Genomic DNA, 144,179 nt, shown 5'->3' with positions numbered 1-144,179 from the left:
GTGATTCCATGGGAGGGAGAGCAAGGTTGGCAGACTGGAACAAGCTGCCAAATTCTTTTCACACCTCCTAAGGCAAAACTTGGTCTGAGGACTGGCCTGTGTTCCAGCAGGGTATGAGCATGGAGCAGTGCATGGTGCTCTTCACCACTGCAAACTGGGATCTGTCCTGCTCAGAAAGGGCTGTGCCAGCACATCCCAGCCTAGCCCCTGAGATTCTGGTCCACTGTACTTAATTGAAAGGCAAAATAGCATAATAGGCTTTTAAAATTTTGTTCCATGTCTGAGAACGATATGGGGAGAGCAGGAGGGATGATCCACACACTGACAGTAAAAGAGTGGAGAAATGTTCTTAAGAACTATTCACATAATATTGTGGCATTAAACCTCCACCAGGGAGTGAGCAGAGAATCTAAAGACAGGACTCCGTTTTCCATCATCTGGCACTGACTCCTTGCAGAGCCACAGGCCACTCACATAAAGCTTCTGTGCTATAGAGATCATCCCCACCCTGGATAGCAGGTAAAACAGCTATAAACAGTTTTACAGCTGTAAAACTAAATGCAGCCATTTCATTGTGATGCTGGTTGTAAAGTCATCCAGGACATAGAAATGTGAAAGGTGCTGTGGCAGCTGTGATGTATTTTTACACATATCTTGCCTTGCAAGCAGTAAGTTAGTCCTAAATTAATGGGAGAAACATGAGCAGAATTAGAAATTATAGAGGTGGCACCAAACTTGGGCTAAAACTATGGGAGGTCTCAAGCTAGAACCACCCTGGAGGAGAAGGGATATGTCACACTGCCACTAAAGGAATGTCACTTAAAGACGTGTATGTGATGAACCTAGGGATAACTGCACTCCCATGCTGGAGAGTTAAATATCTGAAGTGTTTTCTAGCTAAGTACTTCCTTTAGGATCACAGTTAATTGACATGCCTGTCTTTAGATCTATGGCAACATCTTTTAAATCTTCTATGACTCCTTTTAAAAAAATATGAATCCCTTAATAGAGCCTTTCATGCAAACAGTCTGGCCAGAATGTGTTTATGCAATATGCTCTGCAATACAGAACAGAGATTTCTATTTTCCTATTTTTGTTTTGGGTTTTTTCCTCTATCTGTATCCCTGCTGTTTAGCAAGGAATGGTAGAGTTGGTCGCATAAAATTAAACCTACTTTTACTTAGCAGTCACTGAATCACTGGGGAATTCTTAGCTAGGATATTCCTAGCTGTGTTTAGAAATGCTCCTAAGATATTAGGTAAACACTACAAATTGGATGTAAATGGAATCAGAGAAACAGCTGCCACCTCTTTTGCTAGCTGATTAATTTTTTTCTGAGTCACAACAATTATATTTCGGCATGGCACACCCATTAGGCTCTAAACACTGACTGCAGTGGTTGCTGCTGCTGCTTGTTGATGGGCTGGGGGGGCAGCTCCCCAGCAGTGAATTTCGATTAATCTCAGCCCGTTTTACATGCCCTGCAACAGTTGTCCCTGTCCCCCCGGGAATCTCTGGCTGGATGTACCTGCTGCACTCGGGATCACTGCGAGATGAGACAGGCGTGGGCAGCTATTTACAGACCGAATTTCCTGCAGCAAATCTCTCCAAATCTTCAGTTTATTTCTCAGCACCAGGGGTTCTGCCACATTTTTTTGAGCTTCCACTGTCCTCTAGTGGTGCTTTTTTTCCAAACCGAAGATGGAGCCCCTGTACGGACAGGATGAGCTGGGGATGCTCTCCTCGAGAAGAGAAGGCTCTGGAGAAATTTTAGAACCCCTTGCAGTGCCTAAAAGTGCTCCAAGAGAGCTGGAAACGGACTTTGGACAAGAGAGGGAGTGACAGGATGGGGGAATGGTTTTAAATTGTCAGAGGGCAGGGTTAGATGGGATGCTGGGTAGAAATTCTTCCTGTGAGGATGGTGAAGCCCTGACACAGGTTTCCCAGAAAAGCTGTGGCTCTCCCATCCCTGGAAGTGTCCCAGGCCAGGCTCGAGCAGTCTGGGATAGTGGAAGGTGTCCTAGTCTAGCCAATGTAAAGTTTGAATATGTTTCTCTGCCTCTTCTTCAAACCTCTTCTCCTGCACTGGTCCCAAGCCATCACTTTGAATATCCATATGTGCACTCCAGTGCAGACACCAGCTCATCCACTCCTCTGCTTTCCCTTCTTTTCAGCAGGAGCAGTTATTTGGTTTTTTGACCAGGCTTTAAATTTTGAATTAGCCTGGGTGTCAGCAGTAGTATTTAGATGAAATTAATGGGTTTATTTCTTGCCTCACAAAGGGGCTGCCAATGTGTGGGAGGCAGCTGGGTACTCAGCTGAGAACCTTGCCACTGGGCTGTATAGGAGGAGGGATTGCACTTAAGATGTTGTCTGCATGTAGCTTGCAAAATGCCTTAGGGCATTAGTGGGAAAAGATGTTTGCAAATATAAAATATTAACCAGCCTTTGTTTTTAATAACTTGGTTACTCCAAGGGAACAAATAACATTTGTTATAATGTGACTGTTTGTCCTATTTCCTGAGTTCATTTTATGAGTATCTGTCTTATCCCTCACCTGTCATAGGTGACCAGCTGAATATTTTATAAAATCAGTATTTCAGTAATATTCATATTATTGTATCAGTATTCCTACAGATTATGCAATATATATAAAATAATATTTCTCAAAAAGCTGTTTATTCAAGAAATCTAAGCTCAAAGTCTGCAGAGACTCAGGTGTACACTTGCCCTTTCTCAGGGGAGTACTCCTGTTGGATATCAATATTTGCATGAGTGAATGTTAACAAGTTTAAGGCTTTTTTCTTCTCTGATATATATTTACATAATATAACAACTTTGAATTAATTAGATGACTGATTCTTTGAAAATTGTCTTTATTTCCTCCTTTGAGGTGCCTGTGAGTGGCTGAGCTGTGATTTGGGTTGGTTGGCTGTGATAGCTTAGCTGTGATCTTGCTGATTTGTACTGGGATAAACACACAAACACTTCTAACGAAAATTCTTGCATGAGAGAGGCTTTTTGTATGGTTTTGGTTGGCTGGGTTTTGTTGTAAAAGCTGACACGGAGAGGAAGGTAAGCCAGTTATTTGTCTTGTGATGAGCAAAGGATAAGGTGTTCTCCTATCCTTTATCTGGCTTTCCCAGTGCACAGGGTCTGCAATAGAGACATTCTCTCCCCACCTAGGCTTTGGATCCTACCTTAAGCCTTTGTTATAGAATTTATCCTCTAGCAGTAATGAATTTTTTATATTGGCTGTCTTTCTCTGAAGTTCCTTTTTTTTGAGTAGTGGCATAGAGGGAGATTCAGCAGAATGACTGGTGGAGACTGGTTTAATGATACAAAGTGATCCAAAGTGATCACGGCAGTAAAAAAAGGAGGATATTGATATCATCTGACTTCCAGTACCTAAAGCTGCAGGTTTTTTAACTACTTTAGGGTGCTCTAAACACAGGCTGCTACTGAGCCATCACCTGCCCTGTACCAGTGATGGCACCCAGGTGCTTGTATGGGCAGTTCAGTCCAGCCCAGTCCAGCCAGGTGAACAGTAATTAAAAATTAAAAATAAAATTTAACCCTCCCCAAAAGTGTAAGCACTGATGTTGGCTTGCAATGGGCAAGGAAAACCACCCAATTCAATCCTAAATCACTTTCTGAAATGAAATGTGAAGGTCACAGTCAGTGTAGGACGGAGACTCAGAACTTTGCATACTCTGAGTTGTATCCAGGTCTGAATTTGGTGAGTGAACTGAGCAAAGTGAAGGCTGTGAGGCCCCTGTTCACTGCATGTGATGTATCTGGGCACTATTACAGCTAATGATCAAGATCCTGCACCTCAGGGCAAGAACCTAATTTAGCTCCTCAGTCTTATCATGGGAGGGCCAGTCCTTCTTAATTAACTGTGAAGAGGAGCCTGGAGAGTTTAACTTTAGCAGGCTGCAGTAGTCCTTGTGAACTCCCACTGTCTCTGCATTAGCTCAACGGATGATTAGTTAACTTTTTTGGGGGTGTCTTGCTACAGTGCACTCCATATTTGTAATGGAAATTATGTCATTGGGAACTGCAACAAGTGGGAACTGCAAACAAGTTCTTTCAAGACTGAATACCAGGGATGTAATGGAGATACCCAGCCACAGCATATCAACAGGTACAAGGAAGGAAAAAAGCAAGCTGTGCTGCTCTGACCGCACTGTTTACTCTCCTTCACTGCTGTTTGCATGTGAATATGGGAGATATTTGTTATGCCCTTCAGCAAATATAGTTCTCATCAGTATTAGCTGTGCCTTAGTAGCCCTCATCCTCTCTGGAATGATGTTTTCAGTTCTCATTGGAGAGCCTTCAAAAAGAAGATCTTTCACCTTTGACCTTTGCAGGCAGCTTCTCGAAGAGAAAAAAGAGCACATGACTTTTGATTTCAGAAAAATTAATCTTTGGGTGTGAATCCATACTTCTGGAAAGGAATCTTGTAGTAGAAGGCCCCAGTTGTTCTGTAGAAGCAATGTCTCCTCTATGAAAATATAGATCTTTAAAATGTGTCATGGAATCTGACCCATCCCATGGGATGATGGCCCCCGGTGGGGCTTCCCCCTGCACCAAGGATTGGTGTCTGTCTAAAGTGTCCAGCCTCCAAAATTTTGGTGAATATGAGAAGAAAAACACCCATGTTTTCAGTTTTCTTTCTGATTTGCACTTTTCATGCTGCATTTCAAGGAGAAATATAAAACATATCTTGTTATTTAGCCAGCACTTTTATGTGCCACTCTTAGCACCAAAATACTGCTGAGTGCTCACCTGTGTGTGTGAACTTTTGTCCAACCTCTATAGATGTTGAGGTAGTTTAGGAAGAATAGCAGTAATTTCCCTCACAGTTTCATTCCAGTGGTTTATTTCTCCAGCTTATGCCATAAGTTTCTTCAGGGGACTCTGAAGAGCCAGATTTATAAAGAGAATGGATAATTTCATTGCAAAAAGACAGAACTAGCATTATGCATGTTAAGTTAAGGGTAAACAAATCTCATGCTTCAGGGCACAAAATGATTTCCTATTGGGCTCGGGAAAGATGTTTTTCTTCATGTAAAGCATTGTATGGTTGACTAGACATATTGCTAAGGGGTTTATTTATTCTGCTGCCCTCTAAAGCATCAGTTTAGGAGACTTTGTTTTAGGTTGTGCTAGAGGCAGAATGCCAGATGTTGTTATAATTTCACTTAGCATGGAGCGCCTGTTCTATAAACTTCCTCCTCCAGCAGACCTGTGATGCCTTGCAGTAATGTCCCCCAAAAGCAGTCCAGGCTCTCCAACCACCTTACCCAGTATCAGTGGGACCAAATCAGGGCAGAGTTTCTAATTCCTTGTACTCAGAAAAAAAAACCAACATAGGATTTATCTAATTTCCATCCTATAATACTTACCTGCTGCTTCCATGGTGCAAGCAGTTACAGTAGAGACATGATTCTCAGAATATGCTGTCAGGGCAGTGGAAGTCAGCCACTCTCTGAAGTCTTCCAGGAAAACTGAAATACCCCACAAAAAAGGCCCACATCCCAGAGAAGGAGCGAGGTTGTGAGACAATCTTTCAGCTGAGGGCAAGGAGATGCCTGCCTGCATCCTGCCTGCTCTGTGCAGGGAAAGTGCCTGTGGCTTCTGCCTGAGAACACCTCCACACTGCACAGATCCAGGCTCTGCCCATCCTCCCGTGCCAGCAGTAATTCAGCCTGTGAATTCAGCACAAAGAGCAGCAGACATGAAAGCAACTTTCAAAGTCCCCAGAAGAACTGCCTTTGTTTTTGATGCCTGGAGTCAGGTTCCCTTAAGGAAATGGAAAGAGAGAGAAATAACTTCTAAGAGCCTTGGTGGATTTTCTTGTAAGTGGGAAGCCTATGTAATTTGGTAGAAACAGAAGGAATTCAAATCTGTTAATCCAGTGAAAGCCACAAGAATTTGGATGTATGCATTTGGGGAATTCACTGACAGTAAAGAGAAGGCTTTCAGTTAAAACTTTCCCATATACCATCTGAACTCAAATTCAGTTCATGTGTTTTTTGTGTTTGTTTAGTAAAGTCACCTCTTATCTCTGTGACTGTATTTTGCATTGGTAAAATGAGGGTGACAACACCACCTTTGCCCAATTTAGGATGCAAGCTGCTATGGTATGGAGCAGGTGCTTTATGCAGAGTTTAACACAACATTTAATATAAATAGTCACAGTGCTTTCCAGACAGAAATTATTCTATTGTGAATAAGGCTGAAACACTTTTTCTCATTTGAAATGTCCGGGGTCTTGTTGTTGTCTGTCATTTCCTCTTCTCTCTAGCCTGACATGTTTTTGAAAGCTCTGACAGTCCCATGAGTTAATTGCAGCCATCAGACTGGGTGCAGCTATTTTATAATGAATTAATCTGCTGGGTGAGGGAAGCTCTGCCTGTAGGTCACTGGCATTTTGTTTGGGTGACAGATGATGAGTCTGACAGGTTTGTGTGTCCCAAGGTCTGCCATGGTGAGGATCAGTCATTGCAGCCTTTGAGATCAAGGCACCCTTCACAAGGAGTCCAGGGAGGTCTCTGCTCACTGGGATCTCTGGTTGTGGTCCTGCAGCTCAGCTGAGGCTCAAGGTACAGCTGGGCCAGGGGACACAGCTCTGAGCTTCTTCAGGTGAAAAACTTAAGCTTCACTGCTGGTTTTCTGTGTAGAAGCTGAGGTGGTGATGGGACATCACCCCTTGTACCCTGATAGAAAACAGTTCATTTTCCATATCTTCACCACCTCTATAGAAGTCTGCATGCAGAAATCTGTTTATTTCTGGGCAACGGGGGGGTGGGGAAGAGAGGAAGTCCTTTGGCATGATGATGCTGCAGAATGGTGTTTCCTTTTGCAGATGATGTCTGCGAGATTTAAGACTCTTTCTAAATGTCTGCCTCATAATTATCCCCACACTCCATTTTGCTACACAGCAGAATCAGGATGACCTGGAACTGGAAAGGATTTGGTTTGAGAACGGGGAGTACAACTGCACAGGATTTATATGCTATGAGGGGAGGTGGGAGGCTGCTGGTGGCTTGCTTGAAGAAGAGGTGCCTTGCTTGAAAGGTTATATGGGTTACCTTTTTTATTTGAAATATAAGTATATCCTCTGTTAGGCACATCTGGAACCATAAAAATACTTTTTTTTTTAAGGTAAAAAGCTATACTTTCCTAAAATTTAAAACTTCTGAAGAGCATCAGATTGCAATTTCAGGGGCACCTTGTCTTTAACAAAGACAAATATTGCATCTCCATTGAGAATTGCACTTCAAATTAGAAATTCAAGCCTTAATCTCTCAATCAAACACCACTAAATAAAAACAGCATTTAACTTTTTCTATCGCTGTTCCTTGAAATAGAAGATGAAAAGAAGAAACTGTGTCATTGGAGTCTACTCCAGAAATTCCACATTACTTTGTCAAAGCCTTTTAATGTTGTAAGAGAAGCTTCTGAATTGCAAATAGCTGGGTTGGAAGTAATAAAAGAATTCCTATAACACTTCATCTGAGTGCACAAATGTTACTTTTAAACATACTGCTGAGATAAGGAGCAAATTGGGGTGTTGAAGACAAGGTCATCGTTGGAGGAGCTGTATTGTCCCTTGAGGCCACAGACCACACCAAAGCTGGGACATCCTTGAGCACAGTATAATCACAAATAAGAAGTAGTTCCTGTCTGTCACCGACATGTTTTATGAAAAATCCTTCCCTTAGGATTTTTCCCCTCCTGAGAAACTGAGAGGCCTCATGAGCAATCTGTAAACAATTCTTATCTGCTGCTGTGGAATGCAACAGGGGAATCTGTGATTGGCCTCGTCAGGCTGTTTCCAATTAAGAGCCTATCACAGATCACCTGTCCGGCCGGTCTCGGTCTGAGAGAAGACCTTTGTTATTCATTCCTTTGCTATTCTTAGCTTAGCCTTGTAGTGAAATCCTTTCCTCTATTCTTTTAGTATAGTTTTAATATATTATCTATCATATAATAATAAATCAAGCCTTCTGAAACATGGAGTCAACTTTCTCGTCTCTTCCCTCATCCTGTGACCCTTGTGGACAAGACCACACCTGTCCAGTGTGGACATTGCCATCCTCACTGACAATGGTACGTGGGAGAATTCCAGTTGTCCTGTTATAGGTGGTAAAACGAGGCACGTGGCAAACTCCTGACAAGAGTCTGTAGCAAGAGTTGTTCTTTCCTCATGAAATTACCAGCAGGTTCATCACAAGATCTGTTTTGTTCCTTCTGCCTGAGGCACAACTCTTCTGTAAAAAAATGGCTAATATGTAGCTTCCAGAAAATTTTTTTCCAGTCTACAGGATCGAAGGTCCATCAGTAGATGTCCCTGTGTAACTGAGCTGTCTAGGAAAACCTTATAATCACTTGTGGAAACCCATAAGTTTATCTCATTTTCATCTCACCTAACTCTTTGCTCTTAAGCTGGACTAGGTAGCAAAACCTGCCAGTGAAAATTCCCTCAGCAGCCACTGTGAGCTCACTGGGGTCAGGTTTTCCAAGCATGACCCTCTTATTCCAAGGCCACACATTCTGCCTTTCCTCATAGTGAGAGTTTAGTAGTTCCTGCTCAGGGAAACACAGTCATGTCTTCTCCACGGTGGTAGAATGAGGCCATAACTGCAGCAGATGTGCCCCGCAGGAAACAACTTCAATGCATGAAAATAACAGAAATATAGAAGAGTAACAGGAGCCCTGGTTACAGTTCTGCAGCTCCAGCTGCTGCCAGAGCTCCTGCAGTTTTGCCAGAGCAGAGTGAGTTAAATCAGCTCTGTCTTGGAGCTTCTTTTTGCCATAAATGAGGGAGGTACTTGGAGAGGTGCAGGGGAAAGAGCTGCTGTAAACTTGTCTGCCTTCAGCACAGCTTGGATAGAGGAGAAAACTGACATTTTCTCCTTTAATATGCAGTGCTGTGGTGGATGTTTTTTGCACAGAATTAGTTCAGTATGCAGGAAAAATCAGCCCTGAGATGCAAATGTCTCCCAGTGTAAGAATTTACCTGAAGGGGGAGGGAAACCGTTAGATCAGGAACAAGCCCTGTCTTTTTATTCTGCCAAGTTTTGATGACAAAGGTTTCTTGCAGGAGATGTCAAACTAATTTGACTACATTTTGCAAATATACAGAGACTGTTCAGTCTGTGATAGGAGTTGTCTGGAAAATGCTATTCCAGGAGGATTAGAAAGCATCCAACAGCTGTGCCAGGTGGCACATTGAGGGGACATTTGCTGCCTGCTAATGTGGAGGGCTTGAAGAGTCCATCCCAGGCAGGCAGATGTCTGCAGCTCAGCACTGAGCTCTGTGACAGTGTGGAAAGCTTGGTTTCCACTTGTGTGTTTAGGGATTTTTTCCATGTTTCCATTCAGTTAAAAAAACAATGAACAAAACAAATGGGTTTGAAATCCTTATAATGGGATCAGCATAATAAGGAGCAGTACAGGCAGTTTTAGTAATAAAGGAAAGGCTGTCCCACGAAGAGTGTGATTGATGTCAGGTAAAGATCCACTATCCAGACTTCCAGTCAGGGACATTGCAAGTTCCCCAAACCCATACATCCAGTCACAATAAGGAACATTCAAATTTATTTACTTTTTTAAGATGATTTCATGGGTGAAGTCAAACCTCACTGCATTCCTGAGGTCAGAGTCCTTACCTTGAGTCCATCTTTAAGCTCCCCGTGCCAGGACTGGCCTCAGCAGGACCACAGCTTCAGAATTCCTCCTCCAACAAGTGTATTTATTGATTTCTCCTTTTCCTTAACATGGCCTTAAAAGACCCTTCAGGGAAGAAGCTGTTAAATTCTTCCCACTGAAGGAGCCCTTTCTTCTAGTTTGTAACTACCCACAGTAAGAGCTGTTTCTTGTAAGCACAGAGAGCTTAAATTAGTGTGGTGTGAATCCTTCTGGGGCTTGCACATCAAAAGCATTTCTTCTTTGCTCCAATTCTTCCTTTTTCCATCTCAGCAGCCAGAAGAGATGGCATGGCTGCAGGCCATGTGATGGGCTCTGTGGTCAGGCACAGAGCATCTTTTGTTTTGTTCCTGGCAGGGAGAATCAAGTTGAGATTTGATTTCCGAAATGGAAAAGGTGATGGCTTGTCTGATGATTTATGAAACAAAATACTCAAAAGAAAAATTGGATGGCTCCTTTGGTCATTTCTTCCTGAGTGTTCATCCAGTTCCCTCTTGCTGTGGTAATCACCCTTGGAAGGGCTCTGTTATCTTCACAGTGTCTTCAGAAAGTCCTGGTGCTGCTCACGAGAGCCTTGAGTGTTTTTGAGGAATGGGAGAGTCATTCTTGCTTCCCCCCTGTGCCAGCAGCTGCCAAACAAACTTACCACAAAGAGCTTTTACAAGATCAGGAGGAATTCTTTGTCAGTGGAAATGAATTGAAGAAAAACAGTCCCAAAAAGAACCTTTCATCAGAACTCCCTCTTACTCTGCTGGTTTGGGGCAGAGAAATCAGAGCTTGGATGTTCTGGCTGGAGGCATGGAAATTTATTACATCTGCCTTCTACTGTGAGTGCAATTTACTGGGAATCTGCTGTGTGCTGCAAACAGCTCCATCTTGGTTTTGCTCCAAATGTATTAAAAGAAACCCACTGTGCTTTGTCATTGTATTTACTCCTGCATCTCACCATCTAATAATAATTTAAACTGAAAGGATATGAATTTTGTTTGTGCATGAAAAAAAACCCATAATGGTTTCAACTACTGTGATTTTGGGGAAACAAAGATAACAATAACTTAGAAAGTCAGTCTGTCTGTGTTATCTATGGATTCAAGAAATGTTTAAAGCAGCAAAATTTAGAGCCATTTTTTCCATCACTTACACCTAAGCAAGTGAATTCAAAAGCAAGTATAAATCAGTGCACAATTGTACCAAAGCAAGCAGCTTGAGAAAACAGGAGAAACTGGCAATTATCTCAAAGAGAAAATGGCTTTAGATTTAAATTCAGTAACAGAAATTGGTGGCAGTCATGGTGGAAAGCCTGCCGTTTTGTTTTAAGCCTCTATTCTTTTTCTTCACCACTGTAGCAACTGTTTAGGAAACAATATACTGTAGATGAAGCTTGCTGAACTGGAGAATGAAGTATTTCCCTGGTGTCTCTGAGAGACTGTAGAACAAATTGGACTGAGTATGACAAGCTGCACAGTGTTATTTTACTGGCTGCAGATAACTGGATTTCTCCTTCTAGGCATTAACTGTCACTAGTTCCTGTATTAAGAGTCAGATCCTGCTACTGACCACAGAAGTGAAGGATCTCCAGTGGAGACTCAGCGGTGACTGGGGAAACTTGGAATTTATTGCTGTGCCACCCTGAGCAGGGACTGCTCCTCAGGGCTCTGTCACCAGCAAAGGTGGCTGTGTGCAGTCAAGTAAAAACTGCATTAATTAAACAAAATTCTCCACTGTTTAATACAAGTGTAACTTATTTGTGCAGGTCCATCATGGTGATAGAGGCAAAGGGCCAGATTTTCCATAGTCCTGGACCAGGACAATTTGTTGGTGAAGTGATCCTCTGGTGATTTAGTTTTGCCTGTGCTGCTTTTTCTCTGCCTGTGTTACAAGTTGTCCAGCTTCTCCAACACTTTATGTGTGCTGGGAAAAGGGGGTGGTTGTGCTTGGGAAGGAGGACATCTGGTGACTGGGATGAATTAAAGACAGCTGGGCTCTGGTATGACTTTAATTCGGCACATTGTTCTGAGCAAGCCTATGGGGAGGATGCAAGTCAGCTCCAAAACCAAGGGCAAAATAGCTGTGCCAGGGAAAGTACCCCTAATTTCCCTGGTTCTTTGGACCTGAGCTGTGTTTTGACATAGCACCATGTATTGGGCCAAACTGCTTGTGGCTGCTTATTAGACACAAGCACAGATACCCTAAAACTGGTTCTGCCATACTCTACTGCAAAGTGCATGCATGTCCTTAATTTCTGTATGGCTCAATCCCATGTTATTCTGATCATCTTCTGGTTCATTGTGAGGGGAAGTAAAATGGTGTCTGTGTGGGGGGGAGTTAGCAGAAATACACAGCAAAAAAGAGGACAACTCCCTGCCTCACTGCTTAAGCTGGGCTGTATATATGTGTCAAGGGACCATATAGGAAAAAAACACAGGACATAATGAGCAATACTTTGAAAATGGATTAAAAAAAGCCAAGAAAACCCCATTGGCTATATTTATAATCATGCCATTGGTCTGTTACAGCAGTGACAGTGTTTACTTGTGCTTAATAGTTGCCTCCAGCAATTTACATCTGCTAATGCAAAAATAGATGAAGTTGTCTCACAAACCCTGGTGACAAAACCCAGCATCCACTTCTTCTTTAGTACCTAAACACATGCAAGATTTTATGAATTGAGAACAGCGTATGCCATTTCCAAACACAGACTGCACTGAGTGGAGCCAAATTTTTTCTTTATTGCACCTTGAAGTACTATTTCAATAGTGGAGGAGAGAACAAATTTGCTTTTTATCTCTTCCTTTACATTAAATTAAACCAGGTACATTTAAATTATGGGCCTGAAGTTACCAACACTTTGGACTTGTGCAGTTTCCCATTAAATGTGCTAATACTGAATTATGTAACGTGTATTTTTTTCAGATGGGTTAATACATCAAATCTGTCTGCACCCATTTAGTGTCTCTTAAAAGTGCAAATGTATTTGATCTGGGAGAAGTCTTATGTATTTTATATGTAATGGTGAGATGGCAAAATTGCTCCAGTCTTTCACATGCATTTATATCTCTCAGAATGATTAAGGTCAAGTTGAAGGTACAGCCACATCTCTCACCAAATAACAACTGAGTGCAAAATTAAATATTTGCAATCAGAATCTACCAAAAACTTGGCTCTGTGTGTAGTGTTCAGACAGAACTGTTTGCTCTGCTTTTGAATTTGCTTTTAGGGCAGACTGATGTTTGAATTTTTTAGCCACTGGAATTTCAGTTGATAGTTAACAGTGCTTGTTCTCTAATTAACTATCATTTTTGTGATCATATGCATTCAGAAAAAAAAGGCTTCCAATTTAAAATTCAAAGAGGCCTTAATAATATAAAATGCAGTCCTGGCTTACTTTCCTCTGTAAATAATACAGAGAGCTCACATGTAAGCAGGAGCTTGTCTTCTGGGTGTGCAACAACTCAGGCACAAGCAGGTGGGCCAGTTCCCTTTTTGGGTGATTGTGGCCACAGCTCTCTTCAGAGAGAGCAGCAGGCACAACTTTCTCAAGGATTTCTCCTAGGGAAAGGCAGTGAGAAAGCTCAGAGAAGAAGAGAAAACAATTCTTATCGCTACTTGCTGTGCCTGTTGTTTGGCACATGTGGAATGTGTTATGGAGATTGTTTACCAAAAGTGATTTGTTAATTGGACACCAATGATGGTTATTTAGATTGATTAGCCACTTAGCTCAAAGCTGTATCAAAAAATAGTATTTCTTTAGTATACTTATAATATAGTATTAGTGTAATATAGTATAGCTTAATAAAGCAATTTTTCAGTCTTCTGAAATCATTGAAGTCACTGCATGTTATTCCCTGGATGGCAGTCACTCTTCTGCTATAGGGGAGCATCTGGTTTTTCTGAGCCACCTCCCAATGTGTCTGTTTTGTACAACACCATGAAGGTACCACAGCCCTGGGACCTCTGTGTCCCATTTGTAAATGCACACCCAGAGAGGGAGGGGGGATGTTAATGCCAGCAGCCAGGGGAGCAGCAAAACAGGAATGACTTTTCCATAGGTTTATACTTTGCTTCTCTCTATTAACTGCTGTTGTTGAAACTTTTAACAGTCGCTCTGGAAATTGGACAGACAACAGGGAAAGGGAGCCAGGATCATAATCTTCTGAAGGATGCCATAAAGATGGAACTAAAACTCCTCCTGAATTACCTTCCTCACACAGGCACACATTATAATAGAATTAGTAATTCTCATGATTCACTGAAATGACAGTTTCTTGCCCAGCATGATTTAATGGGGTGGCTGTTCCCTGCCAAGGGCTACCACCTAAAATATTGGATTTATGAGCTGGCTCAGAAGCTGAAACTCTGTAAGGTCTCATTTTTAAAATCTAAGATGCTTGAATAATCTAGGCTGGCTCTCTCATATTTGGCAGGAGTGGTGGAGAGGTAAAATGAGTTGCATAGAGTAGACCTGCAGAAATGTTTCTGACAGGAATATCCTTCCCATAACCAGTAGAGCCATTACTGATATCAAGGTATCAGGAAACTGTATTATTTTTCATTTCTGTTCATAAGAATTTAATCAACAAGCCACTGGAACTTACTTCTTTCCTCTGAAGGACTTCCACCAGGTGCTGTTATCCCAGCTTTATCTCCTGAAGGTCTGTTACAGTGTTATAAAAGACTGATGAGAAGAGGGAATTTTCCTACTGAAATGAGAGTAAACCATTATTTTTCATTCTGTAAGACCTGCTCATACAAATGGGACACTGCTACCACACAAAGACAGATTTCTCTGTGTTACTATTTTAGTCACAGAGTCCAAATTACCTCTGGAAGGACAAGTCCCATCCTCCAGGTCCTACTTCAACCAAGCTCACAAGCTCAGCAAGACAGATGGAGATGAGTAATTTGCTTTTTGCTGTGGCAGAACACTAATGGCTGTTAATGGAATGAGCAGCAGATCTTGTCTCTTGCTCTCCTTGGCTTGAAGGAACAAATCTGAGCAAAAGCAGCCTCAGACCAGTCCCAGGTGATGAGTCTGGGTAAGGGCAGCCTCAGATTAGTCCCAGGTGACACAAAGGCTCCTACTCTCCTTAGAAATTATGGGTTCTGGAAAGCAATGGCTTTGACACAGAAAGGAGTTTAAGAGTGCAGTGGCTCTGCCATCACTCACTGTGTAGCCCTGCACAGACATTGCCATGCACACTCCTCTTCCTTCATTATTTTTCCCTGTAACGTCCTGTTCTTCCTCACAATTAGGTGTTGCAAATGGTCATTAATATTTATAAACTGCTTTTTTTGTCTTCTGGGGGGGAGACTGGCTTTCTGCTCAGCAGTCACCCATGACTGTCTCCCAGCCATGCTGTCCTTAATTAGTGTTACCCAGCTATTCCCTGGACCTCCCCATTGCCATGGCAACATTATTTAATTGCAGAGTCAACTGGACCCTCTCACAGAGTATGGCTTGGCTCCTCTGTGTGTTCTGCTCTAGATGCTGTCAGGGGTAACTTCATGTTTTATTCTAAACTGTTAATAATTATAATTTCAAAATATGAAGGAAAAAAGCACTGAGAGAAGGAAAAATAAGAATAATCAGCTTCCTATCAATGTCAGGGATAAAAAATGGGCTTTCAAATAGTAAATAGCATAAGTGGGTTGTAATACCTGGTGCCTTAAGAGATGTCACAAGGGGGTAGAATTCTAAAGAAATACAAACAAGAGCATTTCAGACTAAATTTAATGGAAAAGCCCCATTCGTTTCAATGGGAGAAAGAAAATAATTGTGTGTCAGAATATTACTAAATTAAAATTAATTTGGGAAAAAGCATTACCTGTGTCTATTGCTGACTTTATCTGAGGAGAAGCACTTTTGCATTACCATCAGAAAATTTTTTTAGAAGCATCCACCTTGCACATAGCAAACTTTCCTCTTCTTCTGGCAGGAAAAATGTCACAAGAATTATTTTAATGTCATTTTTCCTTTCAGGGGATATGAAGTTTTTGAAACAATATTGTATAAATTGTTTTTTCTTATTTTGGATCTGAATGAGGCATCCCAGTTAGGCATAAATGCACATGCAACGCAACACTGCAGGCAGACTCAGCCTGGGACAGAGTCAAAAAGGGAATTTCAGCTGAAAGGGTTTAAATCTGGCAAAGTTAGTAGCAACAGAAAATGGCCTTTAAATGGAAAGAGCCTAACCTGCCTAAGGTGGCTATTTTATGTATCCAAACCACAAGATAAGCATTGTTGTTATTGCCATTAAGTGGACGTGTTGTTGCAGGTTTGCAGTGTGAGTTGACAGAAGGATTTTTTTCCCACTCTGTACCAAATCTGAAATCTCCTTGCCTCAGGAAAGGAGAGGAAAAGGAAAAAACTTCCCCAGTATTTGTGGTATATTTAAAGGGTTATTTTCCTTTCTTTGTGCCTATTTCAGGACTGTCTTTTCTTCAGACAATGCAAGTTCTTCTGCCTCTCCCAATTTTCTGTCCAGAACACAGTGTTATTTCAGACAGACTGGGAGTTCTCCTAATTAATGTAGCTATTTGATTTGAAGTCACATTCAGCTGAGTCTCAAACAATTTGGCTAGTTGATTTGGAACTTGGGAAAACACTGAGTTTGTCCCTACTCCTAATTTCTTATTTTGCCTCCCCTCCCTTCAATACTATTTTAATCTGACCCCAGTATGACTCAGTATAACTCAGCAGGAACATGTGCAGCACCTTGTTCTGCAGTTACCCAAATGGCAGTGAGGGAAGGAAAGCTGGTGCCAATTGCAGATTCAATTGTAGCCAAAACAATGTTGCTCCATTACTGCATTTGGAGCCATAATTTAATTTGCTAACCCCATGAAGAGGTGCCACACCTGCCATTTCTGTGGAACATGGGACATCTGCTTATGGCTAATGCTAATATGGGATTTGAGAAGCAACATGAAAACTTCCACTCATTTCTGCTGTTTTATTTCTTCATTTTAAAAAAATATTCTAATTCACATATCCTTGGTTTGAGTTTGGCATTTCTTGAGACATTTCTAGTGCAGGCACCCACTGCACCAGCTGCTGTTCAACCAAATGCCCTGCAATGAGAGCTGCCCCTTGGTATTTCAGTATCCAGGTTCATTATGTAAGAGATGAAGCTCTGTTTTTTGACACACTGTTCTAACACAATGTAAAACAGATTTAATACATGCTCTGCCTTCACATTTTCTTCTTCACATGCCTTCTACTTCCCTTGCAGTGGTTCAGAGGTGAGATGACTCACTCTTAAAATGATAACACAATTTGCTAAATGGAATGTCAAAATACACAGGGAGTTGGATGCACTCTCATGCTATAATTTTGCCCCAATGAGTTAATGTTTTTATGAGTTAATGTTCTTATTGGTAATATACAGTGTGGTTATAAAAAGTGAAAATAGAGCAAGTCTGTGTAGGAGGGAGAAAAAAGCGTCAAGGTTCAGGTAAAATGTCTCTGGAGATTGAGTTTGAGACAGGATGATGGATTCAGCTGTTCATTCCCAAAGTATAAAATGGCTGTAAGAACAGGCATTGAAAATATTAAAAATTAAAACATGGATTTCCTTTATTACCTTCAAATGGCAGTTGAGAAATTGGTGAGGTTTAAGGTTGCCGAGTGCACATGTTACAATCTGGCCTGTGTGAACACCATTGGCTGCCATCAAAAGGGAATGTAATTACACTTCTAATCAGAAATTCATGTTTCATTATCACATCACACTTCCAAATGCATTTTTCCTTTTAGAGTTTCAGAGAGAAGAGAGACAGCCCAAGAGAATGCACAGCAGATATGTTTATAATTATTTCGACGCATGCATTTGGTTGGCAGACTCTGAAGGAAAAAAAACTGCACCTGGTGGTGTGGAGCACCTGCCTGTAAACCAGGATTGTCTGGTTCTCTTCTCACCTGTCCCTCAATGAATGAGTACACAGACAAGCCAGGTAACACCTTGGCTCTTTTTACTGGTCAGCCAGAAATTCTAGTTACTCACCAGAGTCAAAGTGGTTGAATGATAAGTCTCTAAAATTACAGCAAACGCTTCACAATTCTCTACAGTATTAGAAATACTTAGAGACTGCAATGAACAAACACAGAGCACATCACAGGTGAATTACTGAATGCTATTCTGAATGAAGTCTGGGAGGGGTTCATTGAGTTTAGAGTGGGGCTTTTGCCCTGTTTCAAGAGGTGAATTACCAACACTCACCTGTGTCTGACAATGGTCATCCAAATCAAATCAAAGTGTTCTCTCTGCTTTGCAAAAAACTGTGCAAAGTTTCAGAGAACTCCACATAGCTCAAATGAATAATATTTTTTTTTGATTGCACTTGTCCTTGCACAGATTTCTCTGAAAGGTGGCTATAGGATATAAATCTCTATATTTACATACCTTCTTCAAAAGAGTCTTTGGAGCTGGGTGCATAAATTGGTTTTATTGTTGGTGAGAGAGTGGATCCAGATGAGTGCTTCCTTTTGCTCATTTCAAAAATTCTGTTAGTTTTTTTTGTATTTTTCACTTGATCAAGAAATAGAAGATCACAGCTCAGGAAAGAGACTCGTACAAATAGAATTGAATATGTACAAGGACATCTTCTGGACCAGAGAAGTGCAGCTGATACTCTTAGAGCTTAAGAGGCCACTTTCAGGTAAGCAGTGTTTCTCTGCCAGGCCATCTGCTCTTTCTTGAAGGACTCTTAACAAAAATTCTTGATGTTGAGATGATGCTTAGTTTAAAGTAGTTTAACTCATTCTCATCACCACCATCTCAAAATCAGTCATGTATCAGTTCTAGACTCTTGAAAGTTGTGGGTTTTCCTTCATTGGAGATTACATGGACATGGTAAGGTATCACTCACGGAGACATGAAGCAACATTTTCAAGTTCACAGTGTGCACACAGCAACAGGGTTTTACTCAGGAGCACTGAGGTCACTGAAGCTTGGATGAAAAAGGCTGCAAGGGATTATCATTTTTTCAATGACCCTGCAGAGAAGACTGTCGCCCTGATTTTCTAATATTTTCTAAGCCTTCTGATGTTTACCTCCTTGTGGAGAACTTTCTCACACACTTTCTGTAGATAACACGTTGTTTTGCATTCCTTTATGGAAGAGGAGAAACTTGATGGACTGTTAGTTTGTCCAGTGGCATTGGAGAGGTGGCATTGTCACCCTCCAATCCACTGTCACTTTTGGAAAACTATAAATATTGGGGTCAGAGAATAAACTTCCTCTTTTGCTCTTCACCTCGGAGCAAGGTGTACATCTGTTTCTTTCGTGTCCGGTAGCGACAGAAGACAACACATACAGATATTGATGCCTTAAGTTCAGGGTTTTCTACTAACCAGACATTTCTGGTTGGAATATGTGATTTTGTGGAACCTCACAAAATCTGTGTCAGTGCTAGGACCTGGTACATTGTCAATATTTCTGGGCTGTGTTTTATAACATAGATTTGCAGCATAGATTAACTTTTGAGGCTTTTCTTTACCTCTGGCAGATTTTATTTTATTGTGGCATAGTCACAGTTTGATAAATCTGGTGCTATAGAGCTGAATGGAGTTAAGCTGCTGAGGATATTTCCAGCTCATGTGTTTGATGCAGTTTCCTGCAGTTCCAGGGAAGTGGCTCAGTGACCTGAAGGATCCTTCCCTGTCAGCAAGACAAATGCTTCTGGATTGAACCTGTAATGTTCTGATTTCATGTAATGAATCACTGCTACCAGCCTGCCATGAAATAATATAAAAAATGCAAGACAATAAAAGTGTTAAATGATATACCAAACAGCAATTTTCATACCCAATTTCTTTTATTTCTGGGACATTTGGGTGGTTTTCTTGTGTTTTTGTTTCAACATAGATTAATAGGTGTTTAGAAGTGTTTTGCAATGTAGAAGTTCTGGGATTTGATGAGCTTTTTGAAGTAAATAAAGGAGGTTTGAAATTCAAATAGTGAGACACAGCCCAAGCCAGATTCAGTGTGATTCCTGCTAGAGAGGTGGTATTTCAAATAGGATATTTTACCCCTCTGATCATTTGTTTGCAAGTATTCTTTCCTCTGGTTTCAACAAAGAAAAAGCAGCAAAGGATTATGCACCTTCTGACTTAATTTAGTGCTAAATTATGAAAGAGTGTTTTGGAATAAAGATTCCTCTTATAATCAGCTCCAGGCTGTCATTCTGCAGCACTAACCTACAAAATTAATCTAAATCTTGCTTCCCAGAGGGGTTTGGGCAAGTGTACCAGGGCAGTGAGTGGGGCTGGGTTTGCTAGAGTCTGATAGGAACAGAGACCCATTGAGCATTGAGAGGATTTGAGTTCCTAAATCACTCTTACACATCTGAAAATCCTGCCCAGACCTCTGTGGGTCTGTTCACACTGCACATCTGGTTGTCAGCAAGGGAAATTTAAGTGCTAAAAATTCCATCTTCTTCATCTTTTTTTTTTTTTCCTTCCCCAAAAATACTGGCCTTAGAGCAGATCCAAGCCAGCAGATTAAAAGGGATTGTTCACAACAAGAAATGTAACAGAAGGAACTTCCCTGGAATAAGCTGGTCTGGGAGGAAGCCAAGTTAACAGTTCTTTTTAGCAGTACTATAGCAAGGCAGCCAGGTGACTGTAATGGCTGGTGCTAATGAGCAACTCGACACTATGTCAGGAAGGAGAACTGAGTCTTGTGGTTATTAAGGATGTAGTTTTTAAGTCATTTTGGGGTTTCAGTACTTCAGCCTTTCAACAGGACTTGCTTCCCACCAATGCTGCCACGGGAGCACCATCCTCATTAACCCCTGGAAGATCAAAACAAGAGCCAAACTTCAAGGCACACATTCCTAGAAATCAAACTTCAGTGTTTCAGCTGTTCACAAAGCTATGGATTTTTCAATCAAAAATACAAAGTTGCTGAATGATGGAACAAGAACATGATTTCACCAGCTCTAGAGCTGGGCTAAGCAGACAGAGACCATTCACGTGTGTCAGCTCAATATGACCTGGAATTGCAGCCAAAATATTTTTAAGTAACCACACAAGCCTTAAAGAGCAAACACCAGTAATGATTTCCAGAATGCCAAAGACCTTGCTCTTAGGGAGAATGGTTAATTTGCTGGTGTGTTTCTTCACTGTGTTTTTTTGGAGAGTAGTGGCCTGCATGTTCTTCAGGTGGACAGTTTTCTCTGGCACATCAGTTCTTGCAGGTGAATTTATGGTCACGTTTCACCCATGGCTTGGTCAGGGGATTTGTTTGTTTTCTCTTAGAAGGCTGGGAACAGAAGTACCTGAATTTAATAGGGAAATGAGGAACAGAGAAGAAATTTTTGTGAGCTTACATGTTCTGGACCCTAATAGGTATTGGATAGTATTATTGTTTCTTCTGTGAGACTTTGTGAAACGGATTATCCAAATTATTGTTTTTTGGCTAGTTGAAAAAAAGTTCTGAGAGTAAAGAATATCTCATTATACCAAGACAGATAATATTATAATAAAATTGATGTGATGAAGAATAGCAAGAATCAATTTTTATGCCTGGAACTAATTTTCTGAATAGGGAGCCACTGAGCATTGCCATAATTAGTAGATTCCTTAGAAACTATTAGCACATTGCTTTCAGGGTTGAACTTCCCATGGAGCTGCATTTCCACTTTTAAGTGCTCACCATCATCAGCTGCAGCCAGAATTCTGAGGACACAATTTCAATGTTGACACCAAGGAACTGGCCAATGCATTTCTAGATCTAAGAATGAGTTCACTATGTTTGTTTTATTTAATTTCAGCTGATCCTCACCTAATTAAACAAAAATAAAGTAACTTGTGGGGTATTTTCTGGGCTTACAGGACACTAAATCAGGCCTAAGGCTCCCATGCTCAGTCCTGGCTGTTGGAATAGGAAGACAGCAGAGGTTTTCTCACACAGGTTTTCAGTGGGCTTGTGAAGTTGGGCATTGATTGCAAATTCTGCCCCCATGCCATCTTTGTCTGCAGCAGAGTTAGCATTCATGGTGTCACTCAAAGTGAACTTTTACTGCCCACAACAACCTATTTCTGTAGCAAAGGTCACATTTGTTATCTATCAGGATGTAGCAGCACAGTGGAATAATGAGTTGCCACAATGAACTGGCCTTTTTACATTCTGAATGGGCTTCTAAATCAAGAAGAGGGAGCATTGACTGAAAATCATTGGGTCTGTCTACTTGAAAGGTCACAGTCTGAAATACTGCAAGATCATTTCACCCTGGTTTATACAGTGAAGCAGCTTCTGGTACAGAGCCCACCACCTACACCAATTGTGCAGGTGTTTGGCCTTCTTGGGATTTGAGATGGTAATGGGAAAAAAGAAAGACTGCTTGGATCTGACATAGCTCTTAGTCAAGGAAAGAAAAAAATCAATAATGGTTTGCTGCTTTTTATATATTTTTTCTATTTTTTTCCTTTGTGGCAAAATCTACCAGAGCTTACAGTGGCTTTCCTTAGAGAGAGCACACACTTCCTAAAGTCCAAGCAGACCTGCCTTTCCCAGCCAACAGAGAGAGATCTCACACAGCCACATGTGGGCCGTACATCTTTCCAGGCATTTATTTTATCCTGCTCAATGCCCAATTAATTCTATCCATTTCCTTCCATCCTTGCTTCCCAATTCTAAGGCTTTTCTCTTTTCACTCCTCAGTCAAGAAAGGATATTTCCTAAACACAGGGCTGCCATTTCCAGTGTAGCTAAAGGAATTCACATATTCTTGTGGCCTGTGACAGCAATTTCTTGTTTGCAGATAGTCTGACATTCATCAGGTTTGTCACATGGAGATGCTACATAAAAGCAATACTCTACATTATACAAGTAAAATATAAACTTCAGTGTCTGGCAAATTAGGCTCTTAATAAATACAACTGCTGTTTAATTTGGTTTTGAAAGGTGTTTGGCCTTTGGAGTGAGTATCCTAATGTTAGGCAAAATCTCTCTTTCCTCACTCCCATTTCTTTTACAGATGAGCCAAAGTTCATTTTCAGTAGTGTTTGAAATAAACAAAATGCTGCTATTTAAGTGAAAAGTATTGGTGTAGACAGGGTCTGATTCTCTATCTGAAATTTGCTGTGCACTGCTGTGTTATTTACCTTTACAATGTCATGTCAATAGACTCAGGTTTTCCCAGGAGCCATGAATTTAGTTTTACTGCTGCAAGACATTGCTACGCCTAACAAAATATCCTGAGCTTCTGGGCCTGAGAATTTGATCTGAGTGGATTTGTCCTCCTGACACAAATCTCTCTGTAGTGCAAGGCAATGTCCATCTTTGGTACAGGAAGCAGAGCTTTTTTGGCTGCTGCAAAGCAATGTACTAGGAGTAAGTGATTGCATCACACCTTTCCATCTTCCCTGTCAAAACCCACCAAACATCTCTGAATATCTTTTCCTCACTGAGTATAGAGCAGTAGATAAAAAAACCTAGAAGCACATACACCCCATGAAAATATAGCAGAAAATATAGAAAATATACTCCATGTTCCACATGGTGCTCTCCAGAGGCAGGATGAAAGCAAAATGAATAAACCGTGTCTGACACATTTTAATGAAGCACTGGAGAGTGGCCAGTCTGTTGTTGCTGGGACATCATGAGCTGTACAGAAAAAGGACAGGCCATGAAGAACATCTCTGCTTTTCTCAGAAGTGTCCTTCTTTAAAGATTTTTGGGAGAGTGTTTTGTGGCGTGCTCCTGGATGCAGCAGGAGAATCCCTAGCTCCTGAGAGGCAGGAGAGGTCCTGTGCTGACTGGACATTTCTTAGGTCTGCCTGTTAAATCCTCCTGCAGCTGCTTAGGGAACACTTTCAAAAGGTCAGGACGCACCACAAATTCCAAATGATAGCTCTTGAATTTGGCTCAGAATAACCTGGCTAGATATGTCTCTGTTCTCCTGCTGGAAATCCTGCTCAAGCAGTTTAGAGGGATGCTGCAGAACAGCTCTTCCCAAAAAACCCAAAAAGCCTCCAGCTTTTCTCACCAAAGGATTCAGCTGCTGCTGCTTGCAGCAATAGGAGACTGTGCCTGGCAGCTCTGAAGCAGACTTTGTGTTGTGTGCAGCTTTTGTTTAATCTGCCATCATCCAGGGAGATTGGGATATATTAATGTAATACATTTGAAACAGGAATAAAATATTACACTGAATGCAATAAAGAGATAAAGAAACGTGCACAAAGTAAAATGCCAGCTTTATATACTAAAAAAAAGCCTAAACCAAATGAGTTGAGGGAACTTGTGGACCAGCAGTCTTAACATGTATTCCACATTATTAAATTAACTTCAGAATTTAAATTTGGATTTTGTTCCAAGCAGACTTCTTAAGGAGTTTTGGCTAATTTTCAGCCTATTTAAGAAGGAACACTGAGCCCTCCCCAAAGAGTAATTTCATTACTTGCTTGGTACTACTGCTGCTTGCATTTATAATCCTTTTGTTTAAATAACAAAATACTCAAGCCACGACACCTTCTTTACATGCAGCATCACAAAAGATTCACCTCCATGATTCTGCTGTGGCTGTTGACACAGTGCTCCGCTGCAAATTTCAGAGTATTTTTGGAAAAGGATCTGTTTATAATAATATTTGTGTGCAAATGATCCCTACAAGTCTTCTCTTTAATCTTGGTTAAATAGTGAAGTAATTAAATAGTAATTCCTGGTGCTGGAAAAACATCATCCTCCCATGAGACAAAGCAGGAACAGGGAATGTTTACAGCACTGGCATTCTAAAGCTAATTTAAAGAGGATTTATCACAATTAGAAAAAGAGTTAATGAGGGATGTATGCACATTGTCTGGCTAATAGTGATTCACATTCCACCACCCTCATCAAGCTGAAGCAGAGGTTGGAAGGGCCAGCTCTGCCTGCAAACACCCATGTGGCTGCCAGGGCTCCAGCAAAGTATCTCCAGCATCACTTCCCTAAGAACTAGCTCTAAAGAGTATTTAATAGCCCAAGACAACTGTAATGTTATTGAAAAGAGAAATCCTGTGGCTTAAGGCAATATAATTAACCCTGCTTTCCACTCTGGTTTATCTAGAGAAGAAATGCCTGTGACAAATTTCATCAACTGCGCTGATGATCTGTGGGAAGAAAGGTTTGTAGAAATGTGATTAAATCTTCTCTCCTGCAGCACAAAACACACAGCTTACAGAAAAGAATCTAGTAAAAGAATCTGATGTTCCAATTTTATTTTACTTTTGGCTACTTGTAGTTGAAGGTAACACCTTGCAGAAGACTCCTGGTCTGGGGATCCAGGTGAAATGGGTTTAAGGTCTAATGAAAAGCCGAAGTAAATTGTCCCAAAAAGATTGGTAATTTTGGTATCAGTGTTAGCATTGGATTTTTTTCAGCCTGAGCATCTGTAGCCCCATCAATAATGAGGCTTCTGTTCTAATATGAAAGTAATTCAGCACATCCTGTTTAAAGTGGATAATTTAACACAGCTGTTTTGACTTTTCTAAGACTGAAGGCTGAATTCTCAATGAGTCATTTAAAACTTTTTCAGAAAATTGAGATGTAGTAAGTTTTCAGCTTTCCCGACACACAGCCAGGTTTTGTGCCAAAACCTTGGAATAGAATCACTTAATTCCTGCACTATTTAGAACATGAAAACTTATTTCTAATTCAGTCTCTCTCTCAACAATGTCATCTCTATTCCATAACCTTCCCAAGTCAACACACCTTATCTCAGTGTTTACATATACATACATAAGACTATGTAAACTTTCTATCAAGTTTTAAAAATTCTTTAGAAATCCATTTCTCACATAATATTTTCTGTATTTAGGAGGCTTCAGTTCAACATTCAAGTATGGTATTAAATTTCTGAGATTATTCTAGTTAGCTCTTTAGCATGCTATAGAAAAAGAGAGAGAGAGGTGGTTGTCCATATTTTTTATATTTTACAGCAGTAATGAGCCTTCATTTTTCCTGTCCTCACCTAAAGTCTGCCCCAGCTTCTCTGGCAGCCCTGGGGGTATACCTGGACAACCACAACTCTTCCAGTTCCACACAGAGCAGCTTCAAAAGCTGATTATTTTCCTCAGTGTGAGATATCGCAGTTATTTGGGTACTCGAATTTCATGGCCAGTGGGAACCCTTATGAATAAGATTTCCTGGCAGTGGCCTGGCTTGGGAATGCTCCATCCTGGCTCCCTTCCAGCCCCATAGCAGGTGAGGGATGTGTGAGTGAAGCTGCTGTTCCCTCCCAGCTGAAGGGTATCAGCTCTGACAGCCTTTGCTGATGGCCACTGAACTATAAACCATATTTTAAAAGTACTTACACTTTACTTACTGCCAATTCATGAGCAGTTTGTGAGGAAAAATAATATGAAAAGGGAGCAGGGCTAAGGAGGATGTGAAATTTTGGAGGGGGGAAGAAAGTACTAGGCAATGCTAACTTATCAAAATAGGCCTTGAAATAGGTAATAAAGGAGATGAAACAGTAAGAGAGGCATCATAGTGAAAATGACTACAGCACCATCCATGCCTGTCTGGTGCACACTTTTTACTCCCTGATTTCAAAGCAATTTTTGACATTTGGGCTCCATCCAAACACTTCTTGCCAACAGATCATTGTATAGTTTCACGAGTATTATTGAGGATTCACACAGTGCCTGTGAAGTAGATCAGTGAGCTTATCTCATTTTTTCAGATGAGTAAATTGCATCATAGAAATGAGAGATTATTTTTTTCTATTTTCCCTGAGACCACAGCAAGCCAGCTTTAAAGGAAGATCCCAAGAGTCCTGGCTCCTGCATCCTGCTTTCATAACCTGCACTGCACTATCTCTGATTTAACCGAGTCCTGGTAAGTAATTTTGGGGCATCAAATACCACTTCTGATTAGAAGTTGGATGTGTCTATATTTGGAGGTAGTCCCAGTGCATTAAAAGAGGAAGAAAAGGTGCTGCACAACAGGATTGTATTTGCTAATGTTTTGCCAATCAGCCAAAAATATTCCTCAGCAGTCAGGGGCTGCTTTTCTTACCTTGGTGTCAGGAATGTAGAGAAGTATTTGGAAAATCATTGGTAATGCTGAAAGGTTAAAGAATTTTCTGTATTACCAAGATCATGGATATCCCACAATTTGGAATGTGATGAGACATGTGATGATGTCCCATCCTGAGGAAAACTGTGATTCCTGAGGATAGTCCAAAGACTCCTCAATCCTCTAAGTGGGAATTTGTGAATATCTGAAGTGTAACTCCTAAGAGGTTGCAGCACGCTCTCCCTGTATTGACTAGAAAAAATACATTTTACATTAGAGAAAGTACACATTAAGCAAAACATTTTTATTTGGGAATGTAGAGGATGTACTGAATGAGTGACTATTTATGGAGGCTTTTTGGACGATGTTCCTAATTAAAATTAAACCCCTAATAAGTTTCTTCTTAAAAATGAAAAGGGCTAAGCACGAAGATTTTCTGGTTAAAAATATAAAATCATTCTGTGGAATGTATGTTTACAACCAGTCATTAGAATGATAGAACTGAAAAAAAATTACAGGGGAATAAACATTGACTCAACTGATAGCTAAATATTAACCATCTTCATGAGGAGAAGGGAAATTACAGAGGCCTTGGCAAACTGAGTTGTCCAAACTGACTTACTAAATCAAGAAGTTAAACATCCTTGGGCAAAGCAAACTATGCACCAGCAAAGGTCATTACTGTTTCCTCAAAGGGTTTGTCTCTTTCACTTTGCAATTGAGCTAGGGTTTTAAATACAGTTTTAGTGTGCAGACATAAAGTTCTTGATCTCTGTTGGACAGAAAGGCTTTGAAAGGAATTTCCTCACACAGGTGTGTGGGTGTTGGGGTGTTCCTTGCAGCAGCTTCACATTGGTGCATGTGAGGGCTCCACCAGCCATACAGTGGCTAAAGATCAGAGGTGTAATTAGCTATGCTCTACTGGGCTTACTTTTAGGCCTCAGAAATAAAAGGATTAGAAGAAGAGCAGTGGAAAGATTCCTTTTTTTAGTCTTCCATGGAGCAGTCTCAGCACCACCAGCATGCTGTCTGCTGCATCTCTGCCATGGCACCTCTGCACTGCTATTTCAGGTTGTTGCAGTAGAATTAATTTCCTTTATTATATCTGTATTCCATTGCCTTTATTATATCTGTATTCAATTCCATTCCATTCCATTTAAAAAACCAGAACTGATGTAAAACACCAAAAAACCAGCGATCACCTTGCTGGTCTGCAGGTAAACACATCTCTATTCAAAAGTCTGCTGCACATTTTCTGCAATTGATTTGAGCAACTGGAACAATGAGGGCCTAACTGTGACCCAAGTGACCCATTCATGAGAGGATGGTGCATTGTGAACCAAATCAAAGCTCAGACAAAGCAGCACTTGAAGCTCAATACCACTGAAGCGAGGCCAGTTAAAAGCAAGCACCAATTTCCAGGGACCTTGAGCTGTGGGTGTTGCATTATCAGCTGCAGCTAAAAGGGATTTGGTTCAGCTGAGGGGTATGCACGGACTCACAGTTAAGAAATTATAAGTAACAAGGCACTGCATGAGATGTTCTGTCTGCTTTGCTCTCAGACCCTGTTCCCCACAAAGTCAGAAAATTGATGGTAAATGCACAACATGTTATCGTTCATGGGTGGTTAGAGAATTCCAGTTTGAGAGGGCTGAGGTTATTCTTGCCTAGCAGACTAAATGCTAACTATATTCCAGTCCATTTGTGTATAGCAATGGAAAACATGATTTATCTGGGATGTCAGGAATGACATTGCCTTTCGTTAGCCATAAATAATGTTATGAGGCTCAGCTGTACTGCTAGGTAGGTTCATGTACTATCAATTTCTGTGCATTTGTACACATGCAGAATTAGTAAGGTGGAAGTTCCTCAAAACCTTGGTAGAAGAAACCTGTTAAGAGCTTATAGGAGGTATTTCTTTTATGTTTTAAAAATTCAATAGACTCCAGTTAATCTGCCCTCTGGTAATCCACAGAATAGTGATTGAGCCAGACACTTAGCTGGTGTAATGTACTGAAGCTCTTCTGAAAGCAGCAGTCAGGCTGCTCCTCTAAGATATAAGAGGCTTAGGCTCAATTCTCTAATTTACAACAGGTTTCCTGTGTAACTTTGGCCAAATTCCTCCTATCTAGATAAAAATAGGGGTTTACAGGTAGCGAACAAAGTTCAAATCCCAATGATGCTCAGACTTCCTACACAATGCTTAAGAGGGAAAGGCTCCGTGGATGGAGTGCAGAATTAAAAACACTGTGGCTGCATACTAAGGAGGCACCCTCAGCACCCTCACGTAATTTCTGTGTGCTTTAGGAAGCCAATTCTATGAAAGAAGGCATAAATCTCCATGTTTCCAGTGAGAATCCTCTGTTGCTGTTTACAGTAACAGCAGAGCACCAGTTTCTTACCGCTCCTGAAGGCAGGTGGAAATTAGGGGCCAAGCAATTCAGTTCAGTCACAACAAAAGGCTTTGTGGGCAGGCATGGAAGCAAAATTTTCCAGTCTCTGGTCAAGGCACAGCTGTGAGCACATTTCAAGCATCAGTTCTCTGGAACTAGGCATCAGAAGAAGGATTTTGGAGAAATTAACTACTCCAACATTTTATTTTCCTATTGTTGCTTCAGAACTTCAATGTGGGATTGAAAGGTAAGTGGATTAAGGAGTGTAAAGCATTCATTATTGTGAATGGGGAACATCTAAGCAGCTAAAATTGATGGGTGCTGTCATTTATAATTGCTGAGAACTCGAGCACCAGAGTGCATCACAAGTGAGTGCAATGGGAAGGTTTGAGCTCTTCAGGGGTAATGGTCTGATCTCTGATCCGTACAGGTGCAGCTGTCTGGGGGAAAATTGTGTGCAGATACAACAGTCTGGAAAGGTCTGCCCTGCAGACAGGACTGCAGAACAAGCACTTCCACAGCAGTGATGCAAAGCCTGGGTGTAAGTGCTCTGTAAGCAAGTGGTCAAAAACGCAATGGTGCCAGTGCCTTTTGGGAGCTTTGGTGTTTCAGTTCATTACAGAAGAAATCTTTATTGTGGACATAGTTCAAGGAATAAGTGAATGGAAAATACTTTTGGGGACTATTCTGCCAGAAGAAAGGTTGGAGAAGTGGGCCTGGCAAAGATTCTGGAAGCCAAAAGTAACTGAGAGACAAGGCGAGGAAATATGAAATCAAATAAGAAATGTATGGTGGGCCTTCTGTGAAATGAGAGAAATGTTTAGTGGCAAATTCTGCAGAATATGAGAGGACACCTTCCTCAGGAAGGTGAGCGTGTGAGCATGCATGCAGTGCATCAGGAAACAAGTTTCATGCTTCTCTCCTGCAGGATGCTGCCTTGTCAAATGACATCTCACCATATGCTAAAAAGTTATTTGCTTCCTGTTACATTTGATAGCATTTTCTTCATTCTCATCTTCTCCCCTTCTTCCCATTTGACCCATGACAGGTATTAATATCCACTTTGACTATTCAGGAGCATTTTCTGACACTAAATCTCAATCTGAGAGAAGTGTGGCAATTTATAGTTGAGTTACTTATTGCTGGATCTCAAAAGCTCCTTAAAGCAGCGCTGCCAGAAGACAGTGATTTGTCAAGTGTGTCAGTGGGAGCCCAGGGCTGTCCTTTAGTGATGAGAACAGCCTGCACCCAACCATGGACAGCTCCTGGCTTTGGGCTTTGTATGGAACCAAACATGCAGGGAGAGCACCAGCCGTCTTTCCTTATCTACTGGATGTGTAAATCCCTACCAAAATTTGGCAGTGGTGCTTAAAAGCATAGGTGTAAAGCCAAGGCATGTGACTCTCTTAAGCAAAGGGGCCAAAAGTACAGTTCAACCCTGCATTTCTTTTTGAGCAGAGCTATGTGTACCATTTAGGTGTCTTTTTACCCACAAGATCAGAAGTAGGGAATGTATATAAAGGAGTGTCATTGCAAGGAAAAATGAGTGTACTGAATTAGGGGAAAAGATGGAAGAACTGCCTGTTTTCAGGACCACAGTAGCAAGAAGCAGCAGACTTGGTGTGATGGTCTAGTATTGGAAGACCTCTGACATATTGATCATGGTGGAAACAGCAAATCATCAAATAATTTTGATACTCTTCTGTATTAAATATTTCAGTAGAAAAACCCTCCACTGCTGACAATACTGCTTCATTACCCAGAGATTGCTGTGGTGAAAGATGAAGTACAGACAAGCAGATTTTTCCAGTTTGTCTACAGGACTTGTGCTGTCTCTTAGAGTGAGTATGCACAGTGCATCCCAACCCATCCTCTGCTTTTGGAAATAGCAGTGGGATTCCTGCAGCGCATGAACTGTGCCTTTAGACGTAGTGATAAGTGTTTCACACAACTTCAAATTGCTTGTAGCTGCATGGTCTTGCAAATGCCACAGCTCCAGCTCCCTGGGTAAAATGTACTGCACTGTTTGCCAAAAACATCAGTGTGGAGGTGCAGCCAAAGCATGGAGTGTGTTCTGAGGTTTACAGCTGTTCTGAATAGGGATTCAGAGATTTTGACCTTAAGTTTCAGAGCAGCAACCAGCACTAATTCCACCCTGATACAGAGGATGTACTTTCTGCAATTTCTCTCCTGACTGAATCTAATTTCAGTGAGCTCAGGCTCTATGACAGGTCACCATCCAACAGTTTCTAGAAACTTGCAGTGCAGAGGAACTCCCTGAGAAAAGTGTGTGTTCCTCTGCTGCAAAGACTGCAGGGTCAGGATGGCACAGAGGTGACAGTGCCACAAATCTCCATTTAGGCCACATGTGTTAATCTGTGAGCCCCAGACTAACAGCTGGGGCAGTGTAGCAGCCTCACAGGTCAGAGCCACCTGCACTGACCACACCCAGGTGTGGTGTAAATTAAAGAAATCTGAATCCTTGGTACTCAAAAAGTTCAGTGCAACCACAAGCAACCTTTGTTTCTATGTCCAGATTAAGAGCCCAGGTGAACATCTGCCTCCCTTAGAAACAGGGAGAGATGTTCTTCAGTTTTCACTCAGTTACAACATTAGAATACACATTTTTTTGTTCATTCTATGAACTGGCAGATATATGGCTGATTCTTTCCATTAAACAAGTTGCAAAATTTTCTCTATATCCTGCACTCCAATAGTAGAAAATCACAGCTTTTCAAGTGGGGTCTTTTGGCAGGTTTCCATAACTGCCACCACTAGTGGAAAGAGGTTTTGGGTTGGGTTTTTCACTTCCTAGCCATGAGGAAATTAATGCGTAATAAAACCTGCAGCTGATGGGAAATTTTTCCAACAAAACACCCCTGATGAGCAAATACTGACTTGTCAAAGTCAAAACTGTGCCAAATTCTAGTTCTGAAATTATCAGCATATCTGGTTCCATATGCTCAAAATGGAACCTAACAATTTTTTTGTCTTTGAATAGTTTTTGGATGAGAAGCATAGTTTAAACTGTTGTTTTGTTAAAGAAAAAAAAACAAAAACAGTGGGGAAATCCCAACACTTCTCATTTATATATGGAACTTACACATGACAAAAACCCAGAATGGATTTCTGAAGAGGATGGAGCCATAAATTGCTTATGTATGTTAGTTTAAAAAACCTAACAAAACAAAAAATAAAACACAAAGCATACAAACCCTGTAACTTTTTCTTCTCAAGCAGAAAACCACCCTAGCAGATAGAACATGCATCCAAATGACCTCACTGTCTGCTGAAAGCCTCTTTCCTCAGTTCAGCTGACTCTCTCCATATCACCCTGATGGATGAGGCTCACTGAGGCCATAGATAAAGACTTCCATGGAATAGAATAATTGATGGAGAGCTCAGAATCATGGCACTGGTGTCTTCTTGTTTTTCTTTAAATCCTGACCTTGGCATCTTTTCAGGCCCTGCCTAAGTTTGCTGTAATGCATTTGCTTAATTCAAACTTGTTTTGAAACTGCTTTGTCAGGCAATTGAAGTTATTAAAGTTATGACATTTGTTATCCCTTATAAGAGATAAAAATTAGTGGTTTTCTTTATGAGAGATGCTTAGTGTAACAATAATTGTTGAGTAATCGACTAGTTCTATTGTTTACCTTCGCATCACACATTTTTTTCTTAAATTAGCAACCTAAAAAAATAGTGGTTTTTATTTTTAGAGGGAAGAAGAGCAAAATGGTCCCAGCAAAAGCTAAAAACCAAACTGAGAACACATGTTTATTAGCTTTTTAAAAAACCAGATCCAAACCTGTACAATTGTTATTTTTATGCTGAGAAGTCCCCTTGCACTGCAGAAAAGTAACTGGTACGATGAACACTGCTCACTGAAAAGCAGTTTAACTTCCACCCCTCACTTGTTTAATCATTCCTGAGTTTTTCTACCAAGCACCTGCCTTTTAATTTGCTACAACCAATTTTTTTTTCCCCCCATGAACTAATAATGCTGTAATTAAAATCCAGCAGAGAACTCAGCTGAGACTCCTGGTTAATTAGGACAGGAGGGGGCTGTGTGGGCAGCATGGCACTGCATGGCTTGGATTGGAACCAGGGTGATGAGTTTCTGCCAGTCCATGAAGCTTTTGGATGTTTGTTCCAGCAGCCTGCACAATTATTTGAGGACAGTCAAGTTTTGCTGAAATTATTTAATTTGGATGCAATGCCCAAAAATTATTTTCTGTGTGGGTATTTTTTAAGGATTTGTGTTTAGTTATTGTTTCTCTCTAAGCACTAAGAAAATGAGAAGCAGCAGTGCTGAACTAAGCTCTTCCTGAGAGATGTTTTGCACTTCAGGTGGCAGTGGGAGCTTCAGAAAGAGAAAAATGAACTCCTTGGTAAAGGCCATGCCTGCTAATAATGGGCAGAGATTGAGAATGTGAGTTTCTTCCAGGATTGGTTTCCATGCTGATAATTGCAGTGGTGCCCAACTAATCAAGATTGTTCTTGGTACTGAAAATACCAGCTTGCTTCAGGTTTGATGCTTGATTCCTGTAGCTCAAGCTCTTATACCACACATTCGAGATGTAAGGATTTGGAGATGGTTTTGTTTTGTTTTGGAACAACAGACAAACTTATTTTTGGTTTTTTTTGTATTTCAGCACACTTAGAGATGAAAACATCAATCTGAAGACCTCATTTATCAAGTAATTTTTAATTTTAAAAAGTGCACAAATTAAGCTTTTTCAAGCTTGCTCATTGAAGGCAGAGAAATTTATATTGCACCTCAGAGTAAGATATAAGAAGTTTTTATAATGAACTTAAATAATTTGAAAACAAAACTAAACTAAACTTGTAGCACATAGCAGTGTGTCCTATCTGTAACCTCAGTGTCCTGCTATGCATCAGTACCATGTAACTCAAAAAGCGTTCCTGATTTAATTGGGCAAGTGTGTTTTATAACTGTCATCCTCTTGGCAGCAGGCAAGGGTGGTACTGAAAAAAAGAATTCTCCACAATAGAGGGTTAATGACGATACTCAATGATACTCAACAGGTGATTACAACATTTAACTACCACAAGAACTCCTGGTCAGTGATCAGCTCCCAGCTTTACTTTAAACTCTGCAACCCCTTCTCTTAAAAAAAACGGGTAACGTTTTTTTACTCATAACAGCCTGATGTAAAACAAGGTAGACATGATTTTAGTTTCTAATTAGCTGAGATTCCTGTATTGTATTATTAAAGAAAAAAAAAAATTGGAAATTCTCAGTGTTTTAGGAGTGGGAGAAATACAGATTTGTCTAACTTCACCTGAAGTTCCAGGGCAGTGAGAGCTGCTTAGGGCATGTGATCCAGGAAATGCAGCAGAGTCACGTGTGAGAAAATCTGACTCTCATCCTCAAAAATGCCACCTCCCTGACCCTCTCTCCTACCTTTTGACTGCTTGACATTGCATTTACTGAGATTTTTTATTAATTATTTCAAGTTGCAAGAGAGCATTGCTAACGAGCTGTATCTGAAGCTCAGTAAAAGAGAAAAACCAATATGGCTGAGAGGGAATTTTCCTAAGCCACCCTTCAGGTAGCTGCTGCAAGAAAAATGAGGAAATTCCTTGACCAAGCTTGCCCTCTGCAGGCCTCCACCTCTTTCTGGCACTGCCAGATTTGTTCCTTTATTTCTAAAGAGGCAAATTAAATGTACTGCTGACATAACATCACTTGGACATTCCTTTTTTTTTTTTTTTTTTTAATAAAATAGTAATTACTTAAATAGATATTTGGGGACAGCTCTGTATTCTTAGTGCAACTGGGTCCCAAACATTAATTTATTTTGCCCAAATAGCTCCTGATTAGGTTAGCTGTTATGTGAAGCAGTGAGCTAATGGAGATGATGCAGAAGGGATTTGCTTTAACCCTGGAGCTCTTTGTTCAAGTAAAGCTCCCAGCACAGGCCATAACCAGCATCTGGTCTAATGAGCCGCAGTGAGAATCCCTGCATTTCTTATGCTGGATAACAAGGAAGAGTCATCCTAGAACGGGCATCTGGTGAAGGCAGTGAGAGTAAATACAGCCCTTGGGAGCTGCTTTGCAGCCCCTCACTTAATGTCTAATGAATAAGGACCTTTTAAGAATATCTCATTTTTAAACAAAACCAAAAAATCATTGCAATGGCTTTTAATTTTCATAAAACACATAAAAGCAGGTACAGGTCAATACCAAAAATCAGTTTTGAATGACAGCTGTTTAAGTATTTCACTCGATGTCCTCTGTGCATGTATGTGATTCTTTGAAAATAGGACTGAAACCTAAATAAAGGTGTGATTTAAAAAATAATTTATGAGATATAACTCTGAAAGGTAAAGCCAGCAAAACTAAATTTAAAAGGAATCTCTGCATAGCTATAGCAATTTGGGATTTTTTTTATTTGTAATTGATATAACATCATCAAAATCTCTGGTAAAAATGAATTCACATTGACAATCCTGCTTATGTTGGTATAATACATGTTAGCTGAGCTGAGGCAGACAGAAGCAATGCCGCTCACTTTTGTTTCAAAACATTTTGCAAAGAGAAGTTATTTAATCTCTTCTTTCTTTTTATAACACTCTCTATGTGCTTGCAAGAGGCAGAAAGTATCCTTTAATAGTAATAATTAAATGTAATAGTAAATCTTCAATAATAGTAAAACTGCAAGAAGCACAAGGCGCTCCTGGGACTCTTTGACCACCAACTCATGAATTCTGAGGATTCCAGCCCTGAGAAGGCTGAAGAGCCAGAGAGGTTTTGTTTCAAGCAGAACCTGAAGCCCACTAGTTCACAAATCTAAAAGCTGATTTCAATGAGTAACTTTAATCAGTAAATTCCAATACAAAAATGCTTTACTGGAATTTTTTTCCCTGATTAGCTCAATAAAATATGCTCCTTGAAACAAGATCTAACTTGTGCTGCAGGTTTAACAAGGCCTAAGTTAAATAGGCCCTCATTACAGTTCCAGGGTTAAAGAGCAAATGAATGAAACACCTAAGTTTAGAGGATATCTTTCAAAATTCTGTGAACTAAAATAAATAAACAAACTGACTTCTGTTTTGACAGCTGGTGTCTGGCTTTTAGCCAAATAACAGGATAACAGAAGTGTGGAAAATTGAGATGTGTTCATTAGAACAGTCTCACATGGAGCCTCATCAGGCTGCATGATGGATTCGACCCATTTACTACAGACTGAGTAAGAAAAAGACTCCTACATTCATGGTACATTATCAATTTGCCTGAGAGGTCTTTAACTTGTTTTTCATAGAGATACTTGCAGGTACACCAAAAAATGTGGTTTTCTCCAGCATTCGTGTTAAAACCATCCAGTAGATGGGGCCACAGAGTTGTACAAAACACAAAAGAAAATAAGATTAGTTCCTCCTTTAAAAAACGCTCGTAGTGCAAATCTATTTGTTAATCTATTAAATTCTAATGTCAGGCAAATAATTTATTTGCTTATATCGTGTCTTGACTGTATGACTCATTAAGCTCTACTCAAAGGCTAGTTAATATGATTCCGTGTGTGTTTGATACTGAAATAATTACAACTCTCAGCCAACAAAAATTATAGCTGAGATCTTAATTTTCATTCATCGTTCGTTCCCAAGTATTGTACAGGTGTGAGACAGGCTTGTGATGAAGCACCACAATGAAAGTCATTGACAGTAATTGTAGCAAGGAAGTCCCACATGTGGAAAGGTGCGTGTGGCAGGAGGAACATGTTAGTGGTTCCTGCAGAACACGAAGAGGATGAATTTATGAATGTAACTTGGATGCACCACTGGGAATTTCCCCCTTTGAGATTTTTGCTTGTATTCTTTTTAAATGTGCGGATCAGAAGAGGAGGTTTCAGGAGCAAGGGCAGCCCCGGGGGCTGTGTACCGGTGGTGCAGAGGTTAAACTGTTCGCACATGGGGTTCAGCGTGGTACCAGCAGCAGAAGGGGCTCTGAAGTTTCGCCTCACGAAACGCCAAGTTCCTCGTGGATTCAGTTGTGAAATCCCATCTGGGAGCCGGCTGAGCCACCGCTGCCTGTGAGCGGGGGGCTCGCAGGTCCATGGGGCAGGAAAATGAGCCCGTGGCTGTGTGAGGTCAGGGGATGCTTTAGGTCCGGGCCGGGGTGAGGGGCGCGGATGTGGCACCGGCGTCGCCCCAGGGCAGGGCGACATCGAGCAGCCGGCGTAAGGTGCTGATGTGAAGCGACCCAAAAGACAGCTTCGGTTCCCCAGGAAAAGCTTTGCCTGGCGGGTACCGAGGAGAGCCCTATCCCAGGGGAGGCCCGGGTGGGACCCGGCGGGGCGGGGCGGTGCCGGGATCAGGTTGGAGGGGCCGCGGCAACACCTGGAGGCGGCCCCGCCTGAGCGCAGGAAGGGAGCGCCCGGCGGGGCGGGAGGGAGCAGCCAGATCCGGCGGCGGGGCCGGGGCTGCCGGCCCGCAGAGCCCGCGCAGCGCTGCCGGTAGTGGCCATGGCTTTCGGGAAGGCTCCGAAGGACCCGTTCGGCACCGCCGTGGGTAGCCTGGTCGGTGAGTAGCCTCGAGCGGTGCCCCCGCGCCGCCCCCTCTGTCCCCGCCGGGCGCTGACCCTCGGCTCCCCTTGGCCTTTCAGAGCGGGCGACGCTCGGGTCGCTGCAGACGGAGGAGTGGGGACAGTTCATGCACATCTGCGACGTGATCAACGCCACGGAGGAGGGGTGAGCGAGCGGGCCGGGGGGCTGCGGGGCGAGGAGGTGGCACCGGCGTCGCTCGAGGGCAGAGCGCCATCGAGCAGCCGGCGTAGGACGCTGATGCGAAGTGACCCGAAACGAAATAGCGAAGGGAGCACGTAGCTTTCATTCCCAAGGAAAAGCTTTGCCTGTCGCGGGACCATCGGAGCTTTTACGGATTAGGCTCGAAGGTTCTTCCCCATAGACACATGGCAGAGAAAGGTGGTGACACGGGTTTCTTATCTGCTCGTCAGGCTGAAGGGCTACTACCCCTGTGCTCTGCAAACCCACCTGGAAAAAGGCTTCGAGATCATGGGTGCCTACAACGCTATTTGAAACTCTTGGCTATTGCCTTCGAGCTCCCCACCGTGCAGAGTCTCTGCCAGGCTGTGCCTCAGCCGGGGTGAAGCGTGGGCTCGGATCCTCTGTAGTGGGATCTGTCCCACCCAGGTGTGCTCCCACGACTGAGATGGTCTCTTGCACCACATCCAGGTTTGCTCAGCCATTTACTGCTCTGAACTTCCTTGTTTTCCACCTGTAAAAGGGGAAAAAAGGAGACTTGTTCTCATGTCAGATCTGCTTCAGCATTGCATTGCATTCTAGCAGTGGCATATTTTAACACTAGCTAAAGAGTTTTCTCCAGAACAATGAGGTATGGCTTACTTTCTGCACAGGTGTCTTTTTTACTTTATCAGCCTATCTCTCCTCTCCTTGTTTTGGATTCCATGCTCTCAGCCGTGGTTCTTAGTACTTGGAATGTCAGTAATAATGACTTCCTTCTGGTTATTGCCATTAGCAACAGCACGCTTTGACCCTCAGTGTTAGTTTTTATGTAAAGTTTCCATGCAACAGGGCCTTTTTTTAATTAACTGTTTCCTTTTGTGCACAGCTTAGGAGCTCCTTGTAACTTCCTCCTAGGCAGCTACTACTAGTCACAGTCTGTAACAGGATAGTAGGAGCAACAGAACTGCTGCATCTAATTAGGCAAATGGTTATTTTAATGCAATATCCAGCTCCTGACCAGAGCATTTCCAGATGTTTCAGTGGGGGAAGCAAGCAGGAGTGGGATTGTAGTACAGCTACACTAAACTTCTGCACTCCTGTGCCCCCATCTGTCACTTGATGCTCTTCTGATGTGCCTGGGTATGACATATAATTAAGAAAAATAGAGAAATGTCTCCTATTTTTTTTTCTGTTTTTTCTCATGAGGTATAGCACTTCAAACAAAGAGATGCAGTAATGGTAAACATTCACTTAATTTCATTGACTTTGAAATGTTTTCAACAAATATTTCTCTTTTTTTTTTTTTTTTTTTTTTTTTTTTAGTGAAACATTGTATTTGGGCCTATTGCTTTATCTTAGATTCTAGAGAGATCCTAAAGAGATGTTAGGACATCTTGTTTATGTTGATCATGAGTGTTGGGCTGGCCCTAATAATTGTACACTATAGGTAGTCCATATTAATGAGGCAAAACTGCTTCCCACATGTGATAACCTCGATACCATCTTCCACCCTTTTCCTCCTACACAGATAGTTAAAAGATATGGGGTGTATATATAGAAATGAAAATGGCTGGGTTAGAAATACCCCTGTCTCCTGGCTGGAGTGGGTTGTCCATGCATCCATGGTAGTTACTCAGATGAGTTAAGTGCATCCTGCAATTATAAGATTGGAAGTTATCCATGACACCCCTACTCCTGACAGCACTCCCAGGAGAATATTTTCTAATTGTATCATACATGAAAACTGCCAGTCAACTCTTGACACATCTGGCAGTTGATATTTCCTTTCATGGCAATAAAAGCTAGATATGTAATTCTATTCTACAACAGTGGAAAAATATCATTTTGGAGCAGACTTTACAGAGGAGAAGAACTTTATCTCTCTGCACAAGTCTCTGGAGTAATGCACAGTCTGCAGTAACAAACCTGATTCACTGCTTTGTTGCTCTACTTCAGTGCTGAAGAGATTTTGCTGAAATCAATGGGACAATTGCTCTGGTTTTATGTGGGTGTAAGCACAGGGGTGGATTTGGTCCTGTATCTCAGGCTGGTATTTTTGTTTCTTGGATGAAGTTATGAACTAGAAAACTTCACTGGTAACTTTTCCTCTTTCATTTCTTGTCACAGGCCCAAAGATGCAGTTAAAGCACTGAAGAAGAAGCTTTCAAAAAACTGTAACCACAAGGAGATCAGGCTTACCTTGTCTGTAAGTACAGCTATATTTATATTAATTAGACACTAAGAAGGCAAACAGTCTAAACGATAAGGTGGCATGCAAATTATCCCTGACACAACTCTCCAGGATGTTTTCAGTCTTTGTTGTTTGTGTGTACAGCACTGACACAGTGCAGATCAGATGGTTTGTTGGCATTCCATGGACTCCTGGATGATGCAAATTCTGGTGGGGGTGCTGGGTAGGGAGCTAACTTGTTCTGTGTAAAAAGTAGGATAGTTCTTATTTGCTCCAATGACTGTCCTGTGAGAGCCCCACCTGTTTGTGAAAGACAGAGAGGTTAGGATATTACATAAAAGCTACATTTGACCATTCTATTACTCACCTTGTGGTGCTGATCTTAGTCAAACTAAGCACAGTGTGCAGCACTGGTGGAATGTGTGATACGTGCTTGCTAACAGGAAATGTTATCACATTTAAATGATAAACTTGAAGGAAAAAGTAACCATGGTGAGTTAAGTAAGGGAGCAAGAGGCAGAGTGAGCTGTATGAAATTCAGATGTTATGGCTAAAGGTAGGAGTGTCTGGGAATATCCTTGTTTAGCATGTGGCCCCTAGAATCTGGCAATGTTCCTGAACTGCTCCAGGGTTTGGGGAGCTGTTGTGATTTCAGTCAGTTTAAGATTTACTGAAGTATGTTAGTGCAGGAAGTTCTAATACTGTCTTAAGTCCTGAGTTTCTGACTTGAATTACTCTTGACTACCAGCAGTGCTACTGTGACCAGAGTAATATCTTTTGTATTTTAGGTTCTTGAGGATTTTAGGTTTTGTTAATTGGCTAAAGGTATTTTCTTCACCATTTCCTTTTTTGAGGTTTTAGAGGCCTATCTGCATCACTTTGAGTACTATTACTCATGGGTTTGGTATTTGTTGTGCAAAATCATAATCTGTATCAAGATGTGCTGAGAAGTGATTAATGAAGATGGGTGATGGATAGTGCCAAATAGTAGGTCACTTAGCAATTGCCCAAGTGTCTCCTGACAAGTTAGAGATGCAGATAATTGTTAAACATGTCAATATAGACCTCTAGCTCACTCTGTTTCTGCACTTCTTCTCTGGCTTCCTCCTCCACTGTCTCATGAGTCACATTTTTGTGTGTTCTGTATGTTTGCATAATGGGAGCACTGGCTTTCCACTGTACCTGCCATCCCTGTATCAGGTCTGTCTCCTGCAGCCCTTGTGCAGCGAGGTCCTGTTGTGATTATCTGGCACAGTCTCTGCTGATAACCCAGGGTTTAGGTTTGGGAGCTGTTCCTTGAGTATTTCCAGTGCAGATATACCCAAGGTGACACTATAGCTTAGCTTTTAAATATGTAAAAGTGGGAGAAGGATCTTGATCCAGGTCTGTCCAAGGAAGAACTTTATCACACTGACCTGGGAGCTCATTGTATTGCAGACAGAGCATGTGGCAGGTTCAGCTGGGAGTGCAGTTCCTGTTCTGTTCCAGCCCCTTTCTCTGTCCTCACCCTCTCCCATGCACACCTGTAACTTGCCTGCCAGGCAGTCACATCCTCTTGGCCCAGCTGCTGTTTTCTGTTTGCAGAGTTCTTATCCCTGTATTCCTTAATCTTTTTTTCCTTTTTTTTTTTTTTCAATTTAAATAAGTTCCAGCCTTTCTTCTAACTCTCTCTCTTTCTAGTTTTAGTTCTTGCATAAGATCTTTTATACTTTGCCTCTCCCTGTGCCTCTGGCTTTTTTCCTTTTTCTTTTTATTTTACAAGTACTGCTGGTTTTTTACCAGTACTGCCATAATTTTAGCATGTGTAAAATCTTTCCTTTGATGACCTCATTGCTAACCATGTGTGGCTTTTACCTTTCCCACATCACTCTTCCTATGTGCTGTAACTTCTGGTTTCATCTTTTTAATTGCCTTAATGAAATTGTTCCTGTTTTCCATTTTGAAATGCTTAGATGACAACAGCAATTAATTGCAAATGGAAAAAAAGAAATAATTTTCAATCCCTGAAATACAAACTGTTCCTTCCCTGTGCAATTCTCATCTCTTAAAAATTGTTTTCCTCCCAGAGTTTTGCAAAAATAAGGGGTTTTTTTGGATGAACTGTTAGTGCCTGTATTTCTTACAGTAAGTGTGGTCCTCTAGCTTTTGAGATTCCACATCAGATTGTCTCTCCTACCTGCATTAGATAAAACTAAGAAGTATAAACAAATCACATTTCTTATAAGTGCACTTTGATCCACTTCTCTCTATTCAACCTTGACATCCTTGAATTTAATATTTCTAATGAAGCTGCTTAAGGAGCTCATTCCCAGAGGATGCACACAGAGTGGAGTGTGGAAATCTTCATGGAAGCAGCTCGACTGCACATGTTAGCCCTGTTTCTGTTACTGGGATGTGTTAAATCTCAGCAGTGTGTTCCTCCTCCTCGCTCTTGGATGATGCTTTATTTACTTGGAGGAAGAAGGCTGAGTGCCAGCTGCATAATGTGCTGGCTGTGGCTTGGCTTCAGGTGCTCTGAGCTGCTGAAGTTCCTGTGAAGTCACGTGGATGGAGGTGTTTGTGTCAGGCCATGGAGTTGCCTCATGCCCAGTCTTTGATAACACCGAGAGATCAGGGCTGGCACTGGAGGTTGCGCAATCAGAGTGAAAAGGATTAGATCTTTCAGGCAGGAATCCAACAGACTGTGTGTGCATTACTTGACTTTTTATTACTGCTAGACTTTAGATACATAAATTCTGTTTATGTAATGAGTACTGAGACAGCTGTTCAGTCACCTGCACTGAGCTCACTTGGTTTTGTAAAGCATTTGCTGCAGCACCCCAGTCCAGATCCCTGTGAGGTCTCAGGAGCTGAACAGCACATGGGGAATTGTTTATTGAATGTGTCCCTCTCACTCCTGCATTCAAAGCAGTGGACAGAAATTTAACATTAAATTGCTATTTCATCTCTGTACTATATTGTTGGAAAATATTTTAAAGGAAGTCATTTTCCCCCAGAAATTGTTGATGCTCCATCCCTGGAAATGTTCAAGTCCAGGTTGGATGGGGCTCTTAGCAACCTGATCTAGTGAATGGCAGGGGAATTGGAACTAGTTGGCCTTGAAGGTCCCTTCCAACATAAGCCATTCTATAATTGCCTAGAATTAAATTTTGACAGGTATTTTTTCCTAAGAATATTTCCACTTTTCCTCTTAATCTTGTGTAATTTTTTTTTATGCAGAAAAAAATGTAGCATGGTACATGTGGCCTTCAGATTTTAGTTTGTTAAATTAACATTCTACAAAACAGAGGATCTGAAAAACAAAAGCATGAGAAAGTCCTCAATTGCACTCAATTAAAAGAGTACTACTCTATTTTATTATACTTTATGGTATGTGCTGACAAAGAAGAAGAGGACATCAAGTGGGAGCAAAGGAAATCCAGATTTCAGTGTTTGACATGTGAAATCTGGAAAAATTCAAGACTTCTGAAAATTCAGTGTTTTTGAAATGCTGGACCTTGACCAAGTGTACCCAGCCCCTGCCCTGTAATTGGTGAGTGGCAGCTGAAAGAGCTGCTCATACCGGTTTGGTTTAAATGCTGGCCTTGGAAAGAGCATATTGCAGTTCCAAACCTCAGCTGGGCAGGCATCAGGATGTGTTCAGTGGAGTGTAATCCTGGAGACAGATTAATGGCTTGTTCCCCTTGAGTCAGAAATGTGAAGATGCAGGCTGTTCATCTGGGTTTTCTCGCAGCCACCTTGGGTCTGAGAAGTGTCCCTCCCAAGCTGCACCCATTGCTCAGCTTTATGGACCAAACCTGGCTGCTTCAGATGTGCAGTGAGCCCTGAAATCCGAGTCAGGTCTCTCTTGATAAGGAACATAGCTGACTTTCTGCTGTGCTCACCAACTTCTCTCATTTTTTGTTTCTGCTTCACAGTTTAGCTTCACTTCTTTGTAGATGCCTTTTATCATTTTACTTCTGTGATTCAGTCCTGCAAACCAGAAGCCTTGGGTTACACAGTTTGCGTCTTTTGCTGAGTGCAGATCTCTGGGATCAGTTATCCTGGGACACAGCAGCTCTGTCAATTCCAGCACTTCTCACATCCTGTTTGCCATTGACAAGAAGTTTAATGGTTTGATTGAAGTTAATTTGCCAGTTTCATTATTTAAACATGTTTCTGTTGAGTTTCCATTGAGCTGTGTGGAGCAGAGGTTGGCTTGGCCACCTTGGATCTGTTCCTTCTGGTGGAAGTGGTTGGGACTGTGAAATCCTATTTGCACTGGAGTCCTATTTGCATGATAAATACCCATATTGAAATTCTAATGAAAGCTGTTATTAGCATGAAAGTGGCTTGTCCAGTTAAAAATAATTGAGTCAAATTCTTCTTTTTCTTATACAAGCTTAGTTTTCCTCTAAGTGAGTGGGCTGGGCTGGCATAATTGAGTGGAGGATCCCTACGATTAGTTCAGTACTTTCAATCAGTGGGTAAATACTCAGTCCCCTAAGTAGGGAATTAATAATAGGGAGTAGTATAACAAGTTTCCCATGCACTGGGTTGAAAATATTTTACACAAAGCATCTTTGAAGTACTGTACAGGCAAATGACTTGGCTTATTAGCATATGTTTCATGTACACTCATGAAAAGTAATGTTTTGAGCCAAGATTTTTTTGTAATTATCTTTAGCTAGCTTTTTGCACATCTGTCTGTCAGTGTCTCTCTGTTCTACCCTGTTTTCATTTTGGCAATGTATTTTCTTCTCTTCAACCTGTTGTCCTGTAAGTTCCTAATCACACTGGGAGAAAAATCCCAGAGTCTTGGGGCTAAAAAATGAGTTAATAAAATGATTTCACTTAGTCAAATGTAGTCTGCTCTGAATAGGAAAGGATACTTAACCTACTTTTATCAAGATCACAATATCATCCCTTGAAATACATGTATCCTTTTGAGAATATGTTCTGTCTGTGACATGATTCGGGGGAAATTCTGTCTCAAAACCCATGAAATTTTGCAGCTTTTTGTTAATGTCAGCCCTTTGCTTTCACCTTTCTATCATCTCTCTTACATTGGGAGGGAAAACGAAGCTACAATTGAAGAGAAAGCACAAGAGAGACAATCTTTCCCTGTGAGGGTCATCATCCATCTTCAGATCTGGGCCAGGCAAGACGAGTTTTGTTCCTGATTCTGCACCTGATCTGATTGATCCCAGTTTCCTGTCAAGTCCCAGCTGACTGGGATGTAATGGCAGTTTTTGACATCTCTCCTGCAAAATGAGAATTGTAATCAGCCACCTCCAGATGTACAAGGGAGAAGTGTTATGTCATTACCACATCCTGCTGTGTTTGATAGGGCAGGCACAGTGCTTGCAGGGATCCTGCTCTGAGCATTTGAAGCATGGTTTTGGAAGCAGACTTTCCTCATGAAGATGAATCTGAGAATTGGAACATTTCAGCTCATTTTTTTTCAAATCAATGTGACATTTGAAATGTGTGGAGAAATTGTGCTCCAAGTTGGTGAATTTGTTCTTTCCTATTTTATTATTAGTCTCTGACTTACAGGGCAGATTAGACGACAGGCATTTAGTAATCTGATTTTCTTCTCCTGCAGAGCTCTTCAGAATCTGCAGTCAGACCAGGGTACCTGTATGCTAGGCAGTGAATTAATTCTATTGCTGAACCTGTACAAGTAATTTTTTTAAGATATGGGCAGATTTCCTGCTGTTAAGGAGGATGTGTTGAGTACGTGCTGTGACATAGAAACAAGTGTGACCATGCTTCTCTGTTAAAAATAGTCACCGTGGCTGGCACAGCTCCTTTGGGCTGTGCAGGTATAACAGAGCACACAGGGAGCTGCTGTTTCCTTGAAGAGACCTCATTAGGCATTCTAGTGAGCAGTTATCTGTTCACATCCATTCCTACTCTTCCCTATAACTCCATGAAACAAACAAAAAGGAAAAAAAGCAGTCAATTTGTGGGGCTTTACCCCCCTGTTCTTTGTGTAATTGAAGGTTTTTTGTGTGTGCAGCTGCTTGAAATGTGTATGGAGAACTGTGGCCCAAGATTCCAGTCTTTAGTTGTGAAGAAGGATTTCTGCAAAGACAAGCTGGTGAAACTGCTGAACCCAAGATGCAGCCTGCCCATTGATATGCAGGAGAAAATCCTGACCTTTATCATGGTGAGTCTGGAGTAAACTGTGAGCGTTCACAGCGTCTCTGCTGTGTGGTAAATGTTTAATTGTGCAACCTGTTTAAATCCTGGGAACCTCTTCTGAAAGCAGACCTTAACTCTGGAGCTGTTGTGGTTCCTGTTGCACTGAACGGAGTTATCCAAAGTGGAGGAAGGGAATGACCTGTCTTTAGGACCATACTTTTTAAAAGCATTTGCCTGACCCACTGACTGGCCATTTCTGTGACTCTTACTGTCCCTGATATTTCAAAACCAGGTTTGGGCACGAGGTTTCCAAGGGATGGTGGATGTGAGCGAAGTAAAAGAAGTTTACCTAGAATTGCTGAAGAAAGGAGTGGAGTTTCCATCCTCTGTCACTAGCAGTGCTGGATCTAAGGTGAGGATACACAAAGACACTTCAGAAATGGGATGTGTTAATTTTATGGGACACAGAAGGAGTGTTTGATCTGGGTTTTTTAATTTAAAAGCTTCAGGGCAGAATATGACCAAATTACTTAAGCACGTGAGCAGGAATCAGTTTCAGTTATGGCAGCTAAGATAACAACAAAGAAACCTGTTCTATATAGTAGTTTATTTCATTTTCAAGTACAGATTCATGGATATGTTCTCAGAAATGAAGCATCTCTGTCTTGATACTTTAAAAGATCTGTGCATGCTGTTTACTTCAAAATAAAGGAGTGCTTAGTGCTCCAAACTTGTCAGCTTCTGAAAGCCTCAACAAAAATGAGTAAGGTTTTCACAAAAACACATACTGTTGAGAATATGAGCATCATCTATCTTTAAGATTAAATGGAGAGATGTAGAAATCTGTAAGAAAATATTATTGTCTGCATATCTCTCCAGCTTTGCAGAGTAAGTGTTATTTAAGCCTCTGTCATAGGTAGTATTGTGTGGTATTTAGGACATTAAATATAAGTATGGTTTGAACATTGTGCAGCAGCTGTAAATACAGTGGATGGTTTAATGCCATTCTTTCTAGTTTTCTTTTTTTTTTTTTTTTAGACGAATTTTCACAAGAGCTTTGGGCAGTGTGAAAGTCATCTGCCACTGTGTGGAATCTTGCAGTTACAGAATTTAATGTCTATAATCACTGCAGACAGGAATAATTCAGATTTATCCTGAGTTTGATCTTCTGGTTGAGTAGTGGAGTGTGCAAAAGTTTATGTATTTAAAGGTTGTTTGAACGAGCTGTGTGATGAATGCTCTCAATAGATACTAATTTTTGCCCTCACTTAGTGCATTAGAGATTATTTTGTTTACCTCATGTACTTGCCAGTAGAAATCAGTAGCAAACCTGAACACAGTTTTTACCTTAGTCTCCAGGAAGTGAAGGGTTTGTAGTGCAGGCTGAGATTTGCATTTGAATTTTTTGGCAATCAGTTCAGATGCAATGAAGGTGAAGCTCTCTCAGACTGTTTCTGCTTTTCAGTCCAGGAGATTTTTGTATTTTACCTTTTGAAGAGACCCAGACTCAGCCCTCCAGCCTTTTTTACTGCTTCCAAGTGTGATCACATTCCAAATTGTCCTTCATTGCAAAATTGCAGTGGCACTCTGGGAAGGACTCTTTGCTCTTAGATGGCTTAATTATTCCTTGCTAGCCTGTTCTTAAGCCATTCCCACTTCATCCTGTGATGGAACTTATTTGAAAACCCTTTCTGAAAATATTTGTTTTCCAAGCCTCATTTCATTACAAAATAGCCATTAGATTTATTTTTTTTTAAATAGGACTTGCTCAACAAATTCCCTGGGACCACTGATGATGAGGAAGCTCCTGCCCAGCTGTGTAGTCTGAGAGATGTTCCTCTCTCAGCTGGATGCCTGCTGCAGTTTTGTTCAACCCAAGCTCTGTTTTCTGTGTCTTCACAGATTTCCCCCCGGCCTTGTGCAAAGTCATCCCCATCCTCTGCCAGTCCTGCTAAATGTTCCTTTCTGCCTCTTCCCACGGGCCCAACGTTGTTGTTGACTCCAGAGCAGGTACAACACTACAGGTTTAGGGGAGGGTGGGTCCACCTGGAATGTGCTGTGAATGTGTGGCTGGAGTAGCCTGGGTGCCCCTGGAGGGACCCTCAGTGCACAGAGTGTAGCTCTGGGTTCCTGCTCGGTTTGTGGAGTTACTGCTCGAGTCTGTGGATGGCTAATCACATCTTACAGTGCTCTTATGCAAATTGATAAAAACTTGTTCAGAGATAAGTTTGGATTTCTTGCTTGTTTCACATAGGCTTGTGGGAAGAGGTTATTATAAAAAGCAGGAAGGAAAGGATAGTTCTCTTGCATTCCTGCTTGCCCTGTGTGTAACTAAAAGGAGGAACAGTGACATCAGTGCCAGGGATTAACTGTAAGGAAAACAAGTAGTGCTATCAAGCTTGGATCTTAGTTTGAGTGCACATTTAAAAGCTGAACTAATTCTATTCATTTCCATATCATGTTACCAGAGTAAAATAATGCTAATTGATGATGATGATGATAATAATGCATATCATACCTAATGGGAAAGAAAGTGTGTATTAGAGGTAAAAATTATTCTGCTTGCTCTGTTCACCTGCACAATATTCTCCTGTTGAATTCCAACAGATTGGGAAACTGTACAGTGAACTGGATATGGCAAAAATGAATGTGAGAGTCATGTCATCAATATTAAAAGAAAATGTTCCTGGCTCTGAAAATCCAGATGATATGAATCTTTTACAGGTACATGATAATTCATTGATGGGGCTATTGGTTTGGTTATAGTTGCTTTTTAAATTGTTACATCTTGTCTTTTAACATCTGGATTCAGAATGACAAATGGAACCCAACAACAGGTTTCTATCTCTTGTTTTGCTTAGCTTTCTTTCATCTCTTTCACCTTCCCTTTGACATTTTGATAGTCAGGAAAGGACAATACAGCTTGCAATGCAAATTTAAGGTCTAGGGAATTCCAGTGGCAAAGGAATTTCATAATGGAGTGTTCTCTGTTGAGCATGTTCTGTCAAACAGCCCCGAGAACATTCCAGCTGGGGAATGGATGATGACACAGTGTCACTCTCATATCCATCTTGGAGTTTGCAGAGCTCTCTTTATTATCACCAGTCCCTTAGGGGCAGACTTGAGGGCCCATGAAGAATATGAGGCATTGGCTTTATGTGTGTGACCTCAAAGATTGGGAGCTTGCTGTGCTGCAGAGGAATTCATGTACTCTTTAAGTGTAGCCTGAAGGAAGTGTATTGCAATAGTCCAGTGATGTGACAGTGAACCTGTACATGTTCCTTCTGTGATATTATGTGCTTGTGCTGTATTTTCCAGTTGAGAAATTAAAAGTACAGTATTATTTCAGCATTGCAATACTGACCTATGTTAATGGAAGCTTTTCAGTTTCACGTTGTCTCTGAGAACTTAAAAATCTTTTAGTACATCCTTCTGTTTCCAGCCTTACCTCCAAACTGCTATAATGAGGAAGCATTTTTGACAGTTTTGCAGCATTAAGTGTTTTGAAGAACTGATTTAATTTTTGCAAGCCTTCAGTGTGCTTCTCCTCCCCAGTGCAGAAATTTTACAAACCCTTACTGGGTGCTGTTGAGGATACACTGGTTGATTATTCTTGACCACCTCTGTTCGGTCCCTGACAAGGTTGGGAAACGAAATGTCTTTCATTTCCTGTCTCCTGCCATGACACTTCTGTATGTGGGTGAACAGATTGAGCTGCCCACAGTAAACCAGTGGATTCTGACTGACACTCCCAGTAATAAAATTGTTGGCAAAAGGTTGAGGACAGGGTGTGGAGTTTCCATATGTAGGAGAGTGAATGAAAACTCATTCCTTTCACTGTTGTTCTTTCTGTTCTTTTTCCCCTGTGTACAGAGTGGTGTAAAACATCAGGCACAGCCAGCCTATTCCTTGAACAATGCTTAATGTTCTCTTTTTGTTTGTGGCACTACCTGGAGTGCTTGGATTGGACTTCTGTTGTCACAGAACAAAATCCTTTATTAAAAGAGCTGCTTGTTTAGACTTTGACTGAGTTGGAGACATTGATTTTAGTACTTCAGATTATCTGGAGTCCCTCAATAAAAACTGTAACAAGGTGAACTTGATCAGTGTTTACAGTTCTTTATATTCATTAGTGGCCAGGCTCCTCTCTTTCCCCACCCTGTTTTGGACAAGGCTTAAGATATCATATTTCCCTGGAAATCATGTGCTGGCCAATAACTGTAGTTAAAGAATAGTCCAGGATCAGCCAAGAGGAGTAACAAACTTTTGTACTGGATGGTGAATAGACATAATGAACAAATAGTGGATGGATGTGCAGGAATTTGGGTCCAGATCAGCAGCTGGTAAGAATTAGCACAAATGTATTGGAATCACTGATGACTGTTATTCCAGCTGCTACTCCATTATTGTAAAACTCCAGTTTTCAGACAAATCCATGCCTGAAATTAGTATCTCAGTTTCCTTCTCTGTTGAGCATTAATACTTGCCAGTCTGCTTGTGTAATGGAGTCTTCAGAAATACACATTTTTTTAAATGTGGATCACATAGTAAAGTGTGCAGTTGGGGAGATTTTAAATGTGATTACAGACATTAGGGTGAACACAGTTTTGTGTGTTTTATCCTGGGCTGTGAAGCTAAAGTACTGAAAAGTACAGCCCTCTGCAATCTTGACAGAGATTTAGCAAAGGGGTGCAAATTTCTTTTTAAATAAATAATTGATTTACATAAAGTATTGTATTTTTTTGAGGAAAAATCAGATCACTTAGAATATCAAAGCAATTTCTGAATAGTAGCGTGCAAAGAGAGTAATTTCCCCCCTTTTTTTTTTTTTTTTTTTTTTTTTTTTTTTTTTTTTTTTGTGTGTTTCTTTAAGCAGAGCCAGCCTGCATTTGCAAATGTTGTGTGAAGGAGAAAAAAGTTGGCTGAGCTAAAGTTCCTGTTGCTAAAGAATTTGTTTCTTTGAACATGCAAAATTTGCAGAGGGGAGTAATATAAACAGACTGTCTTCCACTTCACCAGGCAATAATGCAAAATTCTGCTTGATAAACTCTCATAATTCTCCTATCTGTTGATTCTCTAAGGTTTGTGTTGCTTTCTCAAAAATCTACAGATTAAGTTTATCCAGGCTTCCCACTTAAACGAATAGTTGGAGCTTGAGATTGTCACAGAGCACTTCTGACCTTTAGACTAATATTGTCTTTTCTTCAAGCAGACATTGAACAGGATTATGTCCAAGTATCCTGCTGAGTTTAATCAGCTTCAAGCAGGATCAAATCACATTGGCTCTACATCACCCAGAGGGGTCTCTTTCATTTTGCAATTTGGAATTTACGCTTTAGAGACACATATATCTTTAGAAATGAAGGTGAGTTGAGAGGTAGGGATTGTGTAGGAGTCATACAGTGCTGGGAGTTGTGACCCTGCATTGCAGAGATCAAGGACTTGGACATTGTTCCATTTGCAGTGCTTGGTACCTGTGTGGTTTGTGGAAGTTAAGGAATGTTACCTCTGATTCTACAGTGCTTGAGTGTCTTATCATTCATCTCCAGAACAGACACACTGAGAGACCACAGTCAGGATTTTTAATTTTTTTCCTTCCCTTGCCTTGGGCAGAAATTGTACAAGACCTGTCGGATGATGCAGGAAAGGATCATGGAATTGTTGGTGACAGTGGAAAATGAAGATGTAATTGTTGAGCTAATACAAGTAAATGAAGATCTGAATAATGTCCTCCTGGGACATGAAAGGTAAGTGCAGGGCCTCTCTCCTCACATTTGGAATCCTGCCTGAATAAATACACTTATTGGAGAGATGCTTCCTATGCCTATTGTTGATCCTCCCCATGAAGACAAATTTTATCCTAAAATTCAGAAAAGAAATATTACTGCAGAAAGAGTAAATCATGTATTTGCTGCCTCCTAAACACCTCAGAAATGGTTCTGGAAAGTAGTTAGGAAACATTAGAATGGTGTAAAGCAAATTAACAGCATAGGCAGGAAATCAGATGGAGGCACACAAAAATAATTTGGAATTTGACATCCCTTTTTGGCACAGTCCAGTGAATTTGTCAGCAGCTGCTCCAAATCCTTTGGTGATGGTGCTTATCTCTGTTAAGTGTCTGTGCTTCCAGAAAAGAATACTTGTCCTCCTTCCTAAACAATTTTGACAGCTTTACTGCAGGAATTGGCCATAGAGCAGCCTTCTGCCTCAGTGCATACTTAGGAGAGTTGCTTGCTCTTCTCAGCTGGATTGAAACATAGTGTTCTGCTTGTCTTACAGCAGAAAATGTTTCTTTCTTTCACACATGAAAGCACAGCAGTACTCCTGTTGACATCCTGGGTGTTTTTCTGTTATGGCACTGGTAGCATGACTGGATGCTGGCAAAAATGAAATTAGTTTTCAACTTAAAATTCCAGTGTTGGTCCCCAAAATATCATACGAGCATACTTATGGAGGGTGTTCTTATTTAATAGGAGGTACCCTTCCATATTAAGAAGCTCATCTCTTCCATGGCTAAAAAGTGTTCTAGTAATCATTATGCATCAAGTGCAATTGTTTTGTATTAAATTTAGCAAATTTGTATAATTTAGTCATCTTTTCTTTTTAATCCTCTTCTGAGTGCTGCACTAAAAATATCAGTAATGCTTCTAAGTGTCAGGCATAAACTTTGGGCTGAATCATGACAAAGTTTTCATTTACTTTTTAATCTTGTCTACTGTAGTGTTGGTGGATTTTACAGCAGCTATCTTGAAAGAACTGTGTGCTCACTTCTTCCTTTAGGTTTTTCCTTTTAATAAGCAGAAAAGGAATTTTATTCAACCTTTGTGTAAATCCAGTGAAATCAGATGTGGGCTTACATTTTTTTTACAAGTGATGAATACTGTTGAGGCTGGGAACCTCAAACTGTGAGTAGAATTTTGTGGATATAATTCAACAGATTCCTCACATGGTGATGGAAAGAATGATTAATTTGGACAGAAAACTACTGTATTCTAGTAATGTCATGCTATGGTTTGTATGGTGCAGGTCTTCCTGAGTGCAGATCCATTGCACTTCAGAGTGGATAAGTATAAAAATGTATCTGGTTAATTTTGTATTGCATAAGATTTGTTCTTTGGATTTCCCTCTGAACAATGAGGTGTGTAAAGGGCCAGCTGATTTTAATGACCTGAATCTGTTTCACACTGTGTGTGTTGTTGGAGGATGAGTCGTGCTGCATTTTCTGTTTCTGATTATTAATGTAGAATCCAAATTAATTCCAGAGCAATCTCAACTGTGCAACCAACAGTTCATGTGTGTAACAGTGCCTCCCTCTAGTGTCTCTGCAGCTTCTTGGTTCTTCCTGGATTTCAGATAAATACTTTCTGTTCTACAGTTGGAAAGGTTTTTTTACTGTTGTTTCTTCATGCATCTGTGCTCTTTTTTTGAGCCTCCCTAATACAGTAACCCTGAATAGCAAATGCAGTTGGATAAACTGCCCATACATCTGTCCATGCAACTCAGGGCTCCTGGTGCTGAATCACAGTGACCTTCCAGATGCTCAGTGTCACTTCTGTGGATCTTCTCTGGACCCACAATAGCACTGTTATCACTCCTAGAACATACATATTTATGCAGATAGATTTTTTTGTTTGTTTCCATTTTTTAAACAATCACTGCAAAGGGCTGTGTGTGAGAACAGGTGTGTGGGTTGTCCTGGGAAGGCATGAAGGAATGCCCAGACCTCTGAGGACAGAAGGCTTCCTGGGACTCAGCTAGAAGTGTTCTGGTCAGAAGGAATTGGATTTGGCACAGTGGATGTTCACAGTTACCTGCCTAGTGTGAACAGAGGCAAACCAGTGTCAGAGGAGCCTTGGTTTTGTTTAGGAACAAGCAGATGTCTGTCTCCAAATGTGGGGCCAGGAACAAACCAGCTGGTGTTGGTTGTAGGAGATACCAGGACCACAGTCCTGGAATGGGAATCAGATTGCCCATAAAGCCAAGTGCCCCAGAGACCACACCTGGAGTGCTTGTTTGGTGCTTCTGGAGCCTTTTGAGAATCAAAAGTTGTTTATAACTGGTTTCATGTTCTTCTGAAGCACAGCACAGGAATGTAAGAATGAGCATTTAACTCTGCACCTTCAACAGGTTCTCACGGAACAGAGTTCGTTTCCTGGAGCACCAGAGGATACAGCGGGAGCGGGAGGAGGTAATTAAGGATGAGCTCCTGAAATGCAGGACTGCAAACATTCCTTTTGCTCTTCCTTGTGAAAAATACACTTCTGATACATGCAGAACTATTCTCTAGTTGAGAGGTACAGGAGATGGCAGAGTGACACTGCTCTTAATGATTTTTCTAAAGTCTCACTTGCAGAATTTCATGGAAATTCATGTAACTAAAGTAGCAAATAATGTCAGATGTAAGAGGGAAGCTTGGGCATGAAAAATGAGAGAGATTTATTCAAATGCTGATTTATTGCCTCTGCAGCTAAGCACAATTATCTGCCATGCAAAAAATGAGAAGCCATAGGTTCTTTTCATTTGTTTCCTGTTAATGAACTAGAGACTGAAATACTGCTGCACATTGAGAATTCACTTCTTCTATTGATTTTTTTTTCCTGAGTCAAAGCTTTTTCTGAATTCTGAATAATGGCTTGTAGCAAATCTTTAATGACCATCCTTTATTGATTGATAATTATGGGTGTTAATTATATAGCCCAAAGTAGTTTTGCACATGTTTCACCTTCTTCTAAGCCGTAATTGTGCAGTCATCTGGGACTCAACATGAAAATGCATTGTGAATGCTGAAATACTGCTGACAATTATTAAAAAAAGGTAGAAGATGGTCTTGTTTTCCTTGAAAAGCCACTATTACTAAATTCTGGTTATGTAGGTGGATCGTTTTGCTTGATGGACCCACTGTTGGGTTGGTTAATAATCCAAATGATGCAGCATTTTTATATTATTAAGCAGACTCTGAGTTTAAAAGGTATCATCTTTTATTTATTTCTTTTTCATCTGGTGTTACCAAACCTGTATGATTCAAGCATGTGGTTTTATTAAACCTTTGGCTGGCTATGTTTGTAATTCCAACACATTACAGGAGAAAGGAGGGGAGCTCTTTTCTGTGTCTTAGGAAACATTATTGTGGTTTTGATTTTTTTTCTATCCAAAAAGGTACTGGAAAAAAAATCAATCTCCTAAGTACATATCAAATCTCATTAACACAAGTAAGTAGCATGAAAAGAATTGTACAGAATTGATCAGAAAATCAATATCAAACCTGTATCTAAATGTTCAGAATGTCTTTATAGAATTGAGTCCTTTCTGTTTTCTACTTCAGAACTGGTTTTCTTTTTTTTTTGAAATTGGTCTTTTCTGAAATTCATCTTTTATTTCATTAGCTATATTTCACACAGAGTCCTGATCTTCTCTTATACTTAGCAGTTTTTAATATTAAGATTTTTAAATTTTATGTTTTGTGAAAACAGCAATTTGCTTAAAACTATGCAAGTTAAAACAATGCAAGTTCCTTTAAAAAACAAAACAAAACACCAGAAAAACCCCACATAACTTATTCTTTTTCAAATGTTAAGCTGTACAGGAAACAGCCATCTGCTCCCTCAGGTGATCTACTTGGCCTCTCCATAGATTCTCCATCTTCTGTGTCTGCAGTGGTGCAAAGGGACCCTGCAGTGTCTCCTTCAGGAAGTAAGTGGTGAAGGACATCCCCTTCCACTCTGATTCCCTAAAACCCTCAAGAGCTTAGTGGAGAAATCAAGAAGTTTCTTGTAAGGGAAAAAAAAAAAAAAAAAAAAAAAAGATACTCCTTAAAGTTAAGGATGTTCCTTAAATTTTCTTAAAAGGAGAAATGAAATTTGAAATGTGTCCATAGGAACAAAATGGTAAGGTATTGTAAGGTTGCCTATAATTTTTTTACAACAATTTTTCTCCCCTTTTACATAGATTTGAGCAATAGAATATATTCTGTTTTCTACTGCAGTGAGGCCTGTAAAACACTCTGGCTTGTTCTGTAGACTTGGCAGGAAGAAACAGGAATTTTTTCAGGAGTGTTAGAAAGATTTGGCTTCAAGTACCCTGAATTACTATTTGCAGAAGCCCCTCCTTTACCTGCTTTAGGGAAGTCCATATACTAAAGCTGAAGGTGTGAACTTTTTCCCCCCTGGGAATAAATCCCTAGATTTCCATTTTAATCCCTTTCAAATAGCAACAAGAATTACAAGTGGTATCTATCATGTAGAGCTCTGCTGATGCTCTAAATATAGAGATAAATACCTTGGATATAAGACTTCTAAGAGTCATTAAAACTTTGCCTTTCATGTGATAAACAGCAATCAATCCATTTCAGAGCTGAACAGGCCTTCCAAACAAAAACTTTACTCTTTTAGTGTTCAAAGTACGAGTAGCTACTTTTGCATAATAATGTTTAAATTACCATTAATTATCACTTTGAATTTCAGATGGCCTATCTGCACACCCTGAAGATAAAACCAGCTCTCATCCATCAATTTACCCACAGCTGGATTCAGCAACTCCTACAAAAGCTCATCAGTCCCCGTGAGTAGTCTCTTATCAAGGAATGGGAATGGATAACTGATCCTTAGGGGTATTAGTGCTCTATAATTCATTTAATGAATATAGAATCTCTGAGGACACAGATTTACTACTTTTACGTATTAGTTCAGTAAAACAAGTGAAAATTTCCTCTGTGTGAGACATTGTTTGAGAGGGTTCCAAATACACTTACACATGCATCAGTGTTTTGTCATAGATAGACATAAATGTACCTGACTTTTGGCAGGGAAAGGGAGAAACATGAAACACCTCTGGAAAAGGGTTCAAGACAGGGGAGGTGTCTTTATAATTCATGTGCATGAGACACTGGTCCATCTGCCCATGCTGCTCTCAGTTATAACACACAGGAAAGACAGACCAGTCAAAAAAAAACAATGGAACAATCAGAATAAACAGTTTTGATCATTTCTTACTTATATTCAATGTATTGCTCTCTCCTAGATTTGCAGCTGAAGCACAAAACAATAGTTTAAGCAGCACAGCTGGACACACATATAGCAATGTGAACATATATAGCAATGTGAGTAATGCTTATGTTCGGGATGATCATTCTTGTCTGGCAGCTGTCAAATGAGAACTTCTGGATTTACTCCAACTGCAAAGATGCAAATATCTCTTCTGTGGCCCTTCTCCATACCTCAGGGAATTTTCTACTTGGTAACCAGGTCAACTTTTCTCTTGTGCTGCCACAGATACTAATGTGGAAGCCTGTTTCTTTGGGTGCAGCACAGTCCCAAGGGAATTTGCAGAAAGCTCTTGCTCTATTGTTTACTTTGTTGCTATGCAAAGCAAGCTGAGCTCTCCTCCTGTTGCCATGATGTTACTCTGGTGTACTTTTTATCACAAATAAGATATTAAAAACAAACATACAAAAAGCCCCCACAAAATCACAGCTCACAAAAAAGTCACTTAAACCCCTAGTACGGAGCAGGACAAATGTCATGCTGCAGGAAAACACCCGTAACAGAAGGAATGGAGGGAGCCTGAAGGGATTTTGAGATAATGTTATGAAATAGAAAAGATGAGAAGCAGCTCCCAAACAAACATGCCCAGTCCTTATTTTAAACTGCAAATAAAAGCAGGTGTTTGAGTCTGTGTGGTGGAACAAGTCACACAGAAGTAAATTATACACATGTGCTATAGAACACTAAATGTTGCTTTGAAGGTTGTGTGGAGAATGAAGATTAATTGGGTTGCTAACTGTTGGCCTTGGAATTTTTACCTGCAGTAGTCAGAGAGTTTAAAGATAAGCCAGCAATTATGTGAGTTAGGTCAAACCAGTTCTCAGGGAACAATCTGTTAATGCATTGTTTTGCTCGATGTCCTTAGTTGATGACTCTTTTAAGCCCAGTGCCTCTGAACCCAATAAATCTGCAGGCTGGACAGACTGTGCCATCAAATGGACCATCACCAGCAGGTAATAAATACTGCAAATCACCTCTTTCATGCTTCCTTTTCTTGTTAGAACTTAAGGCCTTTACACAATGGCTGTCAGTGACAAGGAACAGCAACAAGCATTGACAAAGTCATATTGCTCATGGATTCCATGACACACCTGTCCATTTGAGCATGTAAACAGCTGAATCCGTGGCAGATAATGTGCTGCTTTTGGGAAGACACAAAAAAACATGCAGTAATCATGCTTTTCATTCTCATTTAAATCTGGATGTGTCTCTCTTTTTTCTTCAGCTACATCAAAGAGCAAGTCACAATCACCTCATTACTATGAGATAATGGAATTCGATCCCTTGGCTCCCACTGAGTAAGTAACTTATAAAATAGAATTTTAAAATTGTGTTACCAAAGATAAAATTGCTTTTTCTTCTGAGAGGAAAACCAAACTACTCAGGCTGAGTTAACTGACCAGCTGCATCATTGATGTAAATGATGGTTGGCTGCATTTTGTACATTTTCTTCAAATATTTCTGGCATAACCAATTAAGGAATAAACTATATTGGGCTCATTAACTGGCATCTGTAAAAATGGAAGAGTAATGCTCTATCAAAATTACTAAAATCTTATCCAGTGATATAGAAAGGTGAAGGGAATATAGTCAGGGTTCTGCTGACCCTGGAGGGAGCTGATTGAACTTCAGCACAGGTAGTTCTGGAACAAGGTAACCAAAGGAGTTCCTGTTCATAGCAATTGTGTTCTTTAAAGAGTGTTTTTTTGCTGCATATGAAAAAAATCCTTAATTTAAATATTAACTACAACAGGGAATGGATGCTGTGTCTCTCCAGAAGACCAAAATAGTGAAACAGCAAACTAATACAAAACCAAACAGATGGCACAACTCCCCTTTCTAACAGTAAATTGCAAAAAAAAAAAAAAACCCAAACCCTGAGCTATCTGTACAAAATTTATTTCTAAGGAGCTGCTGTATTTTGAGGTAGGAAAATCTCAACAAAGCTTTGTGGTGGTTTTTCCTTTGGGGTCACTATTTGTGGCAATGTTCACAGGGGTCTTAGGATGAGGGAAGAGATGAGAAAGTTGACTCCATGTTCAGAAGATTTATTATTTTATGAGATATATTAAAACTATACTAAAAGAATAAAAAAAATTCATCAGAAAGTTAGCAAAAAATTAGAAAAAGAATGAATAACAAAAGCTTGTCTCTTACTGAGACAGTCTAGACAGGTGAACTGTGATTGGCCATTAACTAAAAATAAACACATGGGACCAGTCACAGATCCACCTGTTGCATTCTACATCAACAAATAATCATTGTTTACATTTTGTTCTTGTGGCTTCTCAGGAAGAAAAAATCTTAAAAGAAAATATTTTTCAAAAAACATGTCAGTGACAAAGCTTCCATTGTTTTTTGGTTTTTTTTAATTGGTGCAGTAATTGCACAGTGGTGCACTTGCCATTTGTGTTCTGCAAACTTGTTTGAACAAAAGTGACGGTGTCCAGAGGTTCCTCTTTAAATGTACAGCCAGATAATCAGAGCAGGGTTGGCTCTTTGTTTCCGTGGAGACCTGGGCATCCTGCAGGGGAAGCTACACTGTAAACTTTGGGCAGGATTTCCCTGGTGCCATTTGTCAAAATGAAATGTGATATAGGAGTCACCTTACTCCTCCTCTTTCAGAGCTATTTATGAAGAAATTGATGTTGTGCTGAAGACAGAAGTTAAAAAGAACACAGACTGAACGTGGAGGTGGAATCCTTTCCTGAACACTCTCTAGTGCTGGTCCTGTGCAGTGCTTCCAGTAACTACAAGTGAATAACAGATGAGGTTTTGCATTTTGACACAGTAATTAATGTTGGAGTACTAAGCTGTGTGCAAGTTGAAGAGTTCCTTGGATCCACACCTTGACAATTTGTCCTGAATGTTCAGCAGTGTGTTCTTCAAGGCCACTTGCATGGTTATTTTAAAGTATTTTGGGCGCCTGTAAAATGTGACTTCCAAATTCACCTGTGTATGAAGTAAGACTTGACTGACACCTGGCACAAGTAAAAAAAGACACATTTACATTCACAGAAACTGCAGAATGCAATTTCTCTTTTGGCCTCACTGCTATGTTCATCTCCCTAGAAATCTATAAAGGCGTTTTGAGATACAAATTTTTTTTCCCTAAAATTGGTCTCTTAATAGATGTCTGAAGATGTGCACTGTTACTTGCCTGCATCCTTAATACCGATTTTCCTTTATTATTTTCTTCCTAAAAACCCACAGTTTAATTGGATTTTTGTTTTGGGAAGAACCTAAGCTGGGACACAAAGTGCTGTCATCAATAGTTAACAGAACAGGAAAAAAACCTGCTTGTTCCTATGTTGTTGTTGCTTTTTTTTTCTCAGTAAATATCGGAGGGGGATCAGTTGTTTCTTTCAATATTCCTGCCCTGCAGAGATTCTTCTGGTGAAGGAAAAATTAATCATCTACAATGCAGATGAGCAATGGTTACCCATTTACTTTAATTGTTTAATCCTGTTAATAACTGTTTTATCTTTTAGTAAGTGCCTTATCTATTTTAATGCTGACTGTAAACTGTGCACTTTAACAGGTATAGTTCTCTGAATTTATAGCTGATACAAAATTTGAGAACTTATTCATGTTCATACCAGATAAGCTAATTTTTTGTGAAATAACTGCAATTTAAACATTCCTTATGTTAACTGTTTAAGGATAAGAAGTTCTCAGCTGCTTTTGCAATTTTTATAGCATAAAATTCCAAATAAAAGCAAATGCTTACTGACAAGTAAACTCTTATTGCTTCCAAGTTTTTCTCTATTTGTGTATTCCCTGAAATATAAATGTAGGTAGCATCGGAAGTATTTTAGTGTGAAACTGTAGAGTTTGCTGCAGGATGATTAGAACAACTTCCTTCTATCGAAAGGACAACCTTGAAGGAGTCTGGGAGTCTTTTAAGTTGAGGTGAAAAGGTGAGTTGCTTTACTCTCATTTTTCTTGCAAATATGTGGTGGTCTGGACAGCAGCCTGAGAAAACAGCTGAAAATAGGATTGGAGGAGGATTGATTTTTTTTTTTTCCCCTACAGCTGAGTTGAACTGGCAGAACCCCCACAGTGAAGGGTAACAAATCAAACTGGGCTGTTGCAGTGTAATCCATAATGGGCAATTGCTGACAGAACCTCTCAGTGCTTGATGCAGCACAGTGGTTATGGGATTAGCAGGGTGACCCCAACATCTGGGAAGAATGATGCATCTCACTCCATGATATCAGAAGGCTAATTAATTACTTTATTATACTATATTATTCTATACTATATTACACTATTTTACACTACATCTAAACTGAAACTGAACAAGACCTCAACTGCAGAAAATCTCGTGACTGTCTCCTGACCGACTGCAGGACACAGCTTGCAGAGATTGGTCAGGAAAACAAAACACTCACACCAGAATCCAACTACCAAATTCCTTCAGGTAAATAGTCTTCCAGCACATTCCACATGTTCACAAAACTGGAGCAGCAAATTAGGTAAGAATTGCTTTTGTCATTCTCTTCTCTGCTTCTCTCAGGTTCAGAGAATGTAATTCCCACAAATGGTCACAGAGAGATGGAAGGGAATTGGCTAATGACCAAGGTTAGAGCTGGTTTTAGAGGGAATGTGTTCAGTATCTGTGCAAATTTGGGCTTTCAAACTCAGACAGAGAACCCACATTTTTATGGAACTGCCACTTGCCAGGGGGATACTCCTTTTCTTCTAAAGAATGTAGCCAGAATAAAGCAGTGGGTGGAGAACTGCCATAATCAGTTCAGCTTTCAGACGGACAATGGACTAAAGACAACGGAGGGAAGAAGTTGGGGTTTTTTACCCCCTAGCCTGGGGGAAAAATCAGAGATGTGTCTTGATGGTTTTTTTCCCTGAAGCAGCAAGCTTTATAATTCCAGTATGCTATCTTCATATAGATATATTTCACTTGTGTGGGCTCCATATGTTATGCTGAATAAAATGCATTAGAGAGATGAAAGAATGAAAAGTTTTCAATCATTAATAAGAGTGAAGACCCGTATGTCATCCAAAATTTGTTTAACCAACACAAGTAATTGGTACAATAATGGATTTTAAAGATAGCATCCATTTATTTTCAAAAAAGCAGTTTTTGAGTTACTGTATGCAAATGTAATTGAGACTTAAGTAACTGGAAGTAACATTGCCTTTTCAGAGTCCAGGCTAACCAACATCACCCTTACTTCAGAAGATCTTCTCTGCTGGAAGGTGTAGAAAGATGTGGCCCAGCAGAAGAGATACTAGCTGATATTAATTTCTGTCTGAAAATGAGCAGGTTACTTGAACTTGCTCTGTAGCTTGCTTCCAGTTTGCAAGGCAGTGATGAAGTGTCATTAGACCTACTGCACAGATAATGCCCAGAAGTTACATAAACATCACTTATTGTTTTCTGCTGGTAAAGAGCATCCCCCTGGAGAGCTGCTGCACTGCTGGGCAGGCTCAGGCCGACTCAGCCTCTGAACGGGCTGGTCTTGGTTTTTGAGGAGACACCTATGCTGTTCATTCAGCTGCAATTCAGAGCAGTTGTTAAACCCTGCCCTACCCTCAAAGCATGTCAGACACAAGCCAAGCTTGTCTCTTGGGGAGGTGCCCAGTGTAAAGCCCTCTGCAGAGGCAAAGTGCACTACTCAACAGCAGCACACATACATCAAACGAGTGGGACACAACACAGAAATAAGATGGTGCTTCCCAATGGAAACCATCCCACAGATCTGGTGTGCTAACACTTAAATTACTGTTCTCATGATAACAGCTTTAGAGCAGTCTGTTCTTACCAATGAACTACTGATTCAGTAATAAGATAAGAGGGTGCATCACCTGAGTCATCTTCTCCTGTGCCAGGGAGGCTTACACAGAAATAACAGTCTAACTTTGTTTAGGTATGAGATTACCTTAATTTATTGTATGGGTTTACCTTCTTCTAAAGTAATTTAACATGCAAGTTATTTTCCGCAGCCAGCAATGGAATTTTAGATGCTTTATCAACTGATTTTTTTTCTTAATTTACATGTTGGTTTAAAATCTTGTCTTGTGGTATTCAGATGAAATCTTACAAAAAGATGGCCTGAGAAAACCCTCTCTACTTCAGGAACAGTGTGTTCCCTTCCACTGTCTGATGAAGAAATACTGTCCCTAGAAAATAGGGATACATTAAGTTGGTTTCCAAAAAAAATATATATACATATACTTTCATACGAGCATGTGCCCATGGAGGTTTAATAGTATAATTTCATACTGCACTGTACTCCTGCAGTTTTTTCTTCCAAGGAAAAAGGGCATAAAAACTGGCACTCAGATGTAGCAGAAGTCAGATTTTGTAGAGAAGGCCCGTTACTGATACCCAGGAAGCGGCAACTTCTGTCCTTCCTTTGCTTCAAAGAAGGTGTAAGAGAGAGTGATCAAATCAACTTTAGCCATTTTAGGGTCCTCTGCAAACTCTGGGTCAATGTAGAAAAAGACAGGCATGTCCACTTCCTCCTGAGGATTTAGCCTCTGTTCTTCAAAACAAAAACACTGCCGGTGGGAGGAAAAAAAAATCCACAATTAGACAACAATAGTAACGATAGATTTTATCTCTGCCAACGTGAAAGAAATCTTTATGGTTTAAAATAAACTCTCATTCCCTTTACACCCCTAAAGTCCTGGGAAGGATCAATAAGATGAGCAACTAGACAGCAATTTTGTTACTGTGGTGATATAGGAAAAAAATATATTAGCTTTTAATGAAACGTGTAAAAGTGTCAAGGGGCCAGGCCAGCTCACATCATTCTGCCTGCCCTCAGAGTAGTACTAAATAACAGCTTTTGGAGCCACTCTGATGGGATGAAGCAGCTTGATGTAAGGGCAGTAAAGCTAAGAATGAATTGATGCACTTTATTATTTGAAAAAAACTATGTATTTTCTTAAAATGTTGGCATACAACAAATGTTGTCCAGGATTAAAATGCAATTTATGGGTAACTGTTTTCTTTTGTATAAAGGAAAATGCAATCTTTGCTTTGTTCAGACTTACCTGTATTTTATTGAAATACTGTCCTGCTTCAAAGGGGACAACGTTGTAGGTGGAGATTCCAATTACTGGTTTGTCAGTAGGATTTTTTGCTTTATAAAATGCCAGTGCAGTCTCTCCTGGTACCACCTGTGTAACATAATTGTACAGTGATTTTTTTTTTTTTTTTTTTTAATTCACTGCAGCCCTCCACCCCTCAATCTAAGTTCTTTAGACTTTATCTAGAATTAATTTTCTCTATTGCTATTTCAAACTGGTTATTTCACAAATATTTTTGATTACATGCAATTTATCTACATTCAAAATTAAAAGCTTCAATACTGTCCTATGTATTTTTAATCTTAACCATTTTGCCTGAGTCTTCAATTATCCTCAGGAGTTCAACAGCACACAGAGCATTTTTAATATGCAGATTTAGATATGGTGTGCATTTGATTTCTGAGGTTATTCTTTCAGTACTGGACTCAGAAACTATTAAGAAGCATAACTCCTTATTTTGAGAAATTTGAAACAGAAAAGTTAATTTGTGATTTTTTTAAGTGTTAAAAAAAAAAGTTCCTATAAGGACAGGGCAATAGGAGAAACAGTACAGATTTAGATATACTGTTATACTATATATTTTTACATATATATATATATATATATATATATAAAGAGAGAGAGAGACTTCTATGGTGTATGTACAATGTGCATGTGATATATACACCATGAAGTGTATATGTAAATATAGTTTCAATAACTTTTGATAGTTTAATGGGGTGGCAGAGGGACAGCTACACCCAATGTCCTGTATAAAGGACATTGCCATGCTGGAGCATGTCCAGCAAAGGGCAACAAAGCTGCTGAAAGTTCTAGAGAACATGTCTGGGGTTGTTCGGTCTCAAGAAGAGGAGGCTCAAGTGGAACATCAGTGGTCTCTGGAACTACTGCCAGGAGCGTGTAGTGAGGCGGGGATCGGGCCCTTCTGCCGTGCCTGCACTGAGAGCACCAGGGGAAATGGCTCTGGGATGAGACAGGGGAGATTACCATTAGATATTAGAAACATTGTCCACTGTTGGTGGAGTCAGGCTTTGGGAAGGGCTGCCCAGGGAGGTGGTCCCCATCCCTGGAGCTGCTCAAGAGAGGCTGGACCTGGTTTGGGTGCTGTGGTTGAGTGGTTACAGGGACAGTGCCGGCTGCACGGTCGGACCGGGTGATCGTCAAGGCCTCTTCTGACCGTGCCCCCGGCTCTGCGCGGGGGGGAAGGCGGTGACTCACGTAGATCTCGCTCTGCTGCGGTTTGAAGTTCCACTGGATGCTGGCATGCGTGTCGGCATTGAAAGTGACCCTGATGAGCCGGTCCCGCACGGGCTCCATGCGCTCGATCCGCTCCGCGTCGCTCCCCGTCCCCGCCGTCCCGCCGAGCCCCGTGGCCTGTCAGGGAAGGGCAGTGAGGGCCTCGCGCCCGCGGAATCGGCGCCGGCCGCGGGCCCCCCGTACCTGGCAGTAGAGGCGGTAGAGCGGCACGGCCGCGTACGACAGCCCCACCATGCCCACGGCCGCCGCCGCGATGTAGCCCACGGCCGAGCGGTTCCGGCGCCGCCACTCCTCCTCCTGCTGCCGGGTGAAGGGGTTGGAGCCCCGTATGCCGCGGGTGCCGCAGAGCCCGGGCCGGGGCAAGACCCCGAGCCGCAGCCCGCGGGCACAGCGCGCCCAGCCCCGCCCGCACAGCGCCATGATTGCAGCGCGGGGCCTCTCGGGACAGGGGGCCGGGGAACGGGGCGAGACGGAGGCGGGAACACGACGAGAGAGGAGGAGTGAAAGCAGAGGGCGGGGGCGGGCCGCGCCGCCATCGCATCCCTGCCTTCTGCGCCCCCGCGGAGCGCTCTGAGCGAGGGTGTCCTGGCGGAGCCTCCCGTGCCTGCCCCCTCCTCGCTCGGCAGCGGGACGGCTCGGGTGCAGGTTGTGTACGAGGTAACTAGAGCAGCCCACAGGCCGGCGGCGTTCCTCGGCTCCGGTCCCGCACCGAGTGGGCTGTGCTGCACGGGAGTGGCACCGAAAGGCCAGCCAGGAGCGGGGTCACCGGGAGGGCGGTGGTCTCGCAGGCACACGGCACCGGCGGTACCTGGTAGCAGAGGGATGACCCGGGTCCCGCAGGTACCTGCTTGGCTCTCAGGTTATTCCGCGCTCTCGGCCCCAGGACGGGCTCTGGGCGCGGGGCTGCTCCGGGTGGTCCCTCCGGGCCCTGCCGTCTGTCCCCTTTTGTAGACACTTGACACTGGTTTTTTTTGTTTGTTCTTTTTTCCTCCGGTGCTTTGCTTCTCGTTATTTTCATTTCTAGGGATTTGGTTTTGTTCAGGCAGAGGTACTGACGCGCTGCAGAGGTAGCGAGCGCTGTTAGTAAACGGAGGTAACCTGAGCACGGGCAAAGTCGGGCAAGTTCACAAACAATGGTTTTTCACACGGCTGGTGCCATGCACTGAAATAAAATTTGCTGTAGCAATAATTGAATTTACTGCTTTAGAGCTGCGTCTCTCTTCTTTGATGGTTCCAGTAAGGTGAATCACACAAGGACTGGCAGCTCCTGGTACTTCTTCATTTTCCACGTTGAATAAGAGAATGGTAAAGGCTCGGTGTAGCTATACTTTGTTATTTCCCCTGTCTTCCGGTTCTGGGTTGTGGCATGTAAGGGTTCAGCCATGCACCTCACAAGGTCAGGAAGATTTTCTCCTGCTGATACAAACTGATACTTTTGGCATTAGTGCTTTTTTAGCAGTTTCTGAAATGATTATAGCTCAGTACATCCAGGGTTGTATTTCTGTCAACCTGTTGTATGTACTAATAAAAATACAATGTGAATTTCTGGGGGCTTTTGCTGCATTAGTGGTATGTAAGCCCATTTTGTGTGGTTTGGTCTGTTCTACGTACTTCATGTGAAAAGTTCAGAGACACTAAATACCAGAGAGTAAGTTAAAAAAAAGTGAGAAAAAAAGACACACAAAACACCGTTCCCTTTCCAAGTAACTTTAAATGAAAAAAAAGGGATTGTCTTTGCCTTCAGCAGTTACATTTCATCATCCTAGAGTTGTAATCTGTTTTTTTCCTGTTTTAGATTTTGATCCTGGGTAGGAGCCTGTTCTTCATTTGTCAGAACTCTTAATTTTGAACTTTTCTTTTAATAGTGCTTCTAAGAAGATGTCCAGTACAGATCCCCTCACAAATACAGAGAAGGAGTAAGTACTTTTTTTCCCTAGATGCAGAAATACAATTAATGGATTATAATAATAATTTTTTTTAATAATAATAAATTTTGGAGTTTCATTGGTAGGATCTTGTTTTGATGAAGACTTAATAAAAAATAACTTTGATATTGAAGCAGTCTGCAGTAACATTGCAGGAAAGCTGACACCAACACCAGTGAATTTACACTTTAAGGGAGGAATTGTCCCTTAAGCTTTTCATTAATTAAATCTGCACTTAGTTAGAACTAGTTTTGTAGAGATAAAACCCTGCATAGAGATTTCTTAATTTAATTCTTCTGAACTATGAAAACATATATATATACTTGTGTACAGTAGATCACTTCTTTGTACATCTGAGATACCAGCAGTAGCATAAGACTGGAGGTTTTGTATTACAGTGCATTACTTTTTCAGAATATTCTGTGTCTATACCTTTAATTTTATGTGTAGTACTTTGGAACCATCATATTTTTACCAATGTCACAGGATATAAAAAAATTATATTCATTCTATAAAGCATAATCTTATCCACTTAGGAGTTGGATCAGATTCTAAATGTCAAGCATGGATTCAGTCCTGATTGAAAAGTAACTCCAGACCCTTTCCAAACTTCCTAATAACCACGCCAGTGCTATCATCAAAACCAGAATTAAAACCAGGCACAGGTAGTTCTTGCTGGACTTAGCATGTTTGTTGTACTTGTGCAATAGAATTCAGCAAAGAATATTTGGACGAATAATAGAAAATTTAGCGTAGATTTAGAATTATGGCACCTCATAAGTAACTTGATTGTTCAGAAAAGAAAAACCACAAAATATAAAAAATGCTAACTTGCTTTTTACTGGGGCCTGAAGAAGCCAAGACTCTGCTTGCCTGATGGAAATTCAGGGTATGTGATCACAAAGATATATCTTTCAGACAGCTGTGGCTTGCTAGAGTCATGTGAAAGATGAGTAGTTTACCAGAGTAGTTCCTAGCTCACTGTATTCCAAAGGTGGTTTTTCACATTAGAGATGAACAGGAAAGGCACCTAAAACTGCACTTCAGCTGCATGCTGATGGCAGGCTGTCATTTTCTGTGCTTTTATTTTTTGTAGGAGATGATGCTTTCAAGATGGACTTGGTTATATGTTAACTGAGCTTTACCTGAGCTTTATATCATACCTTTCTTCTCTGTGCAGGGCATTAGCCTCAAACCATTCATACTTCTCCACAATTACAATGTAGCCCTAGCATTTTTTAGACTTAACAGTTGCTGTATAATGACCTATGTTTTCTTTCAACCTTTGCAGCCTAATCAGCAGAATGTATTTTGAATAATGAGTGGGTTTGGCTGGATCACACTGAGTGCTCATCCATGCTGTATGATCCAGCATTCCTTTGCCCATGGTCCTTGAAATCTGAACTTGGGGTTAGTGAGGCTGAAAAGCTACAGTTGCATAATGGATTTCTATAGGATTTTTGTAAAAGGCCTTTGGTTTATTTTTAACAAAAAAGATCTTGTGAATGGAACTTCCAAAGATTCTGCAGATCTTTTTGTCGTCTGCTAAATTGTCATGTAATCCATCTCAGTTGCTAAAGCATTGCAAAACTTCCATTGGGAAAGGCAAGTTGTAATTATAAATGTGGCCAGACTGGAATAGTTTTCCAGCTGTTTGGAAATGAGTCTTACTTAACAACAAATGACAACTCTTGAAAATTTAGTCTTTCTTATTTATTATAAATTTAATGGAGTTTTGAGTTACAATTTTGCTAGATCTTTCTGGAAGTAAAAAGTAATTTGTGTTCTTCTGAGTGTGTTCTTGAAAGGCAGAGCACTTGCAATAGAGGCAATAATGCTGTCATCCACTAAAAGCAGCACAGCATCAGAATTTGAAGGTAAAGAGGGATAAAGCCTTGGGGATGAGTTCAGGAAGCTGAACAAAGCACAGTTTACTTTGAAGAAGAGTGGAGGAGCAATCTTCTGAACAAGTAATGTATTACTGGTAATAACTCTAATAAAATGAGTGCAGTAAGGCTAATACTACTTTATATTGTTTGAATTGTGCAGAAGTTTGTCATGTTTGGTTTAATAAAAATAACTTTTTGCTTTTTAACAAGGAAATTGGAGAGCCTTGAGCCATATGTTAATTGGGGGACTTCTATAGCAGAAAATATGACACTGGTTGGTCTGAGTGATGTATTTTGACAAATGCTCCTGATATTGATACCACAAATTGAACTCCACTGGTGTTAAGTACAGAGGTCGTTTTGTTGAAGAAAATCTATTGGTACTTTTTCTTCTGTAACCTTGCCTAGAGCAAATCTAATTGATGTGAGGCTTAAAATATCAGTGGTTTTTCTGTAATGCTAGTACCAGCAGCAGAGTGAGCTGACTGAGGAAAGGCTGCAAAGGGGCAAATTTTCATCTCTGAAAGGATGTGGTCATTGTGCCAGTGGAGCTTTTCACTATTTGGGAACTGGGAAGGCTGCTTTATGTTCCCATTTCCTTCTCTGATCTGCCCCTTAATCTGTGGTGGGTCACTCTGCCCCTCCTGTGTGTGCATTGCAGGCTTTCAGGACTGACCACTCTCTATGAACACTGTTCAGCATGATGTCTCTCAGCAAAGGGAATCTTTCCCCAAAAGGATTATCTGCTAATGAAACCACAGTCACTGCAGCTTAAAAAAAAAAAAAAAAAAGGTGCCTGAGATAAGCTTTTGCATTCCTGGCATAGCCAGCCCTCCTGCTGCACCTCCAGACCTGACAGATGCTGTCTGATCACAGGGCTGCTCCTGGCTAGAGAGGATTCACCTTTCTACTTAAAGCCCTCAGTGAGCACAGGGTAGTAGGCTTTCATTTCAAGCTGCAGTCTTGTTATGATCTTTTGAGAGAGGGGGAGTAAGTAGGGGTACTTCCAAGGCAAGCCTGGAAGGAAACGTTCATTAACCAAACTGGTGTCAACACTCAGGATGTCTGAAAATGTGCATCTCTCTGCAAGACCAAGTCTCCTATCACAGGATCTGACCTCTGGGAACAGGGGTGATACATTTGACTTCTTAAACTACATTATTCCCAATGTAATGACATAAATTTGGCAGTTTTATTTCACAGAAAAGTACATGTCAGCTTGCATTTCTAGAGAAAATAAGTAACCCAAATATCTATGTTGACTTTTGACTGCTGTATCTTGAAAGTCTAAAAATCAAGTTACATTGTGGCACAAGCCAGTACCGTGATTGAGAATGAAAAGAAATAGCATTTGTTTCATTAATACTCCCAGTCTGCTTTGTTGGTTTTCCCTTTTGTGTGGCAATGCACAATGCAGTCTGCTAGGAAGATTGCTTTAGAAAGGTCATGAGTTACTGCTTTTGACCTTGTTTGCAGGGTGCATGTAAATAAATTATTAGAACAACAGGAGGAAATAAGTTGCTTTTAATCATTGCTTTTGCCTTTGGCAGCTGGATCTAGATTGCTTAACCACAGTGTAGTAAATTTTCTCCTTTGCATTTATCAGTCCTTAAAGTTGCTCTAAATAGCCATTTCAAAGAGAGAAAAAGTAAGCATTACCTCTCTAGGTGAATTAGTGCATGTGACGCAGAGGCTTTCAGAGAAGATTAAGTAGGCAGAACGCTCAGCTGGAGCTCTGTGTTTGGGTTTTTTAGTTGTTAGCAGAAATCATCCTGCTCATAACCTTTATCCGGCTGAACTGGAAACCTCCAGTGTGTTTTGGTTGCGTTGTCCTTGTTTTTCCTGCTGGGCTGAAGGATGTCCTTGCTTTCTCCAGGGGCTGAAGATGAACCAGAGCGTTTTGATGGTCTCTCTCTTTTATACTGGTATGCTGAACCATTCAGTTCTGAGGGCATTGCTCTAGTCTGTAATTGGGCAAAGTACAGGAAAGATCATTTAAAAGCTGATAATTTTCAGCTTCTTTTCATCAACAACCAGAGTTTATAATTTAGATTTATAATTTAGATTTTTGTGTGTCAAGTAATACGTGTTTTATGGTCAAAGTGTATTATTCTCCTGTTGATAAAGATAGGTAAATGTTTTGTTTGTGCACATAAATGACTAATAATTTCTCAGGAATTGAGATCAGATGAATATCTGGACCTCTATGTTCTGATAAGTACTAAAAGAAATAAAACCCAAAGTTGCTGAACTTCTTTGTGTATGCTGCTAAAAGGAATAGAAGCAGGTTCATTTTAATTGCCTTTGCTGGAGCATCTAGACAGAATGTTGCACACTTAGTCTGTTAGCATTCCAGGACTTCAGCTGGAGTGTTGAGTTTAGTATTTTGTAGTGTAAGAAGGTTATAGAGTACATTTTGGTGAGTTTTACTTGTTTTTTTCATCTCTTGCCTCACATCTTCTCTATGTGCTAAAGCCTTCCTTACAGGTACTTTTGCCTGACCTCAAAAAAGGAGTAGTAGCAACATCTGATTGTTTAATTGGCATATTTTTCTGCAAAAAACATTGAATTATTTTTTATTACTACTACCAAATGGTTTAGAAGCCTATTGCCTTATTTATACTGTTGAGCACATTTCTAAAGCTCTGGGAGAAATATTCTGACATTTCACAAATATTGAAATTGATGACATAAAATAAATGTTCCATGGGTACTGAATCCAAGTAATTTTACAGTGAAATTGTTAAAGCTCTGTTTATTTTATTAGAACTACGACAAGTAGCCTGACTTGAAGATCTATGTTATATGGGGAGAAAAAGCCACTGAAAGTCAATTAGATGTGATATACTAAACAAATTTGGGGTATTTGAAAATCTTTGTCTTTGCTTTTATGTGATAAGGTAATTTTAAACTGCATGTATTGGAGGGATTTAGTCTTTAGAGCATAAACAGACTTGAGTACCTTGTAAAAGTTGTCTGTCCAAAGAGTCAGTTCTTTCTAATTGTAGGTGGCAGCATCACAATTCCAGTGTTTCAGAGGTATCTTACTCCTCTCCACTGACTAATAATAATGATTAGTTGTGTGTTCTCTGTGTCCTCTTTGTCAGAATCCATTATAGTTTCATTAGGATCTCTCTTTTGAAAGTATTCCAAGTTACTTCTGAAGATGTAGATCCTTTCCTATTAATTGTTCTGTTTTTAGATTTGATCATATTTCATTATTATTTTATATGGTAGTATATAAAGAGGTTCTGCAATTTCTGGCAAACTCTAAGCTTCAGGCTTAAAGTCTGAGATTTGATTTTTTCAGACTTGTGGAAGTAAAACCTCTGTGTCAGTTTGTGCGAGGTGAAGTAACTTTTGTTCTTGCTTTTTAATTTTAACAAAAAAACTGCTGTATGAGAATGCTGAGAGGGAATGGCAGAGCAAAACCAATAACAGTAGCAGCAAAAGGCAAGTGAGAAAAAAAATTGAATAATTGCCTATTTTAAACATCAGTGTACCTTGTTTAAGATTTCAGAGATGGAGACAAGTCAGGACAAAGCATGACTAGGATGCTGTCCTTCAACCTCAAAACAAATTTGTGGGATAATTGCAGTGACAGTACTGGGCACAGTAATGCAAAATACTCTGTTCTTGTCATGGAGGAGGAGGTTGTCCAAAGGCTGTTCTTAAAGAAATATCAGGCTTGGGGATTTGTTCTTCCTTTCAGGCTGTGATTAAGTAAAAGCAGTTTGGTTCCCTTTTAGCCTTACAAAGGGTACCTTATGCTCTGACATAGCATGGCATGGTCATGTGCAGTCCTGTCAAACACATTCTAAATACACTGGGTTTTGTTATTTCTTTTCAGCCTGTGAAACAAATACTTCAGGAAATACTACACTGAAAATTATACAGTGCTTGAAGCATAGGTTTACTTTTTGTTTCTAAAGGTTATTAGAATTATTAGGTCTTTTCTTGTGGCTGGCCTTTCTAAAGCAAAGGCTAATTTGGCAAAATGCTTTGAAATACGAGGTTTGGGGAAATTGTTGCTTTTCAGAGCTACTGCTTATCCTTTGATAAAAAAATCTCATCCAATTTTCTTCTCCAAAACCAAAAGAACTGCAGATGTTCTTTAGTAGCTGAATCACTTGGCTAGTGCTAGAATTTTAAGAACATTTGAACCTTCTGGATTTCTCTCTTCTTTCTGGCACAGCAGCTTTTAATGATGTACCCTGGTTTTTGCAGATGTACCCAGTTTCAGGCATAGAGTTGAGGCTGTGTGCTGGATTAGGTTGTGTGGAAGGATTTGGGTCACTGTGTCCTCCGCTTTGATCTTCTTTCCCACCCTGCTAATGAATTCTTGTTGTTCCATTTCACTAGGACCCTCTAGAAAATGAACTCTATCTAATGTAGAACAATATGTAGGTCAAAGCAGAAAAACCTCAGTGGTGCTTCTGCTCTTTTCTAGAAGAGATCTGCTGAGTCTTCTCCAAAAATATTGCAGTGAAAGGACAGAGGAGGTATAATACAAGTAACATTTTTTTTACCCATAATTCATCTACATGAAAATAAAACCTGGTGAAGGGTAATCTGGATTTATTACCATTCTTAATACTCTGCATTCTCAGAGCAGTGTGCTGGTCATGAGTCTGATGAAACTGTAAATTTAGGTTTCAAAACTCTTAATTTTTTAATTCTTTTTTAATTCTGTTGCATGATCAACTGCCTTCAAAATATTTCTCTGCCTTTAGACAATTCCAAGTGCCATCCTGGTGTTTTCCCTTGGGGTGGGAAGGTACACAGAGGATCAGGCAAAAGAGTTTGGCAAGAAGCCTTTTTTACAATAGAGAAAATAATCAATGTTGAGTGAAGAAATTAGTAGATTCGGGAAAAGATTATGTCAATTATATTTTTGATATCTTAGGAAATAATTTTATGCACTGGCTTATCTGTGCTTTTGTTCAAATATTCATTACCTAATGAAAACTGATTTTACGTTATGTTTTTCTTGCCTAATTTTTAAGGTGGACCAGCTTGTGGAATTTTGTTTATGTTTAATCACAATCCTTTTATTACACAAAATGGGATTCGCAGTTCACCCTGAAGTGCTTTGGGGGAAAAAGAAGTAAATTCTGTATAATTATTGTATCTTTTCATCTGATATTTGTGATGAACAGATTGGTTTTTGGCTGGGGAGATGGTGGCTCAGAGGTATCACACAATATGAAGTTGTCAGTGGAGAAAACTGGTTTGGGTTTGTATTTGAGTTGAAAACACAGTCACTGCAATTTCTTTTCTATTAACACAGCTCTACCTACATTTCTGTCATTTGATTTGATTTTGTTCCTTAGGACCATTATGGGCCCTCATGGAATAAATCGAGCTGTTCACCGCATCTCTTTCTCTGATTGCCAGAATGGATTAGGTAATTTAAGATTGCACATTCTGTTATTCTGAGTAAATCAAATATAAAAACACCTTTGCCAGCTCATACCTGGTATCAGGAGAGTTTATTTGGCTTTCATGCATTTGACAGCAAATACATTTAGCACAATAGAATAACCAATTCTAACCATAGGTGGAATAACCAATTTTCCACTTTTGTTTTTTTGTTTGTTGTTCAGGAGTTAAAATTATTGGAGGTTATCGGGCACAAACAGCAGAAGATTATGGGATTTTCATAAAGAGAATTCTACCTGGGGGTGTGGCTGCTGTAGATAGTAAGTAATTGTAACTTTTTTGGCTACAAAGACACTGCATATAAAAAGCTGTCAAAAAAAGTCTTTTACTTTATGGGTAAGGATATTTAAAATAGTATGGTTTAGTCAGGATCTATGAGGTTTTTGCTTACTTGAAGGTAGATAAATGAAACTTGGACCCTTTATGGAAAAAGATTTTAATACATTCAGGTGTTGAAAATGTGTTCAAATCTAGACATGGCTGGTGAAGGCAATTGGCAATCTTTCAGGCAATTGGCAGCACTGATCAGTGAGTGTTGAGATGCTGAATCACTTTTAATTTATAGGGTATGAGTGGGGTTTCCTGTATAAACCTAGTATTTTTAATTAGTTCTAATAATTTTTATTACTATTTTTTTAATGGTGATGTACTGGTCGTTAATATCTGTGTGGAGAGAAGAAATTACTCTCCGTAGAGTTTGCAATGATTAAGCTACAGACTTCTATCCTAGATCTCTGTATGGGTTTTATTGAGATTCCATCTTGTCTTGTGCAGAATGATCATTTAAAATAATCTGATTCAGTTTCCTAAACTTGTGATTTTCAGGAGGTTAAAAAATAGAATTGGTTCTAAAAAATCTTTTAACTGACTTTATTGATGTCTAAAACATTAATATATCTACACATGGTAACTTTCAATAATGTTAAGAGTAAGAGTCAAATAAAACTAGTTCTGCAACTGCAAAATATAAATTCTAGTCTCAAAAATATTTATGCTGTGTGTAAATAATACAAATAGCTAAATGACAGTTATTTTTGGCTGTTCTGGTAGTAAGACTGATTTATAAGTTCTAGTCTTATCTCAATTATCTGTCCTAATTAGGATCAGGTGCCAAGAGTCATAAAGTTGTTTAATGCATTAAGTCACATAAAATTGAAAGGAAAAGTCCTGGTTTAGTACCTGGTTTAATACAATACACTCACCATTTTCTTGTTGATTCATCAATCACTGTTGGTTTCATTTAAAGGCCGTTTGCTCACTGGGGACCTAATTCTGGATGTCAATGGAGAAAACCTGGTTGGAGTAACAAATGAAAGGTATGTTTGTACTCAGTCCTGAATGTTTATTAGAGCTTGGACTGTTATACATGGATTATTTGGACACTATTAGTGACTGATTGAAAGAGCACAGCTCTCCTGAAATCCTTGGAATTCAACTCACAAGTAATTTATCCTATAAATCTAAAGCAGCAAAACTGTTGTTTGAAAAATTAAGGACTTTAAATACTTCTGTAACAGCAGAATCAGCTGGTTTCTTAATGGCATAGATTACAGAATGTGTGTGAAAACAGCAGTAGAAGCTGTAATACAACTATCTGCTGGTCCAGTACTGATGAATGTAAATGGTGGCAGCAATCATGTAATGGCACAGTGAAGGGAAAAGAAGGAGCTGTAGATGGTTACTGTAGCTGGATCTGTAGAGATCAGTGCAGCTTTCAGTGCTGGAGATGGGGATTGAAAATGCAAAGAAAAATTGTCATTTGTATTGCTGGAGGAGATTGTGAGCCAGGCACACCTGAGTAGTAGCAGCTTTTGTTGGGGTGGGCTGTTAATCCTGAAGGAGGCTCAGGAAGGCAGCAGGATGGCCCAAGGAGGGATGGGGACAGAAGGGAAGGGAAAGAGAGGTCAGTCCCAGTTTATGCTGTCAGCAGATGTACCACAGCCTGTCTTTTGCTCTGTTCCCTGGTGCTCTTTTTAAGTTTTGCTGCTACCAAGCTCTTTTCTCTGTATCTGGCCATGAAAATTATTAACTACCTTAGCAATTTGTCCATTTCCCTGCTCTTGTAGCCCTGCTCACTTCTTGCCAGTGCCCTGGTATATTTATTTGGCCTTTTTCTGCCCCCTTCTAGGGCTGTTGACATCCTGAGAACAGCCTCTGCCTCTAATCACATGTCTCTGCTTGTTGCTAGAGATGAAGAAGCAAAGTAAGAGAAATTGTTTTAACCTCTAATGAAAGTCCAGTGCTGTATCTCAGGGTGGGTGGGTGGGCTTGCATGTATTTTTATTTCAGATCAGTTTTAATTGCAGAATTGCACCACATGTCGCATTTTTCTGTGTGGTATTTGATACCAGTTCATTTTGAGATCACTTGCATCAATCACTTCAAGTACCAAGCTCAGGCCAACTTCACTTTAAAGGGGAGGATTGTAATGTGATGTTTACAGCTAATACCATTAAAAATTATCTGCTGTGATAGTTTTTGAAATACTACTCCCATTTTAAAATATGAAAAATGAGGACTCTGTTAGAGCTACCACAGAACTATAATATTTAAACTTGTCTTGCATTCTGACAAAAGGCAGATTCAGTTGTTTTTTTCCCCTCAGTAGTTTGCTTTTCAATATCTAATGAACTTTGAATAGTTTGGATAAGTAGGTTAAACTGTTCAACCCAACAGGTAGTTTAAAGCATATTCATTTTAAGGACATTTATGTTAAGTATTGCTTTAACCTGACTGATGAAAGTTAAGCACAAAAACCAATATTGGCATAGAGTCATCAGCTATGTGACAAACAAGATCTGTATCCCCTTTTCACTTAAATCTTGGCAGAAAACAGTTGTTATGTAACTATTTTTGATAATCATTGCAAGAGTATCTGCTGTTATTTGCCTTTCCTGGGATGTTCCACTTCGAGAGTAATCTCCCCAGAAAGGATTTTTCTCTAAATTCCTTTAGCCTTTTGTCCAAGTTAAGCTTCCTCTTTCTGTTCCTTGAATTCAGCAGACATCTAAATCACTCTGTAGCCTCTGATCTCTCGTTTTTTCAGACTGCCTAAATATATGTGAGGTCCACTCTTAATCTGCTTTTATCTAAAGCATACTGGCCTAGTTCCTGTAAACTCCTTGAATAATTAAAATCCATCAGTCCTTTCACCACTCTGGGGGAGAAGTGCAGTGGCCTGGGCAGAATTTGCCACTCCGTGCAGTCCCTCACCAGCCACCTTTTGACTTTACATTCTCTGCTTAAATATTATTTGATTTGCATTCAGCTGTGTTTATGTGTGTACCCTGGGGCCAGCATTAGTACAATAAATGTTGTTCTTTTTTAAAAAATAATGCACCCAGCATTTTTTAACAACCTTCAGAAGTCAAACTGGAATTACCTGGGAATTACTCCCCTTGCAATCTGCTAATTTCTTTTCTCTCTGACTAATTCTGTAATATTAATTTGTGATGTTTCTGCCTTGCATCACTCTAGATTATTTTTATCTTTTAAATCAGTTATCACAGAGGTAATCAGAGCTCAGATTATAAACTTCTTTTCTTAAATTAGGCTGGATTCAATATCAGATGAATCAGGTGTTTTTGTATTCTCTTCAGTGCCTGTCACTCAGGGTGTACATCTTTGCCTGTCTGTTACAGTATGATTGGTGTCTGCAAGGAATTTCTTCTTTTGGCTTTTAGTAGTTAATAAATATCTCTTCTGTCCTCTTGTTTTTAAGGAGCCATATCTTTGTCAGTCTCTTCTGGGTTCTTGTTCAGTGTAATTGAACTAAAAGCATTCTTTAAAAACATGAGTATGCTATAGGTGGATAATCTGAGTCCCTCTAATAAAAGGAAATTGTTCTGGAGCTTGGTAGTACCACTGTCTTATTATCTGTAGTTGATTATATTATAAGTTTTTAAAGTTTAGTAATTTGGGGTAAAGTGAGGTAAAAATGAAGCTTTTGCACCAACAGTCCATAATCTGTTGTTTTCCCATCTTTATCATGCATTACATGATTTTTTTTTTCCTTTTCTGACCATTTGACAGGGCTTTCCTCTTTCAGTGGAGGTTGAGCTTCCTTCTCTGAGGAGGAGCAGCTGTTTGGTACAAGCAGTGCAGGTTTCTCAGGGTCCATTCAAACTGACAAAGAAAATCTTTTTATTGGCACAGGAAAGAATTTCATGACCTAATGGATAAGTATGGCTCTCACAGTGACACAACCTCTGCAAGAACCTCTCCAACACATCAGTTAGCTGGTGAGAGATCACTTCCCAGCCTGAAACAAACCTGGGGGACAAAAATCAGCCTTGGGTGGAGTAGAAACTTGTCCTTAAAATTCCTTATTTTAGTGGAGGTGTATTGGAGGAAGTGGCTGAAAGTCAAAACACACATGTACCTTGAGGAATTTGTGTGTCAGTTTCCCCAGCTCTTTAAATAAATACACTGGTATCTACTTTCAATTTTAATTAATTATTTATATGAAAAATTTTTGGTATTTGTAGCTGAAATGTGCCACAAAATGCTAATAGAAATGTGATCCAGAGCACTATAAATTCTAATCTTTCTGGAACTGCTGCCTAATTGAGATGCCTTTATATATCATGGGGGATTAGTCTGTTTTGTATTTTGCACCCAATTTGAAAAAAATCATCACTTGTTATATTTTAAAAAATTATTCCTGGAACTCTGGGTGGCTCTCAGTTCTTTACTGTGCAGGATTTTTTTGTTGTTGTTTTCTGATAGCTTAGTTTGTCTGTTTTCTAATATGAAAATAGTCCTACTGAACTTCCTTACATGAGCTGAAATTTTGTGCTTTTTCCCAAATGTGGTTTTTTATTTGTTTATTTCTTTTTATTATTATTTATTTTTTGGAAGCAAAATCTAGAGACAGCCTTTCTTCTGGATCATCCTCAAGATCACAGAGTCCTCAGTTGCAGCTGAAGGATAGCATCACCAGCAGCAGCAGAAATAATTCTGTCCCACCACCATCCCCAAAGCTTCCAAAGTAATCTCCAAAACTGACTGTGCTTCTCTTGTGGGAGGTTCAGGAAATGCTGGTCAGGAAAATTTGGGTTGAAAGTGTTAAAGTTTGGTTTTATTTTTTAACTTTTAGTCCTGGAGCTCGTAATGCCATCAACATTGCAGACTAATAAGGTTTTTTTTCTATTTATTTATTTATTGTTTATGTGGCAGAAGAAGATTAATCAGGTTAATTTTTTTGTGTCTCCTAATTAATTAATGTTCCTGATTTATATGTACCCAGATACTCCCATAAGCCTCGGGATATATACTATATCTCTACTCTGTATAGTAGACAAGAGTTTTTAGTCTTGTAAAATAGAGTATAAATTCTTTTTGTAATTGTCAGAAATGCCTGAAGTTGCTGATTTTGTTCTAAATAGTGTGATATTTGAACATGGAGATTAAATGTATAATATTTCTATTTGTTACTGTAATACATATTTGCAAAACCTGTAAGATAAAATAAGCTACTGCTTCAGTCTTTATTATCTAGTTTTGTGAAGTAATTCTGTTTTTCTTTCTCTCTGTGTCTCTAGTGACAGTGCGTTTCAGATTATCTCTGTTTGCAAAAGAACAATCCTAGGTTTGAATATTGTAGGAGGAATTAACAGAAATGAAGGGCCTTTGGTATATGTTCAAGAAATTATCCCTGGTGGTGATTGCCATAAGGTAAAGGCCTTTTTTCCCTTCCTTCCCCTTCAGACACCTGTATTTTTGCCTTAATTGCTTTGGTATGCTACATCTGCAGTCATATTTTAAATACAAAATGTGTTTGTGTTCTTCCTTGCTTTCTCTTTTAACAGAATTATCTCATTGCACTCTTACAGAGTTACATGGTAATGAAAATATATTCATAAGTTCATTTGAGGTAAATGAGGATCTTATTCCTCAGCTTATGTATGAGAAGGTACAAAACCAACTTCTATAAGAGACTGCATGATGCAAGGTAATGCAGGAAGGATGGGACAGAGCTACAGATTGCACCTCTTTTTATTTTCTTGGACAATCATATTTCCCTGAGACTTAATTTAGATGGATCCTTGCAGTTGGAAATCATTATGTAGGCAAATTCAAAAAAAATTATTCTGACAGTGCAGACTAATAAAATGTATAAATTGATGTTGATGACTGTTTTAATTTGTGACAAATGCAGTATGTAAATCAGGGGGATTTGTCAGTGTAAAAAGTGAATAAATAATGCAATATCCTGGTTCAGGTACACAGAACTGTTTATCCAAGTGTCTCCTCTGGCATCCAGAGTAATTATGGTTATGTGGAAGTGTAAATAACCAGCCTTTGCCTCTGGCCCAGCAAGAGGGGATGAGCTCAATTCATGAGCAGTGGGTTTTGTCCCCAAGCAGTTTATAACTATTTGTTACTGAATTTTTGTAGACTAAGTTTAATCCTAAAATGCAAGCTGGAAGATAAAAATGCAAGGTTTCTCAAAGACCTCTTCCAATAGATAAATGATAATAATTTCTCTTTTATTTTCTCCTATTTTGTTGTGGCTTCTAAAATATTTTTCTTACTGTGAACATATAATTTAAAGCCTATCACACATAATCAATAGACTGAGGCTAAGACATCAATTTCCATTAGGCTCTAATATTGGCAATAATAGAGGTAATTTCCCAGTACTGGTTATCTTGTTTGGGAAGGTGAAACAGAAAGCATTTTTCAAATCTCTGCCATGTGAGGGCACCATTGGATATCTCAGAACATGCTGGATGAAAGCAAAATGAAAGATCTCCAGCTTTCTTCTTTAGCCAAAACACTAAGTGACAAAAAAAAAAAAAGTAGTAAAGTACTGGCACAGGTTTGAAACAGCACAGCTAAAATTATGGTATGTAGGTGTTAGGCAGGTAAAATTATACTGGTTTTGAGAAGGTATTTTATTTATTTCCTATGTATCATGTTCTGTACACATTTTTTTTCACATAGAGTGACTTTTTGTTTGATTTCTTAGGAGCTGAAGAGCAGAGACGTGTTCTGTGTTACATGATGTGTATTACATTAGACAGATGTCATACTCTGTAACCATAGGTGAATTACATGAATTTCCAGTTGAATTGCTGAGGGCTCTTTGTAAAAAAGAGTCTCTGGGACAGAAATGTGAAATGTTCTTGTGCTGGTAGAGAGTTTGCAATTAATTCAACAAAGCACAAAGCTGACAATATTATTTCTGTCATGGTTTTGACTGGTGAGTACTAATAGACCAATCTGGTTTTCTCATTAACATGGCCAGTGAGTGTCTGAAGAGTTCCATGTATTGCCATGAACATTTGCTTTTGAAATACAAATTTATCCAGCTCAGAGCAGAATTAATTAGTAAAGAGGCTTCCTAAAGTCAGATGGGTCGGTGCTGGAAAAATCTGTTGTTTATTTCCAAGGTTTTTTGTTTTCTGTTTTTTTTTTTTTTTAACAGAAATGTTTAGCTGGGACCAAAGTTCTTCTCCATACAATTTCTGAGGTCACTTTTCTCTGATGAGTTTTTATAATGACTGCCTTAATGGTGAGGGATGATTGTTTAATCTGTTTATTTCTGGAGGCTTGTCAAGCACAGGCAGAATGCGGAGTTATTCTTGATATTTTTTAGTCCCAGTAGAACCAGGGGAATTTGTCTGAGTGCTGTGACTACACAGTTCTTTCTGTAGTGTTAGCAATTAATATCAAGCTTGTGAGTTTGGTTTTATATTTGTTATTTTAGGATGGACGATTGAAACCTGGGGATCAGCTTGTGTCCATCAACAAAGAGTCCATGATTGGAGTCTCCTATGAAGAGGCAAAAAGTATAATCAACAGAACAAAGACGAGGTATCTGTTACTGTCAAACAGCCAACCATCCAAAATGGTTTAATAGATCATATTGATGATCAGATTAATGTGAAATGTGGTTTCGTGTGCTTAGAAGAAATGAGGGATACTAATTTTTTAAAATACTCCGTTGTAATGTTATTTTGTAGAAAAGATTGAAGTGCACCTTTTAGACCTGCAAAATTATGATACTTTAATGTTTAAAAAAATTACAGTATTTGTCTTTGTAATGATGGGTAACAGAACATCCTTTTAGAAAAATAATTAAATAAACCCACACACGTGTTTGGAATCGTGTAATTTTTGCAGAAGTATAATCTTACGAATAACATAAGTATACAATATGTTGAAACTTTTTAAATTTTTATTCTAGGTTTGAAAATTTTTGGGAGATAGCCTTTATTAGGCTGAAAAACACACCCAGTCTTCCACAGAATCTGCAGCATCCTTTCAGCCTCTTAACATCTTCTGTAGCTCATGGAGAGCAACAGGCAGCAGCACTTGGTCCTCTTCCCTCTCCTAGTGGGAGGCTGGTTTCACCATTCCCTCCAGATGCTGTGAGTGTACTTATTACTCCTCTTACAACAAACTGAGCAAATGGTTGTTTTTTCTCCTAATTGTAATTGAGTTTCCATTTTATTAAGAAAACAATAACTGTCTGTTTTCCTGCACAATAACTTTTGGAAAAACCATGTTGTATAGCAGGAGAGTAAACCACACTGATGAGAGGAATTAGTTGACTTGGGGTAAGAAAACAAATGAAATAAGCATTAACTGTGTCCTTAGATACCAAGCTCTCCTTCACTGTTTCTTTGAAATTTTGGAATTAGATACAAATAGTTATGTATTTCAGAGACAAAACACTCCCTGCTTACTACCTCTGTGAGAGTACAGTACAATCTCATACTTTCTCTGTGATGATGAGATTTTTGCTTTAAAAAAGTCCTAGAAATACGTGGGGTTTTCCCCCTTTTTTGGCTAAGCAGCAATTTTAATTTGTACAGCTCACCATTACTGTAAAGAAATAATGTTTACCATGAGAAAGAAGATTTCAAAATTTATATTTCAATTTTTGATAGCAGATTTTCAGTTTATCATATTTTTAAAGCAAAATAAAGTATTACCTTAGAAGAAGGAAAAATAAAATGTTCTCAAATACAAAGTCAAAACAGGTGACTCTCAAATCTTCTTATATTTGTACTTAAAATTCTTGCCCATTTTTCTTTCCCATTAGGGGTATAAACATTGAAGTGGGTTGCCTAGAGAGTCTGTACTGTCTCAGTCTGTGAAGGTTTTCAAAACCCAAGGTTTTGATGAGGCCCAAATCTGATTTTTTCCAGTGCTGTTCCTTCTCACCACCACCCCCTCCATGTCTTTCTTTTTCCCCTGGGGTTGTTTGATCTCCCCAGCCCTTTTTTCTTCCCCTGGTCTTCCTGTCTCTTTTTTCATGAACCTGTATTTCTGGTTTGGCTTGTGATCTGCTTTAGAAATGGTATTTCATGACTTTTCATTTCCTCTTGTAGATGGAAACTGGAGTCAAGATGGGAGAGCACTCTCCAATTACTGCTCTAGACAGCAATCCTGCTGATGTGTCTGCCACGGGTAAGTGCTGATTTAATTCCCTGCCACCCTTTTCCTTGTTCTTTCAATAACAGTCAAACAGAACATAGTGCATAGTGAGACTCAGCAGTCTTTAAAAAAAAGGGAATATTGCACTGTTTTTACAGTCCTAAATAAAGCACTGAGATCAATGGATTTTTAGTAGCTTCTGTCAAATATAACTTACATTGTCTCTAACAAACAGCTGAAACCAAACAAAAATGAGTGATCACAACATTTGCTATACAGCAGTCATGATAATAGACTCAGTAGAAACCAGATAATGAAGACTCACATATAGATCAAGATTAGGTTGCCATAGAAACTGTGCTTTCTTGATTTGATGAAATTCTGGGCTTGTATGCTGCTTGCATGGTTTTTGTGCTTAAATGAGGGCAGCATATTGAAAGGATAGAATTAACATGCAGCCCTCTTAACAGCTTTTCAGTTAATAACAAATACAATATATTGTGTGTATTTGTATTTTAGAGTCATGTAACAAGGACAAGAGTCACAAGAGTCAAGATCACATCTTGAAAATATCTCTTTTGAAAAAACATTTAAGGAAAAACAGGGTTTGTGAAATGTGGTCAGAATCAAATCTGAGCGGAACAATTGTAATTCCTGTGGGAAAAAACTATGTTGTATTTAGATTGAAAATGCAAGAGTGACCCAATAATCGGAGTCCCCATTAGCACACTGAAAGAACTGACTCTGTTCAGTATTTCTCTGTGCTGACCTCAATATTCTTCAGGCAGTAGCAATTAGGCATAAGCTGAACTTCTAAATTTCATGTCTAATGTACTGAGGGGAGGAAGAACAAATACACAGGATGTGATTAATTCCAGATATCTCTCCACTGATATTATTTAAATTGTACCTGCATTTTTTTAATACCCCATATTAGATATTCAAATTTAAAATTAAACAGTTCCCATATTGCCTATCTGACCAGTTGGTTCCCTTCCTTGAAGGGTGAGCTGCTCAAATGTAGGGCTGTTGAAACTGGCAAAGTTTTACTATTGAATACACCTGGAGATTAATGTTCACACAGTTTTTACTTATTGGCTGTGAAAAACACTACAACTGACTCAAAGGAACAACACAAAATTATTATTTTTTAATATATTCAGTATATAAGACTCTTGGTTAATATGATTGAGTAGACAGGAGCTTCTTCTTTTGAAGGCACCAGGAAGGGCCCAGTCTCTGAACGCATCTGAAGAACGTAGGGAGTAGAGCAGAAAGCACAAATACTTGCAGCTCCAGTTATGTTTCATTTTCTTCGTATTTAACAGCACATCTTTAGAAAAACCTGCCACTTCTTTCATGCTGCCCTTTTTCAAGGATAAACTTTCAAGATAACCTTGAAAAATTCAAGCATCTCTTAGATGAGATACTCTTGTTTTTAACACTTTATAAAAAAATCAGCATAGTTTTGAGAAGGTTTTTCCCCAAACTCATACACTAGGCTTTTTCATTCTGAGCTGCAGGGAAGTTGAGCCAATTCCACCAAGGTTCTAGCCCACTGCCTTCAGACTTTAATATAGCATGTGAGAGGTGTTAATGTCAGAGATTTTCAAGATATTTTGGTTTATCCTTTTGGCATGTAAAGAGAATGTAAATTACTTTGAGCTTGGAAACAGATATGCTGTGAAACTAAAAAAATTAAAAAAAAAAAAACAAAACAATTCTCTGCAGATACCTTCTGTTCCTTTAGAGAGAATCTCAAACTGCAAGATCCTTTACTTGTCAAACACTGGTTTTGATTTCAGTACCTTTTTAATTCATTAATGAAACGATGAATTAAGACCTACATTCTATTTATAAATAAGGAATGCAAACAATATTTTTTTTTAATTTGTATACATCTACAATCCAAAGTGATAGTTGAAAAAACCCATTTAAACTTGTGTTTGTGGCTGTAAGGGTGGAAGGGGCTGATGGGTGATGGCCTAATGGACAGGAGTTCTTGGAAAAGAGTTCCTTCCCAGAAAAAAATACTGAGAAGCCTGTGGAGTTCAGCCTAAGCTCCCTCCCATGTTTGGAACAGGTCATTCCCTCTCTTCCCAAGAGTTTTTTAGCTCACTCCATGTGCCAGTGGCAGCTGTCAGTTACACTCAGGGTGTGTCTTGGAGGTCTCTCTTGGGATTCACAAGTGTGTTTCCCCTTCTGTTTCCTGAGTATCTGTGTATTTCTGAGAGAAGAGAAAATACCACAAGGAGAAGCCATATGCTTGATGGATTACTCAAAGCTATTCTTGGTTATTTTCTGTTAATTTCCTACTTGTCACTTTTTTTATGCGAAAAAAAATAGTGAAAGTGTTTGATACCCGTAATTTTTGTTGATTACAATTATGTCCTTTAAAAAAAGAAGTCAGTCTAAGGATTAACATGTATTTTTGGCAAGTGGTATTTAGCTGGCATCCACTTGATGAGTAGAGCTTCAGAAGAAATTTTTTCAAAGCACTAGTTACCACTACATCATTATTACTTTTTTTTTTTTTTCTTAGTTATTGCCCCCAGCCAGAATGATGATTGTGAGCCCCAAGGAAAGAACTTGAGTATTCATCTCAAAACAGAAAAGCTGGAGAGGGTAAATACTAAAAAATCTTCTGAGTTCTCCTTCCTCCCCCTTCACAATGCAGGTAAAAAAGATATGGACAGTATTTCTAGGCTGACAAACTTTAACTGACACACAGAATTTTCTATTTGGTTGTTATTTCATGTTGCAGGCCAATATTTCAGTTTATGTATTGGGCAAATTACTGTTTTTGTTAATCTAATTACTGATTAACTCTTCTGGGAATCAGAACATCCCTGGGGATTTTTAAAGCAGTTATTAAGGACAAAGGGGTTTGCTTATTACACTCATCTGTATTCAAGGTTAAATAATATCTGAACATCTCTCAATTAGAAGGAAAAGTCACTGAGTGGCTCTGGAATAAAAGTGCTATCAGTGAGAGTGTATCAGGCTACAAAGCCTCTTTGAAGTGTAGCTCTTTAATTACACCCCCATGTCCCTGCAGTCATTATCCTTAGTCCTTTCTTTTTTCACTCCAAAATAAGTTTTTCCTTCTAGGCACTGAATTATCTTGGGATTCAGCTCACAGATGAACAGCAGCAAGCCCTAAGGCAGCAGCTTCATAAAGATTCTAAAGGAACAGTGTCTTTTGGAGGTAATAATTTGTTAATTACCATAGAAAAGAATGAAAAATAGAAATACAGAAATTATATATAATAACCATTAATGTATTTCTTGTCAGTATTGGGCTGATGCTGCAAATAAAATGATAATTTGAGGCAAGAACCTTATTTTGCTGTGTGAAAATAATCTTGAAGTTCTGCTTGAAACTAAGTAATGTGAATGCAAATCACAAATTTATTTTATTAAGAGCAGCCTTTGGAAAGTTTTATTTTGTGCTCACAAAATCTTGAATTTTTTGTTCTGACAATAGGGAGCTGTAATTTTTCCAGAAATTACTTGGGAGAGTTGTGATAGTTAAAGAAGCTTCTTGAAGCAAGTAAATGGATGGATCATTTATTTTTAGTATGTGGGAAGCAAGAACATTTCAACTGTTGCATATAGAAACAGGTTTGCAGGGAGACCATCACAATTCTTCCAGCTAAACCTAATTCTGATGAGAATCAGTTACTTCTTGTGGTTGTGACAATTAAAAAATATTTTTTGGAAACTGTGAGACATGGTGGTTCTGGTGCTAAAACTGATGGAAATTTCCCTTTCCCTAAGTCAATGAAAAACACTAGCCTGTGAAAATTAGTATTTTCTACTTAAACATCCAAAAAGATCTTCAGCAGGAAAACTGCTGGATGTTCTGTCAGATTTTGTATGGAGTAAACTGACCTTTGTATTTCCCCCTTTCTGTCATAGTGTAGCAGAATTTTTAAATCCAAAATGTATAGGTAATCCAAGTCGTGTTGATTGTGCATTAGACACTGTTTGTATTTAAAACTTTCAACTTGGTCAACATCAATTTTACTCAGCCTCTATCAGGGGTTTAAGGGGTCTGAAAGGAAACAGTGATCTCTGAGCTAGCAGGAAATTTTGTTTTTTTCTTGTCTCCTCTGAAGAGATTAGAAGGGCAGGTATGTATACCTGGTGTGCAGATTGATTTCATTTTTCACAGACACCTGCCAGATGCAGAACCACTCAGCTACTTTGAAGGTGAACTTCACACCACCTTTGTTTTCTTTTTTCCTTCACAATTTGATTTGAGGATGTTTCATTCCACTATGTGTTTGGGCCTTTTTATTCTTATCAGCTTTTCCAGAACTTTCTCTTTGGAGATACATCTCTGATTTTCTTTTTTTCCTTTAGAAACCTGCATTTATCAGAGTGGCTGTTCATGGTGATATTGGCAGTTGTGTTGCATCAGTGATCTGTTACTAAACTGAACTTCCAGGCTATGGCAACAAAATCTGAACTCCTTTTTTTCCTAGATTTCGTTGAAGTTTCAAGAAATCTGTTGTCTGTGCAATCAAATGAAACTGATGATGGCCACAAATCTGAAACCTTTGGGAACAGTGAAGTTGCCAGCTTACAGGACTCACAGGTAAAATACGTGCCTGGTCAGTGTTTTAACAGTTGGGAGGAGATTATTGGAGAGTTTATTCTATGTAAAATAACTAGAAATCTTGGGCAGATGTTTAAAACAGCTCTGCAGCATGGGGTTCTTTAAGATTAAGATAACCTAGTTTCTGTGAAGCTTTTTTAAGCAGCTTAATTTGTAGAAAGCAACTAATGTAATTAAATTGTGGTTTGTTTTAAGTCTGGACAACATTGATTTACTGAGGTCTCTCAATACAATTTGGATTACTGCAACCTGTGTGAGTGAGAAACAATTACTGGGCCCAGTGATTTGAGCTACTGCTACAGTGAAAATGATTTTATTCTAGAGGTGACTTGAAAAAAGAGCATTTTTAGTATATGAACACTAAAATAAAATGCCTTGTTATTTAAAATATTAAAATAGCATTGTATTCTTGATGCTTTAAAAAGCACTTTATTAATCCATTTTTAAAGGAAAAGTAATTGTTCATTTGGAAGATTAAGTTGTTTAAAATTTTATTAAGCATTTTTAGCATTTTCAGATCTGTAAATCATCCTAAAATTAAGATTTCCTTCTCATTTTATTAACAAGGACTTTTAATATTAGTTGTTAAAGATTATGGAAGACACAGTTAGCAATCCATTCCACCCTTATATATTTATATACCTGCAGTTTGTAACCTGTGATTCCTTGGAGGATGATGTAGAAAAACTTAAGAAAGAAAGAAATGAAGCTTTAAAAGAAATGAGCAAATTAAAGGTAACACTATTGTTTATTTGCTTTAAATTAGTCAAGAGACTAGGGAGGTTTTTTGAGTGTGTACAGGAATTGTATAGGAATTTGTTGGTTATTTGAATTTTATGTGCAGTTTTTCATAGATAAATAAAATTGCAGTGCAAACAGTCCTAATCACATTTGAAGATTGCTTACAATATATATTGAGACAGTGAATTTTAGCCGTTATACTGAATGCTAACACATTTTTTAATCTGGTCTATAGAGAATGAGACTGCTAAGCAGACATTTCACAGAAGTGAATTTGGAGAAATGACTGATTTGCATGGCAATTTTATTTAAAAATGGGTGATGCTAGTAACTGCAGAGTCTGAGCATGTGCTGATTCTTCTGAAAGGAATCAGAACTGGAGGATAAATTACCCTATGTGCAAAATTAATACATATTTTCCAAGACATAACACAATTCCCAAGTCCTAAAGCAATAAATATTATTTCTTAATACCCCAGGTTGCTACCAAATTCCCATGGTCCTGAATTTCTTTTTTAACAAACCATAAGATAGGAAGTTCTGTGTTCAGCATACATAACTCTAGTTCTTCAATAGGAGTACTGAGCTTGGGATACAGACAGGTTAAAAAATTGCCCTGTGGTCCAAAAAATTTCTTGCTGTAAATTTCAGAAGCATTGGGTTGAAATGGCCAGAGGTCAGTTCTCTCTTCTGTGCACAATGATTCTTCTTCTGAGAGCTTTGTACTGAAATGAAAGAACCCCATTTACATTGAACACAGTGAAAACTCACCAGGTGTCCCTAAATTGCTGATGTGGAAAACTGACAGTGATCAATCAATAATTAATTGCCTTATTTCTTACACTCTTTTTACACACATCCCAGAAATGTTCAGGAAATAATTCTAAAATACTCAAGAAACTTAAACAGCATCAATGAATTCACAGAAAAGTTATCTTTTAGAGATGCTTTTATCACAGGTTTTATAAAAGTTGTTGATAGAACTTAAGTATTGTTATCTGTAGTTTTGGAATAGCTAATTGCTTTAGGACCAAAACTCCTTCTCTTTCAAACTTATTTATCAATCTTTTTTTTTTTTTTTAATAGGAAGAATTGTCTGAATCTGTGAACTTACAGAAGCAGTTGGCAGAGCAGCTACAAGTAGTCAAGCAAGTATGTTGAAGTCTCTAAAAATTATAATCATGTAAATATTTTTAATTTTTTTTATGGAAGGGAGAAAGGAGCACTTCTTTTTCTCTTAGTGCTCATATAGACTATACTTTGACTCTGATTTCAACACAGAGGTGGTTCTTGTGTTACTACAGAGCTTTTGATTAAAAGTGGAGAATTGATTCTTCACTTTTTAGAGCAGTAATCTATTTCTCTGCTATTGAATTCAGACAGGAATCCTGAGACCAGCTGGATCAATGAAGTGGGATGATTATGTAGTAGAACCTTTCTAGTCTTAAGTGTTCTTGAAGAGATTTTGCTGCTCTTAGGCAACAGTTGCCTAATTTACAGTCCTAACATTAACTACTTTATATGTCAGCCAGTCTTAAGTGTGAAAAAATTACCAGGAAAAAAAGTTGTAGTCAGGGTTTTCTGAGGAAAGTCTTTTTTTCTGCATCCAAATCTATCTATAATTATGAGCCAATAAATCAGAGTATTTGGCTTCCTTGTGTCTCTTAAAGGAAATTCCCAATTAAATGTAAGTCTCATGTCATTTATAGCCTGGATTCAAAACCAAGGAAATTTCCTGTTCCCCCTTCCTCTTGAACACCCCATCAGTTTTTCCTTCTGATGAGCTGGCTGTTTTCCTTCCCTCCTGCACTGCTGCACCTATTCTTTGCGGGCTTCTCCTGTCACATGTGATGTAAAAATGCAAGATAAAGTTTGAAAATCCCCTGTATTAAGATTAGTTTTATATTTTGCTCCTAAGATTTGTTGAACACCTTCATTATCACCTTTTATTCCTCAAGTACACCAGAGCTTGCTTGGAAGCTTTTTCCATTAGTATTGTGTCGTTTCCTTCTGTACACTGTGGGAAATAAATTGGGTTGTCTTCTGGATAACATTTAACTGGAAGATTTGTTCCAGTAATGCACTTGAGTTCCCTTTCTCTAATGGTTTGACTGTGTTGTTCTAGACCAGAACACTTGTTCTGTGTTATTAGTCCAGACTAAAGCTGGTACAGAGTACAATCCCCAGTACAAACCTGCTTTTCCTGGGAAGGCAGCCTTGGACAGGGCTGGTTTAAGATGTTTTAGGTGGCAGCAGTGCCCATTTGCCACCACTCGAGGTCCTCCCACTTTTATTTTTCTTAGGTGCTGTCGTGTAGTGGTGAAATTCAGTTTTGCCCTGCAAACCTCCCAGGGATAAATACTGATTTTTTTGTAGGAATTGAAAGGATTCCATCTAGTGAAGTGAAAGAGAAATACCACATTATATATAATTATAGCATTGTGTGATCTATTTTAAGAGATAAAAATGGGCTTTTAATGGATATTTTCTTCTGTTTATACTTGGTGCACGTTCAAGTGTTTTATATATATATTACTATATATATATAGTAATATATAAAAATTATATATATAATAAATATATATATTGCCATTTATATTAAATATATATTATATATATTATATATATATATATATATAAAATATATATAATAAATATATATATATTGCCATTTAACTTGTGATGTGCATTCCTGCTTGAGCTGGTTAGTGAAAGGAGTTAATAAGTACATTATGGAACCCTAATGGCCTGATTAAAAGTAACAAACAACCAGAATAAACAAAAAACCCAATTTAAGGCTGTGTTTAAGGTCTTCTGACATCAGCCTAATTTAAACTTTTTTTTTGAAATGACTGCTTTCCTGAAAAAGAAGGTTTTAAATGCGGATTTAGGTTACCAATCATATATTGAGGCATATTTTGTGGTATTTCTCTTTTCCACTAATTGTGAATTGCAGAGATAACAGATTAATTAAGACAGCCGTACAAATATTTTGGTTAATGAACATGCTTTGTTAGTACCAATTCATTAAACAGTGATTGACTCTCTAATGAACATCATGAATAAACCCCTAAAATTGGAAATGCTGCTAAACTTGCAGTGAAGTAGTAATTATTTTCTCCTATTGGTATGAGACAATTAAAATTCGTTAATTGATCTATTTTTGCTTTGAAGTTGTGATATAGCACTATATCTTTGGGGCTTCCTTGAAATCATATGTAAGCTGAAATTGGCACAAAACACAGAAAAGCACTGAAGTCTTGCCAAGAGCACGAATGTGAAATCTGTAATGATGTCTTCTGTCTTCCTGGAGGAGTTGGCCTGGATCCTTTGCTGCCTGAGAGTCCTGGGGTATTTCAGCCTCAATGATCCCTTCTGTACTACAGCCTTTCCTGGGCAGTTTCTGTCAGCTGGAGCACTCTGCTAAACATAGGGAATGGGAGAGGTTGTGAAGATAAGACACTGTTTGTGCTATCCCAAACTCCTGGATTTGGTTCATAAGGCTGAGATTTGCTACTCTGTAGTTGTTTTCTCTAAGGGGAAAATAGGGGCTTTGAGTGACTGCTATTTTTTGGAAGCAGTATCTAATCTCTGTCACCCTGCCGGAAAGAAGTATTTGGTTTATTTCATGAGGTTTTTTATTTTAATACATAGTAAAGATACTTAAAGTTCTTTTAAAGGATGAATTCAATATACAATTTTTGTAGAATTAATCAACAAGCATGATTGATTTGTGACTACAATTTTCACATAGTTTAAAAGAATATCTTAGTTTAGGTGTTTGTAGTGGCTGGAATAAAACTTGGATAAAACCTTCTTACACTCAGATTTATCCAAGGAAGAAATAGAACCTGGCTTAGGAAGAAACCTGTACCTTGAAATTGCTTTTTCAAGGATTCAGCTTCTCTCTTCTAGCTGTTAGTTTCTTATTGGTTGTAGTGGCTTCATACCAGATCAGGACAATGGGTCCCATGAGGTGTTTATATAAATGAAATATTAGCAGCTGCAGATCCTCTGACTGTTGTGTGTCAGAATCCTAGATTGGTTTGGATTGGAAAGGACCTTAAAGCTCATCTCATTCCACCCCCCTGCCATTGAGAGGGACACCCTCTGCTATCCCAGGTTGCTCCAAGCCCTGTCCAGCCTGGCCTTGGACACGTTTTTCATACATTTGAGTGGGACAAGAGCTCGTGTTGCTGAAGTGGGTATTACCCATCAGTTCTTCACTGGTGGGGCCCCCTTACCTGCCAGGTGAGAGAACCCACTGTGTCCTCACAGTACTAATTCCAGTAACTGGAGAATGGGAAAACCTGATGGAATCATTTCCCTTTGTGCCCCTCTGCTCCAGCAAACATCTCTGGTGTGTCAGACAATTTTACTAATTCAGTTGTAGTGTGTGTAATTGTTTCATTGTAATGTAAGATGCCATTGTTCCTTAATTATTCCTTTAGGTCTTTCACTGTTGAAATCTGGTCATACTTAGTCTGCTATTAGAGAGAAATTAATATTCAACAACTGGAGTTCTGAAAAAACAATGGAGGAGTAAAGGCAATTCTGGATTGTAAGAGATTAAACCTTTATCTCAAGGATGTCTTCTTTCAAAATGAAGACCTCCCTTTTCATAATAGCAATTTTCTCTTCACTTTTCTTATGTCAGTTTATTTAAATAATTCCTAAGTGTGGGTTTTTAAGATGCCACCCTTTCTCAAGGCCTCTGTGTTCATTTATATTAGTCAAACTTAATGTCAGAGCATCTTTTCACTTTTGTCTCCAAGAGTCTTTTTCCCACCTCCAGCCTGTTTCCCAAGGATGCCTTTGCTGCTGAAGGCTCCCAGCTCATCCTCTATAGCAGCAGGGCCCAGCTTCTCTTGCTGTTGACTCATTTTGTTTCTTACATTGACAAAAAAGTGCCCTCCCCAAAGGCAGTAATTTGACCTCTGCTTCTGTAGGTTGATAACTTCTAAGAAGTCCCCGTGTTCCCTGAATTGTTTCTAGGAAAAAGGAGTGCCAAGAGCAGCTTGCAGGAGGGGTGATTGCTGTGCTTTCAGGGAGTGTGAGCAGTAATGACCCTCACACTGCTCTTAGTGCTGTAAACACACAACTGTGACACCAACGTGAGGAAAAACACACACACAGAGCAATAAGCTTGGGATGAGTCTGTGTTTCCAGGTGCAGGTGGTTCTTGTGTAGTTCACCTAATGCTTCCCAAAGAAAAAAGAAAATCATTCTACTTGCTGTCAAATTAAAGGTCACTTCAATGGATCTCTTAATGCTTATGCCGTGTAACAGAAACCTCTAAATTATGCAACACCAATGTCACCTGTGTTCTCTAATAGTGTTGCTGTTCTACATGTGTGGTCACTTCCACTGCTCTATTTTCTGAGAGACCAGGATGTCCCTGGCCATTGTCCAAATTGCTATTATATTGCAAAGATGAGGAAGATGATGTGCTGGTTATATGTCACTGATTAGCTGATTTATGGCCCAGAATACATTGTCTATTAAGACTAACAGTGTAGAGGTTAAAAGTCATATGAAGCTGAGGTTGGTAGAGCATTTTACAGAAAGAACATTATCACAAAATATAGGAAAACATAACTTGAAGGATATTGATTTATAGGATAAATGCTTCTACATTAGGAAAGAATTAAATCTGCATTTTTAAGTGTGACTGACCTCTCCAGACATTTCTATTATGACACCTTTTATATACAATTTCTTCCACAAAAGAGGAAGATCTGGTCATCTAGGTTTTTTAGAAACAGCAATTTCAAACCTAGCTTCTAGAAGGTTATTTCCTCCCCATGGTAAAGAGTCATAGTGTGTTTCTCTTCTATGGGAGGAGTAACACCCACCTTTTTTCCCTCTAGTTCCGTTCCCAACCAGGATATAATTATAATTATAAGATGTAATAGGTAGACCAGGAATACAATATTCACCTAAGTATCCTTAACTGAGCAATTTCTACAAAAAACTTCTAGCTCTGTGAATTTGTGTATTCAAATCTGATAACTTTAATTATTCAGAAAATTGCTAAAAAGCGACTTTTCCTAGAGATAATTAATAGCTGATGGAAAAGATGGTTCAGTGATTTTGGTGCCAGTGAGCCTGTACATTTTGTGTGAGCAGTTTGTTTGTTTAATTCCTAGATGAGTGTAAACTGATCCATTGGACAGACCTTTAGTTTGGCTTTCTAATTTGCTAATCAGTTAACTTCAAATAATATTCAGTCCTAAAATGTATGGAGCAATAGCTTTCTTGAAAGAAGATTTTGCAACATTTAGGGATTACGTTAGTTGAATTAAAAGCTAACAGTTTCTGATTTTCTGTTTTCTGTACATTATTTATATATAAGTTTTATCTACCACTCTTCTGTGATAATCCTGGATATTAGGAGAATAATAGGACCAGGAATGAAGCAGAAAAATAGATTTTATATTAAAGCACTGATTCTGAAAAGAGTGTGGACTGAATTACTTGCATTAAAAATCCATCTACATGATGTGTGAGCTGTGACTAGAGTGTGAATTCATGCAATAAAAATGAAATGAAGTAACATCTCATTAAGGTGCTTTTTTAGTGTGGAAGCAATGGGGCAGATCAACAGCATCTGGTGCATTTCAAGAAAACCTTTCATTCAAGTAGATTTTCAGTAATTATAGAACTTGTTATTTAATTTATTAGGAAAATTATGTCTCTGTACATACCTGGTTTTCATTTGCACATCATAATGTTAAAAATTAGCAATGGAGCCCTCTAACCATGAACACTACCAGATAGCCCTGATGCCAACTGCAGTACTTGTGAGCTAAATCTGCTCTTTCTTTTGGTAGCTGGAATTGTAACTTCTCCACTGAATTATATAACCTGCAGGAAGCCAAGGCAGCTGTGGAGGAGACAAGAGCCCTGCGCAGCAGAATTCACCTTGCAGAGGCTGCTCAGAGGCAGGCCCGGGGAATGGAGCTGGACTATGAAGAGGTGATTCGCCTCTTAGAGGCTGAAATTGGAGAGCTGAAGGCTCAGCTCACTGAGCATTCTGGCCAAAATAAAGTAAGCAAAGTCTGTCAGAGTTACCATGGTTTCCTTGCTGTTGTCATGTATCTGGTTTTCATTTTCTTTTCATCTGCTTTTCTAAAGTAGGTCACTGTTTGTCTTTTATTATTCAATAACTGGGATGTGGATTGAAGAGGGTAATGTGAAGTGTACGAGGCTTCCTTTATCCAGGCATCTTTGGGCTTGAAAAACAGGAGCTCCTAGCATATGTGGGTTATAGGTCAGAATGGCACATCTCAAGCATTAAGCATGGGAGAGTTTCTGGGCTGCAGATATATTGCCTTTAAAGACTACACCTTGCATATATTTGTATGCTTTTGTACTCATGTGAAAATGGCCTTCAGGTTTATGTTTCTGGTTTGGTTTGGAAAGACAGGTGCCTGCTGAGGAAGGCAGGAGCCTCCCCTGAAATGGAGAATGCAAACCCTCCCCACCCCTCCGAATTGCTATGAGTTTTAAATTAAGGGGCTCTCAGGCAAAAAAATATGGGAGCAGGAAATAACAGTTCTTTAATAGGGAAGAAAAAAAACAAAAGGATAAAATAAAACAATGCAAAACACTAGAACATTGTGTAGAATTTTCTAGTGAACTCAACCTGACACCCTGTTGGTCAGGGTGTTGGTAGCAGTCCAGTTGGAAAAGTGGCTGCAGTCCTCCTGAGGTGTCAGGTGTGGTTCTCTTGGAGCAGGGGTGTCCTGTAGAAGAGGGTGTATTCTTCCTCCACAGATCTGTGGAAGTAGAAGCAGCTGCTGTTCCTCTGGGGAATCCAGTGGGAAGCTGTGCTGAGGTGTCAAAATCCCCAGATTATATCTGGGTAGCAATGCTTGGCTTCTCCCTCTGGGCTCACTTCTCACAATGGGATGGTGCAGTTCTTATCAGCCATGCAGTGACATTCTATAGCCTGTTATCAGCAGGTGTCCCCTGCCAGCGAGGAGTATGATCACTCAGGGAGAGAGAAAAGGAGAAATTGCCCACTTGACACCAGACAACTGCCCTACAGATGGTAATAGAATACATCTTGCCTTGCAATCTGGAACAGTTTCTGTTAGGCAAATAACAAACGTGTAAAGTCCAGTCCTGTTTCAAAGTAAATTTAAATTTAATCAAGGTAATCGTTTGAATGCTACTAATCCTGCAAATAATAATAAAAAATATTAATTGATCCTTATATTTTAAGTCTACTTCATCTCCAGCAAGGCATTTCAGAACAGGCTAAGAAATAAAATATTTGATGCACTTCAAGTTTTTTTTTGCATAACTCCTGACCTGTGTTTTAGACACAGTTTGAACAAGTGCAAGCAGGTTGGCATTTGTGAGGTTACCTTGTTTTTCTCATGAAAAATGAATGTGCGTATGACCTGGTGAAGTAAACCTATTTAAATGGTGCCCTGTTTCATCCTGAGAATTAATTTAATATTTCAAGACATTAGAAGGTAAAGTCAAGCTCTGGGGTAAACAAGCTTGCAGAGAACAGCTTAGGAAGTCCCTGTGGCTCCCAGGAGGAATTCCAATCATCTGATTGTGAGTGATGAGGTTAATCACACCCTGGATGTTCTGTCTCAACATCTGGGTGAGATACTCCATCTTTTATGTCAGGTGTTCTTGCATTACTGTTTGTTTTCTAGGACTTCTATAAATAGCCAAATTTTAAGAGATTCATAGAGTGTGGGTTGCTTTCCTGGAGGTTTGTTCCAGGGATTCTAGCTTGAGTTCCTGAAATTCTGACTGAGTACTACAATATCTGTGTGGAAATTTGAATCTCTGCATTTCTTATCCAAAAGAAGCAGTATCAAGTAGGTGCCAACTCCATTTTATAGCTTTTTGTCCCCATCCTGCTGTAAAAGGGGAGTCAATTACAGGAGCCAAGTTTCAGGCAGGGTCATGCCTGTTTTTTTTTTTTTTCTTTAGTGCCTGAGTAAATCTTCCCCTAAAACACACTCACTAAATGGAATATAACATATGTTGAGCATAAATAAAAATCAGATTGGTCCCTCTCACTTTTTTAGTGTGAAAGAGTGAGTTTTTTCACCAGCTTCTTCTCCAGAGTGAACTGTGCAATTACCAAAAAAAGGTGTTTGAATCTACAGATTCTTTGACATTCAGGCATTCAGAGGGATGATGGTTCTGCTGCTTTGTACAGAGTATACAAACAAATTATTTGCAGTAAAGTTAGTTAGTGGGGTTTGGTGATTATTTTGTAAGTGTTTTAAAGTAGGTTGTGGGCTTTCAGAATGATCACCTGCAGTGTGATGGAAAAGTTTATTTTTTAACTACAGTGCTTTTTCTGTATTTTGGAGAGATCTTTCTAGATCTTGTGTCCCGCAGACAGCTGTGCTAAACAGACATGCCCAGGTACATGGGAGGACTTTGCTCATGGTCCTGTCACAGGAGCAGTGCCTGGATCTCTAATGAAACCCAGAGCCTCCAGAGCTGGATCTGAAAGGGCTCACATCTTCTGTACTGGAGGAAGGGATGCATAACACTGATCAATAGGTTATACAAGTGCATGCAGAGACATGGTAGGGGGTAATTTCCTCCAAGATGTGCCATAATTACTGTGTTGGCCAACTGATGTGTGGATGCAAACTAGGGAACGGAGTTTGTTCCAGCTGTTTGTGCACCCTGCTGAGGTAGTGTCACCATAAGGTTGGTAGTTTTGATCAAGTCATCATTCAGTTCAAGCTCTCTTCATTTTCAGCCCTATCCCTGTTGTTATCTTCCAATTTTAATTTACCTTTCTATCATATGCCAAAATCTGTTGCAGTTTGGAGCTGATTTGCCAGCTGCTCAGGCATTCCAGTTTTATGTTTTACAGAAATATAGAAAAGAGTGTGTTAAACATTCCAAACACTCTATTCACACTATGTCTCTGTGTGATCCATGAGAGGAAAATTATTAGAATAAAAGCCTTAAAATACTTTTCCCAGGAGAGCATTCATGACTTGAGAAAGAGGGTTACAGTTCTTGACTGCCAGCTACGGAAATCAGAGTCGGCCAGGAAGACCTTTGAGGTGGCCACTGAAAAATTGCTACAATTTGTAGAGGTAACTTTGCCTTTCATTTTTACAAATATCTTATTTGGAAAAGGGTTTTGTTGATGTTTGTGAGGAATGAACATAGTAGAATGGGTATAAACCAGTTTGCAGAGATCCTTTCATTCCTGGAAATATAGATGATGTGTAAGTGTGCAGATCCATCTAGAGGTTTATATAATCTTTGAGTTTTGCTGTGCTGGACAAATGAAGATGATCAGATAATTTTTTCCACCTGAACTCTATCAATTTCTGTGAAACTCCTCAGAAGAAAAAGGCAGAAAAGCTAATAGTTGATAATTCTTTGGCATGTTATGAAACAACAATTAAATAAGTGATATTGTTATATTTACTTCATTTAAAGGGGTTATAATATTTTGGTTTTTACTTTTGCAATTCTACCTGGGAGACACTAGACTCTTTAATTGCAAATCAGGTCCCCCACCCCCAAATAGACCATCAAACTATAAGGTATTAACTTTTTGACTGTGTTGATTTATAAACTGTTAACTTCTTGACTATGACCAACAGGTTGTGCATGAAATACTTTCAGATAACTCTACTTCCTCAACAATTTTAAGGTAATGAAATGACAGTATTAATAGTGAAAAACTCTACCATTGTTTCCAAGTCTCAAAAAATTGCCTTTAGCTGGTTTTTTTCTGTACTTTTGCTGTATAGTTCTGAGTGTCATTTTATTGAAGGAGAGGAATGGCATGAATTATAAATTAGGCTTTCAGGATACAGCTTCATTAAAAACCTCTGAATTAAATTAAAATAGTTAGTAATTGCATAACTATGATTGTCTGGATGTTTCCATAAAGTAATTATAATGTACTAATGATTAGTTAAAATGCAAGGAACCTTAACAATGGGTTATAATTTTTTAATATTCTTTTTTAGATTTTCCTAGGTGATGTTGCATCACAAGGAATACAGTAGCATAGAAATAAATTGGTAAAATATATATCCATTTACATTTTGTTACTTTTCTTGTTTAAAAAGCTGCTGGGAATTTTCAAGAAGATTTAAGCAGCCTTTGGTCCTTCAGAAAACTGGCATGACTGTGCCTATATATCGCAGATAGCATTTAATTAATATTTATTATTATTATTATTATTATTATTATTATTATTATTATTATTATTATTATTATTATTATTATTATTATTATTATTATTATTATTATTATTATTACTTTTTTTAACAGTAAAATTGTTCAGTCTCTTTCCTGCAGTTTTTTTCAATACAGCTCTCAAGAAAATCAAATGTATTAAAGTGAAGTGAACTGGAGCTTTATTTCAAAAAACCTAGGCAGGCTCAGACCAACTAGGATATCGTAGATAATCAGTGAGATGTGGTTCCCATTGGAACTGCACACAACAACAATGCTATCTGTTTTATGAAGCTCACAGAATTTATTTTAGTGAATGGATTCATTTTCAAATACTAAGCCAAGGTGACAAACTGACTCACTAACAGCAGAGGAGATAAGAGTTGGGTCCCATAAAGCAGTGTCCCTTCTTAAATGCTGGTATGAAAATTCCATTCAAGTTCCTTTCCTGACACTCTCTGACTCCTTGACACTGCATATTGAGTTCTGAATGTTATTTGAATTGAACTTTCCAAAGACCTTCATTGTTCAGCCAGGACTGCTGCTGGGGCAAACTCACTGATTTGGGAGCGTGGATCTTTTTTGTTTATACAGTGAGAACAAAACCACTTTAGAAAAACAAGTTTACCTTTTTAAAAGGAGCAGTTTCCTTTATCATATTACAAATAAACACTTATTTTTTTTATTATCTTAGTGACAGGAGAACATTGTCCACTAAAGCACTTCTGGCTCGGCTGGGAAGGGTTGGACCGACTGTCACAGCAGCTCTTGCAGCAGAAGCCAAGGACCTTGCCAAGTCTGTCCGTGCCATTTTGGAAGTAGATTGTGAGTGAGTGTGTCCATCTCTGTGTGCTTTGAAATCTGGTATCAGTTCATCAGCCAAGAAGATGGATCATTTCATTTAAAATTGGATGTGAACTGGCTGAATAAATCATTCCTAGCATGGAAGGACAGCGCAGGTTCAGTGTCAGCTCAGGCTGCATCTTCATCAAACTATAATTAGAATATAAAGTTATTCCAGAGTACATTTCTTCACAGGAAAACTTAAAGGACAAAATTAATGCCAAAGTGAGGAATATTAAGATTACCAGAATCATGTAAAACTAGCAGAATTTCATTACTTTAATGCTCTGTTTTTCATGCTGGAATATTTACAAAATGTTATTCTGCTGGATTTACATGAACATGTATCAAAGTGTTTTAATGAAGGTGTTGTTGCTGTAGGGAGTGAATGTAGGCAGCAGTTCCATTTGGAGATATCCATGTATGTCCTCAGGTCATGAACAGAAAGCTGTTCCCTTTGGTGAAAATGATGGTAATTCATGAGAGTGACTGTAATAAACTGCATCAGTTGAAAATCTAAGAAACAGGTTTGAATTATCATATAATACCTGGTTCAGATCATTGAAATGATTGTGTATTTTGATGGTATTTGCCTGTAGTTGAGCAGGCATGTCAGTTCTAATCCAATTTTGATTTACAGAAATGGTACATCGCAGGAGGCTTTGGAAAGGTGGTTAATTATGGTTGTCCATAATTATTGTATCAAATATTTGAATAGCTTTGACTGTTCAGGAATTAATTTAGAAAGAGACTGAAAAAATGGTTGTTGAGAAAATAAGATATGAAAAATAGTTTTTTGATGTTATTTATGAAGCCTTAATTTGTTGCTCATTCTGTGGCAAAGAAAGCAAAATAAGAAGATAAAATTTGTCCAAAAGCGTCCAGAATATTAGAGTTTCTGGTGGAGTGAAAGGAGTAACAGTGACCAGGAGAGGAGATAATTGGTTTTTCACCAATGATAATCATAGTTCTGTCACACTGAATTGGTCTTATTACACTACACAGAAAACTGTGCAAAGAAAACTTTTGATTTTAAATGCAGCTGAATTCTACCATGTGGTTATGTCAAACATAATAGGTAGAATACATGTTAGAAAGCTCTGGAGCCACAGCAGGGATCCATTTTATGAACCTGAGAATTAAAAATAGGTCTGCAGAGAAGGATTTAAAGATTGAATGTCATCTTTCTAAGTTCATTCTGATTTGGAGAGCATTACAGATAGATTTGGGCTCTGACAGGCTTGGGTATGAGATTAAAGCTTTAAACCTCACTGGCTTTTTTCTCTCTCTCCCTCCAAAAAAAAAGTAGTTAAGGCAAAGGAACTATGTTATAGCATTCTGTCTACAGTGTTTTCTGCCAGCTTGTCACTGAATGTTTTCCATGTGCTCTGAAGTTTTCTTGCAGATGGACTATCATAGAAAGGGGGCTCTTGTGAATGTGGCATTCCAAAAATATCATCCATCAAAGAGAAAAGTGTAATAGAGACTACAGTGCAGACTGAAGGGTTTCCTTGTCCCAGGAAGGTGTCCACAGCATAATAATTTGTTATTGAATTCTTAGAGACAGAACTGGAGTTAATATTTTTGAGGTTGCTCAGTGGATCAGAATGTCTGTCTGGGAAACCTTTGTGATACATTTTACCTTCTAAATAGAACTTCTGTTTCATTATTTGCTTCATTCTTGTAAATACCAAGTAAAGGAGCCCCAGCCAGAATTCCTCTTTGTTTCATTTACAATACGTGTGAAACAAAGTCTGGGTGCCAAGAAAAGGTTGTAGAGTGTTTTGCCAACAGAAATCTGCTTCCTTTGTAAAAAAATCTTCTTGACAACCAGGTCAAAATGACATTTATTAGTTATCCACACGAACTATCCCCTTCCTCTGTAATAGCCTGACATTTTGCCTGAGGGAAGAGGCTTGAAGAAGTTCAGTGAATTCCTGAAAATCTTCAAGAACATGTTGCCTTGTGATACTGCTGCAGGTCAGCTTTCAGCTCTGCAGGCTGAGTGACAGCTCTGTGAAGGCACTTTGGTGATTCTGCAAGCGAAGACTCTGGAAAAAGATCAGCAGCTCGTTTTCCAGGGCTTACTGCTTCAGGATCCTCCAGATCCCAAAATGCAAATAGTGAAGTAATAAACAGAATAATCAGGCTCATCCCTTGAAAGAGCCATTCTTCATCTTCTTTAAGGACTGTAAGCTCTTTTTAGAAACCAAGCCTTGAGAGGCCATTCTGCTTTACAGAATGTGAGCATCTCCTGAACACTTGAAATTACTTCCATCATACAGAGGCTAATAATGCCTCAGTGAAGAACTGCAGCATTTAAAAGTAGTTGCTGCCTGCACTTAGTGGACCATATGGTGCAAATGATGCTGAAAAGAATAGTGATAGCATTTTCTTCTTTTCTATTACAAATTTAGAAAAGGAATACACTGGGTACTGGTAATGACCAAAATCTGATTAACCCTGCAACATACTTATCTCCTCATCAAAGAGCAGGCAATCAGCATTTTAAATGGGCACTCCTGTAACACAGCTTTCAAGTATTTTGGCTGCCGATTTCCTCCCTCTGCCTCTGACACTTCTGTCCAAAAATACAATCTTGCTGTAATTGACACAGTTCCAACCATCCATATCCAGGAAGTGCTCTGAAGCCCAGTTCTCCACTCAGTGGGAACTCAAGCACTGAATTTTGAGCTATTCTATTCCATCGTGTTCCTGTAATTTGCTCTCAGCCTCTAACATGAGGCAATCATGCTGAGGTTCACTCAAATGATCTCCAAATTAATACAGATTCCAAAACTCCTACTTAATTTACTCATATTGATCTTGCCAGTCACTATGCATTTGATTTGGAAGATCCTACAGACAGAAGTTTAGTTGCCTGGATCTTATATTCATTTTCCTTGAATGCTGACTAGATAAAAGATAATAGAAGCTGCTGCTGCTGCTCAGCATCCATTAGTGCCTGTTCTCTTGATGGTTAAATTGCTTTTGATTTTTGGGCAATGCCTTACATCTTTGACATTAAAAGCTGAAATATTGGATCTATCCATTTCTTCAATTTAGGGATTTTTCAGTTACAATGTGTTCAAATGCCAAAACCATTCCATAGTCAGAAAAGTGTCAGTTATCCCTTCCTGTTCTTTTGACAGTGTGGGTGGAACTAAGCTATAGAGTAACAAGGCTTCACAAATAACTAAGCAACAGCAAGGCTTCACAAATAATAATTTTGCTATTTTGAAAAGGGCCAATATTATTAAGTATTCATATTTCTTTTGTTTGTTGCAGGCCTGGTGTGTTTGTCTGTTACAACAGAATAAATGCTATTTATTAATACATTTATTATACATTATTGATTTAAAGATTTTTGCTATTTTGTTTTTGAATCTTGTATTTTATGAACACAGCAGTACTGAAACTTTGTGCTGGTAATTGGCTGTAGTTCATCAGCCATCAAAATCTGTGGCATGGACAGGCATGTCCTGGTTAACTTCTGTTAGTTTGGCTCCTGATATTAAAGATGCTGTATCTTCTTGTATTTTTAGTATTGGGCAAAATTATTTCCTGCAAGGTCCAGTTTGTGGGAGGAGTGGAGTGTGCATTGAGGGAATACCTCTGACATTCTTACAGCTGATGAACTAGAACTGTACCTTTCCTTCCTCACTGGAAGAGCTGCCTGGGAAGGAGCAGCATAATGACAACTAAAGAGATAGCACTGTGTATTCATTGTTCTGGCAAGGCCATAAATATTTCAGTGAATATTTATTTATGTACAGCTGTACAACTCCCTTTTTAATAGTTTTTGCTAGCAAAAAAATTAATATCACTGCTGTGTGCTTTAAAGGTAGAAAGCTTATATTTGTCAGCTAAACATTAGCTGATACAGTACTTCCACTGGAAAATATTAATTTGGTGACATTAATATGTATTATTCCTTTGAAACTTTGAACAACAACAAAAGAAGTGAGTTTTCCCAAAAGAGAATTTATCAACTGTTTTATTGAAAGGAAAATTTCACGGTTTTGCTAGTCCCCAAAGGTTGATTTTTTTTTTTTCCTCCAGACAAAAATACTTAATGGCAAGATAGTTTCATTTTTGTCAAAAGTAATAATATTAAGTTATTCAATGAACTTTTTGCTGTTGAATCTTGAGTTGACATTAAAAAGAAAATCTAGAAATCTCAGAATTAATTATTTAATTTTTACAATAAATATCAGTTATATACAAGTCCCCAAACTCCCCTTCCTTGGACTAAAGCCACATTTTGTTGAGTGTGAGTGAGGAATGACATTCTTTTCACCTAACTGGCCTTACTTGGGGGTGTTGTGACAGGGCCCAGGAACTAGACCCTGCTTATTTAATTTGGTGTCTGAGAATCAGAACATGACAGTAATTATGGACAAGCAGAGAAGCCAGACAAAAGCTGACACTACTAAGGACAGAATAATTTTAGACCCTGATCAAATCAGAAAATACATTTAAATATCAGTTATGAACAAGTTGCATGCTGATTTATTGGTGATTGAATATGCATGTTAATCCCTATGTTTCACAGCAAGGAAAAACACAATTCAGTGTCTAAAGCTTGTATTTCAAGACAGTTCTTTAATGTGACCTAGATTTCAGTTGTTGCTGCTAGAAAAGCAAATTATTCTCTCTCCGTTCACTTACCTTTAATGAGAAAAGATGAGTCAGCTTTTGAACAGGCACTGCCTGTCCTGACTTTCAAATCAAAACATTTTAATAATGAAAAACAAGTGATATAATAATACCTTAAATCACAGATGCCCTAAGAAGATTAGTGCAGTCTCATTAGGATAATTTCCAGCATTTTTAATCTCTAAAAAAAAAAAACTTCATTAAAAGTCTATGGACTTGTTTCATTCAGACTGTGACCCCCCTATGAAAAAATTAGTTGACTCTTGCCATGCAAGTTGTATTTGCTCTTGGTAACTGAAGTCAAAACTCTCCAGATTCAGCAATTTTACTGGATGGTAAATACTTCCTAAACTGTCTCTCTATTAATTTCTGTTGACATAATGCTTAGAATTTTGATATATTAATCCTTCATTTTAACATGGTGTTTTGACATAAGGGAGGAAACAAACTTTGAAATTCTGTGGCACAGAGATGCAAATTGTTCCCAAGTTGGAGAAAATACCCAGGGGAGGCAGGAATTGGTCTTGGCCCCAGATCAGTGTCTGAAAGCCAGAAAATACCCAGGTGAGGTAGGAATTTATCCTTGAGGAGTCAGTCCCAGATCCAAGTCTGACATCCTCCTGTTTGGACTAGCAGGAACAGCTCAATTCAGCCAGCTGCCTGTGGGCAGAGGTGGATACCCCAGCCTCACCCTGTGGGTCCTGTGCCATCATTTAAGGTGACCAAAACCAAAGTGACCATTGCAGCAGAGCTGATCTAAAGCACTGTGTGTGCTTTTGGCAGGCAGCGCTGAGTTAATTTTCTTGGAGCATCCTGAGAGATCTGGATTCATGCTGACAAGGGGAAGGGGGATGAGCAGCATTCCCTTTGTTGGGAATCAGTACGTGCTGAAGCTGTCAGGACTCATCTTGTCTCAGAGGGCTCGTAGGCTTTGCTGTCAGCTCCTGCAGTTGTCACATTTTTTCACTTCTCCTCAGTAGGTAGGAGTGAGAAGCTGAGGGCCAGCAGAGTTCCTCAGACACGTACAGCACACAAGTGTGTTCATTTAAATGGGAAGAAGTACAAGGAAAGTTGATCGCCAAGAATGAGAGAGGAAGCTTTTTTAAAAGTGTGTTTTAAGGAGAATTTGCTAGAGGAAAACAAAATTACTTGGTGCTTGTAAAGGAGACCTAAAGAAAGTACAAAATGTATGTTTGGTTCACAACAGATGTGTTACCTCATGGCATGAGGCAGATGGATCATTAACTGAGAGTTAAGGAGGGAGATTTTTGCCTTGCATTAGTGATTGCTATGGGTATTGGGTTTGGTAACAGAAATTTTCCTTTCACTGTAAATTTTACCTTTACACTTCAGGTAAAGTGCAGCATGCTAAATGGAGGCACTTTCTGATTGCTTTTCCCCCTTCCAGATTTATAACAAAGAAGGAAGTCTATCTTAGATGTTAAGAACTTTTAAAATTATTTCTAAAATGTTTAAAATTATTTCTAAAAGCCCTTCTTTTACCTGTGTGTAGCTACAGGCTTTGTTATATCAGGCTAAAAGGATGTCCTGAGTTGATGTATTCTTACAATTCTTGCTTCAAAAGGAAAAAAATATTACTTTGGTCAGTCCTTGCTGTGAGATGAGCTGAGCAGAGAGTGCTTCTGTCTCTCAATTGTAGGTGGTTCGTGCCAATCCCTTCTGCAGTGTAATTTCATCATCAGTGCAAAAAAAGTGAGATATTACTTAGCAATAAAGGCATATCATGTAATACTATTGCTTTTTAAATCTCAGACAATTTCTGCTCAATTCTAATTTTAGGCAGTCATTTTAATTTGTTACCAGTGAATGCTTTCTAATTAAACTTGCATTTAACGATCCCATGCGTCAGTGAGCAAGGGGAGCTGACAGCGATGGAAGGGGGTGGAAAGCACAATAGATGCTGACAAGTGAAGGAGATGGGTGAATTCCTGAACAGAGGAATCAAGGGAGCAAGAAAAGAGGGAAACTGGGGGAAAAGAAATGATTTCTTGGGACATACAGTGAAGTATTCCAGGCTATTCCTAATTAGCTGATCCTGGTGGTGAATGCCCTGTGTGCAGAGCTTTGAATTTCTGGAATAAGAATGGGTATTCCAGGTTCTTTTTAATAATCTGAAAGTGGCTTCTACCAATTCAGAACAAGAATGTTCCCCAGAGAGTACTTCCATGAATTTAATTTTTTTTAGCTTGTATGACATTGGTGTAAAATTCCCCAGTGCAGGACTGTTTCCCTAATTTAAGAATTAGTTATGTGATCCCTGTGTTCTCTTCAGCAGTTCAAGATTCATAGGTATAAACAAAATTAATTTCAATTTAATTTATGCAAATATTCCTCAAAAATTGCTTCATACCTTGCAGTGTGTTCAGTCAGCATGGAAGCAATAATGCACTCTTGACTCATCCCAAGTGGACAGCATCATGTTAATAGTCAATAGTGGGAAACTGCAAAAAAAAGCTTGCAATTAATTCATAGAAAGGATGATTTTTTTAAAAAAACTGGAAGGGGCTGAGAAAAATGTAATGGGGAACATGTGTTTACCATTCTTCAGCCCTAGCAGGGAGCAGTACCAGCCCTGTGATCCTCAGTACTGCACTTCTCACACTGTGTCACTAATTGAGACTCGGCTGTAGAAGCCTTTAACTCTAAAATAAAACAAAACATCTTTAACTTGGCAAACAAAACAGATGGGAGCCACTGGAGGATATGGAACACTGGTATGATTTCTTTTTCTTTGCAGCCTTTTCTGTGAAAGAGGTGGATTTCTGCATTCTGCAGTTTTCTGATTTTTCTCTATTGCCTCCACCTTATCAATAGATTATTGACCACAGTAAGCCAAATAATTTGAAGTGGTTGATCACTGTATCCTTTTGTATTTTCACTGGACAGCCAGTGTCATTTTAGAAAGAAGCAGTGTAGGTGAAAATTCCAAAATTCAGCATCAGATAATCAATATGTTAAGTGCATTTTTAAAAGCAAATAGTATGAGCCAGTGGATTATACAAAATCCAGTGTTTGGTCAGAAGAAGCTGGTCTGAAGCCCCTCCCAGCTTCCACTACTCCTCACTATTGAAGGTTTATGCTCTCCTGAGCTAATGCATTAACAAATGTATTGCACCCATGACTGAAATGTTATAATACTGAGGGACAAGCAGCTTCATGGTATCTTGGCCTCTTCAAAATCCTTTTTTGAACATCTGACTATCAAATGTGTGATGTGGAAAGACTTTGGAAGCCAGTTGATTAGAAGCATATTGAAATAAGCTTGATTTTTTTTTTTTTTTTTTGATCCAAGTTGCTAAAGAATTACTTTTTTTTCCAAGAGGTAATTATTTTGTATTATTTTGACTACTACTAACCTCCTGCACAGATTAAAATGAGCATCACTTCCTCTGTTTGCTTCCTATCTTGTTAAGCACCTAAGAGTTTTGTGAAAGTAGTTAATTAGTCTCTCTGAAAAATATGTACTTTGGGCTTTTTTTCTGTTGTATTTCCAATATTCAGCTTCTGAAAAGGTACAATTTTAAAGGTAATTCTTTATGACACAGCAGGAACCTCATTGCTCGGGTGACTCTGTAGCTCTCACTCATTTCTGAAGAACTTCAAATTGAGCAGAGTTTGCTCTGACTTTGGATTTCCTTCCTTGTTAGGTAGGAGAGGAAAATGTCTGTACTAATGTCTGACCACATGAGCTGTTTGAGGTCATTCTTATTTCCTTAAATTTTAGTCTGTTGACTGGTCATTGTTCATAAATTGCAATTGCTCTTGTATACAAACTGTTTCTAATTAACTGTACCAGGCTTCTCACAGACAAGTATTAGAATAGAAGAAAGACATTTATAACAGTTTGTCATTTCAGAATCACCAAAAAGATCTAGAAGTTGTTCATATAATCCTTCAGCATGAAACACAAGCTATTTAATAACTCCTCCTAAATTTTAAGTTGTAATTGTTTTAATCCAAGATTAATGAGTTTTCCAACATAGATGGGTCAATATGTTATGATTAATAGGCCATGGAAAAACACAAGCTCATCTTTCACCATGCTCTGAATGTCCAAAGTAAGACAAATGCTGTTCCTGAAGCCTGGTTTCTAGGAACAGACTGAAGGGACACAAGCCAATCTGCCAACCATAGTCCAAATCAGCAGAAGTTTCAGTTGCTACTATTTCCCAGATGTCTCTTCTAGAAGACTCCTGAGTCATCTTTGTTTTATTAAGTGACCAAAAACAAAAGAAAAAACCAATTTCTTTAAAATGGAATTTGATATGTGAAAAAAAGGAATGGAATGTCCCCTCAGCAGAGTATTACTTAGGAAACATACTTGGTTTTGGGAAGAGTGCTTGAAATGATCTAAAGTGGCACACAAGCAAATGCCAGAAGTTCAAATTCACTTCTGAAAGCTGTTTTCCTGAACCTGAGTGTTTGTGATTTAATTCACAAAAAAGCAGGAATATTGTTGATAAAAAACAGCTTATATTATTGATAGCCTCAAAAAATAAAAGTCCATTTTGCAGCTGCAGCCTTCTGAACACTGTGGACAAACAAGGGTGGATATTTCTCTGCAGATTTTTGCTTTAGTTGTGTCAATTTACCTAAGTCACAGAGGAGTTCCTCTGCTAGCCTCACACCATGATACCTCTGGTGTCATCTCTGGGATATTCCATATTCCAGTAGCACTCAGGAGTCCAAACGCAGGCAACTTAGAACCAACAAATCAGACCTTCAGCTTTCCATCCTCTTGGCATTGCTTAAATAGCTCAGAAGAAAAGAGCCAAAGGCATTGGGGATCTTAATTAATACCTTTTCCTTTATTATTGAACCCAATGCAGGAAGGTTGAAATGTTGAGAAGAGCTGAAATTGATGGCTATTGAAAAGAGATTAGAATTCAAAACCACATTTATCAAGTGACAGAGAAAACTGGTTTTAATGTCCTTTAGCAAATCTTCTGTATCAGAAACCCTTTTAGCAGGTAATTCCCATTTCTTAAAAAAAACCACCATCTTTTTTGAGACTGATACTAAATAAAAATAAATTATCAGTAGATAAATAAAGGGTATGGGCTGGCCCATACTCTAGTATGTAAAAAAGAAATGTACAACTGAAAAGTCATAAAAGGAAATGTAACAAAGACATCCTTGTGTCTGTTGTTGATCAAAGAATGGTTCATTGTGATACAGAATATGGGTACAATGTGGCTTTAGCATTGCAGATAGATACCACATCCCTTAAATTTAATCTGGAATTAGTATTCCAGATGCTGAATGTTTACCCATAACAGGAAGGGAAGCCCACCCGGAGACCCTTTTAATGGTGGATAACAAAGGTGTGAACAATGCTGGAAATCACTTTGTGTTTCAGGGAAGAGCACTTAGGGTGAAATTAGCACCTCTGGAGGCAGTTGTCCCTACGAACTCCTTCCAGGTTCATCAGTGCTATTTGGCGCCTGCTGTAATGGAAGGAGGGTTTTAAACTCTGGCCCCAAGGCCAAAAAGAAAGCACTTAAAGACATCCTTATCTTGAAGCATCTAAATAGGGCAAATCTAGATAGAATCCTAGTGCACAGTGCATTATTTTTTAGCGATTCTTACTATAGGCTCTAAATGTCTCATTTCCTTTGAGTAATTTTGTCAAAAATGAGGCAAAATAGAGCATTTATGGACTTCAGTATTTTGATGTCAAGATTGCAGTTTTGAGTCAACTGAGTGTTCTGCTGTTGTATCTGCTCTAGTACTTTCATCTGCTGATCTCTACATATCTTTTGCTTTAATAATTTTAAATTAGATTATTTAGGGGGAAAAAAAATCACTCAACTACATTACTGCAGTTTCTAGGTTTGATAACTGCCCAGAAAAATGAGGCTTTCCCCCTAATACCTGTATTTCCCCCTTTTTCCTTTAGAGACACGAGGGATCATGCCATGTGCAGTGTTATTGAAGGAGCACACACACATTCTCTCTTGGGGGCTACAGGCAAAGTCTTCCATGTCTGTCACTTCCTACAGGTTTATAATTCAGGCTGATGCTCATCTTTTTTTTTTCCTGGGACCCACAGTGTCAGTGCTGGTGCAGGTTTTGTCCTGTTAAGCTAAGGAGGTGATAAAGATCAATGAGTTCCACACTTATCAGGGATCAGGAAGGTTCTGTTTGCCCGAGGGCTTAATTTCCTCTCAGTTTTATATAACTCCAGAGCAGTGGTTATCCCAGCTGGCAGCTCAGGGAAGGAGGAGTAGTCCCCAGGGACCCTGCCTGGCTGCAGCAGTGCTGGGGCACAAACAGCAGCGAGGGGTTCTTTGGTTGTGTTTGTCACAGAGAATTGCAGACATTTCTTTGGCATTAACCCTAATTAAATGCACATACTCAGAACAAGATGCTGGTAGGTTATTGTGTGTTTTGACTAAAGTGCTCTCTCTCAGGAGACTGCTCTTCCTTTTGCACTCACAATTGATTTTGCTGTTTTACCTTTTCTTTACCTTGCAGAAGGTAAATAGTCACAAGTATTTGAATAGCAAGAAGCCCTCTATTTTTTGCTGAAATGAACTAGTTTTTAAATACTGTAAATCTGTGATTTCTTAAGATGATCTATGCAGACAACTGAAGCCAAATTTATTATTTATGAAGATTCATCAAGGAGACTGTAGCAGTTCACACTAGAGATTATAAATATGCAGGAAATCTGAGATTGCTGGAGTTTATGTAGGCTAAATCCTGTATATTTCAGACTGTTTTTCTGACTTTTTCAGCTCCTTTACTTCCCATTTACTGCAGGTGAGAGCTTAGCAGCCTTTCAAAGCAAGTCCTGGGACAAACCACAAATTTGACCCTGGAGGGTGTGAAAAAATAAAGCAGGAGGAAGTAGATCAACTTATGAATGATTCATGGAGACAGTGAGCTTGGAGGAAGTGGAGATGATGTCTGGGGAAATACAATGCAAAACATGAGAGCTTCCTAGCTGCCAGGGGAAATACAAGAAATAGAAGTACAAATCTGAAAGGGAAGGAAAGTAATAAACAGAACAGCACTAAAAACCTAGTGGAGAGCAAGTAAAAAATTTGGAAAATAAAAGCATTAAAAACCATATAGATGTAGGTGGAATGTGGAAGCATACAAAGAATGGACAGGATACACAGTCTAATGCATGCAAAGTCAAAAAGGCAAATAAAGCACTGGAGATATTTCCAGAGTTCCATTTCTAGGTGACAAATGTATTCAGTGTATTTGAAAAGCAAAGTCTTCAGTGGGTAAGGGAAGAGTACAGAACATCAGTTATTGCCATCTATGTACAGTTCTTCATTTAGAAGAGGAAAAAAATTTTAATCAAATCACCAGTGGAAAAAAGTGCAATTATCACTGGTAAATGAAATAGGTGATGTAGGGGATCCATGTAAGTACAGAGCTAATGCTGGGCTTTCACTCATAATTGGGCAAATCCATTGCCATTTATTTGGACATTTATTTGGTCATTTATTTATGCATGCTTCATGCAGGAAAAAGGAAAGGCCAGGGCAGATGGAAGCAATTGAGGGATGAATCCCATTGCCATTTAAATAACCAGAAAATATCCATGCTGAATAAAGGCCCCATCTTTCATGGGAGAGGAAGGAAGAACCAGTGAGCATGACTTGCATATTTATAGTTTAAACATCCTTTTCTTCCTCCCTTGATAATGGAGTCAGAGCCTGAGAGCTGCTCCACAGCAGCTACTTTGTGTTTAAAGGGAAGTAGCTGTGGATTATTCTCTTTGAAAGGAAGTGGGTAGTGTGTTTTGAGGAGCAGGTTGTATAGATCTGTTCTAAACTGAAAAGAGGAAGAAGCCTGATATAAGTGACTAATGGGGCTAAAACTGATAGGGGAAAATAAATCAATCCAATGGGTTTTTTCTTTTCCAAGCTGTACTGACTGATCACAGCGTTGTTCCCAGTTCTCAAGTTCCCTTCCTGAGTTCTGGAGTTTTGGTTCCTTGTTGTGCCTCGCTGGGTGCCTACAGGTATAATTCCTTCCCAGGAGGTTTGTACCAGCTCCAGTGTGCCCAGTCCTGATTCAGTGGCTGTAATGAACTCTGTTTATACTGGAGAACTTAAGTTACCTCTCTCCACTTTTAAGAAGAACCACACTAAGGACAAAGGTGTGACAACAGAAGAAAACCACCCTTTTAAAAAAGAAATGTAAAAAAATAAACATGTGCACTTAGGACAGTCCTTGAGGAGTCCAGCTTTCAAAGCTCAGATGGTGCTTGCAGACCAGAACATTTTCCAAATAAAAGTTTTAAACCAAAAGCAGGCTCACAGATGGTTCTAATGAGCTGGTCTTTTAGATACACTGGGACTTGAACAAAAATAGTTTAACTCTAAGACACTAACATTTCAAGATGAGTTTCAGGCAAAACACTCTAAGAACAATTTTTCTTGCATATTTAGATTTTATATATATTTCTAGTCTCAAAAAACCCACAGTTTTTCAGGACCTTGCACTTGCCATTATGTACTTTACAGTGCAGTGTCACAAAAGCAGGAGCATTTTGACACAGGGACTGATGCTTCTTTCTCCAGCACTTTTCAAACCCTACCAAGAGTTTGTTTTGAAAAAATAGTTATTAAAAAGGTAAAGATTTGCTAGGACAATTTAATTTTTAAAGAAATCTAGAATAGTACCCTAGTAGAAGTATTACTGAGCATTCTAGTAATAGAAGTGTCATCAAATGATACTTATAAAAAAAGTATCATCTGGTAATAAATGTATCATCAAAGCAAGTAGCTTTGTGGCACAGCAAGAGTTTGTTAAATTGTTTATATAATTATCTGTTACAAAGGGAGGTATTGATTTATAAACTTTTTATGACATTGTTTGAAATGACAGCATTGTAACTTAAGCTGTCTGAAGAATATGTTTTCTATGTCACTTGAGTTTTGAGAGACTTATTTCTTTATCTCCTCTTAGGTCTGCCTTATGGATGGGAAGAAGCTTATACAGCTGATGGAATCAAATATTTTATCAAGTAAGTAGTTCTGGGGAAAAAGGGTCAGAATTGAAACAGAAGCACATCAAACTAAACACATTTTCAGAACTAGAATTAATGGAAAAATTTATTGCACGTTGCACTGTATGCTGTTTTTTCTAGAATATTGTGAAGATTAATTTATATAATAGGGTTTCTTTTATTGTTCCTCTAAAAGACTGAAGGAAATGGTGAAAAAGATAATTCACCTCCATTCCTTATATATCATGATCTAGTTAATAATAAGTTATTCTAGCTGCTTAAATTTCCACAGTGCTTAATTCTTATAGGTGCCAGAAACACAGTTTTGCAGGTGGAATTCTGCAGTTTCCTAAAAGAGAGGAAGGGAAGCAAATAAATTACTTTTATCCCAAACTCTTCCAAAAGTCACATAAATAACACTGAACTTGATGCATTCACTGGCCAAGAAAAGCAGGGTTTTTTTCCTTTTTTTTCAAGCACACTGCTCAGTTGTCCTTGCCTCACCCCATGCTGCCTCGAGCAAGATGTATTAAAGCAGACATGTTTTTTTCTGCAGAGGTTTCCAAATACACTGTATATGATCCTGCATTCCAGCTCTAATCAAAGGGTGCCTTTTATTTTCAGACAGATGTAGGTTACTACATGAGATTTATACAAAAAAAAAAAAAAAGTAGAAAAATAGCTTAGGAAATTAAAGTGAATTAAAAGCCAATTTCATAGCAATGGAAATAAATACAAGAGCAACTATTAAAAAAAGAGCACTGTTCCCTTGGGCTCTCTGTTCATACAGGGAGCCATGATAGGACAGGTGGGAAGTTAAGGTGGATGCTGGACTCTTTTCTGGGTAATACTATGGGCTTTTATCTGTGTGACTGGAAACTGGGCTTGAAGATGGTGTTATCAATAATAACACCATCAATAAAACAATAACAATATCAATAAAAATAAAGTTTAGAATTAGAACAGAGGAAATGACACATTCTTGAAGCATCTCCCTTGGGTTTTTTTGGGTTTGTTCCTGTGTTATGTGCCTCAGTGGCTCTGCAGAAAGCTGGATTTGGTGGATGTGTGCAGACAGGTCTTTCTGAGCTCTGCACTTGGATGCTGAACCATTGCAGATGTGACATGCAGATGCTTATTAGCAACAGTAGAATCTCAGCTGCTCTAGGTGGTGCAAGCCTAATTTGCAGAAAGCATCAGGTGTTTTGCATCTTATCCCCACTTGCTGCAATTACAGGTTGGAACTCAGGAGTTCACATGAAAAAGTTTTTTCAGGCATTTTTGTAGATCTCACTGTTAGTGACTCTCTTCATTTTATTCTGGGGAAAGTGCCCAGGTTTTCCATTGCTGTTGCCTTCTGTAATCTGCCATAAAAAATTCTGCCTGTCAGTCTTTGTGGGGAACAAAGGCAAGGAAAATTTATCCATTTAATGGCAGAGAAGGGTGTGAAATCACCCTTCATGACCACTGGCTAAAAACTTCTTGTGAGTGGAGTCTCCACATTGAAGTGGTGTTAGAGTTCTCAATGCAGCTCATTAGAATGGAATCAACTGAGCATTTCAATAACACATCATGGTAACTAATATTATTTTTAACTGTTTCCTTCTTTTGCTTTTATCACTGTTTCCAAATGCCTTTGCAGAGTGTAAGCCAGGCTGTTTGCATGCCTGGCAAGCCATACCTCTTACTACACTGTGTGATGTGTATGAAATCAGCTGTCAACTGCTTGGAGCAAGGAGCATGGCTTGTAGAGTCCCTTGTTTCTAACACCAAATGGTGGAGATTTCAGGGTGAAAACCAACACTGAGAAGATCCTTTTTCTAGAAGGAACTTAGCTTGAGGGGCCATCTTATCAGCTGATCCTTTCCAGTAGGATTTAATCTTAATTGTTTAAATGGGGATTATCAGAATAGTTGATACTTCACAGCCCTGGTACTAATGCTGTAACCTTCTTGTTCTCTTTGGCTGTGAATGCCAATCCTTTTATTCTACTTTAGAATCCTTTCATTCATTTTTAGCCAAGCCAAGGCCATGAGGGGCTTAAGAGTATTTCAGCACTAGCCCACTTCCTGTATACAAATGTACAATCAAATATTATTTTAATTAGCAGTTGCCTTCAGTTCCAACATGCTTTATTGGGCCATCAAGTAGCTGAGTCCATAAATCTATACATTATAAATCTAATGCAGTAAACACCCCAGAAAGGAATTTTAATAGCACATAAGCTTGAGACAGCTTGCTGTAAAATTTCCATAAATATCTCTGAAGGGGTGTAGCAATATGAGGTTCATGAGAAATCAGAGTTTAAAAGAAGCAAACCAGCTGGCTTGTGTTACACACTAAAGTGAAACCCACTTATGTGAATAATTGACATGAATAAAACATTTATATTGGGCTGAGCAGCTCCCTGTAGCTACCAGGGAAAGCTGAATCTTGTCCATGAATCTTGACTTCAGGAGAACTTTTGAAATCACCACTTTTATCCAGCAAATCATTTCAGCCTCAGTACATTATTTTCAATCAACCAGATTGTCAGGACTAGTCAGTGCTGCAGTGTGAGAAACCACCTTTAGACTGCTAAAAGTGACCTGAGCCTGGGCTGGGTATTGAGCTCATTTTTACAGCTTTACCATGGAATAGCAAACTGGAATGGAAGCCTCTCTGAGTTACAGCTCAGTGTGCACTAGGAAAAACACTAGTTCAAGTGTCTTACTAAAATAAAATGAATTAACAGTTATCAAAGGACAAAAATTCCAGCAGTAGATAGGGGTCAGCTTCATTGCAAATGATCCCTCCTGCCAGGCAGTAAAGGTGGAATTTGGGCCCGGATACATTTTAAGATAACTTGTTGTACTTTAAAATAATAGAGAGGACAAGCACTGTTGTATTTTTATGTAGCCATAGAACCAGTCATTCACACATGGCACCAGATTCATGCCCCATCAAGAGAAACAAGGCACTGGTACCTGGTTCCTCAGGAATTTACATTTGGAATCTCAATCCATTTTATACTGGCTGGGTATCCCATTCCAACATTTAGTTGTTGTCACAGTGGTTTGTTAACCTAGACAAAATTTGCCCTGAAGCAACTTGTGGTCATTGCTTCTTGTCTGTGCCCAACATCTTTGTGAGAAGCGTGGGCTGAACAAACCCAATTCCTTCAACATTTCTTCATGTGCCAAGTTCCCCAAGCCTCCCATCCCCTTGGTGACCCTCCTGTGGATCCTCCCCCATTTTTCTATTCTCTGTCTTGAACTTGGATGATCAGTGCATTGAAGAGACCCCACATAATAAGCTAAAAGGTTCATTAATTAATTTTACTATGAGATGATTGATGAAGACATTTTTTAAGTTACTGATTTTTTAAATAGACATTTCTGTCCCAAACAGGCATTTCATCTGTAAGTCCCAGAAACACAAAGGGGCTCATGAGCCCTCCTAAAGTATCACCTACACCCAGATGAGTGTGAGAGCACTTACAGTCAGCTGGAAGGCATTAGGATGGGAAAAGTTTTGTAAAGAGGGGAAAGGCCATCTTATTCACTTTTCAAGTTTTCATGTGGCTGGTTTTATCCAGGCTTAGTTCTGGTGTTAATTTGAGTTTACAAAGTGTTGTAACCAACCACCACTAGAACAAAATCTCACTTTTGCTGTATGCTCCAGCACTAAAATCCAGCAGTGCAAACAGTGTCTATTCATTCTACCACTGAACTGATTTTGTGAATTAGGAATTTCTGAGTTTGATTTTCAAATAGGAGAAAGAGTCTGTGCAGAACTGCCCTCCCAGGGAGGCACCATATCTGCTAATTAATGGTTTAATCCTGATAGTTTAAAATCACACAAGAACAGCATAAAACTCCATAGCTGGGACACGCTAATTTTTCCCCAGAAAACCCATTCTAGTTAATCTCTTCTATCCTCCCACTGTGTTCACCTTTAACATATGGCAGCTCTGTATCATAAGGCTGGCACCTAAAATTAGGCAGGCCCTTGCTATGCTCCCTCCTACTCCCACCCACTCCTTGCATATGTATGTGGTTTGTAAGGACCAGCTGTGAATTTTGCCCCTGTAAACACTGTTTCTCTAGCATTTTAATAGGACTAGATTTCAAATATTCTACATTAACAGCTATTTTCCTCAAGAATGCTGATCTTAAATTTTCACAAAAGACAAGTAGAAGTTCAAATATTTTAAAACTTTTGCGATCTTTCCCCTTAGATGTATTAGGGCCTGTGGTGTTTTCTGTCTTTCAACAAAGGGGAAACAGTAGTGCTTTGTTTAGAGTTGTCTTTCATCAGTTTATCTAAAAATCAGAAGTTTCCTATGGAGGCATTGTGTACTTCAGGTGCTCCATTGGGAGGTGGAGAATTTGCTCCTGGTTAAGTAGAACCCTGAAGTCAATACTTAGAAAATACAGATTAATACAAAACACACATTATGTGTTCCAGTGGATTTTTAAATCATGCCTAACAAATCAGGTTTCTTCTTGTAAAGCAGACACATTGCATTTAGATACTAAAAAATTTTATTTTGTTTGGTCTTGCTTGGGAAAGAGACACCATTTACTTTACTGAAAACTGGGCATTCATAGAAACTGTTTATCATTTTAGCTGAGCTAAGAATAGCAGAGCATGTGTGATAGATGAAGAACTTCTGTAGTATAAACATTGATGTTTTACAGCACTAGAGTTAAAGGTATCATCATAAAAGGAAATAAATCACAATTATTTTACTTACTGCATGGTAACTTGAAAATAGAAATTTGTTCCTTTTCTGAATGTTCTCTGCACATTTCTGCTGTTTTATAAACAAAGGATGCAAGCCCCAGCACACTGAGGGGTGTTCAGCTCACTTCTGAATACTCTGGTGTATTACAATATCCTGGTTGTCTGCAGGTTATCTCTAGCAAGGCTTGTGGCCCTTGCTAGAAGAAATCAGTTAAGTTCAAATCATAGCAGACCTTATGTAGAAGTAAATTTCTGTATGTTCCACTTAAAGTTTTCAGTCAGTTCAGAGCAGCAAACTAAGAAAACCCATGATCTGCCATACTGATTTCAGCATGAAATTGAAATTCCCCTGGACTGAATCCAGTGCCAGCTCTGCTCCCAGCTCCTTGTAAAGCAGTGTGCAAGTTACTTGCACCAAAAGTAGCAGTTATCAAGTCATCATTGTAGGTGTCCCCATCTTAACTCTGATGTTTTGTGGGTAGGGATGGGTAATTTGAGGCATGCAGTGCTGGTTCCACCGAGTTCAAAGAAAGCTGCAGTTACTTTGCATCTCTTAAAATTTGGACTTTTCCTATTTTAAATTTCATCAAAAAAAAAAAAAAAGAGAGGTTGTTTTTGAAAATATTTCCTTTTACCTGTTATCCTCAAATTCTCCTGAATGAAAATAAAGAATAGTTATATAGTCACAAGAAGTGGGAAATACTTAAATTGAACTGGCTGAGCACTAACCAAGTGCTATCTGCTGTTATTGCTGTTAAAGTACAGGGATGCAGAGCTGTCTCCATCCATTGGCTCAGCATCAGTTCACACACCTTCTGAAGAAGCCATGTGAATCTGGTTAGTCCTGACATGTTTCTCTTAGGTTTTTTTTGAGTTCAGTTTCTCTGATTCTCACTGAAATCAGTTTGCATGACTACAAGGAAAATAATCTCAGATGTAGAACTAGGAAACTTGGCATTGGATTTTATGATAACATGAGATTGTAATACAAGAATGTTAAGACCTTAAGCTTCTTTTGGTTGGGCAATCCTTTTTTTCCTGGGAGATTGTTTTTTAATATCAAGAACCAAAGTGGAGAAACATTCTTTCAACTTCCACAGATACTGCACACTCTGTCCAGCTTCTGGCCTGTCACAGAAGGCATCTGTTAAAATTTCTTCTGTGTGAAAACACTAGAAAGTGAAATTATTTTGCTCCCTGGGTTTTGGAGGGCCATCAGGAGCAGATCAAAGCACACAGCAAGGTTTTTTAGGATGTGCTTCATCTGGAGCAAAGTCACTGCTCCAGGTTCATGTCAGTGTAGTGCACAAGGAGTTTAAAGAAAAGCCTTGAACATGCTCTGATGCATTTGCAGATACACAGCACCAGAATTTTTATGCAGCTCACTTAGAGACAGGACTGTGAGTAACTGCACACATTGAACCAGCACTTCCAGAGGAACAGCACTTGGCTGATCCTGGGGGAGACAGATTTCAGGTAGTACTTTCAAGCTGAGAAGTGTCTGGGCTGTCACTCAAACCTTAATTCTGATTCAGCCTTGGCTCAGATCCTGCTGTTGTTACTGATTTTATTTTAGTTTGGGCAATTTGTTTATTGTTGACAATTTTTAATGATGCAGCACACACTGTTTGGCTGGATAAATCTTCCTAGTGATTACTGCCCTCTGAAATGGCTCATAGATTTTTCTGAGTAGACAAGGGTTTAATTGGTTTAATCAAGGAATAAATAGCAAGACTGTCTTCTGGGATTTCACTTTATATTGCTCAATCTTTAATTAATACTCAAGCAAAATCTGCAATCTCGGAGGGAAATACAAGAAACATTTATGTTGCCTCAGGACACAGCTCCATGAGGTGACAAGTGCTCTTGATCTTATTACACCAGTAAAATTAAGGTCACTGACATTTTCCAGGACCTGCCCAGCATCTCCTGGGGTACTATCAGAGGTTGTATGTTCCTTTTGAAATGTCTTGTAAGAGGGTACAGGCTTAAATGATTTTTAAGTAAAAAGGAAAAAGAAAAAATGAATGTTTCCATTCAAATAATCCTATCTTGATAAATGCAGTGCAAAAGCCCTTCTCAAGCTGCCTTTAGGATTCCTGTCTGGTATCTGTCATCCTTAGATGCTCTCTTTGATTGATTGATTGATTGATTGGTAGATAATACTTGCATCAATGTCACTCAGTTGTTTTATTTTGCTCTAATTGCTTACCTGCTAAATTAAAATGCTTTAGTTACAGTTCAGAATAAGTTATTCCTGGCAGATCCTCCCAACATTTGCTCTTCAAAATAGCAAAGAGTTTTCCAGTGCTTGACAGCATTTAGTGTCTGCTTTCCAGCCCCTGGCCTTTCCAGAGGGGATTCCAGCCATGACAGACACCTTGGCTGGCTCTGCAGGTGTGTGCTGCCTCCAAGAGCTGAAGAAACAAAATATGAATACCAGCTTTAAATCCATAAGGGACAACAGCAAAGTGTTAAAAGGATTGGCTCTGGAAAGCTGAGAAATAGTTCAAGTTAAGAGTGCACCAGAATGTGTGAGGTGCAGAACCAGCAGCTCCATATTTAATAGAATAATAGAGTGGTTTAGAAGCAGGTAGAGATTTGAGGGCAACAGAATTGACCCACTTCCAACATTTTGGCCATCCTGTCTACCAAATATTGCTGTATTTATCTAAACTCCACAGCCATGTGAGGGAGCCTGGCTGGAACTAAAAGCCAGCTATTGCCTTGATCCCATGGACTGCCTTCAGGAGCAGCAACTCCCTGGAACTCCTACTCCATTGTGACCTGCTCTAATAGGGAAGGGTGATTCTTTTTCCCTGCCAGGATGTGAAGGTCCTCAAGGGGCTGCTGCAGGCTGGGACAGCTCCACTATTGTGCTGGATCTATGTTGGATTATATATATTCTAATTATACAACATTTCCAAATGTGCCCAAGGAATTCTGATCATGGCTTAAGAGAGTTGCTTTAGAGAACCATGAGAATAAGAGCTGAGAGCCTTCTCTGAGGTGTGAAATTTGGGACACTGAAAGGGATAAAGGATCCTTGCAAAGCAAATGGCTGTCCCAAGCACAAGGGGAACAGGAACAGAAGGGCCTGAAAACAAAAGCCAAAGGCAGTAATTTCAGCAAATCTTGTGAAGCTGTGTGGAGTCCAGCACAGAGTGACACAGAGCCTGTGCCAGAGCAGGCAGGGAGGATGGCAGACCCTCTGCATGAAGGATTAAGTTTCAGAATCTTCATTCAGAGGCATTGTTCTTTATTTTTCTGTAGCTCTGGCTCTCATTAGCCTCCAAGCCAGCAGTGCCCAGGGTCTGCACGCCACTGGGTAAGGAGGGAGTGAGGAGTTGGTGTTCCCTGCCCTCTGGCAGATGGCACATGCTCCTTTCCCAGCAACTCCAGCCCTTCCAACTGGGAGATGCATGCAAGTGTGAAAACTACCAAAGCACTGTGTGGGATATATTTCTGGGCAGTGTAGAGCATGTTCCCTTCAAACCCATTGCACCTACAACTAGCAGTGCTGTTTGCTGCATTTTTTAATGATTATTGCAGTAGCAACAGTGAAAGCACCCAAGGGTGAAGCTCTCAGGGTGTGCAGGTCCCTGGCTCTCAGCAGCACTGGGGGCCACCAGGACTTTGCAGAGGTTTTGTGCAGAGATAAGGAACAGCTTTATCAATCATCAATATTCTTCAGCTGAGCACTCTCGTATGTTAAAGGGTTAGTGAAGATTGGGAAATCAAAAAGCAAAGGCAGATTAAAAGTTGAGTGAAATTACTGCTATGGATTACATGGATTTAGTTTATGGGGTATGCTCATTAAGGAGGAAAATGTGGGGTTTGTGTTGTTTTACACAAGCAGAGTTTCACTTTCATCTTCCATGCTGCTCAGTTTGGTAGAGAAGAACAGGGCTCATCTGCCAGAATTTGGCATTTTTAGTTCAGATACAGCTAAATCCTTTTTGGCCCCTAATGAGTAATAGTCCCTGTTCATTAGGAGAGTTTGACTGAGTAAATGCTTAAGGTGGCATCTCCTCTCCTGAACTGATCTCAAACAAAGGGATCTTGCACCAAGTGGCTCCTTTTAAAGCTCAGGAACCCTGTTGCAGTTGAAACATTGAGCCAGGTGTTGTGAATGTCATCCCATGTCAAAAGGGAGGAAAAATCAACTTCCAATAATGCATGTTGGGTTTGTAGGGCAACATCCTGCACTGAGAACCACTTGTGTCTGCCAGACTTCACAGTGCCCTGTTAGGCTCCAGATTTTGGCCCTGGCTGGAGAGCACAATTTAAGGTGAAAAAGATGTTTTGATAATGCTTAAAATTTAAAAAAAAAATATGCAGATGTTTTTTCCACTATCTTTTCTCTGAAATTTTGAGTTATTCTTTTCTTAAAAGATTGCCTGAGGTTGCAGTTTTAAAAGAAATTATTTTCCATGTGAAGAAGGAAGAGCCATAAGGAGAGTAATTATAATGGCATTTGAAATAATCCACTACTATTTCTTTGCCAAAACATCCCTCTGTTCTCATGGTTTGTTTTCCCAAGCTCTGAAATTTGTCCTGCAGTTTGCTAATGTTAAAAAGACAGACTAATCTACTGACATATTTCCAGATCAAATGTTTCTGTTTTCTAGCAATAAATTTGGCTGCCCTCCGATAGCAGTGATTTGTTTGAAAACCTAAAAATCTTTAAATGTTGCTAATTGCTCTGAAAATGTTAAATTAGACTTTTGAGCAGGAACATTTGCAAATGGAAAATGTTGTACATTTAAACTTTGCAATGCTGGCTTTCCAAATAGTCCTTTAATATTCAAATCAGTTGCATCAGTTAAGCAAAACCTAGAGGTAGATTTGGACTCCCTCTCACATTTTATTGCTGGCTCTAACACACAAATCAGAGAGGATGTATTTCTAATACAAGAATGTTCTCCAAACCAGTAAATCTGGGATTATCTCCTTGGACTGATTATGTCAAAGCTCTTTAGTCACAGCACTTTTGGAGAGCTAAAAATAAACAGCAGCAGGGTTTATACATTTATTCTCTACCTAAATAATCTCCACATATTGTGTGTGTCTGTCTACAATGTGAGACATGGTATTTGGACTTAATGTTTATTTATAAGAGCTCTTTGCCTAGGAAGGATTTTGGCAAAGGGTTTAAACCAAACTGTCTTAAGAGAATCACCCCTGGGATAAAGTCTAGAGCAAGTTGAAAGGAGCTGGGTTCAAACCAGAAGTGTTTGCAGCAGCAGCTTGACAACACAGCAAAACCTGGCCCCATGTGTCTTGAAAATGAATGGAAATTGGTTCTTTTCTTTCTTTCCAGTGATGAAACAATCTTATGCCATCAAATACAGAGAAAGGTAACCCAGATTTCAGTGCCACAGTTTTGCACTGTTAAAGATCTGGAGAATTTTGTGCATTTAATTTGTGTGAGAGCAAACTGAAGTTCTTAGAGCAGTAGCAGGAAGTTGGGCATGCTGTCATTTGCCTCCTGGCCCTGGAGAATGTAGGAGAAAAATCTTCTGAAGAAGAAACACTTTACAAAGGACTTTTAGTTGGATATGTTAAAGACCTGTGGATGCCTTTCCATGTAATTCTTTACTGCTGTGCAGTCTCTCCCATTTCACAGGGTTGATACTGCATGCTCAGGAGAAAATGGAGCCAGGGCTTCAGGTACACAGCAGGTCAGGGCATGCTACGAGGAAGTAAAGTGGGAAAAAAAATATTCTAAAATCATTTTGTTCTTATTTAAATTCAGCTATGGATTGCTCAGAATTGGTTTGATAAAAGTAGGCAACACTTAAAATAGTGCTGGAAGCATTAAGTCTTGCATTGGCAGAGGTGGAATGGATGGAATCCAGTTCATTCAGCACCTGTAATTCTGTAGGTATTGCAAGAAATTCTGAGTGTTATACCAATAAATCACATGCTGGGACTTCAGTTTGGAGCACATCTCCAATACTAAGCCTTATTGACTGAATATTTTAATTGGGAAACAAGGCATTTCCTGACATTATAGAAAACATTGCAGAAATATGTAGCAAAGCTATTTTTCTGAGTATATTTACAGATGTAAATATATTCATAATATAAATATGAATGCATACATTTCCCTGTGTTGTGGAATAATGGGAACAGTGTTCTTGGTTGCACAGACTTTATTACCAAGTCTCTCATAAAACCTTGTAAAACAACTTTTTTCATGTTCATGTTGGCTGTCACCTGACTTTCTGAAGGTAAACGTTGGAAATGTTTGGCAAGTTGCTCTTATTCCTAGTAAAAAAAGAACATTTGCTTTCTTAGAATGAAAGAATTACTGTCTTTAAGAATGGTGATTGCCTGCTGCAGTGTATTTTCTGTAGGAACATGTTTTTCATTGTTCCTTTCGTTTTAACTCCTGGGAAACTAATCCTACAACCCCAGTAATGCTTCTTTTTTTGTAACAAAAGAAGGAATGGAGTCCATCCAGTCCTGCTCCCACCAAAAGAGCACTTCTGAATTGGTTTTACACATAACTTGGGGTTTGGGGTTTGATTTTTTTTTTTTTTTTTTTTTTTTTTAATGTATGAGAAGAGAGAGTATGGCCTTTATATTCCACTGTCTTCCTTGTGTGGTCCTTTTTCAGTCATTGCCTCAGTTGAGGTAGTGCCTGAATTCACAGGTTACCTGTTCAGAGCAGGGATTTACATTAAGATTATATTTACCTTTTGGTCAACAGTATCATCCTCATCACACCCAACTGATTCTCAGCTCAGTGCACTCAGCTGAAAGGTGTGAATAATATGATCATGGTGGTGAGAACAGTGATCTCAAACCCATCACTCAGTGTAGTGGAACATTGACTCAAATTCCTGCTTCAATATATCTGTTCCTGTAATCAGTTATTCAAGGGAGTGTTCTCACACAGAGAAAGACAAAACCTGTTCTCACTTGTAAAGGTAAATCCAGAGTAGTTCCTTCAAATTTAATTAAACCAGTGCACCTGGAAAGTGAGTACAGACCTGGGCTTTAGGGACACTATTAGGACATGTGAGAAGAGCCATTTGTCCTTCGTGGCATTTATTATACCTACAGTATTTTTCAGCTTGTTCTTGTAGTGAACTTATATTACAAAATTAATCTTTGCACTGACTTTACTATAAAAACTGTGAATTTATTAGCAAGATTTTTTTTCCAAGTGAAAAGAAGCTATTTCCTTTCCTAAGAACACATTATTCCAGAAGGGAGAAGAGGCAGTGTGTTGCCCACACACAGTATGGCTCACATGCACACACCACTCACAAGGTGTGCAGTGTTCTCACCACAGACTCCAGCCCTGTCCATGTGTCTGTCCTTACTGAGCCCTGCTTGGGCTCTTTCCATTCACACAGAAGCTTTCCAGAGACTACAAAGCAGCTTAGCCTGCATGTCAAGTGTAGGGTTTAAACCTTAAAAATCAGCACTGATGCCCTTTTATTGTGTGTGTAAAGGCTGTGGGAGCACATCCAGAATTTGGGCTAGAAGATGTGTAAAAAACACACCTTTTTTTTTTTTTTTTTTTTTTTTTTTTTTAATTCTTTCTGCAAGAAGAGGAATTAGTTAATGATGCTAGAATAGAAATCATGGAGTTGTTTGGGTAGAAATGATCTCAAATACCCCCTCATTCCAACCCCCTGCCACGGACAGGGGCACCTTCCACTATTCCAGATTGCTCCAAGCCCCATCCAGGCTGGCCCTGGACACTTCATGTTCTAGACAGATGAGTGTGTTTCTACAATGGGATTCCACATTTGCTCAACTTCCTCTTGACCACCCTGCCTCCCTCAGGCTGTAACCAGTGAGATGGCCATGGTAATACCCTGTTACCTCGTTCACAGGGGTCTCAGGATGAGGGAAGAGACGACAAAGTTGACTCCATGTATCAGAAGGCTTGATTTATTATTATATAATATATAAAAACTATACTAAAAGAATAGAGAGAAAGATTTCACTACAAGACTAAGCTAAGAATAGAATAAAATGTGTAAACAAAAATCTTCTCAGACTGAGACCGGCCGGACAGGTGTTCTGTGATAGGCTCTTAATTGGAAACAGTCTGACAGGGCCAATCACAGATTTCCTCTGTTGCATTCCACAGCAGCAGATAAGAATTGTTTACAGTTTGTTCCTGAGGCCTCTCAGCTCTCAGGAGGGGAAAAATCCTAAGTAAAGGATTTTTCATAAAACATGTCGGTGACAATACCCTGCTGTGTTAATTGTCTGCAGCTCCAAGAATTAACAAGAAATGTCACCAGTCTGTGTCAGGAGTCTCATACAAAAGCATTCTCTTTATTGCACTGGGACTTGGAACCTCCAGTCCAGGCTCTCTGAAGACTCCACGTTTTGTTTTTTAAAATCTTGCAGTTGGCAAGAAAAAGACAAATCCTGTGTTTGAAGGTGTCATAATGATTTTTACAACTCCAGACTCCAGCTGGAATTCCTTGTTTTGGGATGGTAAGCCTCTTGGCTTGCTGATAGCATTTCTTGTTGGTTTTTAGCCACGTGACACAGACAACGTCCTGGATCCACCCCGTCACGAGCGCTCTGAGCTTGCTTTGCTCCGAGGAGGAGGAGGAGGATGGGATCAGAGACCTTCCCAGGCCCAAGAGCTGAGGACAGCTGTGGACAGAGAGTAGTTTGTCTGGTTTTAGTCCCTTAGTGAGCAGATGCACAGGTTTTAATCTACCTACTTCCTCGTGTGATGTAGTCGTACCTGGTGACATCTCTCCTCCTCAAGCTGGAGGAACTCCTGCTGGTTTTGAGATGGATTTGTTGATGGTGTGCTACAAAGGATGCACGTGCCACAGGAGTCCTTAATTTGCCCCATTTTGTTATGCCAGGGATCAGTCTGACCTTAAGGCCCAGTCTTTTCATGATTTCCCCATGGACCCATAATTTCCCTGACCTGAAGCTGAATTTTCCAGGTCAGCTGAAATTTTCACAGCTCTGAGCAACATGAGATTTAAGATGGGACCACTAGTGGTAGATTCCAGCTCATGGTTGACTGAGAGATGCAAAGTGAGGTGGGGTTTTTGAACCAATGCTAGTGAGAATAATGGGGATAACTTAACTGAAAACTCTTATTTTTATGGGAGAAATCTTCAAAAAAGTTTTTTTACTAGAAATTTAGTGATTTATTACAAATATTGGAGCCCTGATGACTTTTTTAACAAATACTAAGATTGGTTGTTAAGCTTTAGAAAATGTGTCTTTGATAAGTTATCAAGTAAAAAGAAAGTTTTCATAGAGGACATCATACTCTAACAATAATATGAGGCAATATGAAAATTATTCTACTTTTGTACTTGGCTAAACCCATACAGACACACATCAAATACTTCAGTGGAAGCTGTGAAGTTTCAAGTACAATGAAAACTGTGAAACCACCTCCAGGATCAGCAGAAATCAGTCACCTCCTCAGAACTGGTCCTTTAAGTAGAACAAAATCATTTTGTACACATTGGTGATGTTTTAAAGAGGATAAAGAAAATGATGGGGGGTGCTAGTGCAAGTTAATGAACAGGTTCCTGTGTACCTCAATAGCACAGGATATTTTAAATCTTATTATTCACAGCACAATGTCTGATGTCAGCCTTGTCAAATGGATGATTCCGTGCTACATTTTTCTGGATGTTCTTTATATGTGTGTTGTGTATATAATGGTGGATGTTACTAATGAATGAGACAGACCTGAACCTGCAGAAGGCTGATGGATATGCCAAAGGAAATCTCTATCTCTGCTTCAGTCCAGGAGGGAGAAGGGGTTTGTGGCAGTGTGAAGAAGGCACAGGCTGCAGTCACATTTTTTGAGGTCTGTCTTCAGCAGGTGTGGCATTGGAGTTAAGAATCCTTGTCCTCTGAGGAATGAATATCAAAACCAGACTCAGTCTCAGTTCTGGTGCTTTGACCATGCTCTCTGTCCTCAGCAGTGCAGAGCTGTGCCAGGTCAGGCTCACTAGAACAGTTGATCCTTTTGAACCAAAATAATTCACCTTTTTTTGAAATCCTAGTCAAGCCTTAGAATAGCAGCCCAGTAATCTCCTGCACTTGGCCAGAGAGCTAGAGAGCACATCCCCAAATGTCCTTCCTGAAGCTCACAAAAGAGGCCTTTACAGGCTTTGCAGGAAGTAGATGTCAGGGTATATTGAATAAGCAAATAGAAAAAATTTGTTTTGTACTTTCAACTACGTCAGACCCAAATTATCTGTGAATCTACACAGGTGGTGTGGATTAGGGGGAAAAAGCTTGCTCAGCAGACCCACAGTAACTTACATTTCTAAGAAAACTTCTCCTAGCAATAACACATGAATAGTTTAGCCATATTTGCTCCAGTGGCTCCTGCATGCTCCACAGCCTCCTTTGTGCTCCCAGAGAGCTCAGGCCAAAGGGACAGAGCATGTGCTTCAGTTTCAGGCTTGGACACTCCAGAAGCATTTTTATTTAAATCCTTTTTCTCAGAATGGCACAGACTCATGAGCTACAGAAAATATGTCATCTCAATTCCTTATGGTATTTGCTGTAGTAGTCATTTGGATGCTTTATGATAGCACTTCTGTTCATACTTCAGCCATCCCCAGTGATACCCAGCCTGCACACAGATTGCAGCTCCCCAGTCCTGCTTAGCAGAGGTTTGAGCCACCACTTTGCCTCTTGCAGCCTCGTGGCTGTGTCAGCCAGCTGGGTGCTCCAAAGGGGAGCAGCTATTTAGGGATGGGGACGGTGGCTCAGGCAGGCTCTGCACGAGCAGGGGCTCCATGGAGAGCAGCTCAGAGCTGTGGTGCTGGATCAGCTGCAGGGGGACGGTTCTGCACGTGCTGCCCTTTCCTGCTGTGCACGGGGACAATCTGCCTGCTCCTCTCACTGCCACCTCCCACAGACCCCAGTGTGGCACAAACCTGCAGCCTCTTTCTCTCTCTTATAAACTTGTCTAGAAATTAAAGGTGTTAGAAATAGATCTCTGCATCTCTTCAGCTGCTCCAGTGAGCGTTTCCCTCCTCAGATAATCCACCAGTTCACATTCTCTGGGGTTGAGAATACATTTTCTTACCTACGATCTCCAAATGTTCCAATCTATTTTTGTACACTGGTATACTTGTTTCCTAGGTTATTTCTCTTGATCTCCCCTTATCTCTTCCTTTATGTGAAATAGTTTTGTGAAAATTATTTTGCTTAAGCTGAACTGTGTATATTAAGAAAATGGTTATAGCATAACTTGGAACAGAATTTGTAAAGAGCAGTTGACAACATATGTGACACTGTAAATGGTAAATTTTCATTTTTATTCCTGAATTTAAAAAATAAAGTGGAAAAGATACTAAAGTGCATGTGATAGCCTTTAAATTAATAAAACTACACCTTTATATTGTAATGAATCTGTCCCACATAACATTCTCCATCTGTTGAAAAGCCTCTTGTAAGAGAATGCTTTAGGAATGCTTTGGTTCATTTCTGACACTCGGGAGGTGCCTGGTGCCACCGAGGTAAGGAAAGGAAAATCCTTTAAGAAAAATATTTGTGATTGTGGAACAGGCTGGGCTGTGCAGGGCTGGCTGTGGGCAAGACTCTCCAGGAGCTCAGGAAATGCTGCTCTGGCTTGGCTTGTGAAATATTTCATTTTCTGGGAACTGCTGGGATTCTTAACCCTCAGCTCAAGACACACAGGACTCCAAACCAAGCTCCAAAATTCAGTGGCCTTTTTGCAAATGCATCTCTGAGTGACTTTGGTGTGGCTCCATTTGAAGTCAGCAGCAGAACTTTAAGTCAGCTTAGGAGCCTTTGTTGAGTTCTGTGCTCCTGGTCCTTGTGTGTTACCAACACTGCCCACTCCAAAGACCCTGCAGGGAGTGAGCCCAGTCACCAGTTCAGACTGGCACCTGTCAGGCCAGGCACTGGGGCCAGCTTTGCAGAGTTGTTTAGCAGCTTAAACATGTTCGTGGAGTTAATGGGAATTAGGCACCTAACCTACTTAGATGCTGCTATAAATGCTGCTAGGCATGTTTAGGTACCTAAATACCTTAGTAAATCTTTCCCCTGGCTGCTTGCAGTGATAGTGCACCAAAAATCAAATAGCAATGACTAAAGCCTCACCTTTGTCCTCTGTAACCAGCTTTGCCTTTCCCTGATGATTCTTTTCATGTAACACTAAAAATACCAGCCAGCTCACAGGTTGTACCATCCAGGCTCTGCTCATATTTTCTGGTGGCTTGATTTTTTATTGCTCATTCTAGATTTTTTTCCACCAACAGTGGCTGATGTTGGCATGGATTTAACAGGTTGGTATTTTCACAACACTCATCTAAGATAAGTTATTTTATTACATGATAATACAGGTGTATTTTAGTTATTTTATTACAAGATGATATGCTGTTTACAGCAGCGCTCGAGACTCCAGAGAAATTAGTCCAGCATTTTTCCAAAGCACACATAAGCTGTGTTCTTCCTTCACCTTGAGAAGGATGTTTGATAGAGATGTTGAACTACAGCTACATGATCCTTATTATTCACTGAGGGCTCCAGTGAGGGAGGTTGCTGAAATGACCCCTCATTCTGATGAGGAGGAATGCAGTTTCTCCAGCCAGTCACTATGGGGAATTTTGGTTTCATTGTTAGGCTTCTTGGCTAAAAGCAAACCATGAAAAATCAGTAGTTTTGCTGCTGTTTCACATAAGTCACTATTTCACCCTGACCCCCAAAAGCTACACACTGATCAGAAATGTCTTCATCTCCTCTCAAGTACCCTGCCTGTCAGCTACCCACAAGGCAGTATTTCCCTGTGGTCCAATTATTATTATCATCAAGAACTGTCCTTGTTTTTGTATGTGAAGAGAATTCATTTTAAAATGATTGAAATGGAAAAAGAAAAAAAATTATGTTTCTTTCCTGAAATAGAAATGTAACAATAACAGCACTTACATGGGAAAGAGAAAGGACCCAAGGAAAGCAAAGTATTGGGGTTCCTGCTATGTTTTCATTTTCACTCCAAAGGCTGGTAATGCATTCCTATTCCTTTCCAGTCCCACTGTTCCTGAGAACAGCAGGAGCATGGAGTTCTCCAGGGACAGGGGAGATCTCAGGCCTTGGCTGAGCTGCACATTTTAATCTCCAGGCTGAGCCACTGGGGACCCATTGTTAGGGGCTGTAATTAGCCACTGTGGGTCTTAGTGTTCCCAGCCAAAGACAGCTGCTTATCACTGATGGCATGACATGAGCAGGAGCAGAGAGGGCCAGTAAGAACCTGCCTGGCACTTTCAGACCATATTACACCATCAGTTGAATGCAGAACTGTTGTAAAAAATAAAAATACAGAGGATCAGGAAATAGGCCCTAACTGTTGAAGAATGCTTTCTTGTTACTTGGCTAATTGAAAGATGCAACCAAAAGGAATTTTGGTACTAACTGAAAATGTGTAAATGGAATTAATTATCTCTTACTCCTTTCTCTGCTCAGCTTTAGGCATGCAGTCCAGTCCCTTGAGCCTAAACTCTCCTGTGCTTAACCCATTCTGGCTGCAGATGCTGAAGCAGCACAGTCCTGCAGGCTCTGCTGTTTCCAATAACCACTTAGAGTCCTGCAGAGAATGATACAAAAGCCAAAAATTAAATCAATAGTAAATGTTCACTAACAGGAAAACTCCTGTGGCTGGCTGAGGATAACAGAAAAATGTTTTACTGCTGTGCTCAGAGGTTGTTTGATACAAAACCCTGAAGTCTGTTTCAGGCCAGGTTTGTTATTGTTGTTTGTCCCAATGTTTTGGATTCACGTTTTAACCCGCTTACAGGAACCTGGACGAAAAGGCCTTGGTAATTTCACCACATTCATAAAAATGCAGGTTCTCATTTATAAGAAAACTCAGTAGTCACTCTGACTGACGTTTTGCATAGCACCAGTGGCTGCTCCCAGGGAGCTGTTCTGGGCCAGGGATGCTTGCCTGGAGCACGGGGGTGGGGAGGGATTAGCAGTTTTGATGTGGCTGAGGGAAATTACAGCTCTCCAGGTAAGGAGAAGGACTGAGTTCCTTTTTTTGCTATAGCCAAAAGAGAAAGAGCTCTGGGGCTGAGGTGAGGACAGGGGCACCATGCCAGGGGCATCACCACCTCCCTGAGCTCTGGAGGTGGATCCTGTGGAGTGTTACCAGGGGAGCTCTTCCTTGCTCTGGCAACTTTTAACTCATTGTAGTGGAAAGCCCTGAATCCAAAAACCAGTGTGCTCTGCAAAGGCACCAACAAGCTGCAGCTGCAGGCAGGGAGGTTAATGAGCAGAGATGTGCAGAGCAGGCTGTCCTTCCTGGCCAAAGCCAAGGCCATGGCTCAGCCTCCTCCTTCTGTGCCCACAGCACCCAGAAATTGTTCTTGGATGCATCCATCTACAGCTGCTCTGCCCGATTCTGATCTGATCCGTCCCCTGGAGCACAGCAGTGCTCATCTCTCTCCCTGCCACTTCCAAGGGAAGGACTGTGGTTCTAATAGCTCCCAAGGGGGTAAATTGAGTTTGCAGTAATCCCAAATACCTGAGATAAGAAGCACAGCTCTGCCATGGAGGCTGAGGGCTTTAGAAGCAAGGAGGCACAAGGACTCGGATGGATGTACGTGCCTCGTGTCATGTCCCTGCCAGGGCTGGAGCCTAATTGGATTTCACAAATGTGACTTCTGTGCCTCTCGATCACAAAACCAAATTAAACCTCAAGAAGTTCTGAATAAATCCATACCTGAAAGCTTGCCTCAAAAAAAAAAAAAATTTAAAAAAAAAAAGTCTCATTCCAGCTCTTCCTCTGCCTCAGCAGGGGAACAAAATGAAAGCTTCAGAGCTATTGCTTTAAAATAAATAAGAGAAGCAAAGCACAGCCAGCAGATCTGAATTCCTGGGTGCACTGAATAAAATCAGTCATGTGATAATGATGGGATTTTCTAGAACACCTTTTAGGCATGCAATTTCTGCTTTAAATCTATTCAGATGTCCCTAGAACATCTGCTTCTTCTGTAAAATGGGAGTAACTGCCACTTCTTACAGTGCACTGACAGCTACAGATAAAAGCCTGGTAATTGCTAGCAGGAACTACTGCCTAACCAGAGATTTTTCTCAAAGTTAACTTGCCAAGATTTTTAAGACTATTGCACACGATAGCCCTGTGTCGGTTCACACAGCTCTGGGAGGTGGAGTACGTGTTAAAATTGTAGGTAACAGTGGGATTCAAACAGACTCCAGCCTCCCTTGAAGGCAGATCAGATGCGGCTGATGCTTGGAGCCGCGGCAGCAGGGGGAGTGGAGCAAATCCCCAGATTTGCTGTTAATGTGACCTAAAATCAGTGGGAGCTGCTTTTAGCACGTGGGTGCCATGGGCTGCTCTGCTTCCCTTCAGGGAGACACCGGAACACCTGCTAAAACCCTGGGCAGCCCCGAAAGAGAAGAGCCATTTATAGGCACTGCCCGGGAAGATCCACAGTTCTGCAGCAACACGGTCCTGGCTGCTTTTCATCTCCTCCCTCTCTGCCTATGTTTATTCATGAGTCAGGGTGCAGGGAAGATGAAAAGGCTGCTGGCAGACTTCTCCCCGGAGTCTCCACTTGGAATGGTACCACATTTCCAGGGAAGCCTCGCTTGTGCTCCCAGCAAGGTTGATCCTCGTGGGAACGCCGTCATTCCTTTGCAGCTCTCAAGGCAGGGAAATATTATCATCCATACACTGAGGCACAGAAAGTCACTAAACCTCATCTGGTGAGATCCAGAGCTGGAGTGAGATTCTACTGCTCTGGAAAAACCCAATATTTTGATGGATTAGGCCGGTGCCAGGCTGTCCCTCTAGTCTTTACAGCAGCCACTTGAACAGCTGTAAAACAGCACCTAAAAACCAGGGGGCTGCTGGCACACAGGGCTCAAGCCTACAGAAAACCCAGCTGACATCTTTCTTTGTGAAAGGGAATAGCAGCTAGTGGAACAGAAAAGAGAAATCAATGCCTAAATGCAAGTGACAGTAGGAAGGACTTCTGAGCTCAGAATAGCTCCTGCCATCCTCTGTCACAGCCTCACTCCGTGAGCCAGGGAGAGGCTGCCAGAGTTCTCAGTTCTTGTAGACAAAGTCCTCTGCCTGGAGAATCTGCAAACTGGAATAAAAATCAGTCTGATTTTTGTAATTTTGAGGGGAAATGTTAAAAATATTAAAAAGAAATCACATCTCCTGTTAACTAATATAAAACTGGAAAGCTTAATGGTTTTTTCAGTGGATTTCAAACTCCCATCAGTGCTGTTGGTGCTGCTGCTGTATCACAAAGGGGTCTCTGCTGACAAGTTTGTTCTCTAAACAAAGCAAAACCACAGCATTTTGTGTCTGCAAACACAGTGTGTGTTAGTTACAGGGTCCTCTCCCATGAACTTGTGCATGTTTTACTTTTCATTCAAATTTACAAGCACACTCGACAGCAAATTCTATGTTTGTAATAAAGCCAATGCTCCCTTTTCAGAAAAGCCAGTGGTACGGACCACCACAGACCCTTTTCTAACCTTATGCCAGAAATAAGACATTTCCACAGATTTCTTTGAATTTCTAATCCAATCGCTGTGGCCAGAAGCTGTAGCAGCTGCGTTTCAACAGGGATAGTGAATTGTTGTAGTAGAGATTACTCAAGAGCAACTAATCTTAGCATAAAAAAGCCTTTGACTGACTTCCAAAGGACCTCAGTGCAACTTTTAGTAAATCAGTCTCACCTACTCACAACACAGACCAATCAAGGTGTTTTCTTGCAGGACAGCATCTCACAGTGTCCCTGTCCCAGGCTGGACCCCCACCAGCCACATCCATCACCTGCTCCGAGGGGCTGAGGGTGGCTCAACTCTCAACAACCCCCAGCACCTGTCAGGATCAAAACCCCCAAATCCAACTGGGGTCTCAGCAGATCAGTTTTCCTATGAGGAGCATTGTAAGAGGGTTTGTGCAGAAATCTGCAGTGTCTGAGGTTGACACTGACACTGTTACTGAGCAGACACTGCCAAGCAGCCTCTGAGCAGCTCTGTGAAGGGGCTTGAGAGATGGAGGATCTTCATCCAAAAAGGATGTTACTGTGAGGTTCAGAGAAATCTAATGTACTGCTGTAAGACTTCCTACTGGAAACAAGTACCTGGCTGCTATGTACAAGAGGTTTGCAACCTGTCAGTGTCATAACAGACCTTGTTACTTTATATATCTAAGCAATCCCACAGTTAACTCTGGCAAATACTCACCTGGCATATAGGTGTTACCCTCTTAAAATCCCCCTACCTGATCCTACCGAAAACAGGGACAAAGAGAGAGAGACAACACTGATGAAAACTCAGTGACTTTCCCAAGGTCATGCAAGTGGTTCCAGGGGTTGGAGAACCAAGGTCACCAGCCTGGTGCTTCCACCCCTGTACTGAGCTGTCTCAATAAGTGAAGGTTCCGGATCAAGTGTAAAGGTTTAAATGATAATAAAATTTTATTCTTCAAAAACAGTAGTAAAAAAAAAAGTTTTAAACTTTTTTATCTCCTGCACAAGAAAATAAAAATACTTAGACAATATGAGCTTCTTGCAGAAAGGACAGGTTTTCCAGGAAAGAATGTACACAACAGAATAGTTAACAAGTCAGTTAGATAATGATCAAGATAAAATAATGATGCCGGAGATCTGAGCAATGCATCAGAGAAATGTTCCCAAATTCCCTAAAAGTCTGCAACAGCTGATGTTTGGTTTCTGTTGCATGGAAGCTTCTTGGCCATGGAGGCATTGCCCTGCCCGATGGCTCCAGGACAAAGAGGAAGGAGTTCCCCAAGGAGAAAAACAATCCCCGAGTTGTACAAGCACAGATGCAGAGTATTGTGAGGGGCTGATTTTGCTGAATGGAGCCGGCGGATGGGACTCTGTATCCATGGCAGCTGAGGAGGTGACTCATGGCACCACTATAAATATAAACTCGCCTGCAAAGAACACAGGAGTAAAATCTGCATTTGTACTGTGTTTGCACAACAAGCTTGACAGACCACTTCTCCCGGCATTCCCAGTGCATCCCTCAGGATGAGACACTGGTGCGGAACAGGAGAGACCCCACAGTGTCCCTGCTCTGCCTCCCCTTGTCCCAGCTGGTAGCACTCAGGGACATCGCACCCCGGCAGCGGCAGCATATCCCGGGCTGCGGGAGGGATGGTGCCATGCCACGCCAGGAGTGCACCAAAGCAGGGAGAGAACATGGATGAGTACAACTGAGAGCGTACAACAAGAGCTCAGTTTACAGTAATTCAAAATGCTTGCTTTACTCAGAAGCAAGCCCCTGGCCAGGGCAGTGTCATGGGTCACTAAGAACAGAGTGATGGCACAGGAGGAAGAGGCAGCTGCAAAGGGGATAGCTATTAAACAGCTGCACACCACCTCACCTGGATCACTCCTGGGAAGGAAGAACACAGCACTGGAATATCTGAAAGTTCCTAGAAGGAATCACAGCCCTCGTAAAGACATCAGGCAGAGCTCTGCTGGCAGCCTGGAATTCGCATCAGCAATTAGTTCGGGATGTCTGCGCTTGCAGAGGAGACTGCAACTTGCCTGCCCAGGAAGAAAGGGGCAAAGGCAAAAAGGCAGTCTGTCCAAAGTGAGAGAAGTGCCCCTTGCTTGGGAGCCGGGAAGCTCAGCGCCCCTGGGGTGGATGCAAAGCCGCCTATGGGCTGCAGACCAGGCTGCTCCCCCGGCCAAGGGAACGAGGCTGGAGGCGCCCTCCCGCTGCTCCTCCGGCTGAGCGGTGATGGGTGTGAGCGAATCAGTGGGCAAAGAGAGCTGCGTTCACGGCTACTCTGCAGTCAGAGGTCTTTAAGAGATAGAAATAGGACTTTTTAAAACTATTGTACCGAATTCCTAATGATTTTTAGGAGGCACAGATTCTTCTCATTTCAAGAACCTTCTTCTCTCCTCATTATTTAAATATCCCCTGGCTCGGCGAAGGTGGGAAAAAAGTCAGAAAGCTGATTTGATTCAACACTTTGAAAGAAATAGTGATAGACAAGCACTTTCTCTCCATTCAGGGTCACAACCAGATGAAATCTCACTGCTCTGGTAATTTTTCGCAGGTGTTATTGTATGGCTTGAGATTCCAGTAAAATGGAAATATAATCAAATGGGAATCCTATTAGTATGTACCTTTTCTAAGATTAGCAATTTCACAGTATATTAATTTTTTCCTAGATTATTTTAAATGTGTAACAGCACTTGATTTAACAGAGCTGCATGGGCAGACAATATTTCAATACTGGGAACATCTGTTCCGAGTTACCAAAATTCCAGCTCAAAAACAAATATTTCCCCCATAAATCAACCCAAACATTATTCTGAGTGTTGTAACAGATGCAAAATGATTCTGGCTCCCTCTGCCCTGTGGTTTGGCTCTTTCCTTAAACTTGATGTGAATATATTTATTTAAACACTTCAAGAAATACACATCTGAAATGGCTATTTAAGCTTCCTTGGAGTGTGTCTGATGTTGGTTCAACCTTTATGGTGAGTTGACAGACTGCCTCATTAATGACAGATTCTATTAATTAGTGTAAGCTCTGGTTACAACTTTGCAGATAAACCTGTTCTGGAGCAGCACTTAAAGTCCCATTAAAGTGTTCTGAACACTTCAGCCCAACAGCACAGTACTGATGAGCCTGAGTTAGTGAGAGGGGCAGAGTTTATTTTGGGGTTTATATTCATTCTGTTCTGGCCTGTTTCAGTGGGCTCTTTGCCTCCATTGTTACTGCTGCTGGTCATCTGTCATGAGCTAAATGAATCAGAAGAGGTATTGATTTTTCTGGCATAAAGAAATGAGATTTGTTTATTAAACATGAAATTTGGAAACAGGCTTTATAAGAGGGTTCCCAGTTAATGGTCTGAGTATGTGAATAAAAATGTTTACTTAGGCAGAAGCAGCAATTCCATACTTTGAGGTGTTTAATTGCATTAAGCTTCATATAAGCAACTGGGATACAAGATTTATTTTTTTTAATAGTTTATATGTAACAGCTCAGCCAGACAAAGAGAAAACTGAATTGTGGTACCATAAATAAATACAAACTCCTGTATACAGAAAAATCCTTTTAGTTGATCCCTCCTTGCACAAAATACCCTTTGGGGGCAGAAACAAGGCCGTGCTTTGAGGATGACGTTTTAGAGTTGTTAATTATTTTCTGTCTTAAATGCTTGGAGAAAACAGTGTGTGTGGACTAAATATAACCCTGCCTTTAGTGCTGGTTGGGAAATGGGAGTCCCAGGCCAGTTCTCTCCCACAAACAATGGGAACACTGGGCCACAGGGAGACAGGAGGATAGTGAAGGGAGCACTGCAGGACCCAGGAGTCTGTGTCAGTCAGTGAGAACCACACAGGGAGTTCAGCCATAAGAACCTGCATTATTCCCTTGAAGGGATGCCAAAGTTGTAAGGAAGTTGAGGGCCACATTTTCCAAAGACAATTTGTTAATAAGGCATAGCAGTACAAATACTAGGGAGCTGCAACATTTCTATTTGTAAAGAGATCGGAACCCATTCTATATGCAGTAGGCTACATCCCTCTATCGCATTATACATTAGCTTTATACATTGTTAATTAGACCTAATTTAGGCCTCAAAAAATCTCATTAAAATTCTGATTAGTGCTGTTGGCAAGCAGCCATCTAAAAAGCCTCTATTTCTTTCTTTGATAAGTTTGAAGCTGCTATAACAAACAGTAAAAATAAGATCACAGCCTTTTTTCTCATGCCAATCAACATAATGTATTCTCCAGGTCAAAGTCATTTAAGGGAAAATACAGGAGGAGGACATCTTTATCTGCCTGCATGAATGCTGTCAGGTGGCTATAGAAAATTATATGCCTATGCCCTTTGGCAGTTAAAAAAACCAGCCAAACAAAAAACCCCAAACCTAGGAAACTTGTTATGAAAAAGCCGGTTTTAAGCCTTCAAAACTAACTTACTCTGCAAGCCAATTAAGTAAATGGTTTTTTTTTAAAGGCTTTAAAAATTAATGGGAATAAAAATATTACAAAGCTGGTTTAATATAAAACCTTTCTATCTGATGTTTTCTGCATAACTTACTGCCTGATGCTTTCCATACAGCTTGTAGTCTAAATGCCTGGCCAAGAAAACATACAGGCAAGAATATCTTTAGTCCAAATAGAGTCAATTATGCACCCACATTGCTGCAGATCAGAGCAGATAACTTGAAAAGCAATCATGGCACAAAAAAAAAAAAAAAGTCAAAGGCAGAACAAAGCAACAAACAATTGCAGTGCTGCTCTGCTTCCTTGTGCCTGGGTATGTTGAGGGGTTGTTAAGATACAGCTGCCAGCTATAATTGTACGCATCTCAATTAACTTAAACATTTCACTTCAATGCAGAAAAACTTTACAGAGCTGAGTGCTGCTTGAAATGGCAAACACAAGGTGTCTCTTTCAGTGTACATTGTCTCTGTGCACATCTGTCCCTGCAAGAGACCCAAGCAATGAGCCTGGGCTTGCAGAGGAGCCAGCAGAACTCTGCAGAGCTGCATACTCCAGCAGAGGAGAGGCAGGAGGGCTCTGATCTGTCCCTGTCCCTCAGAGCACAGTCTACAGTGTGCACCTGCTCCATCCTGCATCACCCTGGACGCTGGTAGGACAAAGCCAACATATGATTATGGGGAAATACCACCTTTTCCTTCTGATAAACACCCAGCCATGCCACTGAAATCCAGCCTTGGGATGCTCTCTATCAGTAAAGCTGCTTCTGGGTTGGAATATACATTTTTAAAAAAGTCCAACTTGCTCTATTTTTCCAAGCCTTTTTAAACTGTAATCTTTAGAGGTCTAATCAGACTTTCTGTATCAAATAAAGTAGGGAGATACACACAGAATCCAGGGAGCATTTGCCTCTTAAGACAGTGTTCAGTCTCTGTGTTGCATTGATATTTGCATAAGCACATTTTCAAAAACCTGGGAAGCCTGGTAGGCTGATATTTAACATATTCTGATATGATATGGCAACTAGTTACCAGCTGAAATTCCTGATGAGAGATTTAAATAGAACAAAATGGGCCATAAGAGAGGAGGTAATTTAGCAGAATGCCCTGGCTGGGTGTACCTCGAGTACCCAGGAAGGGCACTGTGGGCTGGCAGCAGTGTCAGGAATCTGGTCAGGTACTGCATGGAACTGAGAGGAGGAGTGCATTAAAAAAGAGGGGCAAAAGAACACCCCCAGTCTCAGAAACAACATTTAATTAATCTAAACCTGCAGGACAAACTGCATACAGTTAATAATGTGCATTTCTGCACTACTTGCTACTGTTACAGTAATTCTTTCATTAAAAGATATAGCATGACTTTAATGCCTTTATATTTAGAAGCCTGATTTTTGTCTGTAGGAATTTTCCCAGTCTTCCACAGAAGGTCAGGCTTTCCTGCCAAAGATAAGAAAGGTTTATCACATTTCTGGATTCTTAATAATTTAAGTCCATATGATTAAGAACTGCTCTGTGCTTTCTGCATTTTGTTTTTTCGAGAGGGAAACCTAGGAGCAAGGTGGATGTCCCAGAATTAATCACAGCAAGAAATCCTAAGCTTAGAGCAGCCTAGCAAGGCTGAAGCCCAGGGCAGCAATCACATCAGTGACTTTGAGACAGCTCGTTGCAGAGCACGGGTTTGCAGTATCAAGCTGTACAGATCCTGAGCTGATAAGCCTATGCATGTGGAATTCTTCAGGCGAAATTCTGCCTGACCTTCCCCAGCACCATGCCTCCGGCAAGCTCTCTGAAAGCAGCCATTTGAAGTCAAAGAAATCTGGGTCATCGACTTCAACAGAAATTCTGATTAAGGAGGGGATGATGCTCAGCTCCTGTACCTTTCACTCCTCCCTTTTGCTGCAGCTCTGCCTGGGGATGGGTTGTTTTATTCTGTGTTCGTGGGTGCTCTTCTGTCTCCAGTAAAACCAATGCCAAATTCCAAAATCAAACAGCCTGAGCATGTAAGAACAGCTATTTCTAAACTGTCTTTTTGCAGCACGCAAGCCAAGAGTGAAAAAGGAAGAGGAATGGAGTGCAGAGGAATAAACGGAAGGATCAAGTTGTTTTTCCCATTGGCACCAGCTGGGAGTTGTCCTTATTGAAGGGAAGGTCTGACTGAAAAATGGGCCAGCTACTCCCTCCCTTATCTGTTGTCTCAATCCAGTTCTGTCATCTGGCTGCTTATACCTACTGGGTCTGAATAATTTGCCAAGGCACCAAAGGCACGAGGTGCCTGGAATGGCCTTGAGAGTCTGGTTAATGCTTTACAGGGGGAAGGTTGCTTTAAAAAGCAGAACAGAGTATTTGTTCCAAAACTGTAGTCATCACTGAGAGCCACACTTACTGAGTTCAAACCAGGTCAGCTGCCCAGGCAAGAACATGTATTTGATCTACCCTGTCATGGTAAAGGCTGCCTGTAAACTTTGGCAAAGAAAATTATTAATCTTTCAACTCACAGCACATAAGCAATGACTAGTAATACCTATTTTTCTGAGAACTGGAATGCCTTTTGGAACCAGCCCAGATTACTTAAGAGAAGTTTTTCTGCCATCACCCAAAAACAGTTCCAAACCTGTCTCTCCCACATTCAATTAAATAAAATAAAAAAAAATAAAAAATATTGGAAAAAAAGGCAGGACCATGGTTCATTCAACAGGCATTTTTCGTCTTGTGAGGAGCCCCAGCAGCTCACTCAGCTGCACCCCACAGGGACAATAAATATCCATTTTTCAGTAATTCAGTGCTGTGGGTAGTGACTTTCACTTGGAAAGCCAAGTGAGGGCTCTGACCAGAACCTCTGTGGAGGGGAGGGAGGTGGGGGGCAGGCATTGCTCCTCGGTGTCTCTCGACCTTCTCTTCAAAAGCTGCTGCTTTCCAGCTCAGTTGGGTGTGGATATCTGAGCATTCTCCTGTGGCTTTTCATGGCCCTCCACATTCTGCATCACACAGCTGGAAACACACTGCCCTGAGAGGCCAGCCTGGGAACTTGCACTGCTTTGGGACAAATCAGAACTAAAACAAAGGCTGAATCATGAGCCTTTTCCAATTCTCTCCTGTTTAGCTTTTTTTTTGGGGGGGTTGTTTTTTGGGGTGTTTTTGTTTTATTTTTGTTTTGGTGGTTTTGGTTTTGGGATTTTAATAATTTTTGGTTTGTTTTGTGGGTTTTTTCGTTAGGTTTTTTTTTTTTGTTTGTTTGGTTGGTTT

The 144,179-nt window shown here is 39.8% G+C and overlaps 3 protein-coding genes across 17 annotated transcripts; 2 read left to right on the top strand and 1 right to left on the bottom strand.

Annotated features, from left to right (window-relative positions):
• Window positions 1-37,511: 37,511 nt before the first annotated feature.
• Window positions 37,512-60,945, top strand: TOM1L1 (target of myb1 like 1 membrane trafficking protein). Its single transcript, XM_009094376.4, has 15 exons — window positions 37,512-37,663; window positions 37,746-37,830; window positions 39,973-40,051; window positions 46,041-46,190; window positions 46,458-46,577; window positions 48,068-48,175; window positions 48,773-48,889; window positions 51,779-51,912; window positions 54,293-54,353; window positions 55,741-55,855; window positions 56,626-56,722; window positions 57,182-57,260; window positions 58,070-58,157; window positions 58,430-58,502; window positions 59,830-60,945. Exons 1-15 carry the CDS (start codon window positions 37,606-37,608, stop codon window positions 59,888-59,890), a joined length of 1,425 nt encoding a protein of 474 aa, XP_009092624.1. The 5' UTR covers window positions 37,512-37,605; the 3' UTR covers window positions 59,891-60,945.
• Window positions 60,946-62,264: 1,319 nt separating this feature from the next.
• LOC103819978 (cytochrome c oxidase assembly protein COX11, mitochondrial) lies at window positions 62,265-65,942 on the bottom strand. The gene is made up of 4 exons (XM_009094581.4): window positions 65,704-65,942; window positions 65,482-65,637; window positions 64,228-64,353; window positions 62,265-63,729 (listed from the first exon to the last, which is right to left on the bottom strand). Exons 1-4 carry the CDS (start codon window positions 65,938-65,940, stop codon window positions 63,547-63,549), a joined length of 702 nt encoding a protein of 233 aa, XP_009092829.3. The 5' UTR covers window positions 65,941-65,942; the 3' UTR covers window positions 62,265-63,546.
• A 50-nt stretch (window positions 65,943-65,992) lies between these two features.
• STXBP4 (syntaxin binding protein 4) lies at window positions 65,993-143,639 on the top strand. Of its 15 annotated transcripts, none has more exons than XM_050981475.1 (24): window positions 65,993-66,177; window positions 67,386-67,436; window positions 71,211-71,259; window positions 74,668-74,741; window positions 74,941-75,036; window positions 76,023-76,092; window positions 76,905-76,979; window positions 78,932-79,017; window positions 79,637-79,766; window positions 80,320-80,452; window positions 82,491-82,597; window positions 82,971-83,154; window positions 84,121-84,199; window positions 86,709-86,791; window positions 87,278-87,374; window positions 88,657-88,769; window positions 89,439-89,525; window positions 90,618-90,683; window positions 96,405-96,581; window positions 99,512-99,628; window positions 100,148-100,197; window positions 101,425-101,555; window positions 115,188-115,245; window positions 141,395-142,952. In XM_050981475.1, exons 4-24 carry the CDS (start codon window positions 74,675-74,677, stop codon window positions 141,591-141,593), a joined length of 2,205 nt encoding a protein of 734 aa, XP_050837432.1. In that variant the 5' UTR covers window positions 65,993-66,177; window positions 67,386-67,436; window positions 71,211-71,259; window positions 74,668-74,674; the 3' UTR covers window positions 141,594-142,952. The 15 variants fall into 15 exon arrangements, with proteins under 15 accessions (XP_050837432.1, XP_050837429.1, XP_050837426.1 ...); XM_050981472.1 differs by having other exon boundaries at window positions 65,993-66,360; XM_050981474.1 differs by lacking the exon at window positions 65,993-66,177 and adding an exon at window positions 66,387-66,825.
• Window positions 143,640-144,179: the final 540 nt, after the last annotated feature.

Source organism: Serinus canaria, chromosome 18 (genome assembly GCF_022539315.1).
Source record: "Serinus canaria isolate serCan28SL12 chromosome 18, serCan2020, whole genome shotgun sequence".
Classification (NCBI taxonomy): Eukaryota; Metazoa; Chordata; class Aves; order Passeriformes; family Fringillidae; genus Serinus; species Serinus canaria.
The sequence above is the reverse complement of the archived record's forward strand: the minus strand, read 5'-3'. Positions and strand labels throughout refer to the sequence as shown.

Excerpts from the sequence above, each read along its gene's own strand:
- TOM1L1 (XM_009094376.4), top strand. The coding sequence starts at position 37,606 with ATGGCTTTCGGGAAGGCTCCGAAGGACCCGTTCGGCACCGCCGTGGGT. Across the intron at positions 37,831-39,972 it reads ATCAACGCCACGGAGGAGGG|GCCCAAAGATGCAGTTAAAG; the intron begins GTGAGCGAGCGG and ends TTCTTGTCACAG. Across the intron at positions 58,503-59,829 it reads GATCCCTTGGCTCCCACTGA|AGCTATTTATGAAGAAATTG; the intron begins GTAAGTAACTTA and ends CTCCTCTTTCAG.
- LOC103819978 (XM_009094581.4), bottom strand. The coding sequence starts at position 65,940 with ATGGCGCTGTGCGGGCGGGGCTGGGCGCGCTGTGCCCGCGGGCTGCGG. Across the intron at positions 64,354-65,481 it reads CGCAGCAGAGCGAGATCTAC|GTGGTACCAGGAGAGACTGC; the intron begins GTGAGTCACCGC and ends TATGTTACACAG. Across the intron at positions 63,730-64,227 it reads AGTATTTCAATAAAATACAG|TGTTTTTGTTTTGAAGAACA; the intron begins GTAAGTCTGAAC and ends TCCCACCGGCAG.
- STXBP4 (XM_050981468.1), top strand. The coding sequence starts at position 71,192 with ATGTCCTTGCTTTCTCCAGGGGCTGAAGATGAACCAGAGCGTTTTGAT. Across the intron at positions 76,093-76,904 it reads GTTGGAGTAACAAATGAAAG|GGCTGTTGACATCCTGAGAA; the intron begins GTATGTTTGTAC and ends GCCCCCTTCTAG. Across the intron at positions 115,246-141,394 it reads GGAATCAAATATTTTATCAA|TGTACATTGTCTCTGTGCAC; the intron begins GTAAGTAGTTCT and ends TGTCTCTTTCAG.